The following is a 144,179-nucleotide window of genomic DNA, read 5'->3' on the forward strand; positions in this document are numbered from 1 at the left end:
GTCTCAAAGAGTCGGACATGACTGAGCAACTGAACTGAACTGATTCTATATGTAGAAATAGATTGAATGTGTCTGTGGGATGAAGTGAGTTGAAGATCTTTTTATGCTGCCATCTTGAACTTGCCCCCAAATCCGACTTTCTCATAATTGTAGTCTTGAAGTTCAGGATCCCATGATCAACACTATGCTGCTGCTACTGCTGCTAAGTCACTTCAGTCGTGTCCGACTCTCTGCGACCCCATAGATGGCAGCCCACCAGGCTCCCCCATCCCTGGGATTCTCTAGGCAAGAATACTGGAGTGGGTTGCCATTTCCTTCTCCAGTGAATGAAAATGAAAAGTCAAAGTGAAGTCGTTCAGTCGTGTCCGACTCTTCACGACCCCATGGACTGCAGCCTACCAGGCTCCTCCGTCCACGGGATTTTCCAAGCAAGAGTACTGGAGTGGGGTGCCATTGCCTTCTCCAGATCAACACTATGCCTGTCTGTAATTTCTCGTAACTTAGAAAAAAACATATTACCCTGGATTTTGGTGATCTGTATATTTTTTCTTTTAACTCCAGAATTGGGCAGGCATAAAATTTTATTTTACTTTCAATGTTTGGAGACAAGTAGAATTGTCAAGGAGCGTTGTTATGTAATATATGCTTTAGAGTATGTGCCCACCAAAGTGCTTCAAATATGTTAATTACATGTTAATATACATGTATTAGTTTCCAGACAATTTATTGAATGGATTGACCATAGTCTGAGGATAAAAAAAATTAATACTGCTAGACCAAATACGACTCTAAACTATTTATATAAAAGGCAGCAAACAGGAAAAAAGAATATGCTAGCAAACTGGAAATTTTTATATAGCATATTTTCATATTTTTTCTTTAGAAGAGGAAAGGGCAAATGGAAAGCCATAGGAATTGAAGCTTTTTAAATTTAAGATGTATGTTAAATCAGAGGTAGTGTTGTCCTGAGTAGCATGACCTGACTCAGGAGAAATGAGTCTGATTTAACAAACTTATCTTGCTGTGTAAAATAAAGAATTTGGACTGCTAATCATTACTCTTGAAGTGGGCATAAAGATAAAATAATTCAAGGGAAAGACAGTATTTCAAAGAATATGTGTGAGAACTTTGCTCTGCATTAAGAGTTGGAAGTGTATTCCAATGCACTGGGGGTAATGGTTGCCATAAGGGGTCTGAGAAATTAGTTTGAGACTAATGCAGGCTTTAATGTTCACATCCATCCTCTTTGGAAAATTATATGAGAACATACCCAAATTCTCTAACTTCCCTCTGACAAGCCTTAGTGGTTACTTAATGGAGGCTGATCTTTGCCCAGGCAGTTCATTTTTGTTGCAATTTACTCAGGCATATGCCTCTGTAAAAATCTCTGTGTATTCATTATACTTTACCACAAATATTTCTAGTTTTATTTTTATGCTAGAACTACTTTTCCTGAAAGTAAAACATAAAGATGGAAAATTATCTTTATTATTGTTCCACAAACTTAAAAAAAAAATTTCCTCTGCCTGGAAAAGCTCTTGGCTCATATACCTGGGCATCTCACTCCTTTCTGACCTCTACTTACATCTTACTTTCTAAAATAGACCTTCTCTTTTTTATATGAAAGGACATTTTCCCATCGCCATCACTTTCTATTTCTTAACCCTCCTTTGTTCTTCCTCACGGCACTTATCCTCACTTGACATAGGCGTATTTCTTGTTTATGATGTCTGCCCCACTTGGACATAAGCTCCATAAAAACAAACTATTTGTCTCTTTTGATTCATGGTTGTTCTGCTGTACTAGCACAGTATCTGGCCTTTGTTGAACAAATGAATGGATTTCCTCCTTTCCTTTGTGTTCAGAGGAAATTTTTGCCTAAGGGTTCCCTGTATAAAGCTTGAGGTATTATTTATTCCATTAAATTGGTCCAGTACCATGTGAATTTTATTAGAATTTCTAAATGAATATCAATGCCAACAAATGTTTTAATACCTAAGGCAGAGGCTTAAATTATACAATTTGAAGAAGTAGAGAAAAATATATTATGAATATTTTTGGTACTAATCAAAGTTTATTTTCTTATTGATTAATCACAAAGCAACAGCCTGAGTATTATGTACTAAAAATTGGAAAATTTGACATGTAATTATTATCATATCACTTTATTCTCCTTAATTCAGAAGCAAAATTACAGGAAAATGAAACTAAAAGATACCTAAAAAGTATTTACAAATATATTTAGTGCATTATTAACAAACAAGATGTTTTGAATTGCTTATGTATACATAACAATATTCCTAAACGAATGGCCAGATTATATTTTATTTGAAAAGCTAAAATTTACTACTCTTCCCCCATAAGATTAATAACTACTAGTACAAAGAAAGAAGAGGGATCTCTACAACATTGATACTGACACTTTATAACTATGTCTTACCATAAAGGATAAGATTTATTGGTTAGCCTCGGTAAAAACCTTTTTTTTTTTTTTTTTGCATAAATGGTTTAAAATTAGAAGTAAATTAATCCTTTGAATAGGCTGAAATCTATTTAAAAAAGCATATATCATCAAATGAAACTTTTTTATTGTTTATGAAATGGAAATGTAGAATCGATGACAAATAAATATTTAGAATCAATGTGAGTCAATAGTTCAAAATAATTGTGTAAGTTTGCATTTAGCTACCTTTAAGCTTCTGCCATTCTTTTAGTTCATATATACATACACACACACACACACACACACAATCACATGCCTAGGAAATATATGTAAAATATAATTTCATCAAATCAGTGACTGTCTGTATGTATAAAACTACTTTTTTATAGTAACAAAACATGCCAGGATATGTCCTAGGCACTGATTACACAAAGTTCCACTTCTAACAAACTCATAGAATTTTGGGTGAAAAGTGAGCAATATTTTTGTTTATATATGTTCATATTATAACAGAGTAATAGCCACCAAAAGATATACATGTCCTAAGCCTTGGCTTAACATAGTAACATATTTAAAGGACTTATTTTAAGCTACTATGTTTGTGGTAATTTGTTATGGCATCAATAAAAATAACTAATATACATGTATATGTGTACACATATTCCTAGAAATTCATTCATGTTTACTTACAACTATATGTATATGAACACACACAAATACATACACAGTGTTAATAAATACATCTTTAAATGAGAAAAACGAAATTAAACAAGGGAAGTAAGGATTATAGAGGGGAGAGGAATTGCTGCATGTCAAAAGGGTAATGATAAAAGAAAAGGTGATTGTTAAAAGCTCTTTGATGATGTGACATTTGAGTAGAGACCCTGAGTGAGGTCAAAGATAAACCCTTAAGAATATCTGGGACAAGACTATTTCAGGCAAGGGTCCCAGATATTGGATTGCACTTGGGGAGTTTGAAGACTATCCAGGGGTTAGTGAGCCTGGAGCTTAGCAAGCAAGAAACGGGGTGGTAGGAAATCTGAGAGATTCTCAAACTCTCTATGGTTAAGAAATTGTTCAATTGGAGTTTTTTTAAGGTACGTTTTGTCACATACCAATCCCTGTTTGTAAACTATAGTTAAACTGATTTACTAGAAACACAAATTTAAAGAAAGTATTGTTGTTTGGTTGCTAAGTTGTGTCCAATTCTTTGCAATCCTATGGACTATAGCATACCAAGCTCCTGTGTACTCCATTGTCTCCCAGAATTTGCTCAAATTCATATCCATTGAGTCTGCGATGCTATCTAACCATCTCATCCTCTGCCACCCGCTTCTCTTTTTACCTGCCATCTTTCCCAGCATCAGGATGTTTTCCAGTGAGTTGACCCTTCGCATCAGGTGTTGGAGCTTCAGCATCAGTCCTTCCAATGAGTATTCAGGGTTGATTTCCTTTAGGATTGACTGGCTTGATCTTCTTGCTGTCCAAGGAACTCTCAAGAGTCTTCTCCAGCACCACAATTTGAAAGCATCGATTTCTTCAGCACTCAGCCTTCATTATGGTCTGACTCTCACATCCGTCCATGACTCCTGGAAAAACCATAGCTTTGACTACACGGACCTTTGTTGGCAAAGTGCTGTCTCTGCTTTTTCATATGCTGTCTAGGTTTGTCATAGCATTCCCTCCAAGGAGCAAGTATCTTTTAATTTCATGGCTGTAGATCATGAAATTATTAAGTTAAGTGTAGATCTCTAAAATGCAACCCAAATTTTGGAGTAAACATAAAAATAAATTTTAATAACCACAAGCATAACAAGAATTTTTTTTTTTGAGTGATACTGGAAATTGCTGTAAGATTTTCAACAGAAAAGTTTTGTAATTTATGTTTTATTAGTCTTAGTCTCACTACTTGTGGAGACTTGATTTTTGTGGGCACATACAAAAGCAGCCAGATCAGTTTGGAAATTACTGAAAAAATTCAAACAAGGAATGAAGGCTAGAGTAAGCCAAGTGATGTTCAAAGGGTAAGATATTACAGACATATTTAGAATAAAGAATTACAGATATGTTTAGAACATAGAGCCAGAAAGATTTATAGATGAACTTTGTAAAATATGAAATATTGAGTCAAATCAAAGTTGAATAAGGATTTGGGGACCTTAGTATGTTGAAATATGGAGTTACCTAAGGAAAACTGGGGGAGGAGCATATGTGCCATTTAAGAGTGGAAGTCAGGAGTTTGTTTTCAGCCTGTTACATATTACTAGATTTTTTTTAGCTCTGTGTAACAAATTACTGCAGACTTAGCCTCTTAAAGCACAAGGCACTCATTATCCTAAAGTTACTATAGATCAGAAGTTTGGGCTTGACTTGACAGAATCCTCTGCTCAGGGTCTCACAAGGCTGAAATCATAGTGTCCGCCATTCTGGAATTCTCATCTAGAGCACAGCATAATCTTAAAAGTTTATTCAGGCAAAATTCAGTTCCTTGAACTCTAGGCCTCATGTACTGCTCTTGTTGTCTTATCAACCCCTGGCCATTCTCAGCTGCTAGGATTCCATGCCAGGTGGTCCTCTCCATGAGAAGGCAGTTACTTGTTCAAGACCAGCAGGAGAATCCTCCTAGTTACCTACCAAGCAATCCTATGTGACATAACAAAATCAAGGAGTGACATCATCGTTCTAATATATCATAACCTAATCAATGGTACAACTCTCACATCACATTCCTAAGACCCTCCACAGTCAAAAGGAGGGGATCATTCAGGTTAGATACACCAGAGAGCAGGAAACTTGAGGACTATCTTAGAACTCTACATACTACAGAATCCTATTTGATTTCTGAAAGTGAAAGTGAAGTCGCTCAGTCATGTCTGACTCTTTGCGACCCCATGGACTGTAGCCCACCAGGCTCTTCCATTCGTGGGATTCTCCAGGCAAGAGTACTGGAGTGAGTTGCCATTTCCTTCTCCAGGGGATCTTCCCAACCCAGGGATTGAACCCATGTCTCCTGCATTGCAGGCAGATGGTTTAACTTCTGAGCCACTAGGGAACCATCCTCCCCCTCCCCCATCCCCCCCTCCCCGCCCCGAAGCATCAAGTAAACAGTTAAACATAGAGGTCTGAAATTCAGATGTGAGATCTAAGTGGGAGATCCACATTTGAATATTACATTGACTGTTTTACACTCCCCACCCTCTCCTGCTATCTGTATTCTTAGCTTGCTGTCCTAATCTGTACCACAGGAGACTCACATTTATAGACAATGTTTCCTGGGCTCCTGCCTCAGATCCCAAGCTCCCTTCAGCCAATGGAGAGCTTTCAGAGTGGCAGAGAACCTGGACATTACTCAGATACTGGCTTCCAGCTTCTACTCCCAAAGCTCCCTTTGGGGTGCTCCTCTTGTTTTGTTCCAGTTATCTAAGGATCCGATGACCCCACTTTTTCCCATTTTCTCTTTCAGCCTAGGGTAAATAATAGCTCTCTATTCTTGCTAGTCCTTTCATGCTTCCCCATTTCTTCATCGCTTCCTTAATCCTTCAGTAAATAGTCTTTTTGCTTTATTGTTTGGGGTTCAAGTTTATACACCGTTTTTGTGTCTCCTGTCTAGAGAATATCCTTTAGCATTTGTTGGACAGCTGGTTTGGTGGTGCTGAATTCTCTCAGCTTTTGCTTGTCTGTAAAGCTTTTGATTTCTCCTTCATATTTGAATGAGATCTTTGCTGGGTACAGTAATCTGGGCTGTAGGTTATTTTCTTTCATCACTTTAAGTATGTCTTGCCATTCCCTCCTGGCCTGAAGAGTTTCTATTGAAAGATCAGCTGTTATCCTTATGGGAATCCCCTTGTATGTTGTTTTTCCCTTGCTGCTTTTAATATTTGTTCTTTGTGTTTGATCTTTGTTAATTTAATTAATGTGTGTCTTGGGGTGTTTCACCTTGAGTTTATCCTGTTTGGGAATCTCTGGGTTTCTTGGACTTGGGTGATTATTTCCTTCCCCATTTTAGGGAAGTTTTCAACTATTATCTCCTCGAGTATTTTCTCATGGACTTTCTTTTTGTCTTTTTCTTCTGGGACTCCTATTATTCGAATGTTGTGGCTTTTAATATTACCCTGGAGGTCTCTGAGATTGTCCTCATTTCTTTTAATTCGTTTTTCTTTTTTCCTCTCTGATTCATTTATTTCTACCATTCTATCTTCTAATTTACTAATCCTATCTTCTGCCTCTGTTATTCTACTATTTGTTGCCTCCAGAGTGTTTTTGATCTCATTTATTGCATTATTCATTATATATTGACTCTTTTTTATTTCTTCTAGGTCCTTGTTAAACCTTTCTTGCATTTTCTCAATCCTTGCCTCCAGGCTATTTATCTGTGATTCTATTTTTATTTCAAGATTTTGGGTCATTTTCACTATCATTCAGAATTCTTTATCAGGTAGATTCCCTATCTCTTCCTCTTTTGTTTGGTTTGGTGGGCATTTATCCTGTTCCTTTACCTACTGGGTATTCCTCTGTCTCTTCATCTTATTTATATTGCTGAGTTTGGGATGGCCTTTCTGTATTCTGGCAGTTTGTGGAGTTCTCTTTATTATGGAGTTTCCTTGCTGTGGGTGGGGTTGTATCAGTGGCTTGTCAAGGTTTCTTGGTTAGGGAAGCTTGTGTCCGTGTTCTGGTGGGTGGAGCTGGATTTCTTCTCTCTGGAGTGAAATGAAGTGTCTAGTAACGAGTTATGAGATGTCAATGGATTTGGAGTAACTTTGGGCAGACTGTATATTGTACAGCCACTATGGAGAACAGTGTGGAGATTCCTTAAAAAACTGGAAATAGAACTGCCATATGACCCAGCAATCCCACTGCTGGGCATACACATTGAGGAAACCAGAATTGAAAGACACACATGTACCCCAATGTTCATCACAGAACTGTGTATAATAGCCAGGACAAGGAAGCAACCTAGATGTCCATCAGCAGATGAATGGATAAGAAAGCTGTGGTACATACACACAATGGAGTATTACTCAGCCATTAAAAAGAATACATTTGAATCAGTTCTAATGAGGGGGATGAAACTGGAGCCTATTATACAGAGTGAAGTAAGCCAGAAAGAAAAACACCAATACAGTATACTAACACATATATATGGAATTTAGAAAGATGGTAATGACAACCCTGTATGTGAGACAGCAAAAGAGATGCAGGTGTATAGAACAGTCTTTTGGATTCTGTGGAGGGGGGGGAGGGGCGGTGATTTGGGAGAATGGCATTAAAACATGTATAATATCATATAAGAGACAAATCGCCAGTCCAGGTTTGATGCAGGATACAGGAAGCTTGGGGCTGGTGCACTGGGATGACCCAGAGGGATGGTATGGGGAAGGGAGGTGGGAGGGGTCTTCAGGATGGGGAAATGTGTACACCCGTGGCGAATGCATGCTGATGTATGGAAAAACCTATACAATATTGTAAAGTAAAAAAAAAATAAATAAAAGCATCAAAAAAAAAATAAAATAAAATGATCATACTACCCAAGGCAAAAAAAAATAAAAAAGTCTTTTTGCTAAACTACTTTTGCTGCCCCTTTGATTTTTGGTCTTCTCCATCAATATCACAATAGCATTGGTATCACCAGACAAAAGCACAGGAGATAGCTGTCTAAAATAATTTAATTCACTAGTGGAAGAAGTTTAATAGTTCCTAAGTGAGCATCTTTTCAGATATCTGAGGCCAGTGAGGTCAAGCTAAAATTAGAGCTCATTGCCAAGTTGAAAGATTTTGAAAAAGGCCTTATAATTGTTAAGAGGCTGTTTTAAATCTGTGATATGAAATATACTCAAAAAGCAATTGAAAACAGGTAAACCTCTCTATTAAAATTTAAGGAAAAACAGATTACAAAACCTTCTACATCTTTAGAACAGATGCTGAGTTAAAGGGTATTGAATGAGGAAAATACCTAGAGATGGTCTTAAAAAGCCACAAGAAGACTCAGCCAAAGAGTAATAACAGACGAGGAAGTGACAGTAGGATTATGCTAAATACATATTTCCCTGACCAATTTTGAGAATGACATCAAAGTAAAAATATATTTATATTTAGAGGTTACTCTCAACAGTACCTAAATAACTTGAAGTTACTGTCTTAAGTATCAACATGGCAATATGTAGGTCAAAGTCATAGTTGATGATTAATTACATTGACTTCTTACTTCAACCAAGACAAATATTCCCCAGCTGCTTCAAGAATACCCTTGTGTTATAAAGATTATGTAAGATAATGCACGTCAAGCATCAGGCACAAGGTGGATTTCAACAAATCTCCTCTTCTTCAAGTTTTTAATTAAATCATAATGAAAATAACTCAAACTATGATATAAAACTATTCTTAGATATTTTAGATAGATGCCACTGCCAATAAATTCTATAAAAATATTAAGTACAAACAATTATACACACAATCTTTCACATAACTGTGTTGAATTAAGAAAACATATTAGAAGCATTTGCCTTAGTGCAGCACAGGGATATTAAAAATAATAAGCACCTGATATAAATCTATATGTAAAATAATTTTCTTCCTCCAATGACATTTCAGACCTTAGAAATGACTTAAATGGATTCACCTTTCATCATCCACTTGCTCCCAGAATGTATATTTAGGTCCAAGCCTTTGTTCAGACGATAAATAACCAGAATAAACCTATGGGAGAATTGAGAGAGTTACATTTTGCAGCACAGAACTAGTCTTCTGCAAATTCTCCTCTAAACACACTAAGTACAAATGTTAGAAATACTGCAAATCTAGAAAGTGCTAGTGTACAACTTGTACTAGTGTAAAATATTATATCATTACTTATGGCAAGTCTGACCGCAGAAAGTTTTGCACCCTAGTAAATATTTCTTTTATTAACCTGTATATCCTCTACCATATTAATCCATATATTCCTTACCATAGAACAAACCAATACAGAAGGAAGAAATAAGACTATATTCATGCCTCCCAAGAACTGGGAATTAAAATGCTTTTCCAAATTCAAATTGTAGCCTCATTTTCTCTATATTTTGAAATACAAGCAAAGTAAACTTCCACTAGCTTTTTGAAAGTCCCTCTGGCCTCTTCCCAGTGATTTTGTCCAGTGTACTGTGAACTGTTCTCCCCAACAATGATAGAAATGTCCTCTACCCTCAGACATGGAGGAAACAGGCAAAATTCTTCGGTTAGTGGAAGAGACCTGAATAATACTGAACCAAATTTGGAAAACAATACTGAGAAATAGGGAGCTTAATGAAGGATAGAAAAGGCTGGCTATCTGTTGCCTGGGGCTGGGTCCCCAGAGGCCTGAATTAATATACAGGAAGATGGAGAAAAAAGGTATAGGAGCCAATAACAATTGAGTAAAAATAATGTATTTATAAACAAATTCTCTTGGGTATAAAGGAGTTTTTTTTTTTTTTTTTTTGATGCATATAGCTATATATTGCTGAGTAAAAATAATTTAGAGTGATATGCCATTCAAATGTTATATAACTTTAAATATAATCTGTAAAACAGAAAGAAGTACCCATGTATGCACACACAGACTTGGTTTTATTGTGTAATTATTGAAGCTATGTGAGGGTAGCTAAATAATATCCAAGCAAGTAATTTACTATTTTTGATATATGGTAGTTATCTTATACCAGGATTCAAGTATATTTGGAAGGATACATTATTTGGTAATTTTTTATGAACCAGTGGGAATTTCTCTCTAGTCATGCTACACTTTTAAAATATATAAATTAAACCTACACTGCAACTGCAGCTATAACATATTTGCTAAGAAAGAGGGCATAAAGAATTTTAACTTTATTTTCTTTTATACATAAGCCTGTAAAATTAAATAATACTTCTGAAACTGCTCTTTTATCATTTCTACTTTAAATCATTGTCTGATTATCTCCTGAAATAAATGCTTGCTTATGCTTTGAAATAAATTTTATTATTTTCAGATTTTATTATAAGTAGTTTAAGTATTTGTTTAATTTAATCATAACAACATTGCCTTTATCATCAGGCAATGCAATCTTAACTTTGATGTTAAGGTAAAGTTTGAATGTCTATCTTTTGCAACATTGTAAAGATACCAAATTGGAGGGTACTGTCACTAATTTATTTAAGAATTTGCTTAATTCTCTAATTTTCCTTACTTACAAATTCATCACTAGTTGAGGGAGCTATTTTGCCTTAGCTATAAAAATGTTATAAATAAGAAGTATGTTAAGAATTTAACCATTTTTTAAAAACCACTGTTTGGATTCAGAAGTTTTGGGTCATATAAATATTTATGGTAATGTCCTCTCTTTTCTACTACATGAACTCCTAAATAGAAAACTGACCTGTTGAAGGGGTTCATTACATTGTCTTGAGATAGTTTTCATTAAAGACATGAGATTTGGACTAATAGGTATATATCTGTCTTCTCCTCTCTTCCCGCACACACAACTATGTATCTGCCATTCCTGCTTTTACACATTGCAGATAAACTATATGGAAAATATTCACGAGCAAATATATTCCCCTGATTGTCTTTCATAATCCTAACCTAAGGGAGAGGTACCCCATTTTTTTAATGATCATAAATGCTTGACAATCTTTGTATTACATTCTCTAAAATCATAAAATCATTAAAACTTTAGATTACTATCTATACTGACCATCTGGGAGATTATCAATTATGTATATACTTTACTGTCCTTAAAATTTCCTTGGAAGCTCTTTGTTTCATTATGCTAGGCACTGCATGGAATAACTTTATCTCACATTTTACAGTCCGAGACTACTTAAGAATGAAGACATTAGCTAGAATTTTCATATTTCGTGTTCAAGAATTTCTGCTTCAAGTAAAGCAAATACTGTTTCTTTTTCGTCATTAAATTCGATTTTTATACTCTAACAGAGACCTGCTCTTACCTGTCAGTTTTTCACTTGAAGTACCCTAAGTGAGGAATGAGAGTGCCCTAAGTGTAACATAAGTTCAATTTCTGTCACTTTATACAGGTCTTTCCCAGTTATACTCTATTGTACTTCTTCCCATAAAAACCTGTAAGAAAGGAGTACCTTAGAGTTGTTATTGTTTCCTAAGGGAAACTGAAAGAATCCATGGCAAATATGTTGCTTTATCTCTCTTCTGGGCTTGAGAACTTGTTTTCCTCTTGTTTCCCATGGCCGTAACAAAATTGTATCCTGATCTTTTTTTTTCTGATGAATTTGTCACTTGGAATTATTTGGGGGACTGCTGGATTTCAAACTTGATTCATTGCTAAAGTTGGTTTCTGGTTACAGAACTACAGATGCTAAAGCTTAATGTTGATGAAACCTGAGAACAAACACAGAGTAATACAATCCTTAAGAATATACATGTCAGATTTGAAATTTTTTACTTTCCTGTTTACAAATATTGAAAGTAGATGATATTGATGTCTTTTATATAATACACTTTATATTTAAATCATTTTAATAAGAAATGTGTCCAAGGAGAGTGGTTTAGAGATTGGATATGTAAAATATACTTTATACAACCCTTTGTAAAATATACATATAACTTTGGGTTTTAAGTGATGTCTATTTTGTGAAACAAAAGAATAATGATCAAGATAATAAAGTTGTATTTTTATTTTCATTACAAGGGGCAAGTTTAGCCCTGGAATTGATGAGTGAGTAACATAATGCTTCATGTGATTTGGAATGTCTTAAAGTATAAGAACCGAGTTATGATTTTAGTAAGAAATTAATCCAAAATTAAAATAATTTCAATCACAAGTCATAGGAAGCATTTTAGTGATAAGTATTTAGTGAGAAATAATATTTACTCATTAATTTAATCCAAACTTAAGGTGCTTTTTGTCCTCCCACTCAGGGTTAAAATATATCTGGTATTTATAACAATGGTGTGGGTGCAAAATGTAAATAAATATATTTTATTAAATTTTACAACATGCTTCTGTTTACATGGAGAAACATTTTATTTTTGAAGCAGGGAAATGATATTTAAATATCTGCATATGAATGTGGGGGAAATTTTCAGCAAATAATAAAAAGACTAAAAAATTCAAGAAAATCAAATTGTATATTAAATGTCCTAAAACTTATTAATGTGGAAAAAATTATCCTTAATAATGGCATTATCAATATATCAATATTTCCATAAACAGTTCTTAATGATCCATTATTGGACTTCTCTAGCAATAAACATAATGTACTAGATAGTATGAAACTATTTACTTAAATTAAAACTTACTGAACCATTGGCCAACTATTGGCCGGGATCGTAGTAAATATGACAGATAAATCAGATGTCATTCTCATCTCCCCATCCACACTAAATAAATCATGCATGAATTAAATTTCTGTAAATATACAAGAACAAAAAAGAGTGTGGTTAAATGACAAGATATATTTCAAGTAAGGAAAGCCAAGATGCTGTAACTGATTGGATGAGCAAAGAAGCTAAAACATAAAGTACTTGCTGAAAGAAGTGTGTGGACTCACCTTGTAGAAAGCCATGAGAGCCTGAAATCATCAATCATCATGGAAAACTGGGATGATTCATGTGGCTAAAGCAACAAGTTTGAATAAAAATTTAAATGTAAAATGATAACACCAAGTTTCCTCCTTCAGTATGTGAAACCACAAAATGGAAGTTTCCCATTTTCCTCAGGAAAACCACATTAACATAGATTCAGGGAGATCAGAGGTCAGGTGTGGGCATTGGAAGAAACAGCCTGGCAGAGCAGAGGTCAGGTGTGGGTGTTGGAAGACCACATTTAAAAAGCATGCCAAAGAGCCAAACTTTCAATTTCTTCTACTCAACTGCTAATGTGTTGACATCCAGATATATACTGTTTCTACAAAGGGAGGATTGTTGACCTCAGACTGAAAGGCCCCAATGAGATGCTCTGACATACTAGTGTCCTCTTATAAAAAGAAGGAAGATCATTGTTCACCAGATCATCACAAAGTAAACCAGTCACAAGTTTCTGGACGTGCTTCAATCTTCAATACAAACTGAAAGCCGAGGATCATCATGAAATCCTGTAGTACTGAATAGTAAATCAAAAGCTAGAATAAACCCTGGCAAGGAAGACAGCAATAAGAATGGAGACAGAGAAATGGAACCGTATTCTAATATCCTCAGTGAGACGTCAATAATTGACAGCATAAAAGAGGATGATGGGGATAATAGAAATTGATCATTCCCAAAGAAGGTTATTTGAAAAGAGAACAAAAGATATGATCTGGAAGTGTCCCTGGAGAGCAATGAGTTCTTTGAGCTAATACCCTAACATGCAAAAAGTATTTTAAACACACACACACAGCCAGAAAACACACCTGAGAAGGCTGTTGGGGAAGCTGTACCTGAAAGAATTGGACACTTCGATGAGGAATTTTTTTTTTCTCTGAAAAGTCTACAAACTGACTTACAAATTATAAATCTTCATCATTCAACTAATTTGTGGGAAGTATAGTGAATAATAACCACATGAAAATTACCCCTAAAGAAAGATCATTGTAAGTGAAATAAAAGAATAAACATCTATTTGCTTTTCTCACTAATACTTAATATCCTGTTTAGTTAGGGTTACCCACTGGCTTGTTACCCAAGACAAATATTTTTTTCTTTGTTTTTTTCTAATTTAATTCTTCTCTAAGGCATAATTGCCCTGGGTTCAAAAGATTGTAAGAAAGCTTGTGAAGCTAAGTATGGCAGTACTTTTCAGGCTCAGCAAATCAATAGCTGTTGAGTCTAATAGTCACCAGAATGTTTTACTATTACTTCATACTGATAACAGCATCAACCCAGTCATCAGACAGGTATTCCCTAATGATTAAAGATACCTGGGAGTAAAGAAAGATAAATGTTAGCAACTGCCAGCATTTGTGTGATGGATTTGGAACCTAGAGAAGGTTTGTGATTTCTAGCAATATTTTTCAATAAGCAAAGTACCCTTTAACAATTTTCTATTTTGAGTTGCTACATATATCATTCGTTCTGCACCTATTTCAAATGAAATATAATACTGTTAGCCACACATGTACACATCTAGACAAAATACATTTTACAGTCTTTTAGATTTTTGCATATTTTCTTCTGAAAAGTGAAAAAGTGCTACCAACACTAATTTGAACACTAATAATATCCTTGTCAACCTCCAACCCAAGTACGACGGTAGGTATTGCAAGAGGGCATCAGAGGGCAGACACACTGCAACCATAATCACAGAAAACTAGTCAATCTAATCACATGGACCACAGCCTTGTCAAACTCAATGAAACTAAGCCATGCCCTGTGGGGCCACCAAAGACGGGTGGGTCATGGAGGAGAGGTCTGACAGAATGTGGTCCACTGGAGAAGGGAATGGCAAACCACTTCAGTATTCTTGCCTTGAGAACCCCATGAACGTTATGAAAAGCAAAATGATAGGATACTGAAAGAGGAACTCCCCAGGTCAGTAGATGCCCAATATGCTACTGGAGATCAGTGGAGAAATAACTCCAGAAAGAATGAAGGGATGGAGCCAAAGCAAAAAGAATACCCAGCTGTGGATGTGACTGGTGATAGTAGCAAGGTCTGATGCTGTAAAGAGCAATATTGCATAGGAACCTGGAATGTTAGGTCCATGAATCAAGGCAAATGGAAGAGGTCAAATAGGAGATGGCAAGAGTGAACGTGGACATTCTTGGAATCAGTGAACTAAAATGGACTGGAATGGGTGAATTTAACTCAGATGACCATTATATCTACTACTGTAGGCAGGAATCCCTCAGAAGAAATGGAGTAGCCATCATGGTCAACAAAAGAGTCCGAAATGCAGTAGTTGGATGCAATCTCAAAAACGACCCAATGATCTCTATTCGTTTCCAAGGCAAACTGTTCAATAACACAGTAATCCAAGTCTATGCTCAAACCAGTAACACTGAAGAAGCTGAAGTTGAATGGTTCTATGAAGACCTACAAGACCTTTTAGAACTAACACTCAAAAAGGATGTCCTTTTCATTACAGGGAACTGGAATGCAAAAGTAGGAAGTCAAGAAACACCTGGAGTAACAGGCAAATTTAGCCTTGGAATATGGAATGAAGCAGGGCAAAGGCTAATAGAGTTTTGCAAAGAGAAAGCACTGGTCATAGCAAACACCCTCTTCAAACGACACAAGAGAAGACTCTACATATGGACATCACCAGATGGTCAACACCAAAATCAGATTGATTATATTCTGTGCAGCCAAAGATGGAGAAGCTCTATACAGCCAGCAAAAACAAGACTGGGAGCTGACTGTGGCTCAGATCATGAGCTCCTTATTGCGAAAATCAGACTTAAATGGAAGAAAGTAGGGAAAACCACTAGACCATTCAGGTATGACCTAAATCAAATCCCTTATGATTATACCGTGGAAGTAAGAAATAGATTTAAGGGACTAGATCTGATAGATAGAGTGCCTGATGAACTGATCATGAGCTCCTTATTGCTAAAATCAGACTTAAATGGAAGAAAGTAGGGAAAACCACTCGACCATTCAGGTATGACCTAAATCAAATCCCTTATGATTATACAGTGGAAGTGAGAAATAGATTTAAGGGATTAGATCTGATAGATAGAGTGCCTGATGAACTATGGATAGAGGTTCGTGGCATTGTACAGGAGACAGGGATCAAGACCATCCTCATGGGAAAGAAATGCAAAAAAGCAAAATGGCTGTCTGGGGAGGCCTTACAAATAGCTGTGAAAAGAAGAGAAGCAAAAAGCAAAGGAGAAAAGGAAAGGTATAAGCATCTGAATGCAGAGTTCCAAAGAATAGCAAAAAGAGATAAGAAAGTTTTCCTCAGTGATCAATGCAAAGAAATAGAGGAAAACAACAGAATGAGAGAGACTAGAGATCTCGTCAAGAAACTAGAGATACCAAGGGAACATTTCATGCAAAGATGGGCTCAATAAAGGACAGAAATGGTATGGCCCTAACAGAAGCAGAAGATATTCAGAAGAGATGGCAAAAATACACAGAAGAACCATACAGAAAAGATCTTCAGGACCAAGATAATCACGATGATGTGATCACTGACCTAGAGCCAGACATCCTGGAACGTGAAGTCAAGTGGGCCTTAGAAAGCATCACTACGAACAAAGCTAGTGGAGGTGATGGAATTCCAGCTGAGCTCTTTCAAATCCTGAAAGATGATGCTGTGAAAGTGCTGCACTCAATATGCCAGCAAATTTGGAAAACTGAGCAGTGGCCACAGGACTGGAAAAGGTCAGTTTTCATTCCAATCCCAAAGAAAGGCAATGCCAAAGAATGCTCAAACTACCACACAATTGCATTCATCTCACATGCTATGAAAGTAATGCTCAAAATTCTTCAAGTCAGGCTTCAGCAATACATGAACCATTAACTTCCAGATGTTCAAGCTGGTTTTAGAAAAGGCAGAGGACCAGAGGTCAAATTGCCAACATCCACTGGATCATCGAAAAAGCAAGAGAGTTCCAGAAAAACATCTATTTCTGCTTTATTGACTATGCCAAAGCCTTTGACTGTGTGGATCACAATCAACTATGGAAAATTCTGAAAGAGATGGGAATACCAGACCACCTGACCTGCCTCTTGAGAAACCTATGTGCAAGTCAGGAAGCAACAGTTAGAACCTGGACATGGAACAACAGACTGGTTCCAAATAGGAAAAGGAGTACGTCAAGGCTGTATATTGTCACCCTGCTTATTTAACTTTATATGCAGAGTACATCATGAGAAATGCTGGGCTGGAAGAAGCACAAGCTGGAATCAAGGTTGCTAGGAGAAATATCAGTAAGCTCAGATATGCAGATGACACCACCCTTATGGCAGAAAGTGAAGAGGAACTAAAAAGCCTCTTGATGAGAGTGAAAGAGGAGAGTGAAAAAGTTGGCTTAAAGCTCAACATTCAGAAAACGAAGATCATGGCATCTGGTCCCACCACTTCACGGGAAATAGATGGGGAAACAGTGGAAATAGTGTCAGACTTTATTTTTGGGGGCTCCCAAATCACTGCAGATGGTTACCTCAGCCATGAAATTAAAAGACGCTTACTCCTTGGAAGAAAAGTTATGACCAACCTAGATAGCATATTGAAAAGCAGAGACATTATTTTGCTAACACAGTTCCGTCTAGTCAAGGCTATGGTTTTTCCAGTGGTCCTGTATGGATGTGAGAGTTGGACTGTGAAGAAAGCTGAGTGCCGAAGAATTGATGCTTTTGAACTGTGGTGTTGGAGAAGACTCTTGAGAGTTCCTTGGACTGCAAGGAGATCCAACCAGTCCATTCTGAAGGAGATCAGCCCTGGGATTTCTTTGGAAGGAATGATGCTAAAGCTGATACTCCAGTACTTTGGCCAGCTCATGTGAAGAGTTGACTCATTGGAAAAGACTCTGATGCTGGGAGGGATTTGGAGTAGGGTCAAAAGGGGATGACAGAGGATGAGATGGCTGGATGGCATCACCGACTCAATGGTCGTGAGTTTGAGTGAACTCCGAGAGATGGTGATGGACAGGGAGGCCTGGCGTGCTGCAATTAATGGGGTCTCAGAGAGTCGGACACAACTGAGTGACTGAACTGAACTGAACTGAATCTCCTTGCTGAGAACAAATCTATAAGGTAAGGTTTCTGGTGTGCTTGTGTGTCAGAATGTGTTTTAATGTCTGATGCAAATGATTTCTTTCCATTAGTATTGATTATCTGGGATAATAGGAACACTTTGTCATCATATCAACAACATTCTTTATACTTTGAGGAAATAAAGTCAAAAGTTCATTGTAGCTGCCTCTGGGTTTAGTGAATATCATATATATCAAATTAATTGTAACAAATGAATCAGAAGACTGGTTGCAAAAAACACTTGTAATATTTCCTAAGTATGAAGTATTGAACAAAATCAAAAAGAAAATGCTAAAACCAAAATCTACTTAGTAACGATATATTGCTTTATGTGTTTATTATCTCAGGACTATTAAGTAGAAAGACCAGCAAATAGAAAATAATTACAGTTATAGGACTTGAAAAAAATACAAAATGATCAGCAGATCATCTTATATACACTGATGCACTATATAAATGTATACATTATAAATATATTCACTTATTACATACTGTTATATACATTTATATTTCACATATGGTGCTTACTTTTGATAAATGAAGCAAAATCAAGTTAGTGTAAACCACAACTGAGATTTTATGTCATCGAAATTATTTTGAGCAAACATTACTATTTTTAATCACTAATCTGCTTAAATCAACCAATATTTTAAAAGTATGTCAATGGTTTATCATTTCCCATTGCTGAATGCACGTGCTTACTTTTGAGAACTGAAAGCTCATTCATACTAAAGTCTAATTGGCTAGTAGTGGTTTTTATCTTATGAAGAGTATTAGAACCATCCAAATATCAATCCTTGGGTTAAATGAATAGAGGGTTGTCAGTGATATTTTGGGCATCAGAAATTTATCACAATTTGCTTTGTGCCATTTTATCTATTTTCAATGGAGGAGGTGTTTATTTTTTAGTAATCAAAAGCAATTTATACAAATGATTCTGTATTTTCATTCATAAAAATATAGATACTAGTATAATGGGCCGGAAGAAGCACAAGCTGGAATCAAGATTGCCGGGAGAAATGTCAATAACCTCAGATACGCAGATGACACCACCCTTATGGCAGAAAGTAAAGAGGAACTAAAAAGCCTCTTGATGAAGGTGAAAGAGGAAAAAGTGAAAAAGTTGGCTTAAAACTCAACATTCAGAAAACGAAGATCATGGCATCTGCTCCCATCACTTCATGGAAAATAGATGGGGAAACAGTGAAACAGTGTCAGACTTTATTTTTGGGGGCTCCAAAATCACTGCAGATGGTGACTGCAGCCATGAAATTAAAAGATGCTTACTCCTTGGAAGGAAAGTTATGACCAACCTAGATAGCATATTCAAAAGCAGAAACACTACCAACAAAGGTCCATCTAGTCAAGGCTACGGTTTTTCCAGTGGTCATGTATGGATGTGAGAGTTGGACTGTGAAGAAAGCTGAGTGCCGAAGAATTGATGCTTTTGAACTGTGGTGTTGGAGAAGTGGAGAAAACTCTTGAGAGTCCCTTGGACTGCAAGGAGATCCAACCAGTCCATTCTGAAGGAGATCAGCCCTGGGATTTCTTTGGAAGGAATCATGCTAAAGCTGAAACTGCAGTACTTTGGCAACCTCATGCGAAGAGTTGACTCATTGGAAAAGACTCTGATGCTGGGAGGGATTGTGGGCAGGAGGAGAAGGGGATGACAGAGGATGAGATGACTGGATAGCATCACTGACTCGGTGGACGTGAGTCTGAGTGAACTCCTGGAGTTGGTGATGGACAGGGAGGCCTGGCGTGCTGCGATTCATGTGCTTGCAGAGAGTCAGACATGACTGAGCAACTAAACGGAACTGAACTGATAATTGATTTATTTTATTCCTGTAATTGACTAGTTCACCCAAAGTCAGAAAATGGCTTGAATATAAACTGTAGTTTTTTCTTTTAAAATTTCAATATTATATTTTAATTAGGTTGATAAATGTCTGCTATAAAAATTATACTATGCAGATTTATTTCCACGTTACTTCTTGGATTGATATATTTGAGCTTTATGTTTAGTTTAAATAGTCTACTAGTATTGATGGGACTTATTTAAAATTGTACTGGAGTTTTTTTTTTTTTTTTTCCTCCCTGTTTTATTGAGATATCATTGACATATAGCCCTGTATAATTTTAAGGTATACAGAGTAAATTTTGACTTACATATATATCAAATCATTACCACAATTATTTTAATGAACATCCATTCTCCCACATAGAAAAGAAAAAAAATTCCTTGTAATAAGTACTCTTAGTATTTACTCTCTTAACAATTTTCATGTATAACATACAGCAGCATTAATTATATGAATCATGTGGTACATTATATTCCTAGAAATTATTTGTCTTATAACTGAAAGCTTGTACCTTTTGACCACCTTCATAAAATTCCTTGTCCACCTTTCTTCAAGCAGGAGATGGTGGGATAGAGGAGCCAAAAATCTTGTCTAAATAGACAGCAGTATGTATCCTAATCTCCTTTTTGCAGTCCAAAGACTAATATATATGTTTGAAAGGAATAACAAGGTCACAGAATCATTGCCTAACTTTCTTTGCCTAACTTTGGGTCTCTCTCGAGAAAATTCAGAGAAAAATCAGCAATATGATATGGTTAGATCCAAGGAATGAGATAAGGAAGGTATTGAAAATTTACTCTGTGTTCCTGCAGAAGGTTGATAAACTAGCTAAATTTTGGTAGGGCACCTCGGTTTAAAGGAGGTCAGTCTAACCAGTGGTTTTGTGTTGGAAATCTAGATGGTGAACTTTCCATCTTTGCCTGACACAGGATAATAGATCATAATACAATTATTTGCAGACTTCACTTATCAACACATCTCCTATAAAATACATGGACAGGGAGAGTCCTGCTACAAAAACCAGAAGAATATCAGTTGCTGTTCAGTCACTCAGTCGTATCAGACTCTTTGCAACCCCATGGACTGTTGCATGTCAGGCTTCCCTGTCCCTCACTGTCTCCCAGAGTATACTCAAACTTATATGCATTGAGTCGGTGATGTCAGCAACCATCTCATCCACTATTGCCCTCTTCTCCTCCTGCCCTCAGTCTTTCCTAGCACAGGGGCTTTTCCAGTAAGCTGGCTCGTCACATCAGGTGGCCAAAGTATTGGGGCTTTAGCATCAGTTCTTCTAATGAATATTCAGGACTGACTTCCTTTCGGATTGACTGGTTTGATTTCCTTGCAGTCCATAGGACTCTCAAGAGTCTTCTCTAACACCCCAATTCAAAAATATCAGTTATTTGGCACTCAGCCTTCATATGGTCAGAGGTATATTCAAAGCCTTTCTGCTCTGCTGTCATTAGAATTGGTTCAGCTATCTTACATCCTGCCAACATATGGAAGTGAGAGGGAGGAGTGGAGACAAATACAAAAGAGATGATTTAAAATTAAAAGAAAGTATTCTCTAAAGGTACTGTTTATCTAAATTATTGAATTGGTCTGAAAATAGCAAATTGGATTAAATCCACCCTGCCTCCACTGTATCCCTCTAGTTTGACTGATATTTCATCAGGCAGAGAGATGCGGGTTCAGTCCCTGGGTCAGGAAGATCCCCTGGAGGAGGGCATTGCAATCCACTCCAGTATTCTTGCCTGGTGAATATACAGTGGACAGAGAAGCCTGGTGGACTACAGTCCATAGGGTTGCAAAGGGTTGGGAAGGACTGAAGTGACTGAGCACGCACACATCTATTAAAACTTTTTATACACCCAAATATAGTGTATAAATTCTGCTGCAATATAAACATCCCTACAGAAGAGGGGCAACTCAGTTTAATTTGCCTAATAAAAACAAGAACTAGGTGTTCATTGAATACATATTATTTGCTGCCATATGAATCTTGATTTGTATGTAAGATTTCTGATTGTCCTTTTTATAAAGTAATGTGACCTGTATTTTTAAATTATCTACTTGAATCCTTAATTATATATAAAAACTTTACTTTAAAAATTAGAAATGCTTCAGATTTAAAACTGTTTGGACACAATGAATGCAGAGGATAGGAATGCTATATATACATTTTGCAAAATTTCAAATTAATAATCCTGAAATTTGAGTTTGAAATACAACAGCATACCTATTGACAGATGAATGTCTAAACCAATGCATAAAACTGTATATAATTACAATAGAAAATTATTCAGCTTTAAAAAGGAAAGAGATTTTAACAAATGCTACAACATGAAATGAGGCATTTTGCTAACAGTAAAAAGACAGTTACAAAAGGACAAATACTGTATGACTACTTATGTGAATCACCTAGAGTAGGCAAATTCATGGAGACAGACAATGGTGATTGACAGGCCAGGGACTAGTACGAGGGAATCATAGGGGATTTATTTTTTAATGGATACAAAGTTTAAGTAGAGGAGGATGAAAAAAGTTCCCAAGGTAGATCGTGGTTATGGTTGCACAATAATATGAATGTGCTTAATGCCATGAACCATACACTTAAAAAGTGTTAAATAGTGATTGTATGCAATATATATATATATATATATATATATATATATATATAGTTACCACTATGCAAACTGATTAAAAAAAACAAACAAACAGATTTTTAAAAGCATTTTGAGATTAGTTGAATCTCCACTCCATGTTTGATAACCTTACAGGAGACCATAAACTGGCATCAGAACCAAGGAAAGGTATTTACCACCAGCTTTGGTGGCTCCGAGGGTAAAACATCTGCCTGCAATGTGGGAGACCCAGGTTCGATCCCTGGGTCAGGAAGATCCCCTGGAGAAGGAAATGACAATCCACTCCAGTACTCTTGCCTGGAAAATTCAATGGATGGAGGAGCCTGGTAAGCTACAGTCTATGGGATTGCAAAGAGTTGAACATGACTGAGTAACTTCATATTTTAATTGCAAAGTTAAGCTCAGAAAGTTCTTTTCTGAATTGGTTCCTCATGAAAAATGAGTTAAGCTTTCTCAGTAATTTGAGAAAACTGAATAATTTCAAACTGAGTTAAAGTTACAGAATTAATTAAAAAACCCTTCAACTACTTAGCCTTTCTTGTTATTTTGCCCCTGGCAATACAGCATAATCAGACAACCTGCTTTTGGAGAAAGGATTATTTGCATATTTTAGAAAGGATCATATACAGGTAAAACCCAAGAAATGGGTATTAAGTTTAAATTATTTGCTAAAAGAAGGAGAAAGGAGAGAATGTGGTTCTATTAAGCTATTGGGAAATGCTCCAGTGACTCCATTATTATTTTTTAAAGTGCTAAGTCTACTATGACAAATGACCAGAGAGGAGAATGAGAACTAGGGCCCAATCTATGCAGGAGAATCTAAAGACTTCATGAATAGTCATATTTTTAAAGATTTATCTCTACGGTAGCCATTAAAACCATGCAGGATTTTATCAGTCTTTCCAATGGTTGTGTGTGTGTGAGACAGTGTGTGTTGAGAGAGAGAGACTCTGTAAAACGAGAATAAAAAAGTACATTAATATTCACCTAAAGACAATTTTGCCAGAGTCTGGATAGCAAAGTACAGGTTTTAGACTATTAGATTTGAGTACAAACAAGATGAAAATATGTCACTCATATTAATTGAGGAAACAGATATCATTATGCTTTGTTTCTCTTCCATTAATTTCAAAACTTTTCCTCCAGTAGTTAAGTAGATTCTTTTTGGGCCTTGCCACTTAAGATTGCTTTCTGCTCAGTTTACAGAGCACATGACTAAAATAAGGAAACTGAAATGCACTCTGCGTATGCTCTCTCCAAATTATCCTAAAGTTTATTATACTTAAAGCAGAAATAATTGCTATAGGTATCCACCTATCCCCTTTTGTACTACACAGTGGGTCCTGTACAGCGATCGACATTACAGTGCCCCTATTACAAGTAGCTATCCCTTTTTAAAAAAATGGAACAGATATTTGATGATGTGCCAAAAGCATCTTTGTGAGTCTTAAAGATACTCACACTGTGAAAAATATTCATATAACAAAAGATGTATGGACAAGTGAATAAGTAATTGGTTACATGCCTGGGACTGCCCACAGGGTTTTGTTTAAAAAGCAAAACCTCTCACTCTGTCCTCCTGAGTAATGTTTCTCATAGTGAGAATTTTAAAATGTAATTTGCTTTGTTAATACCTTACATGGGAAAATATAGTAAAGGTAGCAAGTTATTGAAAGAGAGAGAAGAATTAAAATAAAAAAAATTCAGTTCAGTTCAGTTCAGTCGTGTCCGACTCTTTGCAACCCCAGGAACCGCAGCACGCCAGGCCTCCCTGTCCATCACCAACTCCCGGAGTTCACTCAGACTCACGTCCACCGAGTCAGTGATGCCATCCAGCCATCTCATCCTCTGTCGTCCCCTTCTCCTCCTGCCCCCAACCCCTCCCAGCATCAGAGTCTTTTCCAATGAGTCAACTCTTTGCATGAGGTTGCCAAAGTACTGGAGTTTCAGCTTTAGCATGATTCCTTCCAAAGAAATCCCAGGGCTGATCTCCTTCAGAATGGACTGGTTGGATCTCCTTGCACTCCAAGGAACTCTCAAGAGTCTTCTCCAACACCACAGTTCAAAAGCATCAATTCTTCGGCACTCAGCTTTCTTCACAGTCCAACTCTCACATCCATACATGACCACTGGAAAAACCATAGCCTTGACTAGACGGACCTTTGTTGGCAAAGTAATGTCTCTGCTTTTGAATATGCTATCTAGGTTGGTCATAACTTCAATAATAAAAAACAACTTAAAAATGTGAAAGTATCTTTTATATATATATATATTATATATACACACACACACATACATAATCAGTTCAGTTCAGTTGCTCAGTCATATCTGACTCTTTGCCATCCCATGGACTGCAGCACTCCAGGCTTTCCTGTCCGTCACCAATTCCTGGAGCTTGCTCAAACTCATGTCCATAGAGTCGATGATGTATATATGATGTGTGTGTATATATATATATATAAATATAAATGTATATGTATGTGTGTATATCTATATAAAACATTTGTGTAACTGATTCTATTGCAATCTGTTTTTTATTTTCTTAAAGATTATAACGGGTACAGTGACACTGGTGTCAGATTACCTGAGTAGTCCAGATAAACGCTTTATATGCTTCCCAATGGGTCTGTATGAAATTCTCTAGACCAAGAACAGATTAGAAAAGGCATGTTGAATGAATCTCACTAAATCTTGTCATGTAATCACTGAAAACCCAAATATTCAGTTTTCCCACTTTAAGTATATATTTTGATTGTTAAGTGTTTTATAATTCTTTAAGTTCAATTTACTTTGTACTTTTTATTAATAAAAAATGTTCTGTTGAGTGTGGTATCTTACATTCATAATTTCCATAAACATCTCTGCAAAGTGTAAAGTCAATAGAAAATTTGAAACCAATTTTAATAACCAAAGACTGTTAGTCTTAGAGACTCTCAGTCCTAAAATTTTGTTGTTGTTGTTAATATGTTTGGACTGCCAGAAGTATCCTTTCATTGACCATGTTTTTTGTCATGTTATATTCATACTTATGAAATTACTTATTGAAACCTTATAGTACTTCCAATTAAGCTATGAGGTAGGAAATTTTTGACATAAGGAATATAATGTTCAGAACATAGTTACTTGTTCAAGATAATAAAACTAGTAATGTGAAGTCAAAATCAAAGAAAGATTTATCTGATTCCAAAATCTACTTCTAACTAGGATGGGATAGGAAACCATTCCTCATCTATGTTTTCTAATATATTCCATGCCCCACATTTTTACACTGTGACCAGCAGACTCAGATACATGAGCAGTAATGTGTGTAAAAGAGTACAAAATGGTCTTCACCATTTCAAATGATAAATGTCATAGGAGTTTGCTTCTTGTAAAAATATATACACACAATTTCTAACACCCTTGCCTCTTACATGGTAGATATGCTGCTTGACTCTGAAAAGCTATTTTTTTTCCTTTTTTTTTTTTCTATTAATATCAATGATGAGACCACTTTAAAATAAGAATGATTTCAAGTCATTCAGGCTTTGGATAATGGGAAGTAGGTCCAATGAAATAATTCATTCAGTCTATAGGTTTTTACTGAGTATCTGTCTACTATGCACCCAGCAGTCAGCTTACATTGTGTTGGGACGCACAGAGAGGAAGAGTATTCAGGGGAAATGACTTATCAATGCATTTAGTTTTGAATGTGAATGAAGATGAAGTACCTGTAAAAATTCTGAGAAGACATATTAGGAAGGTAATAGGATATACAATAATGGAGCTAAAAGAAGCCTGAGTCATACATTAACATTTGGGAATGATGATCATGTGCATGGTAATTGAGGTCAGTGAAATGAACAAAAGTCGTTCCAGAGGGTACGTAAGGGAAAAAAACATGGAGGCCCAAAACTGAGTCCAAGAAGTCTGTTATGTTTATGAGAGTGGATAAAATGTCAGCAAAGGGGTTTAATACAAGGTGAGAGAAGGGAGAAGATAAGCGTAGATAAAAAAATATAATAAATGTCATCTTTGCCCAAATTCTTAGATTCTAAAAATAAACATTGATCTTGGGTGTTTTTATGATTAATGTTGACATTATGATTCATAATTTCAAAATAAAATATTTTCAAAATTTTAGCCATATTCTCACGTTAATTATATGGAGTTATTCAGCACAAGTTTCTGAAAAAAGAGATAAAATTATGAAAATTAGATAGCAACTTTGATGTAAACATTTTCAATAATCACTGTTATCTCATGAAGGTAAACATGACTACACAGGTAAATGTCTGACAACTGTTATTTAAATATACTGTGGTAAATATTCCTTACATAATGAAGTAATAGTGAAGGGTCCTCTACTTCATAATTACCACAATTTCAAAAGGACTTACTGCATAATAGCTGGGCAATTTCTTTTGAATTATAAGTAGCATTATACATAACATAACATCACTGTATCTAGGATACAAGGTGACATTTTCCTTTTTTTTTTTAGTCTTAGATATTCAATGCATTTGGGGGGATAAATAAAAACACCTGCCTAGAACATTTTATCCATGTGCATTTCAGCAGCTTCTTTTGTGGTTTGAAGTTTTGTTTAACAAAAGGAAGGAGAGAGACAGGTGTGTAGAGAAGCAAAAATTAGACAGTAAAAAGCAGCTGAACAGAGAAAAAAAGTAAATATATTAATGAGCAGTCAAAACAGAAAAGAAAAAAATAGGAAAAGGCAAGGAATTTATTTTAAAACTGTTAAGATATTTTGTCTTAAAAATGGTATGTCAGATACTTAATTTATTTAAAATTGTGTCTTAGAAGTTTAAAAAACCAAGTTTGTTCCAAAATCTCATATTTATTAGAGTGAATTGATATCTTCTTTGAAGCCAAAATTTTTTGCAAGTGATAGTCATGTAATCTTACTTGAATCAGGATAAAAGTTTCCTGAAGCTATTGTAGGGGTCATTTCAGAGAACCATGCAAATGTTCTACCAGGTTAAGTTACTGAATTTGTCTGATCTACTTAATGAAATTTTTCTTCTTTCTCTTAAATTATTCCTGTTATTCCACTTTCTATACCATGTCTTTATGGACTAATCAAACTGATGGATATCATTCATTTCTTCTGTCTGGATCAGAGAAGGATGTTGTCTTGTTTAAACTTGTTTCCTAAATAATTTTACTCTTTATAAAACTGTACATTTCTATGGCATTTAACCTGTGTGGGTTAAAAGAGAAAAAATGCATATTCAAAGCTAAATTGGTTGAAGTCAAAGAGAAATTGTACCAGATATTTGTTAAAAATAGCAAAGAAGCTTTTGAGATATTGCAATGAGAGAAACTTCAGTATATAACAGAGCTCAACTCTGAATATGGCCAGGACAAGTGGGGATTTGTAGCCAATGGGCAGAATGAGGGGGTCAGAGGAGGACAGAAAATTACTAAGAGGAACTTGAATAGATCCAAAGGTAAGGTGGTGATGAGAAGATTGATTTTATATTAAGGGTGAGGTGATACTTCCTAAACTGGATTAGCAGGATTCTTGCTGAAACACAACTCACTAGCCAAAGACAAGCTCTAGTGCAGAACAGGGTTCAAGGAGCCTGACTAATTTTGATCAAGGAAGAACTCCCTGTCAGTGCAAAAAGTCCTTCATGTATAACAGGAACAGCATGATATAAAGAGGTCAACATATTTTGAGCTTTATTTTTTTCTTCATAGTCTTAAAAGGAGATACTGCTGCTGTTCAGTCACTAAGTCATCTCCAACTCTTTGTGACCCTGTTGTCTGTAGCATGATAGGTTTCCCTACCCTTCACTATCTCCCGGAATTTGCTTAAACTCATGTTCACTGAGTTGGTGATGCTATCCAACCATCTTATCCTCTGTTGCCTTCTTCTCCCTCTGCCCTCAATCTTTCCCAGCATCAGGGTCTTTTCCAATGAGTCGGCATTTCATGCCAGGTGGCCAAATTATGAAGCTTCAGCATCAGTCTTTCCAATGAATATTCAGGGTTGATTTCCTTTAGGATTGACTGGTTTGATCTCCTTGCTGTCCAAGGAACTCTCAGGAGTCTTTTCCAACACCACAATTCAAAAGCATCAGTTCTTTGGTGCTCAGTCTTCTTTATGGTCCAACACTCACATCCATACATGACTACTGGAAATAGACTATATGGACCTTTGTTGGCAAAGTGATGTCTCTGCTTTTTAATATGCTGTCTAGTTTTGTCATAGCTTTCCTTTCAATGAGCAGGCATCTTTTATTTCGTGGCTGCAGTCACCATCCGCAGTGATTTTGGAGCCCAAGAAAATAAAGTCTGTCACTGTTTTCATTGTTTCCCCATCTATTTGCATAAAGGCAGTGATGCCATGATCTTTGTGTTTTGGATGTTGCGTTTAAGCCAGATTTTTCACTCTCTTCTTTCACCCTTAACAAGAGGCTCTTTAGTTCCTCTTCACTTTCTGCCATTAGAGTGGTATTAGTGTGGTAGGGGATAGTATTTTTATCCATTAGCTAAAATGATATTTAGCAATAAAACAGTTGATATAATATAAAATATGTTCTCCTTTCTCTGCCTCTTAATGTACAAGCTTAAATGTCCCAGATAAGGTGAAAAAAATTATTTATAATTTAAATTTGAAAAACCCATAAAAATTTCACAAATATCACACATATCTATTATAATTTGAAATTCATTTTAAAAAAGCAGTTTAGCTTTCAATTTTTATGATTCCAATTATACACATTTATCCATTAGATTAATAATTATTATACTTCATTTATAAATGGCAGTCAGAATTACATGCTTAAGTATATAACAGATTCAAAAAAAATTGATATTAACAATTTTTCTTTGGCTGGCTTTCAAAATTTTCCTCTTTATAATGATGATTTAAATAGGCTCTTCTAAACATGTAAGCCAGATTTTAAATACTTGAAATCAATATATCCTAAATGCTTAATGACAACTTCCTATATTTCACAACAATTTTGGAGAAGCATTGAGGATTCCTCCCTCTGTGCCTTATGTTCAATAACACTAAAGTATTATTTTTATAAGCATCTTATACTGGCAGAAATATAGTACAATATAAAATTTACAAAAGGTTGCTAGCTTGAAATTTATATTTTTTCTAATATTTCGGGGAGTTTTTTGGTCATAGTTTTTATATCAGTGCTTGTAATTAGATTGTTCATAATTTCTGTTTCTTTCTGGTTCAGTCTTGGAGGATTGAAGTTTTCTAAGAATCTGTGTATTTCTTTCAGGTTGTACATTTTATTGCCATATGATTTCTCATAATATTTTCTTATAATCCTTTGTATTTCTATGTTGTCTGTTGCAGACAAATTCTGCATTGTCTCATTGTCTGTTGAGACAAAACTCTTCTTTTTCATTTCTAATTTTGTTGATTTGATTCTTCTTTTTTCTTGATAAGTCTGGCTAAAGGTCTGTCAATTTTGTTTATCTTGTCAAAGAACCAGCTTTTAGTTTTATTAATCTTTACTATTGTTTTTTTTTTTTTTTTAATTTCTTTTTCATTTATTTCTGCTCTAATCTTTATAATTTCTTTCCTTCTGCTAAATTTGGGGGTTTTTGTTCTTCTTTTTTTGGTTGTTTTAGGTGTAAAGTTAGGTTGTCTATTCAATGTTTACCTTGTTTCTTTGGGTAGGATTGTACTGCTATAAACTTCCCTCTTGTAACTACTTTCATCGCATGCCATAGGTTTTGAGTTGTCACGTTTTCATTGTCATTTGTTTCTAGGAATTTTTTATTTCCCTTTTGATTTCATTCAGTAACCTGTTTGTTATTTATAAATGTATTGTTTAATCTCCATGTGCTTGTGTTTTTTACACCTTTTTCCCTGTAATTGGTATCTAGTCTCACAGCATTTGGTCAGAGAATATGCTTTATATAAATTCAATTTTCTTAAATTTACCAATGTTTGATTTGTGACCCATGATGTGGTCTATCCTGGAGAGTGTTCCCTGTGCACTTAGGAAGAAAGTATATTCTTCTACCTTTGGATGGAATGTCCTGAAGATATCAATGGGATTCATCTAGTCTAATGTGTTATTTAAGGCTTGTGTTATTTTTTTTTCTCTAAGGCTTGTGTTATTTTATTTTCTGATGATCTTTCCATTGGTGTAAATGGGGTGTTAAAAGTCCCCCACTATTATTGTGTTACTGTGAATTTCTCCTTTTATGTCTGTTAGTGTTTGTGTTTTGTATTGAGGTGCTCCTATCTTGGGTGCATAAATATTTACAATTGTTATGTCTTCCTCTTGGATTGATCTCTTAATCTAATATTTTTAATTTAAAGGACAGTAAGTGGACAGTAAATATAAAATATTAAAATCAAAATATGCGTTTGTCTTAAAATTGAAGAAAAATAATTTCTGTGATTCGAATCAAGAGAAAATATTCCAATAGTCTAATATTTCACTTCAGTCAATTAAGGTGAGAAAAAGAGAACAGAGAAAGATAAAAAAAAAACCTCACAATGCATAAAATTTTAAATCAGGCATAGCCCATATAAGTAACTCAAGTATTTAATTTGAATGCTTCATGCAGTTTCTCCTAACTAAACAAATTGCTTCAGCAGATTAATACAACTACATGAATTCTAGTTAGATATTCAGATATTAGATATTCTACTATTTCAAGAGTTTTAGTTTTCTCTCTGTAGTCATTGAGTCATTAGTTGATCCCTTCAAGGCATGGAAGAGAATAATGTTAGCCCTAACAGCCTCCATTCTAAAGTCTCTCCCCACTACCACCATCACTCTTAATGGTAATTGTTGCCTTAGAAAAGGTAAGAAGGAATGAAATTACAAGGTGAATATTTGGCAATCTCTCTCCTTGACCATACTGCGTCAGCATGAGTTGTTCTCCTGCCTCTATAATGTACCACCTCATTGAGAACCAAATATGTGACCCTGAAATTTGGTGATAAAGTTAAGAACTTAAATTTTGAAATACTGATGTTTGTTTCCTTAAATAAGTTCCTTAGTCTTCATAGGTCATGCTATGTTTGGTTGAGTCCTATAACTTAATCAGTGTATCAGGAACTGAAATCTTCTATCCATCTACAGTTTTCAGAAGCGGGGAGGGGCACACCATGGAACATGAAGAATCTTAAATTCCTCAACCATGGATCAAACCCATGCTCCCTGAAGGTGCAGAGTCCTAACCACTGACAACCAGGGATGTCCTATACACTTCCTTGATAGATAATAGCCTAAGGAATTATTGAAAAATAGTTAAAATAAATAAACTCAAAATAAATTTACTTTTACTTAACATCTGTTGAATCAAAAGCCTTCAAGTTATCCAGAAATGACCACAAAGTCAGAGGAATTGATAAAAAATGATAATGTCAGTCAGCATACACTTATTTGATAAATTATACGGCATCCCTTCTTTTACCAAGCACTTATTGATTACCATTATGCATTATACTTTCTCTCTATGAAAAAGTTCATAGTTTTATAGGACCACTATAGCTCAGTTGGTAAAGAATCTGCCTGCAATGCCTGAGACCTAGTTTCAACTCCTGGGTCAGAAAGATCCCCTGGAGAAGGAAATGGCAACCCACTCCAGTATTCTTGCCTGGGAAATCCCATGGATGGGGGAGCCTGGATGCAGTCTGTGGCATCACAAGAGTTGAACAGGACTTAGTGACTAAACCACCATCTCCATGAATTGTAATCGTCGGTCCCAGGTGCTGCTTTAGGAAAAGGCAGCACCCTACCACAGGCTTCCTAAAGAATATGTGTGTAGCTGAGGTCTTGTGTATCTATGTGTGTGTGTGTGTGTGTTTGGGGGAGGGGGGATGGTTGACAGTGGGAATAAAGATAATGCAGGCAGATATAATACAGACTACATTGCAAGTTCACATTGATGTGAACTACAAGGCAAGTTCACATTGATGTGAACTACAAATTCTTTAGAGCTTCAGAGAAAGAAAAGATTAAATTATACTGGCCTGAATGAGACTGATCTAATCAGTGAGATTTCTGGCTCAGCATCTAGATTCTGGCCTATTTTTGCAGACATGTTTGCTTTTCTTGTGCTTCTGACTTAAATAATTTTTATCTCTATTTAAGTTTTAATTCAAAATCCAGAGGGATGGTATGGGGATGGAGGTGGGAGGAGGGTTCAGGATGGGGAACACATGTACACCTGTGGTGGATGCATGTTGATGTATGGCAAAACCAATACAATATTGTAAAGTAAAAATAATAATAATAAAATTTAAAAAAATAAAATAATGAAAAAACCCCCACAAAATCCACTATTTTAAGAAAATTTCCATGAAAACTCTTAGACTAACAGTTCTTAAAGTTCAGTATCCATGAGTATCACTTGTCTGGCTTGTCTGAGCACAGATTGTTCTGACTGTGTAGCATGGGATCATAAATGTACATTTCTAAAAGTTTTCATTTGATACTGCTGTTGTTGGTCCAAGGAACCTACTTTGAATATCACCGCCTTAGAAAAATTGTCTCTTAAATTTCTCTGAATGTAAACATTACCTGCAATTTCACAAAATACACAGCTTTTTTGGCTTTACACTAAACTTAGTAAATCAGAATGTTGTCATAATTAAGCTGACAATTATCATCAATATATTTAACAAATATTCTAGTAGAATATACAAAAATCCTAAAATTATTTACCTTTTACTGTTCTCTTGCCTCTTATCCTCTCAATAGTATTTGATATTTTCTTCTTTTGGTCTGTGTCATCGCTTGCCCCACTGTCTGCTTCTCCTTAAGTCTTTCTTCTTCTTCTTCTTTTTTTTTTTGTGCATCCTCTTCTTCAATCTTAAATGTCAAAAAAGTAAAAACATTGCAGAGTTGGTCCTGATTATTCTTAAGTGACCTCTCCCACCCCATGGTGTATTAATTTTAGGGATTCTATATGTCACCTTTTCCATGATTCATCTTGTTCAAAAATATAGGTAATTAAAATTTTGAAATAGTAAAACAAACACTAATAGATTTAACAACTGTTAATATTTTCCATATTTGTTATTCTTCTTTTTGTTTTTCTGAATTATTTGAAAATGAGTTATAGAAATCATAGACAGTTTGGTACAAACCCACAAAGAACAAGCATACTTAACTTACCATTCCATTTTTACACATAGGAAAATTTAAAATAATTATACAATATAATGTGATATCCGTTTTATATTTAAACTTCAGTAACTGTTTTCCCCCCAAAGTCTGCGTAGTGTTTATTTCCCCTAATTCAGGATTTGGTAAAGACTCAAGAGTTACATTTTTGAGGGCTTATTCTCCAGAGTTGGTTTTAATCTACAACAGTCCCATCCTTTAAACATTTTACTTCACTTACTCTGTAAGAATCTAAGCCAATTTTTGTGTAGAATATTCCACTTTCTGAAATTTTCCTCATTATGTCTCTTAACTTAGTTTTGGCAAGGATACTTTATAGATGATGTTGCAAGTTTCATGTTATTCAGGACACATATAATGCCAGGATGCTCCAATACTGGTAATTCTAAGTTTGATCATTTTTTAAATGATAACTACCAACTCTCCAGTAGTATAAAAATATATTTTTTCACTTTGTGAAGAGTATAATAATCTATATAATAATACTTCGAAACTTTCTGAATATCTTTTCAACAGTCTTTTACCCATTTTATTATAGCATTTATTAATATGCCCTGTTTTAATCAATTCTTACAATGAGGATTTCAAAATTAATGACTTTCTGGTTGTATCAGAAATACAGTTAATACTACCAGATACTATGGACCTCTTTACCTTAATGTGGATGCAATCACTATGCTCTTTCTGCAGCCCCCATTATTAATAATTTTCTAATATGATCTATTCACTCCTTAAAATACTCTAGGCTGAACTTCAAAACAATACTTCTGGAGACATTTTCCTGAAATAAGTCTTGCTATGCAAATAGTAAAGAATCAACCTGCCAATGCAGGAGATGTAAGAGACACAAGTTATATCTCTGGGTTGGAAAGATCTCCTGGAAGACAGCATGGCAAACCACTCCAATACTGTTGCTTGAAGAATTCAATGGAAAGAGAAGGCTGGCAAGCTATCGTCCATAGGGTCAAACAGAGTGGGACATGACTGAAGTGACTTAGCACTCATGCACAAATGCCAAACTAAGATCAATTCAGGAACTAGAATTTATGATGAACTTGACACTTTATCATATCCTATTAATTTTTTTTTCTTTTTTACTTCTTGAACTTACAGCAGATAGCATTTTGAAGCCCTAATGCACTCTGCTAAGAATTTGAAGTATATGATTTCAATTTTTTTCATTAAATCATCCAATAAACAATAAAATTTGCATTTTATAGAGGAGAAAATGGAGACTGTAGAAAAGCAGTAACTTATCTTAGGTCACATAGCCATTAAGTGACTGAAAGCAGAATATTAGTTCAGTTCAGTTGCTCAGTAATGTCCGATTCTTTGTGACCCCATGGACTGCAGCATGCCAGGCCTCCCTGTCCATCAGCGACTCCTGGAGCTTGCTCAAACTCATGCCCATCAAGTTGGTGATGGCCATCCAACCATCTCATCCACAGTTGTCCCCTTCTCCTCTTGCCTTCAATCATTGCTAGCATCTGGGTCTTTTCCAGTGAGTCAGTTCTTTGCATCAGGTGGCCAAAGTATTGGAGCTTCAGCTTCAGCATCAGACCTTCCAATGAATATTCAGGACTGATTGCCTTTAGGATTGATTGGTTTGATCTATTCTCTGTCCAAGGGACTCTTAAGAGTATTCTTCAACACTACAGTTCAAAAGCATCACTTTTTCAGCACTCAGCCCTTTTTGGTGTCCAACTCTCACATCCATACATGACTACTGGAAAAACCATAGCTTTGACTATATGGACCTTTGTTGGTAAAGTAATGTCTATGCTTTTTATATGCTGTCTAGTGGAGAAGGCAATGGCACCCCACTCCAGTACTCTTGCCTGGAAAATCCCATGGACAGAGGAGCCTGGTAGGCTGCAGTCCATGGGGTCGCGAAGAGTCAGGCACGACTGAGCGACTTCACTTTCACTTTTCACTTTCATGCATTGGAGAAGGAAATGGCAACCCACTCCAGTGTTCTTGCCTGGAGAATCCCAGGGATGGGGGAGCCTGGTGGGCTGCTGTCTATGGGGTCACACAGAGTCGGACACGACTGAAGTGACTTAGCAGCAGGTTGATCATAGCTTTTTTTCCAAGGAGCAAACATTTTAATTTCATGGCTGCACTCACAATCTGCAGTGATTTTGGAGCCTAAGAAAATAAAGTCTGTCACTGTTTCCATTGCTTCCCCATCTATTTGCCATGAAGCAATGTGACCGGATGCTATGACCTTAGTTTTTTGAATGTTGAGTTTTAAGCCAGCTTTTTCACTCTCCTCTTTCACTTTTATCAAGAGGCTCTTTAGTTCCTTTTGCTGTCTACCATAGGAGTTCTGTCACTCACATATCTGAGATTATTGGTATTTTCCCTGCAATCTTGATTCCAACTTATGCTTCATACAGTCTGGCATTTTGCATGATGTACTCTGCATATAAGTTAAATAAAGAAGGCATCAATATGCAGCCTTGAGGTACTCCTTTCCCAATTTGGAGCCAGTCCTTTGTTCCATGGGCTTCCCTGGTGGCTCAGCTGGTAAAGAATCCACCTGCAGTGCGGGAGATCTGGGTTCGATCCCTGGGTTGGGAAGATCCCCTGAAGAAGGGAATAGCTACCCACTCCAGTATTCTGGCCTGGAGAATTCCATGGCCTGTGTACTCCATGCAGTTGCAAAGAGTCGGAAACGACTGAGCGACTTTCACTTCACTTTGTTCCATGTCCATTTCTAACTGTTACTTCTTGACCTGTATAAATGTTTCTCAGGAGGCAGGTAAGGTGGTCTGATATTCCCATCTCTTGAAGAGTTTTCCACACTTTGTTGTGATTCATACAGTTAAAGGTTTTAGCGTAGTCAATGAAACAGATGTTCTTCTGGAATTTTCTTGCTTTTTCTATGATCCAACGGATGTTGGCAATTTGATCTCTTGTTCATCTGCCTTTTCTAAATCCAGCTTGAAAATCTGAAAGTTCTCAGCTCACATATACCATTGAAACCTCGCTTGGAGAATTTTGAGTATTACTTTGCTAGTGTGTGAGATGAATGCAATTGTGCAGTAGTTTGAAGTTTCTTTGTATTGTCTTTTTTTTTTTTTTTGAATTGGAGTGAAACCTGGCCTTTTTCAGTCCTGTGGCCACTGCTGAGTTTTCCAAATTTGCTGACATATTGAATGCAGCATTTTCACAGCATCACCTTTTAGGATTTGAAATAGCTCAGCTGGAATTCCATCACCTCCAGTAGCTTTGTTCATAGTGATGCTTCCTAAGGCTCACTTGACCTCACACTGCAGGATGTCTGGTGAGTGATTACACCACCGTCATCATGTGGGTTATTAAGATATTTTTCATATAGTTCTTCTGTTATTCTTGCCACCTCTTAATATCTTCTGCTTCTGTTAGGTCCACACCATTTCTGTCCTTTATTTTGCCCATCTTTGCATGAAATGTTCCCTTGGTATTTCTAATTTTACTGAAGAGATCTCTTGTCTTTCTCATTCTATTGTTTTCCTCAGGAATCTTCCACAAGCCTCTTATCATTATCTATTAGAGGGCAGGCAGAATGGAAACCACAATTATAAAAAACTAACCAAACTTATCAGCTGGATCACAGCCTTGTCTAATTCAATGAAACTATGAGCCATGCCTTATAGGGCCACCTTTGTAGGGTCATGATGGAGAGTTTGCCTAGTTGTGGATATGACTGGTGATGAAAGTAAAGCAGAATTTAAATTTCAAATAATTCCCTCTAGTGACTGCATGCTTAGCCATCATCATACAAACATCTTTATAAAATGATGTTCAAAATTGAACAAGTATCTTTCTCAAATACATTTCTGGCCAAAAGATATAGAATCTCATTTTTCCTTTCCTTTCACAAGCAGCAAGTCATATAATCTTGTGTCTATCTACTAATTCTGTATACTGCTCTACTGCTGTCAATTTTTGCCTCTTTTAAAAAACCTCCTACCGCACTCATGTGTTTGTATGTGAACTGTTTTTCCTGTTGCCTTTGAACCACATTTGAATCTGAAAAGACTGGCTTCAAAGTAATTAACACATCTTATCTCCCTTAAGCTTGTTAATGTTGCTCCACTGCCTAACAATCATTGGAATCTCCATTTTCTAGGAAGTTTGGGAGGCAACAGTTGTTTCAAAATTTGGAGACTGTGACATAACTCCTATTGAATGATAAGCTGTTTTTAGAACATTAAGCCTTTGTGAATATTCCTGTGAGAAGTATAAAACAAATGGAAAAACACTGTTAATCATAAAGGAGAAAAATGTAGAAATATTAACCCTATTAAGATTTTTTGTAAAAATCAAAGTTTATAGCCTATGATGTTTTTCTCAGCAACACAGTTACAATAGATGACTAATGCAGATTTGTTACATAAGCCTTTTTCTATAAACCTACAATTTTTTTTATCTTGTATAACATACATGAATCGGGACCTATATAACATTCTATTATTTTTTGCTATTCCTCTTCCATTGTCTCTAATCACCATTCACAAACAGAAACTTTATCTCTGTCCAAATTACTTTCAGCTCATTGGATTTCTCTAAGTACAACTACTGAATTCTTACACATAAACCAAGATCACATCAAATATTGCCTATATTAAGCCCTGTATAAGAGAAATCCCTTTGTTTATGTCATTCATATAAAAGGAACTCTGTTTCTCAAATTTTAGTTTGTAGGTGGTATAATAAACTTGCCTGGTCTTTGGTTTATAGAAGGTTACATTTTGAATTTACAGAGTAGTGAGTGTCTTTATTAGTCATGGTGGACCTCCTTGGGCCAAAGCACACAATATGGTTTACACCAGAGAAGTGGGTCATGGTGGGCACTAACGTAGTTTATGCTAAAGAGATGATTCAGGATAGAGCAGGCCATAGCAGAAAGACTGTTAATGGTGTTAATAGTGGGTTGGAGCTTTAAGCCATGTGGGGGCACTAGCTTGAGACTGAGTTAAACCACATGGTGATGATTCAATCAATCATGCCTAGTTCTGAAGCCCCAATAAAAATTATGGACACCGAAATCTGGATGAAGTTCCTTGGTTGGAAGTCCTTGTGTATTGTCACATATCAGTGTACTGATGGGATAATACATCTCTTCAGAGGATGGAGACTTCACAGACCTCACCTGTATGACTTGGATGGGGTTTGATTTGTATCCACTGCTATAACTATAGTCATAATTACAGACACTTTCCTGAGTTCTATGCGTTGGTCTAGTTAATTACTGAACTTGAAATAGTCCATGAGGATCATTAGATTTGTAGCCAGCTAGTCAGAAGTTAGAGTGGCCCTGCTGCTACTGCTGCTAAGTCGCTTCAGTCGTGTCCAACTCTGTGCGACCCCATAGATGACAACCCACCAGGCTCCCCCGTCCCTGGGATTCTCCAGGCAAGAACACAGGAGTGGGTTGCCATTTCCTTCTCCAATGCATGAAAGTGAAAGGTGAAAGTGAAGCCGCTCAGTCATGTCCGACTCTTAGCGACCCCGTGGACTGCAGCCTACCAGGCTCCTCCATCCATGGGATTTTTCCAAGCAAGAGTACTGGAGTGGGGTGTCATTGCCTTCTCCGGAGGGCGGCCCTAGGCACACTCAAAACTGTGACTGGTATTTGAAATGAGGGCAGTCTTGTGGAAGACTATACCCTTAAACTTAAGTTTGGCAGATTCATTATAAGAACCAATTGCATCAGATTAACGTGGGATATTTGAAAACAATGACAATTCCTATTTCCTCAACGTGTATGTTAAATCAAGATTACCTGGATATGATCCAAAAATCATTAAGTTAACCATGATCTGTCAAGCCTCTAATGTATGAGATCAATTGCCCCAGTTTACCTCTAATTATCAAATACTTAATACTATAGTAAATGTATTTTATAAATGTCTATAATCTGTAATATCAGTAGTTTTAATGACAGGGAATATGTCTTATGCATATCCATATCCCAATTATCTGGCAGTGTGTCCAACACATTGTCAAGGGCTTCGGAAATATCTATTTATATTTTGTGTTTATATGTGTATTTTATATGTATTGTTGTTGTTCAGTTGCCCAGTCATATCTGATCTTTTGTGATCCAAATTCATGTCCATTGAATCAGTGATGCCATCCAGCCATCTCATCCTCTGTTACCCTCTTCTTCTGCCTTCAAAATATTTTCCAGTATCAGAGACTTTTCCAATGAATTGGTCATTCCCATAAGATGACCAAAATACTGGAGCTTCAGTTTCAAGTCTTTGGCACTATGCCTTCTTTATGGTCTGGCTCTCACAAATGTATGTTGTATGTTATCACTGGGAAGACCATAGCCTTGACTATATGGACCTTTGTCAGTAGAGTAGTGTCTTTGCTTTTCAACACACTATCTATGTTTGCAATAGCTTTCCTGCTGAGAAGCAATCGTCTTCTGATTTCATGACTGCAGTCAACATCTGTAGTGATTTTAGAGAAAAGAGGAGGAAATCTGTCACTACTTCCACCTTTTCCTTTCTATCTGCCATGAAGTAATGGGGACAGATGACACGATCTTAGATTTTTCAACATTTAGTTTTCAGCTGTCTATTTCACTCTCCTCCTTCACTCTCATTAAGAGGCTCTTTAGTTACTCTTGGCTTTCTGCCATTAAGAGTGGTATCATCTGCATAACTGAAGTTGCTGTTTCTTCTGCCTATCTTGATTCCAGCTTCAAACTCATCCAGACCGGCATCACTAATAATGTATTCAGTGTTCAGTTCAGTCAGTTCAGTCATTCAGTTATGTCCGACTCTTTGAGACCCCATGAACTGTAGCATGCCAAACTTCCCTGTCCATCACCAACTCCAGGAGCCTTTCAAACTCATGTGCATCGCGTCGGTGATGCCATCCAACCAGCTCATCCTTGTCAACCACTTCTTCTCCCACCTTCAATCCTTCCCAGAATCAGGGTTTTTTCCAATGAGTCAGTTCTTCACATTAGGAAGCCCAAGTATTGGAATTGTACCTTCACCATCAGTCCTTCCAATGAATATTCAGGACTAATTTCTTTTAGGATTGACTGGTTGGATCTTCTTGCAGTCCAAGGGACTCTCAAGAGTCTTCTCCAACATCACAGTTCAAAAGCATCAGTTCTTTGGCAATCAGCTTTCTCTATGGTCCAACTCTCACATCCATATGTGACTACCGGAAAAACCATAGCTTTGACTAGATAGACTTTGTTGGCAAAATGTCTCTCCTTTTTAATATGCTATCTAGGTTGGTCATAACTTTTTTCCCAAGGAGCAAGCATTTTTTAATATCATGACTGAAGTCACCACATGCAGTGATTTTGGAGCCCCCCAAAATAGTCTGTCACTGTTTCCATTGTTTCTCCATCTATTTGCCTTGAAGTGATGGGACCAGATGCCATGATCTTAGTTTTCTGAATGTTAAGTTTTAAGCCTATTGCTTCACTCTCCTCTTTCACTTTCATCAAGAGGCTCTTTAGTTCTTTGCTTTCTGCCATGAGGTTGGTATCATCTGCATATCTGAGGTTATTGATATTTCTCCCAGAACCTTGATTTTAGTTTGTACTTCATCCAGTCTGACATTTCACATGATGTACTCGGCATATAAGTTAAGTAAGCAGGGTGATAATATACAACACTGACGTACTCTTTTCCCTATTTGGAACCAGTCTGTTGTTCCATGTCCAGTTCTAACTGTTGCTTCTTGACCTGCCTACAGATTTCTCAGGAGGCAGGTCAGGTGTTCTGGTGTTCCCATCTCTTGAAGAATTTTTCTCAGTTTGTTGTGATCCACATAGTCAAAGGCTTTGATGTAGTCAATAAAGCAAAACTAGATGTTTTTCTGGAACACACTTTCTTTTTTGATGATCCAGCAAATGTTGGAAATTTGACCTCTGGTTCCTCTGCCTTTTCTAAATCCAGCTTGTACATCTGGAAGTTCACGGTTCATGTACTGTTGAAACCTCACTTGGCGAATTTTGAGTATTACTTTGCTAGCATGTGAGATGAGTACAACTGTGGTAGTTTGAACATTCTTTGGTACTGTCCTTCTTTAGGATTGGAATGAAAACTGACCTTTTCCAGTCCTGTTGCCTCTGCTGAGTTTTCAAGTTTGCAGGCATATTGAGGGCAGCACTTTCACAGCATCATCTTTTATGATTTGAAATAGCTCAACTGTAATTACAGCACCTCCTCTAGCTTTGTTCGTAGTGATGCTTCCTAAGGCCCACTTGATTTCGCATTCCAGGATGTCTGACTCTAGGAGAGTGATCACACCATCGTGATTATCTGGGTTGTGAAGATCTTTTTTGTATACTTCTTCTGCATATTCTCGCCACCTCTTCTTAATATCTTCTGTTTCTGTTAGGTCCATATTATATCTGTCCTTTATTCTGTCCATCTTTGTAGGAAATATTCCCTTGGTATCTCTAATTTTCTTGAGATCTGTAGTTTTTCCCATTCTGTTGTTTTCCTCTATTTCTTTTCATTGATTGCTGAGGAAGGGTTTCTTATTTCTCCTTGTTACTCTTTGGAATTCTGCATTCATACGGGTATATCTTTCCTTTTCTCCTTTGCCTTTAGCTTCTTATATTTACTCAGCTATTTGTAAGACCTTGTCAGACAACCATTTTGCTTTTTTGCATTTCTTTTCCTTGGGGATGGTCTTGATCACTGCATCCTATTCAATGTCACAGACCTCCATCCATAGCTCTTCAGGAACTCTGTCTCTCAGATCTCATCCCTTGAATCTATTTCTAACTTCCAACTGTATAACCATAAGGAATTTGATTTAGGTCATACCTGCATGTTCTAGTGGTTTTCCCTACTTTCTTCAATTTAAGCCTGAATTTGGCAATAAGGAGTTCATGATCTGAGCCACAGACAGCTCCCGGTTTTGTTTTTTTCTAAATGTATAGAGCTTTTCCATCCTTGGCTGCAAAGAGTAGAATCAGTCTGATTTCGTTATTGACCATCTGGTGATGTCCATGTGTAGAGTCTTCTCTTGCGTTGTTGGAAGAGGGTGTTTGCTATGACCAGTGTGTTCTCTTGGCAAAGCTCTCTTAGCTTTTGACCTGCTTTGTTTTGTACTCCAAGGCCAAATTTGCCTGTTACTCCAGGTAGCTCTTAACTTCTTACTTTTACATTCCAGTCCCCTATAATGAAAAGGACATCTTCTTTTGGGGGGTGTTTCTTCTAGAAGGTCTTGTTGGTCTTCATAGAACATTTCAACTTCAGTTTCTTCACCATTATTGGTTGGTGCATAGACTTGGAGTTCTGTGATATTGCATGGTTTACCTTGGAAACAAACAGATCATTCTGTCATTTTTGAGATTGCATCCATGTACTGCATTTTGGATTCTCTTGTTTACTCTGATGACTACTCCATTTCTTCTAAGGGATTTTTGCCCATAGTAGTAGATATAATGGTCATCTGAGTTAAATTCACCCTTTCGGGTTCATTTTAGTTCGCTGATTCCTAAAATGTCAATGTTCACTCTTGCTGTCTCCTGTTTGACCACTTCCAATTTGCCTTGATTCATGGACCTAACATTCCAGGTTCCTATGGAATATTCCTCTTTACATCATTGGACTTTACTTCTGTCCACTGTGACATCCACAACTGGGTGTTGTTTTTTCTTTGGCTCTGTCTCTTGATTCTTTCTGGAGTTATTTCTCCACTCTTCTCCAGTAGCATATTGGGCACCTCCTGATCTGAGAAGTTCATCTTTCAGTGTCATACCTTTTTGCCTTTTCATACTGTTCATGGGGTTCTCAAGGCAAGAATACTGAAGTGGTTTGCCATTCCCTTCTTCAGTGGACCATGTTTTATCAGAACTGTCTGCCATGACCTGTCCATCTTGGGTTGCTCTACACAACATGGTTCTTAGTTTCATTGAGCTAGACAAGGCTGTGGTCCATGTGATCAGTTTGGTTAGTTTTCTGTGACTGTGGTTTCATTCTGTTTGCCCTCTGATGATAAGAATAAGAGGCTTATGGAAGCATCCTGATTGGAAAGACTGACTGAAGGGGAAACTGGGTCTTGTTCTGATGGGTGGGGCCATGTTCAATAAATCTTCAATCCAATTTTCTGTTACTGGGTGGGGCTGTGTTCCTTCCCTGTTGCTTGACCTGAGAACAAACTATGGTAGAGGCCAAACTAAGAGACCTCCTTCAAAAGGTCCTATGCACTCACTGTTGCACTCAGAGTCTCTGATTCTAAAGCAGGCTACCACCGACACATGCCTCTGCTGGAGTCTTCTGGACACTCATGGGCATGTCTGGATCAGTTTCTTGTGGGTTCACTGCTCCTTTCTCCTGGGTCCTGGTGCAGAAACGGTTCTGTTGTGCCCTCCAAGAATCTGTTTCCCTGTGTAAACAGTAAGTTCTGTGTAAGTTCTGGTGGTTCTGCAGTGGGGTTAATGTTGACCTCCTCCAAGAGGCCTTATGTCATACCCAGGTCTGCTGCCCCCAATCCCCTGCAGCAGGCCACTGATGACACATACCTCCACAGGAGACACTCAGACACAGTTCTGGCTCAGTCTCTGTGGGTTGGGCCTGTGTTTTATGCCCTTCCCAGGTCTGAGTACCTCAGGCAACCACGTGCTTGGTTAGCACACTGTTCCAGGTGGCCGTGTGTCTTAATCACCTCCCTGGACCTGGCTGCTCGGTTTCCTGGCTGTATGAGAGCACCATCTCGGGTGTGCTGTATGTCTCCTCTGGAGAGCTGATCTCAGGCTGCGACCTTCCTGGCAGATGTCAATCATCCAGGATCTCAGGAAAATATGATTAATAGCTGGGAGCCTGCTCACAGTTTGGTGGAAGATGCCATCTCTGGGGCTGAGATTGAAGTAGCAACTCTGACTGTCACAAGCCTACCTCTCTGCCTCTGAGTGGCGAGGGGATGGTAGAAGCAGGCTAACTCTCCTTTGGTATTCGCTCAATCCTTTGTTCTGTGGGCCAGCCATGCTTTAAGTTAGGTTGTAGGATCCTTTCATGGGAAAGTTTTCTTTTCTGCAGTTGTGGTTAGGTCTGTATTCTGTGATTTTTGTTGTTGTTGTTGGTGGTGGTGGTGGTGGTGTTCTCCAAGTTATGTTGCCTTCTGAGATTCCAAAACCCTCCCCAGACCCACCTGTGAGAGGGTTTCCTACTGTGTGAAAACTTCTCCTTCACAACTCCCTCCCAGGACAGGTCTCCATCCCTAACTCTTTGTCTTTTATATTTTGTCCTACCTCCTTTTGAAGAGAATGGGCTGCCTTTCTGGGTGTCTGGTGTCCTCCACTGGTGTTCATAAGTTGTTTTGTGGAAGTTGCTCAGCATTCAAATGACTTTTTGATGAATTTCAATGTATAGGCTAAATAAACATGGTGACATCAGACAGCCCTGTCATACTCCTGTCGCAATCTTGAACCAATCAGCTGTTCTATACAGGGTTCTAACTGTTGCTTCTAGACCTGCATACAGGTTTCTCAGGAGGCAGGTAAGGTGGTCTGGCATTCCCATCTCTTGAAGAATTTTCCACAGTTTGTCATGATTCATACAGTCAAAGGCTTTAGAGTAGTCACTGAAGCAGAAGTAGATGTTTTTCTAGAATTCTTTTGGTTTTCTATGATCCAAAGGATGTTAGCAATTTGATTTCTGGTTCCCCTGCCTTTTCTAAACCCAGGGGATGTCTGGAAGTTCTTGGTTCGTATAATGCTGAAGTCTAGCATGTAAGATTTTAAGCATGACCTTACTGGCATGGGAGATCTGAGTGCAATTGTCCGATGGTTAGAACATTTTTTAGTATGACCCTTCTTGGGAATTGGGATGAGGATTGCCCTTTTGCAGTCCTTTGGCCACTGCTGGTTCTTCCAGATTTGCTAACATATTGAGTGTAACACTTTAATAGCACCAACCTTTAGGGTTTTGAATAGCTCTACTGGAATTTCATTGCCTTCACTAGCTTTATTCATAGCAGTGCTTCCTAAGGCCCACTTGACTCCACACTCCAGAATGTCTGGCTCTGGGTGACTGACCACACCATCGTAGTTATTAGGTTCATTAAAATCTTTTTTGTACAGTTCTTCCATGCATTCTTTCCATCTCTTCTTGATGTTTTCAGCATCTATTAGATATATACCATTTCTGTCCTTTATTGTGCCCATCTTTGGGCAAAATATTTCCTTGACATTTCCAATTTTCCAAAAGAGATCTCTAGCTTTTCCCCTTCTATTATTTTCCTCTATGTTTATGCACTGTTTATGGAAGAAGGCCTTCTTTTCTGTCCTTGCTATTCTTTGGAACACTGAGTTTAGGTGGATGTACCTTTCTCTTTATCCCGTGTTTTTCACTTCTCTTCTTTCCTCAGCTATTTGTAAAGCCTCCTCAGATAACCACTTTGCCTTCTTGCTTTTCTTTTTCCTTAGGATGGTTTTGTTCACTGCCACCTGTACAATATTACAGACCTCCATCCACAGTTCTTCAGACACACCACTTAATAGCTCTAATCCTTTGAATCTATTTGTCACCTTCACTGCATATTCATAGGGGACTTGATTTAAATCATACCTGGATGGCCTAGTGGTTTTTTCTACTCTCTTTAGTTTAAGCCTGAATTTTGTTATGAGAAACTGGTGATCTGCGCCACTGTCAGCTCCAGGTCTTGTTTTTGCTGTGTGTACACAGTTTCTCCATCTTCAGCTACAAGAAATGTAATCTATTTGATTTTTGTATTGACAATTTGGTGATGTCCATGTGTAAAGTCATCTCTTATGTTGTTGAAAAAGGATGTTTGCTATGACTAAGGCATTCTCTTGGCAGAAGTAAGTTAGCCTTTTCCCTACTTCATGTTGTACTTCAAGGCCAAACTTACCTGTTATTCAAGGCATCTCTTGACTTCCTATTTTAGCATTCTAATCTCCAATGATAAATAAAACATCTTTTTCTGGTGTTAGTTCTAAGAGGTCTTTTAGGTCTTCAGAGAACTGACCAAATTTAGTTTCTTTAGCATCAGTGGTATGGGCATATGCTTGAATTACTATGATGTTGAATGACTTACATTGGAAATTTACAGAGATCATTCTGTCATTTTTGAGGCTGCAGCCAAGTATTGTGTTTCAAACTCTTTTCTTGGTTCTGAGGGCTACTCCATTTCTTCTATGGGATTCTTGCCCACAGTGGTAGACATAGTGGTCATCTGAATTAAATTAGCCCATTCCCATCCATTTTAGTTCACTGATTCCTAAGATGTGGATGTTTATTCTGACCATTTCCTGCTTGACAATGTCCAATTTACCTTAACTTATGGACCTAACATTCCAGGTTCCTATGTAATACTGTCCTTTGCAGAATCTAATTTTACTTTCATCACCAGAGACATTCACAACTGAGCATCATTTCTGCTTTGTCCCAGCCACTTCATTCTTTCTGGGACTATTAATAGTTGTCCTCCACTCTTCTCCAATAGCAATTTGGACATTTTTCACCCAAGGGGTCTCATCTTTTGGTGTCATATCTTTTTGTCCTTTTATACAGTTCATGAGGTTCTCGTGGCAAGTATACTGGAGTGGTTTGCCATTCCCTCTTCCAGTGGATCACATTTTGTCAGAACTCTCCCCCATGATCAGACCATCTTGGGTGGTCCTACACAGCTTGGTTCATAGCATCATTGAGTTACACAAGCCCCTTAACCATGACAAGGCAGTGATCCATGTAGGGGCTACGTGTGTGTGCGTGTGTGTATAATTTCTCTAATATTAGCCAATTTAAAATGTATAAATTATGCCAAACTTATTTTGCTTTCAAATGTTTAGAATATTTGTTAAGCAAATAATAATTAGTATGCTACAGCATTGCTGAACTTTGAATCGGTTATGATAGTGTTTCATTTAAAAGATAAATATTGACAAACAAAATTCAGAATTTTAATTTTTATTTTAACACAAATATAAATGGTAATTTTATGAGAAATACAATTTCTCAGCTGCACACAAATAAAGAACCCTGACATTTCATCTTGTGTAAACATTTCACAAATCCCTGACCTGATCCTATAGATTGTTCTATAGCAATTGTTCTTTAGTGACAGTTCTTTCAGTTGCCTTCAGTGCTCCCACAACTTTGATTGCCTGTCAAGAATTTCAGTCTGGAGAGGAGTTTTTTTCAAGATGATGTCCCTGAGTCCAAGACAATAAAATCCATCAGCAACCACTTCAGTGATGACTGACAGAATTGATTGTCTATTAACATCATCATGGTGCTCATCTAAAATAGAATGTACAGTCAAGCCAGCATCTGTCATGGTAGGAATTTTTCAGTGGTTGTTCCTTCAGTTTTTGTTGATCTATTTATATGAACTATTGGCAGTCTTTTTCATCAATCTGCATTTTCAAAATGCATATTTTAAAGCAAGTTGTAATATGTCCTTATTAATTACACACCCTGCAAGATAGTTGTTTCATAGATGGTGCTCACTAAAATAATTAGGATTATATATCTTTATATATTTTAATGCCTACTTCATCTACTTATCACATGTGTAGTACTATGGCTATTCTTTTCTTTTTGGTGGGTGCCAAAAAACATTTTCAAAATAAAATATAGCATTTTTTGGTTGTTGCTGTTTAGACAATAATAGTGGCATTTTGATAATTATATCCATAGTTAATAAGATAAAGAGTTAAATTTATTAAAGTAGCAATTTCCTTTTTCAAATATAATTTCTCAATTCTTTCCATACTTATCTAGTTGATGTGAACACTGTATACTTACATAATACCTTTCCTCTGGAGATTTAAATTCATTCTATGTTAAGAGAGTCATGGCCTGAACTAGGTATTCCTCTTGCATTTCACTTTGTAGACAAAGTTATCTTTTTCTTACTGTAAGCTATTCTCAGAAAATGTTTCTTGTCCAATCATCTTGTTTTTGTAGGAAAGTGATCTTTTAGCTCCAAAGTTGTAATCAAAACACATTCACTTGCTGTTATTTCTACCTTTTGAAGCAGGCTTTGATGACAGTGATTTTTTTTTTTTCCCTCTTTGTTTACTCATGAGTCAGCATATTTCAGTGTAAGAAGCAAATTTGGGCACTGTTCAAGGGATTATAAAAATGAAGACTAATTTTTGCATAGAAGATGCTAAAAAATCCATCTCAAGCATATTCCCTTTACAGTGTTTTTATGGACAAATTTAAAATTCATGTTACTTTATGGGTTTTGTATTATATTACAGCAGAGTTTCAAAGTGAAAGACATCATGGAAGTTCCAGATTTTAGAGTAACACATTATATTCACGTGAACTCATCTTTCGGTATTTAGATAAATTAAAAACTTAAACTAATCAGGGGCCATTTATCACACCCAGGATACATAAAGTTAACATCCTTACTAACCGTTAATGTCAAGTTGAGATGTTCATTTATGTATTGTATGCCTGGTGTCTCCTACTAGAGGAACAAAACTAATGTCAACTTGAGGATTTTTACTGCCCCAGGCAACATGAAAAATGTCTCCTCCTTGTAGCAAGCAATCACTCACATAATAAACAGTCACAAAACACTTTACTCCCCTAATATTTTGCTGCCCCAGGCAACCAGCTGTTCTACCTATATGCTACAGCCAGTCATAACTACTGTGCATGTGCACTTTCAGTGGCTTAATGTAATAGAAATAAAGACACATAATATATTCTGACTCACAGCCTTGAAGAATTGCCAAGTACAGGGCAAGATTCTCATTATTTGAATTTTGACTTTATAGCTATTATAAATGCCTTCATAAGGGAAATGGATTATATTATCTAGAGTTGTTGTTTGAGGTATAAGGTAAACTGCTTTCAGATTTCTCTGACAGTTTTGGGTTAATAAATAGGTAACTCATACAAACTATACTTTGCTAATTAAAATAATTATTACTCATTCTGGATCTAAGGCGATAGTTATTTGCTGATTTGGAGAATTAATATTTCTCTGTATCATGAATAACAATATTTTTGAATTATAAGTAAAAGCAGATAAGTAAAGTTGTAATTTATGGATTTAAGTTGTGAAAGAATACATTTAGATAATTAAAATATGAATATAAAGTGAATTATCATAAAATAAAGATACATAATTGTATTTTTATTATGTATTATAATATGTACTATGTGCTATAATTGATCTTTTTTGTTTTTCATTTCTTCTAGGTCCTCTTATTAGATATTAAGTGTTTTCAAGTCATGGCTCTGATTTACATTACTTATACCTAAGTTTCACAAAGTAGGCAGTCAGTAAGTGATACTGATAAAATTATTATTGATAATGGTGATTGTATTACTAGTAGGTTGCTGAATTTAGAACTTGAGTATATTATTGGAATTTTACCCAAACTACCCAGATGAAAACAGGACTTCTTTAACTTGAAAAAGTAGATATTCCTTTGGAAAAAAAAAACATAAAAATAATTAAGGTATGACCACAATAATGAATGATAATAATGACTAGTCCAGATGTAATCTACAGCCAGCATTATTCACAATAGCCAAGAGGTGAAAGCATAAAAGCTCTACACATGTTTGTCAATGGAAGACCAAATAAATGTATTATATACCTATTCATACAGTAGAATATAATTAATCCTTTATTATGAAGGAAACTCTGACATATGCTATAACATGGATGAGTCTTGAGGGCATTATGTTAAGTATAGTAAACCAGTCACAGAAGGACAGATACTGCATGATTCCATTTAGAGTAGTCATAGGAAGTATTTAGAGGCTTTAAAGTAGTCAAAGAGATAGAAAGTAGAATAGTGGTTGCCAGGGGCTCCGGGAAGGAAAATGGAGAATTGTTGTTTAATGTATACTGAGTTTCAGTTTTGCAAGGTGAAAAAATTATGGAGATTTGTCACACACAATGTGAATATACTTAACAACACTGAAATATACACCTAAAATGGTTCAGATACAAAATTTTATATTGTGTGTTTTAACAACTTTTTAAAAAACAAGCCGCTATAAATGGAACAAAAAGTTAGTGTGTATGAATAGTAGGATTATGCTACATCACTGAAAATGCAAGCTAGGTAGTTCATTAATATTGCATTCAATCATATTTACTGGCATTGCACTCAGAAGATAATTTCATCAAAATGGAAAAAGCAGGTGGTATGTGGAAATTTCTTGATTCAAGCTTGTGTTTCTTCCAGTCCAGCGTTTCTCATGATGTACTCTGCATATAAGTTAAATAAACAGGGTGACAATATACAGCCTTGACGTACTCCTTTTCCTATTTGGAACCAGTCTGTTGTTCCATGTCCAGTTCTAACTGTTGCTTCCTGACCTGCATACAAATTTCTCAAGAGGCAGATCAGGTGGTCTGGGATTCCCATCTCTTGAAGAATTTTCCACAGTTTATTGTGATCTGCACAGTCAAAGGCTTTGGCATAGTCAATAAAGCAGAAATAGATGTTTTTCTGGAACTCTCTTGCTTTTTCCATGATCCAGCGGATGTTGACAATTTGATCTCTGGTTCCTCTGCCTTTAAACCAGCTTGAACACCAGGAAGTTCATGTTTCACATATTGCTGAAGCCTGGCTTGGAGAATTTTGAGCATTACTTTACTAGCATGTGAGATGAGTGCAATTGTGCAGTAGTTTGAGCATTCTTTTGCATTGCCTTTCTTTGGGATTGGAATGAAAACTGACCTTTTCCAGTCCTGTGGCCACTGCTGAGTTTTCCAAATTTGCTGGCATATTGAGTGCAGCACTTTCACAGCATCATCTTTCAGGATTTGGAATGGCTCAACTGGAATTCTATCACCTCCACTAGCTTTGTTCGTAGTGATGCTTTCCAAAATCACTGCAGATGGTGACTGAAGCCATGAAATTAAAAGACGCGTACTCCTTGGAAGAAAAGTTATCACCAACCTAGATAGCATATTCAAAAGCAGAGACATTACTTAGCCAACAAAGGTCCGTCTAGTCAAGGCTATGGTTTTTCCTGTGGTCATGTATGGATGTAAGAGTTGGACTGTGAAGAAGGCTGAGCACCAAAGAATTGATGCCTTTGAACTGTGGTGTTGGAGAAGACTCTTGAGAGTCCCTTGGACTGCAAGGAGATCCAACCAGTCCATTCTGAAGGAGATCAGCCCTGGGATTTCTTTGGAAGGAATGATGCTAAAGCTGAAACTCCAGTACTTTGGCCACCTCATGAGAAGTGTTGACTCATTGGAAAAGACTCTGATGCTGGGAGGGATTGGGGGCAGGAAGAGAAGGGGACGACAGGAGATGAGATGGCTGGATGGCATCACTGACTCGATGGACGTGAGTCTCAGCGAACTCCAGGGATTGATGATGGACAGGGAGGCCTGGCGTGCTGCGATTCATGGGGTCGCAAAGAATCGGACACAACTGAGCGACTGATATGATCTGATCTGATATGGAAATATCTGGCAATATTTGTGTTAGCTTTCTATTAGTGTGTAACAAATTATCACAGTTTTGGCAATCTAAAAGAACACCCATTTATTATCTCATTGTTTTATAGGTCGTAAGTCATAGAGGGATTGGACTGAATGAGTCTACTACCCATGGTCTCAAAAACCTAAAATTGTGTCAACTGAACTGACCTCCTATCTGGAGATTTTGGCTAAGAATTCACTTTCAGTCTTGTTTAGATAGTTGGCATAATACAGTTCTTTCCTGCTGTAAGACAAAGGTCCCAGTTTCCTTGTTGGCTGTTAGCTATAGTCCTTTCTCAGCTTCCATAGGCTGCTTTTCAGTCCCTGAATATGGCTGTTTCCAAATTCAAGCCAGTGATACTCTATTCTCCTGCTTTTAATCTCTCTGAATTCTCCTGTTATCAGCCAGAGAAAAATCTTTGTTTTTACAGAGTTTATGTTATTGAATTGGGCCCACCCTGATTATCTTCTCATTTAAAGGTGAACTGAGAAGTAATCTTAATTTCTTCCCCCCAAGTCCACTTTCACATGAATATAGCATAATCAAGGGGTGACATTTCAGTGTATGTAAGATTGTGAGGTTAAGAAGTGGAAGTCTCAGGGTTGATGGTGGAGGTGGGTTTTCTGACCTTGCCTACCTGTGTCACCAAGGCAAGAGAAAAGAAAAGGAGGCTGACAAGCAATGCTCACACTTTGATAAATACTTTTTATGCATTTTCTAGCTTAATCATCACTATAGTTGTGTTTTTAATATTAGTGGATCATTAGATAATCCAATATATCTGCTTGACAAGTTTTTTTTTTTTTTTTGAAGTACCATTCTATGTGTGTTTGAATCTCAGTCTAGAAAGTTAGGACTGAATGAAAGATTTTGTCCTTATTTCTCACAATTAAGTCCATTGTAATGCTGGTTTCGAGTTTCTTTCATACCACTCTTCTGAGAAATTCAGCTCCAAGCTGTGTACCTAGGGTTTCTTTCAAGTGCCCTGGAATTTGGCCTTGTTAACAGGTTTCTCATCTTTACCTGAGTTCTTTTAATGCTAGTGTCTCTTTATTTGGAGCCATGCGTGAGTCACAAGAATCTTTTGTAGTTAAATCCAGCATTTTTGATACAAAGTAGGGAGATTCTGAGCTCATGCCCTGTCATCATAACCCTGCCTGAGGGCAGGACTCAGGGTCCCCACCTGTAGGTCCCAGGGATTACTTGTCTGACCCCAAACCCAGGGAAATACAGATTTCCAATTTAAGGGAAATGTCTTTTATGCAAATTCAATCTTCCTCCAATGCATTAGACTCCTTAAACTCTATTTATATTGGTGTGTATATGATTTTGGAAAGCAACTCTAGGTAGGCATACTCCCCAAAATTTCCATAGAGAAACTTTACTTTCTTGGGCCTATTGAAGCTGAGGAGAAAAATAAATCAAAGAATAATAAATAATATAAAATAATAAATCAATAATAAACATTATTCTATTGCCATATATAAATCATAGCTCAAAAGTCACTTTTTATCACATTAACCATTGCATTTTTAGTCAAAGTTGAAAAACGCTTGTTTATTCACAACTAGTGCACAAGTTCTGATGTTATTGTACAACTTATTGTTAGTGGTTGTGCCTGAGTGGGTAGTTTGAGCATTCTTTGGCATTGCCTTCCTTTGGTTTTGGAATGAAAACTGACCTTTTCCAGTCCTGTGGCCATTGCTGAGTTTTCCAAATTGGCTGGCATATTGAGTGGGGCACTTTCACAGATCATCTTCTAGATTTGAAACAGCTTAACTGAAATTCCATCACCTCCACTAGCTTTTTCCGCAGAGATGCTTCCTAAGGCCCACTTGACTTCAAATTCCAGGAAACCACATATAAATTACCAAACGCAGGAAATGCTGGGCTAAATTCTGATGATTTGTCCTGTGAGTATTTACAAGGGCAAATGGCTGCCACATCTTTGTTATTGTTACTCAAATGAAAGGGAAATCCTGAAGTTCAAATATCAAGGAACTATGTTAAAAATTGGGCTTCCCAGGTGGTACAAGAGTAAACAATCTACCTGCCCATACATGAGACACAGGAGACAGGGGTTCAGTTCCTGAGTTGGAAAGATCCTGTGGGGGAGGAAATGGCAGCCCAGGTCAGTATTCCTTACTGAAAAATTCCATGGACATAAATTACAGTTGTCCATAGGGAGGCCTGGCGTGCTGCAATTCATGGGGTCACACAGAGTCGGACACGACTGAGAGACTGAACTGAACTGAACTGATACTTTCATTTTAATACTTTGGTGCCACTGTTGTTAGACTATTTACTCTCTGCTAAGAAACCAATTTCATCAGCACTTCACTTATGTCCTTATAGAATACATAGTCTTTAGATCAGAATAAGTAAACCTAGTTTTCTACACTCTTGCTATGCATGTCACCCCTTCAGTGTTTTTCTTCAGTGTTCTCTTCTCTGCCTTAAATTCAATTCTAAGCAGGTTTTTCTCATGGCTACTATTAAATTGTATCTTTATTTTCTGTTCAAACTAAGTATCTTATTATTATTATTATTATTATTTTTTTACTCTACTAGTTACACTTTAGGGGCTTCCCTGGTGGCTCAGATGGTAAAGTGTCTGCTCGCAATGCAGGAGACCAGAGTTCGTTCCCTGGGTCAGGAAGATCCCCTGGAGAAGGAAACGGCAACCCACTCCAGTACTCTTGCCTAGAAAATTCCATGGATGGAGGAGCCTGGTGGGCTATAGTCCATGAGGTCACAAATAGACAAGACTGAGTGACTTCACTTCACTTAGTTACACTTTATTAACCTGCCTTACCATTCCCACTTATCTAGTCCTTCATTTTGATATATCTGTTTTACATGGTCTTCCCAGATGATGGCTATCATTCGTCCTGCATTAGAACAGTAATCATTTTTCATGTTAAAATATTCACAAAAGGCAGAATAGAAGAAGATAAGAGGATTAAGGAAAGTAAACTGAGTGAGAAATGAGTGATTCTTTAGAAATATTGTTGACTAAATGATTGATATGAATTATTTTATACTGTCAATAGTAAATAACTATTTACTATATGCATGTGTCACACATGCAAATAACTGTGTTAGTTAAATGGAAACACACATTTTAATTTTAGTTGGAAAATTCAACTTTGTGAATGAACAAGGGGTGGAAGTGGTGGTTATAGAATGTGGTTATGAACAAATGATAATAAATGTGTAGTATAAATCTCATCTTTGAAAATTCATCTTTCACTTGTGTTAAAGCGATCTTTATAAAAAGCTTAGCTTATTTCAAATATAATCTTAATGTAATAGAGCTGCTTCCAGGTGGTTGGTTGATCTCAGTAGAGAACAGTGAATATCAGATAATAGTAATGGATATTCAACAGTGACAGTAGCCAGAATATAATTCCTAATGAATGGATATAAAATTATAAAAATTTTAGGTAAGCTAGTGTCAGATATTTTCTGAGATTCTACACTGGGGTCAACCATTTCTCAAAATTTTTGAATGTAAAAATACCAGCATTGATTATGCTCACTAGAAAAACCTGTTCCTCATGGCCCCATCAGAGCTAGGTTGTCTTTCTAGGGAATGAATGGGTAAGTTAGCTCTATAAAACACGATCCCTACCTGTATACGAGCTTCCCAGGTAGGTCAGTGGTAAAGAAGCTGCCTTCAATGCAGGAGGCTCAGGTTCGATCCCTGGGTAGGGGAGATCCTCTGGAGAAGGAAATGGCAGCCCACTCCAGTATTCTTGCCTAGAAATTCCATGGACAGAGGAGGCTGGTGAACTATAGTCCATGGGGTCACAAGGAGTCAGACAAGACTGAGCACACACACACTAGATGAACAATTATAGATCTGAAGCTTCAGGTTAAATGGAAAACATCTGCCTATGAAGTGAATTTTCCTTCAGTACTGTCTTTAAGGGTCCCAGTGGAATAAGGTTGCAATGCTACCAAGAATCTTTTTGGTAGTGTTGCATATTGTTCAGGGCCATCAAGAAATCAGGTTTAAATTATTTCTTATTCCATATAGTCAATTCTCCTTAAAACAATACATTCATGTTGACAAACAAAATGCAACATTTAAGGAATAAGTGTTGTAGACATTAGCACCACTTGTTCAAGTAATTTATTCATGATGTCAGCACTGTTTAAACCTAACCTTGTATACACTGCTTCTATTTCATGGGTTTGTTCTGCACAGTTGCTTTGCATGTCTATCTTCATGGCTTAGTAGGCCCAAGCATACACAGTTTATGATGGACAACTAATGTTGTATAATAACTTCACAGTTCATGATCACAGACTACTAACCTCAATTACTAGCTAAAAGCTATTTCTCAGAAGTGGACTAATCACTGGTGTAAGATGGCATAATTTTGTTCCAAAATCTTAAAGGCCTATGGAATTAATTGTGAACTACTACAAAAGGAAGAAGTGATTTGTGGGAGCCAATATAGGTTCAATATTATTCAGCTCTTGCAGATTGTTTAGTTTTCTATAGTGGATACAATAAATGACCACAAACTTACAGGCTTAAAACAGTACAAATTTGTGTCTTATTGTACAGACTTACAAGTATAAGTCAGATCTCACTGAATTGAAATCATAATAACAGCAGGAATGCATTCTTTTCTAGATGTTTAAAGGGGAAATCTTCTTCCTTGCATTTTCTTGTTATTAGAGGTCACCATATTTTTTGGCTTATATCCCTTCTGCCATCTTCAAAGCCAGAAATAGCTGATTGAGTCCCTCCTCCCCCTTTTCTTTTTTTTGTATTATTCTGCTGTCATACCTCTCCCTGAAAAAAAAATGTTCTCTAAAAAAGTCATGTGAGTAAGTTGGGCCCACTTTAGTTAACTCGTATCATCCCATCTCAACATCTATGACCCTAATCATATCTACAATGTTCCTGCTATACTATGTAAAGTGATATATTCACAGGTCATAGACTTTAGGGTGTGGATATTTTGGATGGCCATTTTTTATTTTGTCTAACTCAAAGTTTATCAAAAGAGAGGATCAAGATGGCTAAGTAATTTTTCTTATAAGCCAGAACTTAATACTTGAACTCATTTTCTTTCACTTCTTCCTAGTAAATTAAGACAAACAGTTGAGAGGTTTCCCATAAAATATCTTTTATCCTACCACCACATAGAAATATTGCTTTTAAATATGCTTATTGTTTTTATGATTCATCATTTAACTCCTCTTCTGATTGTCAGGCCCAAAGTGTATCTAGAGAAGCTCCATGTGTGTGTGATTCCCACTGTTGCTAACATGGGATCTAGGTGTTGAACACTGAGGTAGGACTTGTTGGTCTAAAAAATGCATGATGTGAGTTGTGAGTTAAGTTTTATTTGAGGCAATATGAGGACTGCAGCCTGGGAGACAGCACCTCAGATAGCTCTGAGAAACAATTCCAAAGAGGTGAGGGGGAAAGGCCAATATATATGTGATTTTGGTAAAGGGGGAGTACGTGCAATCAAGCTTGTTCATTTTTTAAATAGTTTCTTCTGGTCTCATGAATCCTCTGCTAATCACAAAAAACGGTCGTCACCATGAAGGATTTTAGTGCTTTTCTAGATGTGAGGAGACATAAGAATTGGGCTCATAAAATCAGCTCCTAAGAATATCTAACTATCGAAAGACCTATCCTGCCAGTTTTCCTGGAGCACAGAGGGCCTCGTTTCTGCTCTCCATCCTGAGCTCCTCCAGGAGGTGTTGAAGATCAGCAGCTACAGCAGCACATGATTTAAAACTTATAGAGGTAGATGGCAAGCACCCACCATGGCAAGTACCAATTTGTGGTGCACAGGATTTTCGCTAAAAATGATATACTTTGCAGGCCCTTTCTAGATCCAGAGGCACATCAGCTTCTACCTGAAGCTACCTCCAAACACAATTGCTCAATCTGCATTCCCTTCAGAAAATCTTCTGCCTATTTTGCCATTTAAAATAGTTTCTGCCACATTTCTCATTCATAATGTTTTTATTTTTGTTTCTCATACTCTTTTGCTGCCCCCATATGATTTGCAAATTTAGTATGCTGGTTTATACCACCTTCTCTACAATGGTACTCCATGCTTGCCCTTTGGTATTGCAACCAAACTGCCAACATTCTATTTATGGAGATGTGATCACAAAACTATACCAAGAAATCTGTGAGGTTTCATTTAGTTTTAGATGTTAAAAATCACGTTCTATCAATGACTATGTTTGTGTTTTTATGGAAAAATCTCCAAGATACATTAAAAAGTGAAAAAAAAAAAAGTAAGAACATGAGGAACCATATTTAAAGTATGTTTATATTTAACTAGGTACACACACATGTGTATCTGTGTATACATATTTCAGGAAGAATCTAAAAAAATCTGTTTTCAGAGTTATATTTAGGGGGAACTGCTAGAGAATAAAAAGGAATAGCTTTAGTATTTTTTCCTTACTCTGAGAAAAGTATAAAATAAAGATAATAATCTTTTGCACACATGTATATATCATTTCTTGGGGAAAGAATTAAAATAAAAAGAAACCTAGTGTCATTTATACCTGGGGACAATTTAGACATGGATCATAAGGAAATTGTGTTGGTTGTATTGCCCCTTGCATTCAGAGTGCAGACTTCTCAGCATGTATAACATAGTTCTGTTAAATCTCTCTGGTTATGAGCCTCATTGTAAATCAATTTTCCCTGCAAATTGAAGTAATTCATTTAGAAACTGACTTTCAAATTCTCTCCCTTGACATGAGTCAGTGTGGGCAGGAAACACAGAAACAGAGGATATTTTTTCTCATGATGTCTATACAACTATATAGGTGTGACAGCCACTCGTGTGTAATGCTTGATGTAACGAGAAAAGAGAGAAGCCAAAGTATGTTTCATAAATTCTTACTTTTAAGTCTATTTGCAAAAGTTCTATCAGTGTGATTTTGGGGTTATGCTGATTTGAACAGTATCTTAAAAAGCTTTACTTGAGAACAATGTTTTCTATTAAAATCATTGTGCACAGATGTCACATTAGCTTTAACAACTTTTGCCATCTTGGCCCAGAATAATCACACTTTAATTATTTATAGCAGCTGTTCTCTCTCTTAGTATACATTTTCTCAAAAAAATAAAAAATAAAAAACAAGAAGAACAAAATTACATAAAATGTTCCCCTTGGTATTGCTTAAAGACTGAGACTATCTACCCTTAAAATAACCATGATATTACCAGCCTAGGGGTCACAGATTCTTATTTTACTTTTGAATTACATTCTGATACCATTATCATTTTGTTCTTGTTGAAATTATTCTATTAATAGTTGTAGTAATTGGCAGCTCTTTCATGTTGACAATGTCCTTTTGATACGCTTTTTTGTTTAATGCTTTAAATTTTTTTTTCTCATTCTTTCTGACACTATAAAATACACCAGACTTATCTTTTAATTTTTATGTTCACCTCTAGAAACAACAATGTCTCCAAGTCACTTTGATTCCTTTTATTGGAAAATGGCATTAGAAGCTAAAATTTGCATACTGAGTGTGCTCATTGCCCCTGGTTTATCACTGCCTGTAGGTCCTTTCAACATGCACAGTTAGAAAATACATAACTTTATATTAATATCTTTACACACATATACCCATATATGTTTATGTATCTCTCTGTGTATATAGTCATGTATTATGTGTGTATTTATATAAACTCATGCTGCTGCTGCTGCTGCTAAGTCGCTTCAGTCGTGTCCGACTCTGTGCGACCCCAAAGACAGCAGCCCACCAGGCTCCCCCGTCCCTAAGATTCTCCAGGCAAGAACACTGGAGTGGGGTGCCATCGCCTTCTCCAATGCATGAAAGTGAAAAGTGAAAGTGAAGTAGCTCAGTTGTGTCCGACTCTTAGCGACCCCATGGACTGCAGCCTACCAGGCTCCTCCGCCCATGGGATTTTCCAGGCAAGAATACTGGAGTGTGGCGCAATCGCCTTCTCCCACTTAAATCTCATCACAAAAATATTTCATAATAGTTTCCCTCCTCCTACTCCCCTGCTTATTTGTAACATTTTTCTCTAGCAATGATAGGCCTGGCTTTTATTACCTGCAACATTCTTATTTATTCAACTTTAAAATACAAGAGAAGTAATTTCAGAATTGTAAACCTGTAAGAAACAAATTTTTCCCAAGTTCAGTGTGTATACAATTCTTTTTATCTCTAGTTTAAAATATACTCTTAAAAAACTATTTTCTATAGTCATTAGCACATTTTCCCCAAACTATATTCAGTCAGGGATTTGCCGTTAGTTTCATCAGTCAGAGTTCGCATTCCATTCTGGAATCCCTTGATATTTTGGCTAATCTTTTACATCTGCATTAAAACATTTACTCTTTTTTGGTATATAGTTTTGACAAATGCATACAGTTACACATCCACCACCACAGTCCTAGTTTCATTGCACCTCCCCTTAAAATTCTCTCCTGTAAGAATGTGTACACATGATCATACCTAAATTAAAGGGAGGCTGAGCAATGTTGTCTGACCAAGTGCCTAGACAGAAGGGAAGAATGGAAGAGTGGATGTTGCTCAGTAGCAGTTGGTCATACCAAAAAAACACAATTATTCTTCCCATGTAGTCTCTCCCTTTTTTTTTTTATTCCTTATGTCTCTTTGAATCCTATTTAGATAACTGCAAATAGTAAGAATTCACTAAAACTGTATATGACAGATACATATTTTAAACATTAAAATTAAATATAAACAAGTGAATGATAAATAATATCAAAAGACAAACAGTTTAGTTGGTTGATTTATTTTTCATATTACTTCATTTTGATATCAAAAAAGATTAGCCTTCTAAACTCAATATGTTTTAAAATTCCAAGTATTATAAAGGAGAAACACTATTTTTTAAATAGAAGAGGCATTTTTTAAATCAAGCAGGGTTCCTACAGAAATGTAGCATAGTGAGTAGAAAGTTGGAAGAGAATGACAACTGCATATTTCTAATATGTAACTTTGCAGTGCCTTCCTGTTGAAGACAGGGCATGCCCCCTGACTCTTGAAATTTGCATTTGGCCCTCTAACTTACTCTGGCCAACTGAATGATGTGGACAAGTAGGTTTGCCTTTACAGAATGTCAGCCCTAAGAGGCCTTGCATGTTCTGCTCCTCCTCTTCTGCCTCTGCCATCCCCAGACAAGTGCTCTCCCTGGTTGCCTACTGCTCCCTTGGCCTTGCCACAGAAGGACACGTATGGAACAGAGCTGAGACCACACCTCAGTGAGGAACCAGATCCAGTCAAGTCCACAGACTGAAACATCATAGCAGCCCAGCCAGTCACTCCAGCTGTTCCTCAACCAAAGCATAGATTTTAAGTAAGTAAAACAAAGTGTTGCTTTAAGCTAGTTGCTGAGTTATAGACAGTTTTATTACACAGCAATAGCTAGCTGACAGGATCCATGTTACCATCTTCCAATTGTTTGGAGGGCTAACACCCTGAAGGATTACATTAGATAAGCTACTCATTACTTCAATCAATCTCATAGTCTGGAATAGTACAAGCATATCAATTTCAGGGCTGGACACTTGGGAAAGTTTATTATAATTATTAGAGTTTTAAAAGTAAAATAATTTTGGTAGGTCACTGTGACATTTTTGTAAAGAAGACTTTTAGCCTGTGTGGGAAAGAGAGAAAAAAAAAGGGGGGAGGATATTTCATCTTACACTTTCTTCCTTGCATGGGCTGCTTTCCAAAATGCTCTGGCCAGAAATATGCTTTCCCTCCAGGATTTTCCTGTTTATGTTTATGGGCAATTCTGCACTGGGGCCACCCTTAAATCAGCTAAGTGCCTTTTACTATCTGGGGCAATGTGCTGATTTTATATGTATCATTACATAGTCTTGTAAGGACCATATCCTTCAGGTTCTGACAAGTGTCTGGTGCTTTGGGATTTAAAATTTACATAATCCATCTTCATGACTATTGTCTTAGTGAGGGAACAGAAGGCAATGTGTCCCTCAATTCCCAAATAGGAGGAAATGTGCCAAGAAACGTAATGCAGTAAAGCTGTCAAAGAATGTATGAAATCATTTATGTAAATTGGAAAATATAAGCTATAATTCTTGATTATGTAGCAAGATAAATAGAGCAAGCTTTCAAATATGAAACTTCAAACTATAAAAAAACCCTGAATTCATTGGTATAACTTATTTGAACATGACAGTTCATTTATGATATATTTGCTTGATATTGCTCTGTGTCCTCTTCTGTCTTGTTTGCTCATGTAAGTATGTCTGTCTTAGTTCAAAATACCACATACAGGGTAGTTTATAAGCAGCAGATATTTATTTCTCATAGTTCAGAAGACTGGAAGTCTGAGATCAAAGTGCCAGCATGGTTAAATTAAGGCACTCCTCCAGGTTGCAGACTTCTCATTGTATACTCACAAGACAGAAGGATCTGGGGAGCTTTGTGGGGACTCATTCACAAAAGCACTAACACCATTCAAGAAGGCTCCGTCCTCATGACCTAATCAACCCCACAAAGCACCTACCTACTAACAGCATCACACTGGGTGTTAGAATTCCAACATATGAATTTGGGGGGACACATTGACAATAACAATATCTTTATCATTTGATGCTAAAATTCAGTCCATTCACTTGCTCAGTGATCAACTGAGCTTTGTGCTTTGTGATCCCATGCACTGCAGCACATCAGGCCTCTCTGTCAATCAGCAGCTCCCAGAGCTTGCTCAAAATCAAGTCCATCGAGTCAGTGATGCCATCCAAACATCTCATCTTCTGTCATCCCCTTCTTTTCCTGCCTTCAATCATTCCCAGCATCAGGGTCTTTTCCGATGAGTCAGTTTTTCGCCTCAGGTAGCCAAAGTATAGGAGCTTCAGCATCAGTCCTTCCAATGAATATTCAGGGTTGATTTCATTTAGGATTGACTGGTTTTATCTCCTTGCTGTTTAAGGGACTCTAAAGAGTCTTCTGCAACATCACAGTTCAGTTCAGTTCAATTCAGTTCAGTTGCTCAGTCGTGTCCGACTCTTTGTGACCCCATGAACCACTGCATGCCAGGCCTCCCTGTCCATCACCAACTCCCAGAGTCTACCCAAACTCATGTCCATTGAGTCGATGATGCCATCCAACCATCTCATCCTCTGTCATCCCCTTTTCCTCCTGCCCTCAATCTTTCCCAGCATGAGGGTCTTTTCGAATGAGTCAGCTCTCCGTATCAGGTGGCCAAAGTATTGGAGTTTCAGCTTCAACATCAGTCCTTCCAATGAACACCCAGGACTAATCTGCTTTAGGATGGACTGGTTGGATGTCCTTGCAGTCCAAGGGACTCTCTAGAGTCTTCTCCAACACCATAGTTCAAAAGTATAAATTCTTCAGGGCTCAGTTTTCTTTAAACACCACAGTTAAAAAGTATCAATTCTTTAGTGCTCAGCCTTTTTGATGGTCCAACTCTCACATATTCATGACTACTGGAAAAACCATAGCTTTGGCCAAACGGACCTTTGTTGGCAAAGTAATGTCTCTGCATTTTAATATGCTATCTAGATTTGCCATAGCTTTTCTTCCACATATATAGCATCTTTTAATTTCATGGCTGCAGTCACCATCTGCAGTGATTTTGGAGCCTAAGAAAATAAAGTCTGTCACTGTTTCCATTGTTTTTCTGTCTATTTGCCATGAAGTGATGGGACCAGGTGCCATGGTCTTAGTCTTTTGGATGTTTAGTTCTAAGTCAGGTTTTTCACTCTCTTCTTTCACCTTCATCAAAAGGCTCTTTGGTTCCCTTTCACTTTCTGCCATAAGGGTGGTATCATCTGCATATCTGAGGTTATTGATATTTCTCCCAGCAATCTTGATTCCAGCTTGTGTTTCTTCCAGCCCAGCATTTCTCATGATGTACTCTGCATAGAAGTTAAATAAGCAGGGTGACAATATACAGCCCTGACGTACCCGTTTTCCTATTTGGAACCAGTCTGTTGTTCCATGTCCAGTTCTAACTGTTGCTTCCTGACCTACATACAGATTTCTTATGGGATGGTTTTGATCATGGCCTCCTGTAAGTGTTAGGACCCTCAGTCCATAGTTCTTCAGGCACTGTTTCAGATATAATCCCTTGAATCTATTTGTCACTTCCTCTGTATAATCATAAGGGATTTGATTTAGGTCATATCTGAATGTTCTAGTGGTTTTCCCTACTTTCTTCAATTTAAGTCTGAATTAATGTTTCCATTGCACTGATAACAAAAGCTATTCAAAATTATATTATAATAAATGTCTGTATCATAATATCTTGTCTCAGATGTCCAAGAAGTTTCCTAAACATTATGGTATTTGAATCTAGAAGCTGAATGTTTTCATTATTATAAAAATATAATCAGTATTGTTTTATTCCCAATTTAGATATAGTATATGATAGAGTTAAAAAGCCGGAATTTTGACACCTTTTAAATTTGTGAATATGAGTATCTGAATATAAAACAATATCATCCTTCTAAGTACATTAAATATGTGACTAGAAAGGAAATGGCAACCCACTCCGGTAGTCTTGCCTGGGAAATCCCATGGATGGAGAAGCGTGGTAGGCTACAGTCCATGGGGCTATAGTCCATGACATGACTGAGCCACTTCACTTCACATACTAGTATAAATGATGAAATACTTGAAGTCATATGGAAGGTACATAAATCAAAGTTTCATTATTGAAAAGACTCTTTAATAACTCTAAAACTCCTATTTGCAAAACAGCTCTGAGAAAATTCAGAAAGAAAAACCTGTACTTTAAATAGTTGAAAATATGGTATAAATATTGATTTTCCAGGGAAACCACTGATAAATTTGTTTATATAAGTGATTTGAAAATATTAAATTCGTAAGTAATACCAAATAAAATGTTAAATTTCTTTCAAAGCACTATTTTCTGTTAATAAGACAGGGATAATCAATTTTACTTATAAAAATAATTTGAAATAAAATAAATAATATATATTTCAGAAACTAATATTATAAATTAATTTGAATCAGTAGTTACAAAGTTTAAATTAAATAGCTGTAAAACGATTCTGTTAGGTAGAATGCCCCCCCTGCCCAAAGTGTCCATATTCTAACACTGGAATATATGAATCTTTTACATGGAAAAAGGAAATTTACTGATAAGTTAAATTAAGAAATTTGAGTTGGTAAGATTATTCTGGATGACTTGAATGGGCCTTGTATATTCTCAAGGGTCCTTATAGTTGGAAGAGGAAGGCAAGAAGATCAGAGTCAGGGGAGATGTGCCATGGAAGCAGAGAATGGAACAATGCAATTGCTGGCTTGGAAGGTGGAAAAGAAGACATAAGCCAAGGAGTGTAGGCTGCCTCTAAAATGTAAAAGGGGCAGAGAAAAGGGTTTTTCCCCCAGAATATCAAAGCGGAGCACATCATGATGAAACCCTGATTTTGAAGGACAGTGAGATAATTTCTGACTTGTAAACTCACACTATGGTAAGGAATTTATGTTTAAGCCACTAAATTTGTGGTAATTTGTCACACTGGCAATGGGAAACATTGGATTTATGAAGGCAATTAGAGAACAGATAACAGTTGTTTGACAGTTGTCTCAATTTAAAATAGATTCTTGGTTTTCTTTGATATTTAAAGTGGAACTAAGTTTAATTTAACCAGCCTTTAACAGAAACATTCCCTGCATAGAATCTCCTTTGATTTGTATTAAAGATGAAGCTGAAACTCATGGAACATCTGATGTAACTGCAGTAAAATTGGAGGTGATATAGGACATATCTTTTGGGGGGATTTAATTATTTTGTGAGGAAGTAAAATATTTCTGAAATAGTTTTTCCTTTTATTGTTAACAAATTGTTCATGCATTTTAGATTGGGTGGAACATTTTAGAAATATCACTAAACTCATAAAGGAATATTATGAAGAAAACTATGTAGTTAATTTGAAAAGTGTTGGTCAGTACATCAGTGGGCACTGTTAGTGATGATAGGTAAGCTCCTGAAGGTTAGGATTGAAAATTCTTTCAAATAATTACTCAAAATCACAGATAGTCAAGGATTCAAATGGTTTTGTCCAAATTAATCTTTAAACTTGAAGTTTTTGTTTTTAAAATGTCGAGTTTTCAGAAAGTAATACTTGAACTATTACTAGTAAATTAATGTTACTGAATATGGACTATGAGATGGCTAACAGTAGGAGAATGCTTCTACATGTCCCATAGTGTGATAAGAACTGGTGATTTTTCTGATTCAGTAGCCACAATAATTTTATGAGATATTCACTCATAGCACAGTTTGCTACATCATTATGAGATATTTAATACCTCATTAAAAGTCTTGCATATAAACATTTCACAACTTGGTGGGTATGCTTTTATTTTTGAAACTTTCACTTACTGTGGTTTGCTTTATTTTAGTGAAAATATAGTAAAAATGAATATAATTTAATAAGAAAATAATTGTATTTACTACATAAATATGACATAAAAATGAGTAACATATTTTAAATTATTCACATGGAATTTGCTATAAGGTCTTTCAAAGGTTACTTAAGTTAAATATCTAGAAGGATCTAACTCTATACATGACATACTAACTTGCACCAATTTCCCTCACTCTGAAGAATCTGTAGCAGCTTCAGGCATATGGATATAATTTTATTTTGCATAGTATTAACTTTTTTGGTTTATAAATTGTGGCATCATAATTCATGCTATTTTTTTTTTCATTAGTCACCAGTTGGGTAATTGGTGACAATTTTGATTTCTATAGTCCTTTCCTAGTTTTGTCTTTTATTAGAGTTACATCCTATCGTTAGCATTTCTAATCTCTGGTACTTTTAAGTGTTTTAATTCACGTCTCTCTCCTATTCACTTCTTCCTTCCTCCTCCTTTTTCCTTTTCTTTGTACTTTACCATTCTTCCTCCCCTTTCTCCTTCTCATTCATTTTTCTCTCCTCCTTTCTTTTTTCACATATTGCAACTATATTAGAGTCAAGGCTTATATCAAAAGTCTTCATTTGTGCATTACATAAGATTTGTTATAATTGTAACAATGTAGCTAAGGTTAAAAACTTTGTTTTTGATATGAATGTATTCAGCTCCATGTAGAACCAATAATAGTAACTTAATGTTCCTCTCTTGTAATTTCCCCCTTTATATTACATTTCAGATTACCCTTTGCTCCCAAGTGGTTTCTGTAAGATATTTCACTGATAATAAGGCCACTATCATTCAAAGTGTGTGAGGAAAGAAAAGCAATGACAAGATTGCCCTGATACCTTAAGATTCTGGAGGGAAATTAAATTTCTCTATGATATTCTTTGCTACTGGTTGCTAACAGTGCCTAGCTATGGCTCCTCATAAAGTCCAGTGTTCCCACTATTATAAGCTTTCAATAGAAACTGCAGTTCTTGTAAAACTGTACTTTTATCTCCCCAGATTTATAGTAATTTAAATTTTAGGTTTCATTCTTTAAAAGGGTTTATAAACTGAGTCAAGGACAATTCCAGCTTTAAACAAGTAATTGCTGAGCTCCTTAGTACACAAAAATGCTTCTCAAAGATTATTATTCAAATGGATAGATTGTGTGTATACCTGTAGTTATTTAGTATTTAGCAGCCCTTTTTCACTAGCCTTCTTTTTTGGAGCTGACTATTTTCACTAAGCTGGTTCTCTGGGCATCATGCCCAGCTTGGATTAATGTTTGTTTATTACAATTTACATTATCCAGGATAGTGTTTTTAGTTAGTGCCTTAGAAATGATTATAATTAAGGAGCAAGGAATACATTTATTAAGCACATAATTACACTAGGTCATCAAAGTGTTTTTTACCCATCAATACAAATAATCAGTTTATAAATAATGTATTTTGTGATTTTATAACCTGGGAAGCTTTTTGTCTTTAAGCATTTTAGACTGTTTCATGTCTATGTGGATTAACTTTCTCTGCCTTTCATTTTAAGAGAAAACATGTATCAGTATCCCTTACTATTTCACACTTTTAAATGTCAAAGGAGAATGTGAGCTTTAACTGACATGTACCTCAGATAAAAGAAGGTGATTAGATGGATGTAAGCTAAAATGAGATGACTAAATACCATGTTAGTAAGATTTGTCAATAAAACAGAAAATACACTGGGTGTTCTAGAAGAAAAGGATATAACACAGGTAATTATAAACACATCATTTACTAAGAAGAGAGAGAACAGAATAGGAATAACCATGCCTGATTTTTAGAAAGTCAGGAGAAATGGAGGAGGAAATTGCAACAAAAATTTTATGTATAAGTCATAAATGAAAATGATAAATTTGTAATGCATATTTCTCACCTTCAGGAGTATGTCTATTTCCAAGATACTGCTGCTTAAGAGTTAAAGCAGTCGTAACTAGAGGAGACTGTAATCTAGAACTGCACTGTTATTTCACTTCGAGAGGAAGAAAAAAAAAAAAACCTAATGAGTATAGGCAGCCACTTAAGGGGTGAATTCTTAATGTTAAATTTGAAAGAGTTATCAAGAACTACAAGATAAAAGGACAGACAAAATCCTGAGACATATGATATTAACAAGTAAATTACTTACTATAAGGGCTTTGATAATTTGTATACTAAAGAATACAAATAAAGGGGATGGTAAATCACTTCGATGTTCTTGCCTTGAGAACACCATGAACAGTATGAAGAGGCAAAAAGATACAACAATGAAAGATGAACTCCCCAGGTCAGTAGGTGCCCAGTATACTACTGGAGAACAATGGAGAAATAACTTCAGAAAAATGAAAAGATGGAGCCAAACTGAAAACGACTCCCAGATGTGGATGTGACTGGTGAGAAGTAAAGCCTGATGCTGTAAAGAACAATACTGCATAGGAACCTGTAGGTCCATGAATCAAGGTAAACTGAAAGTGGTCAGACAGGAGAAGGCAAGAGTGAATATTGACATTTTAGGAATAAGTGAACTAAAATGGACTGGAATGGGTGAATTTAATTCAGATGACCATTATACCTACTACTGTGGGCAAGATTCCCTTAGAAGAAATGGAGTAGCCCTCATAGTCAACAGGAGTCCAAAATGCAGTATTTGGGTGCAATCTCAAAAATGACAGAATGATCTCTGTTCATTTCCAAGACAAACCACTCAATATCACAGTAATCCAAGTCTATGCACCAATCAGTAATGCTGAAGAAGCTGAAGTTGAACAGGTCTATGAAGACCTACAAGACCTTCTAAAACTAATGCCCCAAAAGATGTCCTTTTCATCATAGGGGACTGGAATGTAAAAGAAGGAAATCAAGAGATACCTGGAGTAACAGGTATATTTGACCTTGGAGTACAAAATGAAGCAGGGCAAAGGCTTACATGGACATCACCAGATGTTTGATACCAAAATCAGATTGATTATATTCTTTGCAGCCAAAGAAAGAGAAGATTTATACAGTCAGGAAAAAGAAGACTGGGAGCTGACTGTGGCCCACATCATGAACTCCTTATTGCCAAATTAAGACTTAAATTGAAGAAAGTAGGGAAACCACTAGACCATTCAGATATGACCTCAATCAAATCCCTATAATAATATAGTGGAAGTGAATAACAGTTTCAAGGGATTAGATCTTATAGACACAGTGCCTGAAAAACTATGGATGGAGGTTTGTGACACTGCACAGGAGAAAGTGATCAAGACCATTCACAAGAAAAAGAAACACAAAAAGGCAAAATGGTTGTCTGAGGAGGCCTTACAAATAGCTGAGAAAAGAAGAGAAGTGAAATGAAAAAGAGAAAAGGAAAGATATACCTATTTGGATGCAGAGTTCCAAAGAATAGCAAGTAGATATGAGATTTTCTCAAAGATCAGTGCAAAGAAATAGATGAAAACAACAGAATGGGAAAAACTAGAGGTCTCTTCAAGTAAATTAGAGATATCAAGGGAACTTTTATGTAAAGATGGGCATGGTAAAGACAGAAATGGTACGGGCCTAACAGAAGCAGAAGATATTAAGAAGAAGTGACAAGAATACACAGAAGAAGTATACAAAAAAGATCTTCATGAACCAGATAGCCATGATGGTGTGATCACTCACCTGGAGCCAGACATTCTGGAATACAAAATCAAGTGGGCCTTAGGAAAGATCATTACAAACAAAGCTAGTGGAGGTGATGGAATTCCAGTTGAATTATTTCAAATTCTAAAAAATGATATTGTGAAAATGCTGCACATAATATGCCAGAAAATTTGGAAAACTCAGCAGTGGCCACAGAACTGGAAAAGGTCAGTTTTCATTCCAGTCCCAAAGAAGGACCTACCTCACGATTGCACTCATCTCACACACTAGCAAAATAAACTCAAATTTTTCTAAGTCAGGCTCCAACAGTACATGAACTGTGAGCTTCCAGATGTTCAAGCTGGTTTTAGGAAAGGCAGGGAAACCGGAGATCAAACTACCAACATCCGTTGGATCATAGAAAAAGCAAGAGAATTCCATAAAAAAAAATCTATTTCTGCATTATTGACTATGCCAAAGCCTTTGACTATGTGGATCACAACAAACTCTGGAAAATTCTTCAAGAGATGGGCATACGAGACCACCTGACCTGCCTCCTGAGAAATCTGTATGCAGGTCAAGAGGAAACAGAACCAAACTTGGAACAATGGACTGGTTTCCAAATTGAGAAAGGATTACAACAAGGCTGTATTGTCACCGTGTGTATTTAATTTATATGCAGAGTACATCATGCAAAATGCCAGACTGGATGAAGCATAAGTTGGAATCAAGACTGCCGGGAGAAATATCAATAACCTCAGATATGCAGAGGACACCATTCTTATGGCAGAAAGTGAAGAGAAACTAAAGAGCATCTTCATGAAATTGAAAGAGGAGAGTGAAACAGCTGGCTTAAAATTCAGCATTCAGAAAACCAAGATCATGGATTCCAGTCCCATCACTTCATGGCAAATAGATGGGGAAACAATGGAAACAGTAACAGACTGTATTTTCTTGGGCTCCATAATCACTGCAGTTGGTGACTGCATCCATGAAATTAAAAAGCACTTGCTCCTTGGAAAAAAGAGCTATGACAAACCTAGACAGCATATTAAAAAGCAGAGACATTACTCTTTGCTGACAAAGGCTCCCTCTAGTCAAAGCTATGGTTTTTTCAGTAGTCATTTATGGATGTGGGAGTTGGACTGTAAAGAAAGCTGAGCACCAGAGAATTGATACTTTGAACTGTGGTGTTGGAGAAAACTCTTGAGATTCCCTTGAACTGCAAGGAAATCAAACCAGTCAATCTTAAAGGAAATCAGTCATGAGTATTCATTGGAAGGACTGCTGCTGTAGCTGTAACTCCAATACTTTGGTCACCTAATATGACAAACTGACTCACTGGAAATGACTCTGATGCTGGGAAAGATTGAAAGGAATGATGGAGGATGAGATGGTTGGATGGCATCACCGACTCAATGGACACGAGTTTGAGCAAGCTCCGGGAGTTGGTGATGGACAGGGAAGACTGGTGTGCTGCAGTCCATGGGATCGCAGAGAGTCAGGCACTACTGTATGATTTAATGAACTGTACTGATACTAAAGAAAAACAAGAACCCAGGTGACTTGTGAAAAATTACTCTGGGATGAAAGAAAAAGCATGGAAAAGTAAAGTGCAGACAATACAAGAAATGTAGATACAAAAATAGTTTTATATATGCAGGTTTTTTGGCTTCAGTTTAATTTTTGTTTATTATTGGAATATAGTTGATTTACAATATTATGTTAGTTTCAGATGTATAGCAAAGTAACTCAGTTATAAAGAAACATATTCCATTCTTTTTCAGATTCTATTACCACATAGGTTATTAAAGAATAATAAGTAGTATTCCCTGTGGTGTACAGCAGGTCCCTATTAATTATCTATTTTATATATCAGATCAGATCAGATCAGTCACTCAGTCATGTCCGACTCTTTGCGACCCCATGAATTGCAGCACGCCAGGCCTCCCTTGTCAATCACCACTCCCGGAGTTCACTGAGATTCACGTCCATCCAGTCAGTGATGCCATCCAGCCATCTCATCCTCTGTCGTCCCCTTCTCCTCCTGCCCCCAATCCCTCCCAGCATCAGGGTCTTTTCCAATGAGTCAACTCTTCGCATGAGGTGGCCAAAGTACTGGAGTTTCAGCTTTAGCATCATTCCTTCCAAAGAAATCCCAGGGCTGATCTCCTTCAGAATGGACTGGTTGGATCTCCTTGCAGTCCAAGGGCTTCTCAAGAGTCTTCTCCAACACGACAGTTCAAAAGCATCAATTCTTCGGCACTCAGCCTTCTTCACAGTCCAACTCTCACATCCATACATGACCACAGGATAAACCATAGCCTTGACTAGATGAACCTTTGTTGGCAAAGTAATGTCTCTGTTTTTGAATATGCTATCTATATATAGTACTGTGCATATTTTCATCTCAAATCCCTAATTTATCCTTTCTCCCATCTTTGCTAACCGTAAGTTTGTTTTTGAAGTCTCTTTTGTCAACTCAGTTGGTCAAGAGTCTGCCTCTAATGAAGGAGACCCAGGTTTGATCTCTGGGTCACTGGGAGAAAGAAATGGCAACCCACTCCAGTATTTCTGCCTAGGAAATCCCATGGACAGAGGTGCCTGGCAGGCTACAGTCCATGGGGTTGCAAGAGTGGGACATGACTTAGCAACTAAAACCTACCTCATCTGTATCTTTTTTTTTTTAGATTTCATATATAAGTGATACCATATGATATTTGCCTTTCTCAGTTTGATTTATGTAGTATGATATATGTAGTATGATAATCTCTCGATCCATTCATGTTGCTGTAAATAGTTTTAGTTCTTTGTTTTGGCTAAGTTTATATTTATCTTCATTTTTATTTTTATTATTCTAGGAAGTGAATCCAAAAAGTGTTCTACCTATGTTTGTATTTACGAGTTTTATAGTGTATGGTCTTACATTTAGGTCTTTAATCCATTTTGAGATAATTTTTATATATGATGTTAGAGAATGCTCTACTTTTTTTTCTTTTACATGTAGCTGGCCAATTTTCCCAGCACCACTTATTGAAGAGGCTGTCTTTTTTCCATCGTATATTTTTGCTTCCTTATCATAGATTAGTTGACCATAGATGTGTGGGTTTATTTCTGGACTTTCTAGCTTGTTCTATTGTTCTATCTTTATACATTTCTGTTTTTGTGCCAGTGTCATACTGCTTTGATGACTGTATTCTTTGTAGTACAGTTTGAAGTAAGGAGCCTGATTCCTCCAGCTCCATTTCCTTTCTAAGGATTGCTTTTGCTACTCAGGGTCTTCTGTGTTTACATATAAATTAAAAAAAATTCTAGTTCTGTGAAACATGTCACTGAATTTGTTAAGGATTGCATTGAATCTGTAGAGGATTTTAGGTAGTAGAATAATTTTTACAGTATTGATTCTTCTAATCCAACAATAGTATATATTTGTTTCATCGTTGATCTTTTATCACAATGTTATAGTTTTCTGAATACAGGTCTTTTGCCTACTTAGGTAGGTTTATTTCTAGATATTTTACACTTTTTTGATGTAATGGTAAATGGGATTGTTTAATTTCTCTTTCTTATTTTTTGTTGTTAGTGTATAAAAATGCAAGAGATTTCTGTGTATTAATGTTGTATCCTGCCACTTAACCAAATTCACTGATGAGCTCTAGTAGTTTCCTGATAGCATCTATAGTATTTTCTATGTATAGTATCATATCATCTGAAAACAGTGACAATTCTACTTATTTTTCAATTTGGATACTTTTTAAATTTGGCTTTGATTTAAAAGAGACACACAATAAGAACAGGTAAAAAAAAAAAGTATAATATATATATTAATATGCAGTAATTTAAAAATTTACCTAGAACACGTTATTTTCTTTTGAAATTCTCAATATTAAAACATTTTTTACAAAACATTCAATAGTCATTTTTCTATAATCATTTTCTAATAGTCTATCAACATGAAAAATTATTAATATATTCTATGGGATATACAAGTATGCTAATTTATGTATAAATTAAATATACTGTTATCTAATTCCTCTGGTTACTTGGTTATACTTTGGGTATTTTTATCTGGTTTTAATAGCTATATATAAATTTCTAGCTAGGTTTTTATGTCATATTTGTTTTGCCTTTTTAAAATTGTAGTATTTGTTGTTGTTCAGTTACTCAGTTGTGTCTGACTCTTTGCAACCTCATGGACTGAGGCACTCAGGTTGTTTTCCACTGTCTCCCAAAGTTTGCTCAAATTTAGGTCCATTGAGTCAGTGATGCCATCCAACCATTTCATCCTCTGTTTCACCCTTCTCTTCCTGCCTTCAATTTTTCCCAGCATCAGGCTCTTTTCCAAAGCATCAGCCCTTCGCATCAGGTGGCCAAAGTACTGGAGCTTCAGCATCAGTCCTTCGAATGAAAATTCAGGGTTAATTTCCTTTAGGATTGACTGGTTTGATCTCCTTGCAGTCCAAGGGACTCTCAAGAGTCTTCTCCAGCACTACAGTTCAAAAGCGTCAATTCTGTGGTACCCAGCCTTCTTTATGGTCCAACTCTCACACCCATACATGAAAGCAATTACTATGAAAGTGAAAGTCGCTTAATTGTTCTTTGCAACCCCATGGACTATACTGTCCATGGAATTCTCTAGGCCAGAATACTGGAGTTGGTATACTGTCCATGGAATTCTCTAGGCCAGAATACTGGAGTTGGTATTTCTTCTCCAGGGGATCTTCCTAACCCAGGGATCAAACTCAGGTCTCCCTCCTTGCAGGAGGATTCTTTACCAGTTGAGACACCAGGGAAGCCCAAGAATATTGGAGTGGGTGCCAATCCCTTCTCCAGCATGACTACTGAAAAAATCATAGCTTTGACTATACAGACCTTTTTTGGCAAAGTGATGTCTATATAGCTTTTCTTCCAAGGAGCAAGCATCCTTTAATTTTGTGGCTGCAGTCACCATCCACAGTGATTTTGAAGCCCAATAAAATAAAGTCTGTCACTGTTTCCATTGTTTCCCCATTTATTTGCCATGAGGGCTTCCATGGTAGCACAGACAATACAGAATGCGGGAGACCTGGGTTCAATCCCTGTATTGGAAAGAGCCCGTGGAGGAGGACATGGGAACCCACTCCAGTATTTTTGCATGGAGAATCCCCATGGACAGAGGAGCCTGGCAAGCTACAGTCCATAGGGTTGCAAAAAGTTGGACATGACTGAGCAACTAAGCACATACATTTGCCATGAAGTGATGGGAATGGATGCCATGACCTTAGTTTCTTGAATGTTGAGTCTATTAATATATTAATTTCTACAATTAATTTTAAGTGCATATTTATTTTCTCATATTCTAGTTACCTTAGCATACATTTTCACTTTACCGAACCTATCTTCTAAAATTATCTTTCCATCCTAGCTTCATCATATTGTCATCTTGAAATCTGTGTTTATATCAACAGCAGCATAAATCAGGGTGTCTCTCATTCTCCTATCTCTAATGATCATATTCTAGATTTTTTCCTGCTAACATCCTTCAGTACTTCAACTCCACTAATATTTGTACTTTACCAAGACTTAAAATTCAGTTATTCTACCACTTTTCATTCTTTCTTTCCCCTTTTACATCTCCTATTTTATAGCCAACCTATTATAATCTCTCCCATGTATATATCTTCAGCTCTTTTGACTATTTTTTTTTTCCTGGAAATTTAGCCTTTGGTAAATTCTGAACCTTGTCTATTTCATATCTGTGCCTCCACAATTGATTTTAACTAGAGAAAGGCATCCCTGCTGGGTATCCTCCCTTTAAATTCATGACCAGTACCAGTTCTTATTTATCTAGCAGAATATCATGGTTATATTTAGAATAACTGAAATCTCAGATGTATTTGCTTGCTGTTCTCCATTCTTGTACCTTGTTTCCTCATGAATTCATGACTTTCTCTGCAGTTTTGAGCAGACACAGATGATTCTAATATTCTTTGTATACAAGACAAGACTCTTTCTTCCTTTTGGGTACCTTGCTTCACACAATGTACTTATTCAAACTCCCACATACAACTTACACATTAAAATATTAGGTGGCATTTACCTTCCTTCCTTTGTTTCTCTTCTTTATTATTTCCTCAATGAGTTTCTTGAAAGGTTTCCTGAAATTCCCTTCTCAACTCCTAAATTTTGCTAAGTTAGTTGTGCACTTATTAAAATCTTACTTTTAATTCTGACATATCTCTAAGTTCATCTATGTCTGTATCTATCTTGTAAGCTGTAGAGACAGAGATATGTATATCAAGATTCATTTATCACCATGCTTTGTTCTCTTCATTTCTTTTGATGTCATTTGTTGTTTGATTAGCTATTTGAGAAATATATGCTTCAGATCAGATTCTTGGGTGACAGAAGATCTGAATATTTGTCTATAATAGTTTTCTGTATTTCTCTCTAGTGGAATAACAAAACCTTGGCTTCCCTGGTGGTTCAGACAGTAAAAGCGTCTGCCCGCAATGTGGGAGACCCAGGTTTGATCCATGGGTGAGGAAGATCCCCTGCAGAAGGAAATGGCAACCCACTCCAGTACTTTTGCCTGGTAAATTCCATGGATGGAGGAGCCTGGTAGGCTACAGTCCATGGGGTCGCAAAGAGTCGGACACGACTGAGTGACTTCACTTTTCACTATATCTTAGTTATAGAAGTGATTTCCTTCGACTTCACTTCCCAGTGTTGCAGGTGGAAGTCTAATGATAAAAGAAACCTTTTACTTTGCTGAAAATCTCTACATTCTCTCTGGAAACATATGATTTACACTTCATGCTTAAAGTTCAAAAAATTTTCACAAAAATGCCCAGGTATATCTTTTCTTATTAATCTATCTTGAAACTTAGTGAGCCTTTCAATGCATACTTAGGTCTTTCCATAGATGATTACAATATTCTTATGTTTGTTTACTTTTTATCTCTCATAATTTGTTTCTGTCTGTTCTCTTGGAAAAACATATGTTCTTATTTTTTTTTCTGGTTTCTTTTTCTTTCTTTCTTTTTTTAAAGAATAAACTGACTTAAAAACATGGCATCAGGATGAACTTCTATAAGTCAATTCCAATTTTACAAGTGACAACATGTACCATCTCTAAGGGCCCTCCCTGAGGGGAAAGGAGTATGACAATTTGAAAGATTTGCCAGTTGCACTAGTGAGTTCTGACATTGCTGCTTTTGTTGATTCTCAGCAGTGGGTGACTGTCCCATATTGTCAGACGTTGTGCTTCAGTGAACACTTACAGTGAGCTGAATGGCTGATACTCTAAGGTGATCCTAAACAAGTTACACTCTATAGCATTTCTTCTTTCTGCTGAAGTCTAGTCCAGTACACCTAATCACATCCAAAACATACATTATTAGAAAGAAATAGCCACTATATTTTTGGAAAATGGATAGTTCCAGGATTTATTGGTGGCCAGTTGATAGATGGATTATTAGAGATTTTTGTAAATATGACATTTTAAAAATGACTATTACATATAGAGTACGTATATGTAATAGTCATATTACAAAGAAAGAAATCATTACATAACTAAAATGTTAAAATGCCAAGAATCTATTTTTAAACAAATTCCAAACTAGTAATACAGATGCTTTGATGACACTGACATATTATTAATGCTGAGAAAACTTGTGCATAGGTGTACAATAAATCAGAGTCTGAACAATGAGAATAATATAAAACCTGACACTGCACATGAATGTCTCAGACATGTTTGAAATACATATTTCTGATTTCAGAAAATCCATCAAATCTGTGTAGTATTCACATTTTAATTTTTTTAGGGCCTTCTTAAGGCAAGAGGTGAAAATAATACAATATCATTAGCAACTATTTTAAAATAGTTTTTAAAATTACGTAACAAATAATCATTAGGTAAATTTTTCAGAAAACTATTCAAATGTATTTCATTCCATTTAACACTATTTAAGAAATAAATTTAAGAAGTTTTGGGGCACATATTTTCAAAAAGTATCTAGCTATTTTTTCAAGAAAATACTTTCCCATCTCTACTATTCATGAGCAAAGAATATCGATGATGTTATCATAGTTTATCTTATTAAATATTACCAAAGAATTTTTCATAAAATATTTCAATTAATGTGGGAAAATATATTATGAAAGATATTATATAGAGCAAATAAAAAATGGAAACACTTTATTAGAAGTATTAGAACTATGAACAAATTTGATGTTTTCAAACTAATTTCTGCCTTTTAATAAACTATAAGCTATTTTCTAGAAAACTATTACTCATGTATCTTCTTAATTTTAGGGAAGTAAATATTTAAAGGCACATAATGTAGACAATTTCACAATATGCCTCTCAAATGTTTTATACTTAAATTTGATTACTGACTCTAAAGCTAAATCTAATCAGAAAATGTTTTTATACATATAATTAAACTGATAATTTATTTCAAATTAGATTCAGGCTGATAATCCATCTTGTTTAGTTATACATTTAGCTGATATTTATTCTATTTTACATATTCTTTGTGTATCTACTGGAGCACTTAAGACGTTGCTTGTTGTTTTAGTCATTAAGTCATGTCCAACTCTTTTGTGACCCCATGGACTGTAGCCCGCCAGCCTCCTCTGTCTATGGGATTTCCCAGGCAAGAATAGTGGAGTGAGTTGCCATTTTTTTCTTCAGGGAATCTTCCCTACCCAGGGATGAAACCTGCATCTCCTGCATTGACAGCTGGATTATTTACCACTGAGGCACCTGGGAAGCCCAAGATGTTGTTCAGGGTGCTAATATTTAACATTGAGTAAGTGTCCTTATTTCAAATATTGAAAGATGATGCTGTGAAAGTGCTGCACTCAATATGCCAGCAAATTTGGAAAACTCAGCAGTGGCCACAGGACTGGAAAAGGTCAGTTTTCATTCCAATCCCAAAGAAAGGCAATGCCAAAGAATGCTCAAACTATGGCACAACTGCACTCGTCTCACACGCTAGTGAAGTAATGCTCAAAATTCCCCAAGCCAGGCTTCAGCAATACGTGAACCATGAACTTCCAGATGTTCAAGCTGGTTTTAGAAAAGGCAGAGGAACCAGCGATCAAATTGCCAACATCTGCTGGATCATGGAAAAAGCGAGAGAGTTCCAGAAAAATAGCTATTTCTGCTTTGTTGACTATGCCAAAGCCTTTGACTGTGTGGATCACAATAAACTGTGGAAAATTCTGAAAGAGATGGGAATCCCAGACCACCTGACCTGCTTCTTGAGAAACCTATATGCAGGTCCGGAAGCAACAGTTAGAACTGGACATGGAACAACAGACTGGTTCCAAATAGGAAAAGGAGTACGTCAAGGCCGTACATTGTCACCTTGCCTATTTAACTTCTATGCAGAGTACATCATGAGAAACGCTGGGCTGGAAGAAGCACAAGCTGGAATCAAGATTGCCGGGAGAAATATCAATAACCTCAGATATGCAGATAACACCACCCTTATGGCAGAAAGTGAAGAGCAACTAAAAAGCCTCTTGATGAAAATGAAAGAAGAGAGTGAAAAAGTTAGCTTAAAGCTCAAAATTCAGAAAACGAAGATCATGGCCTCTGGTCCCATCACTTCATGGGAAATAGATGGGGAAACAGTGTCAGACTTTATTATTTTGCGCTCCAAAATCACTGCAGATGGTTACTGCAGCCATGAAATTAAAAGACACTTACTCTTTGGAAGGAATGTTATGACCAACATAGATAGCATATTCAAAAGCAGAGACACTACTTTGCCAATGAAGGTTTGTCTAGTCAAGGCTCTGGTTTTTCCAGTGGTCATGTATGGATGTGAGAGTTGGACTGTGAAGAAAGCTGAGTGCCAAAGAATTGATGCTTTTGAACTATGGTGTTGGAGAAGACTCTTGAGAGTCCCTTGGACTGCAAGGAGATCCAACCAGTCCATTCTAAAGGAGATCAGCCCTGGGTGTTGTTTGGAAGGAACGATCCTAAAGTTGAAACTCCAGTACTTTGGACACCTCATGAGAAGAGTTGACTTATTGGATAAGCCTCTGATTCTGGGAGAGATTGGGGGCAGGAGGAGGAGGAGACAACAGGGGATGAGATGGCTGGATGGCATCACTGACTCAATGGACATGAGTCTGAGTGAACTCCGGGAGATGGTGATGGACAGGGAGGCCTGGCATGCTGCGATTCATGGAGTCGCAAAGAGTTGGACACGACTGAGTGACTGAACTGAAATGAACTGAAGTGCCCTTATTCCTATTTGGGCAGCTGAGATTCTTTGATATGAAGAATTACTCTAATTTGGTCTCAATCACATCTGATAAACCCCGATATTGTTTTAATATCACCTATATTGGCTTTGCAGAGAAGGCAATGGCACCCCACTCCAGTACTCTTGCCTGGAAAATCCTATGGACGGAGGAGCCTGGTAGGCTGCAGTCCATGGGATCACTAACAGTTAGACACGACTAAGCGGCTTCACTTTCACTTTTCACTTTCATGCATTGGAGAAGGAAATGGCAACCAACTCCGGTGTTCTTGCCTGGAGAATCCCAGGGACGGGGGAGCCTGGTGGGCTTCCGTCTATGGTGTCGCACAGAGTCGGACACGACTGAAGTGACTTATCAGAGTAGCAGGGAGCATATTGGCTTTGTACATCAGTATTTTAAAATACACAAACTATTGCCTACAACAAATGTATTGAGTACACGTGTAGTAATATAGATCTTTTCATAAACAAAATGATAAAACAAAAGAACGTTTAAAGCATATTAAAGTTTCTTTTAGGTCCTGAATTAGTTTACTTCAGAGAAACATTTGATCTTCATTAAAACCTTCATTGCTTCTCCTGGCAATCAGATTTCAGTGGTATTCTGCTTTTTAGTTTTTAAAATTCTGCTTACATGCAGAATATAGTTTTATCAGAGGATCCTGTTTAGTGAGTAATAACTTGAAATAAGCAAACTATAAACTACAGTTTTTTGTGTGTGTAGTTTGGAGACAATATGGGGTTTCATAAGAACTCTCTTAATGTCTAATAGTTGTTATGAACATTTCCCTTTTAATCTTTTATATCTAAGGCTATTGGCATTCATGTGTGTGTCTGTGCATGAGTTTAGATATTTCACAAATTAATGGACAAATTTTTGATTAAAATACCTGTAAAGAAATCTCATGTAAGGCAGTTTCTGTTTTTCACCCCGAGAAATATATAAAGGGCTTTCTATCTGAAGAAGACTTTCCTTTACTTCAAAGCAACACTTTTGCCTAAGACTTTATAGAATCACTTAGAAAGCTTCTGAAATCCAAAGAATCATGTTCATATCCCTAATATTTTAATTCAGCAGGTATAAAATCGGCTTGGAAATTTACATTTTCAATAAATCAGAATTAATTCTGTTGTTCAGGAACACATGTGGAAGTAGCTAGAGTATCATCTATAATTTCATTGACTTAATTTTTTATTGATACCTATATTTCTGTTTTGTTTAATGCCTCAAACTCTATATGACCAAGCTTTATCTATTATTCTTATAAAAGTTATAAACTAGATCTTAGAGTCTCTGTACTCTTACCACCTGTCAATTCAGTTCAGTTGTTTAGTCATGTCCGACTCTTTGCGAACCCATGAATCACAGCACGCCAGGCATCCCTGTCCATCACCAACTCCCGGAGTTCACTCAAATTCATTCAGTGTCCATCGAGTCAGTGATGCCATCCAGCCATCTCATCCTCTGTCGTCCCTTTATCCTCCTGCCCCCAATCCCTCCCAGCATCAAGGTCTTTCCAATGAGTAAACTCTTCTCATGGGGTGGCCAAAGTATTGGAGTTTCAGACTCAGCATCAGTCCTTCCAATGAACACCCAGGACTGATCTCCTTTAGAATGGACTGGTTGGATCTCCTTGCAGTCCAAGGGACTCTCAAGAGTCTTCTCCAACACCACAGTTCAAAAGCATCAATTCTTCGACACTCAGCTTTCTTCACAGTCCAATTCTCGCATCCATACATGACCACTGGAAAAACCATAGCCTTGACTAGACGGACCTTTGTTGGCAAAGTAATATCTCTGCTTTTAAATATGCTATCTATGTTGGTCATAACTTTCCTTCCAAAGAGTAAGCGTCTTTTTAATTTCATGGCTGCAATGACCATCTGCAGTGATTTTGGAGCCCCCCCCAAAAATAAAGTCTGACACTGTTTCCACTGTTTCCCCATCTATTTCCCATGAAGTGATGGGACCAGATGTCCTGATCTTAGTTTTCTGAATGTTGAGCTTTAAACCAATTTTTTCACTCTCCTCTGTCACTTTCATCAAGAAGCTTTTTAGTTCCTCTTCATTTTCTGCCATAACGGTGGTGTCAACTGTATCTTCCCTCAAAAGGCATTGACTTTTCTTGCCCAAGTGTATAGATTTCTTCCCCTCATAAGAGATAAGCCTGTGGCTCCACAGGAAAATGTTATTCCTTTCCATAGGTCAATTTTTATACCTACAGATCTTCAATACCTTTCAGAGGAGCTTCAGCCCCTAACTGTCTGCCTATATCATGTCTAAAGGATAAAAATATTTCACTGAAATACCATGCCAGTTACCTAATGTAATGATTATGATCATGTGTTCTGAGGTAGAATGCTTGGATTCAACTTATAGCTCTGCTACTTTATAAACTCAGTGACCTTGGGCAATAACTTTTATGATTTGTGTTTAGAATCTTTCACTCTAAAATGGTCAGGGAAATAGTAATATCCATTCCACGTTTTGAATAATAAATGCTGCATAATATAACATTAAATGTTATGTAAGTTTTTATCACTTATAAAATCTACTGTTTCCCTGGTTAAGCAACAAAATTCTGACATGAGTACTAGTTAATGGTTTAACTCTTCTGGTCTCCATCTAGGATTCTATTTGAAAAAAATTCTTTAACTTAGTACTATATATAAGACAGCAAAAGATTACTGTTGATTTTTTAAGATCCATATTATATAAGACATAATATATAGATAACATAGCATTAACTAAAACCAATCCTCTAATATAATGTATAATTTTTATACCAATTTGCAATTATTTTAGCTAAGAATTCAGTGATTTGTTGGCCAGTATGACCAAGGGAAGATCTCTGGTCCTCATTAAGGCATATTCTTTCCTCATCTTCAAAGAAATATAGATTGTGCATGATCATAACTCTTTCGGGGAAGAAAGAGACTTCTGTGTCCTAGCATTCACTGTGGCAACATATCTCTACTTTGAAATATGTGGATGTCACAATACTTTGAGGAACACTATTTATTATTACCCCAGCATAGAATGTGTATGTGATTTCTATTCCTTTACTTAATGTCCTATATTGTATAGATGATGTTGTGTAAACTCTTTATTCTTTTAAAAATCACATTGAGATATAGATATACTTGATCCAAGTAATGCTTACAGCTACCAGAAGTTGTTTAATATAAAGTTAATCATATTAAATCTTATATATGCTAATTATAGGCTAAAAATCATAAGCCTTAAACTACAACATATTTAGATGGGATCCAAAATTGTGGAAATATACTTCATTTCCTATGTTGTAGCCTTAAGTATAGTATTCATGAAGATGAAGCTCTTCTCTGATGGTCAGGAGGTAAGGGAGAGGTGCTACAAATAATCTGATCTTAAATCATGTGCTAATTAATTTTAAAGATTAATTTTATACTAGAGCCACTCCATTTGAATGAGACAGGTGATTTCTACTCCTCCATATTTATCAAGTGAATAATCAAGGGGACTCAAACAGCAGTGGCAAATTGGAGCTTTTAGTAGTATCCCCACTATAAGTTATAACTTACTCTGTGAGAAAGCAAGCTTGACAAGAAGAGTGACTGATGTGGGTCTACGGTTTAGAGAAATGATAGATGGATATTCCTTAACATATCACATAATATAACAAGATTCTTAGAAATTTTTTAGATTAAAAAAGCACTTTGTGCTGATAGCATTTATACAGGAATAATTAAAATACACCATGTATAAATTATGGCAACCCGCTCCAGTACTCTTGCCTGGAAAATCCCATGGATGAAGGAGCCTGGTAGGCTGCAGTCCATGGGGTCGCAAAGAGTTAGACACGACTGAAGTGACTTAGCAGCATGTATAAATTAATCAAGCTTATCTAGAAATCTTTTTGAAAACACATACTGTTCCAAAATATATCATAGTTTATTTACTCTGCCTTCCTTTTTAATGAAACCTACAATGTGTTTATTTGATCAATAATTTAATGTAGGAGCTTTTCTCATGCCCATTAAAAAAGCACATTCTCATAATTTTTAATAAAGTGATGCTATCAACTGTCCTTTGTAACCACTTTATTTATTTTTCTGTGGCTATGTTGTACTTTAATATCCAGTTACCAGGTGTGTTAATTATACCTTCACTTAGTACACATGGTAAATATTAGATGTTTTTCTGTACATAATCCCATGTTCTACAAGGTAATTTTGTTTGCTGAGGTGATACAATCATTCTACATGCTTTCTTTCATATCCTTTAAAGGGAGCATACTAATGTAAGTTGCTAAAGCACACTTCTTTCCTAAATTTGATAAATAATAATGAAAAATGAGAAAAAATAAAGTTTTCGAGCAGCACACATATTCAGTGGGTATGGACTGTCTGTCATGAAAAAACCAAGTATGTCAATAAATTAAGATATATTTCAGCCTAACAAGAATTATTTGATAAGAATATCTTCTGAAGAGATGTTTTATTATCTCAGAAATATTCAAAACACCCTCATAAAATCTAAAATAAGTGCAAATATTGAAATAAGATGCATGTCATCTGCTAAAATTTTACAAACTGCTAAATATTTTTACAATAATCCAAGATTCTTAAAGCTCACTTGATCTATAATAATTTTCTGCACTTCTTATATATTTATAAAGTTGAGTCATAAAATATTTTACCTTTTATTTGAGAAATGGCTGGAGCATTTTCTTTGAAACAATAGGTTACTGCCTAATTATTTCAGATTTGTGAATATAAGTTTGTTATACAATATGTAAACATTAAGCTATATCTATATATTTATCATTTTCTTGGGGTATTATGGAAATCCATATCTGAACTACACTATAATAGCTCAATTTGTCTTTGATGTAGGTTACTGGGAGAAAGGGAAAAGGAGAGGTAAAGTGAGGGAAGACAAAGTGAAGAGAAAGATACATGGTGTTCTAAGTAAAAAGTAGATTGTGTCATGTCTACTAGTAGAAGCAATGTTAAGCAAAAATTGCATAACTTTCTGGTTACAGGGATTACAAATGAATGGATAATTAACACTTGAAAATCAATTAATAAAGACAATCTTGTGATTATTTAAATAGAAGTAGCTATAGACAGAGACTACCACACAGTATTTGAAACAATAAGATTAATATGTTATTTAAAATGAAGGAAAACTATAATGGTTAAACACAGCCTTTTAAGACAGAGTAGATTTTTTATTTTTTATGAATATTTTGGTTGAACAATTGTTCTGAGGCTGGTTGTATTGTGGCAGGAGGAAACTGATGTTAGCCCAGGGAGAGTTGTTTGATGAGACTTTTATTGATTTACTAGTTTCAGAAGGTGATTCATAGAAAATAATCCACTATTGATTGGTTTACCTTCAAACTTAGAACTGTTCAACTTCAGCATCTTCATCATTACTGGTTGGGGCATAGATTTGGATTTCTGTGATACTGAATGCTTTTCCCTGAAAATGGACAGATATCAATTCTGTTGTTTTTGAGATTGCACCCAAATCCTGCATTTCAATCAATGAATAAGTGAATACAGTCAGTCAATCCTAAAGGAAATCAGTCGTGAATATTCATTGGAAGGACTGATGTTGAAGCTGAAACTCCTATACTTTGGCCACATGATGCGAAGAACTGACCCATTGGAAAAGACCCTGATGCTGGGGAAGATTGAAGGCAGGAGAGAAGGGAATGACAGAGGATAAGATGGTCAGATGGCATCACCTACTTGATGGACAAAAGTTTGAGCAAGTTCTTGGACTTGGTGATGGACAGGGAAGCCTGGCGTGCTTCAGTCCATAGGGTCGCAAAGAGTAGGACACAACTGAGCAACTGAACTGAACTGAAATGCATTTCGAACTCTTTTGTTGACTATGAGGGCTACTCCATTTCTTCTAAGGGATCCTTGCCCATAGTAGTAGATGTAATGGTCTTCTGAATTAAATTCACCCATTCCCAATTAGTTCACTGATTCCTAAAATGCCTATGTTCACTCTTGTCATCTCCTGTTGGACCACTTCCAATGAACCTTGATTCATGGACCTAACATTCCAAGTTCTTATGCAACATTATTATTTACAGCATCGGATCCTACTTCCATCACTTAGTAAAATATTACTAAGAGAAGTTAAAGATCTAGATAAGTAGAGACATATTCCATGTCCATGAAATAGAAAACTCAATATTGTTAAGATAAAATTCTGCCAGTTGACTATATATGTTCAATGAAATCTCTATCAAAATATCAGCAGCTTCTTTTTAAGACAAAATTGATAGACTTACACTGCCCAATTTCAAAACTTAATGATGAAATGTAAAATTACAATAATCAACACTGTGTGATGTTGGCATAACAATAGATGTAGATATATGCAACAGAATTGAGAAGCTAGAAATATATCCTTAGAATATAATCAACTGATTTTGGACAAAGTATGACTATGTGTACAAATCCCTTAGAAGAAATGGATTAGCCCTCATAGTCAACAAAAAATTCTGAAATGCAGTACCTGGGTGCAACCTCAAAAACAAAAGAATGGTCTCGTTTTGTTTCCAAGGCAAATCATTCAATATTGCAGTGATTCAAGTCTTTGCCCTAACCACTAAGGCCAAAGAAGATGAAGTTGAATGGTTCTATGGAGACCTACAAGACCTTCTAGAACTAACATTAAAAAAAAAAAAAAAAAAGATTTCCTTTTCATCATAGGATACTGGAATATAAAAGTAGGAACTCAAGAAATACCTTGAATAGCAAGCAAGTTTGGCCTTGGAGCACAAAATGAAGCACAGCAAAGGTTAATAGTTTTGTCAAGAGAACCTGCTGGTCATAGCAAACACTCTTGTCCAACAGTACAAGAGACAGCTCTACACATGGACATCAACAGATGGTCAGTACTGAAATCAGACTGAGTCTTTTCTTTGAAGCTAAAGATTGAGAAGCTCTATATATCCAGTAAAAAATATGATCTGGAGCTGACTGTGGCTCAGATCATGAGCTCCTTATTGCAAAATACATGCTTAAATTGAAGAAAGTAGGGAAAACCACCAGGATTCTGAGGTGGCACTACTGGTAAAGAACCAGTTTGGCAATGCAAGAAAGTATTAGATTTGGGTACGATCCCTGGGTTGGGAAGATACCCTGGAGGAGGGCATGGTAGCCCACTGAGGGATTCTTGGCTGGAAAATCACATAGACAGAGGAGACTGGTGGGCTACACTCCATAGGGTCACAAACAATCACACACAACTGAAGCGATTTAGCATGCACGCAGGGAAAACCACTAGGCCATTCAGGTATGACTTAAATCAAATCCCATATGATTATACAATGGAGGTGGTGAATAGATTCATGGGAATAAATTTGGTAGATAGAGTGCCTGAAAAACTATGGACAGGGTTTCATAACATTGTATAGGAGTCAGTGACCAAAACCATTTCAAAGAAAAAGAAGTGCAAGAAGGCAAAGTGGTTGTCTGAGGAGGAGTTACAAATAGCTGAGAGAAAAAGAAGCAAAAGACATAAGGAGAAAGGGAAGGATATGATATATCCAACTGAATGCACTGAGAGTGGAAGTGTTAGTAGCTCAGTTACGGCTGACCCTAGCAATTCTAAGGACTGTAGCCTGCCGGGATCCTTGGTCCATGGAATTCTCCAGGCAAGAATACTGGAGTGGGTTGCCATTCCCTTCTCCAGAGTATCTTCCCTATCCAGGGTTCAAACTTGATTCTACTGCATTGAAGGCTGATTCTTTACTGTCTGAGCCAACAGGAAAGCCCAACCAAATGCACAGTTCCAGAGAATAGAAAGAAGAGAAAAGAAATCCTTCTTAAGTAAACAATTTAAAGAGATAGAGGAAAATGATAGAATGGAAAAATACTTTTCTTCAAGAAAATTGGCGATACTGAGGGAAAATTTCATACAAAGATGAGCACAATAAAAGACAGAAATGGCAAGAATCTAACAGAAGCAGAAGATATTAAGAAGACGTGGTAAGAATACACAGAACTATACAAAAAAGATCTTCATGACCCAGATAACTATGATGGTGTAATCACTCATCCAGAACCAGGCAACCTGGAGTGTGAAATCAAGTGGGCCTTAGGAAGCATTACTAGGGACAAAGCTAGTGGAGGTGAAGGAATTCCAGGTGAGTTATATAAAATTCTAAAAGATGTTTATGTTAAAGTGCTGCACTCAATATGTTAGCAGAGTTGGAATACTCAGCAATGGCCACAGGAATGGAAAAAGTCAGTTTTCAATCTAATCCCAAAGAACAATGCTAAAGAATGTTCAAATTACCATACGACTGTGCTCATTTCACATGCTAGCAAGGCAATGGTCACAATCATTCAAGCTAGGCTTCACCAGTATGTGAACTGTGAACATCCAGATATATATAAAAGTTGGATTTAAAAAGGCAAAGGAAAGAAAAAGTAAAGAAAGTGTAGTCACTCAGTCATGTCTGACTCTTTACAACCCCAGAGACTGTAGCCCAGCATGCTCCTCTGTCCATGGGATTCTCCAGTCAAAAATACAGAAAAGGGTTGCCATTCCCTTCTCCATGTGATCTTCCCAACCCAGAGGCTGAAGCAGGGTCTCCAACATTGCAACAGATTCTTTACCATCTGAGCCACCATCTTTAGGGAAGCCTAAAAAAGGCAGAGGAATCAGAGATCAAATTGCCAACATACATTGGATCAAAGAAAAAGCAAGGGAATTCCAGAAAAACATCTACTTCTGTTTCATTGACTATGCTAAATCCTTTGACTGTGTGGATCACAACAAACTGTGGAAAATTCTTAAAGAGAAGGGAATACCAGACCAACCATCTGTCTCCTGAGAAACCTGTAGGCAGGTCAAGAAGCAACAGTTAGGACCAGACATGGAACAATGGACTGGTTCAAAACTGGAAAAGGAGTACGTAAAGGCTGTATATTGTCACCCTGCTTAATTTCTATGCAGGGTACATCATGCAAAATGCAAGGTTGGATGAATCGTGAGGTGCAATCAAGATTGCTGGAAGAAATATCAACGGCTTCAGACATGCAAATAATACCATAATGCAAAATGCTGGGCTGGATGAAGCACAAGCTGGAATCAAGATTGTCAAGAGAAATATCAATAACCTCAGATATGCAGATGACACCACCCTTAAGGCAGAATGCAAAGAATAACTAAAAGGCCTCTTGATGGAGGTGAAAGAGAATAGTTAAAAAGTGGGCTTAAAACTCAATATTCAAAAAATGAAGATCATGGCATCTGGTCCCATCACTTCATGGCAAATAGATGGGGAAACAATGGAAACAGTGAGACTATTTTCTTGGGCTCCAAAATCACTGCAGATGGCGACTGGCAATACCTTGATCCTTAAATGAAGCTATATATGTAAATTATCTGAACCTTGATAAAATATCTCTATGTAGTAGCCTAAACTTTAAATACCTAGGCAAAAATCTTGGTAAACTTGGGGTGGGTATTAAGTGGGTAAACTTGGGATGGAATGCAAGAAGCATGAACAACAATAGAAGAGAAATAACCCATTAGTCTTCTAGTCATTGAAAGGGATATTAATAAGATGAAAATCCAAGTCATGGAGAACAATATAACAACAATTATAAGAATAGAAAACAGCAGATGATATACGTTCACATTAACATTGAGAAGATTGATATTCTTATGAAAGCTACCATTTGCCATTACATCAGAACAAGTGTTGTTATGATAAACTTTGCCTGCCTTTTTGCAACAGTAGCAGCAGCATAATATAGATCACTTTCTACTCTTTCATTCTTTTGAGTTTATTTTATTACCTGTTGTTAATACAGGGGATAGAATTATGGACTTCAAGCACTGGAGTCCTCTTGGTAAGGGTCAAGCAAGACAACAGATTTTAAAATTAGCACTATGAAAACATAAAGCAGAAAAGTTTTTATCTTCCGTAAAAACGGAATATTGGATTTTATTTTTGGTCTTAAAATTATCTAATCATCTTTAACAATGTACTGTGTGAATATGAACATATTCTTTTTCTTTCTTCCTGTAGTCTCGATTATGTACTGGGTAGTTAAATATAATCACTTTCTCCTATAAGATGAAAATATATTCTGTGAGCAGAATCACTTTGCTTCTGTATTATATTCCTTCATCCACAAATAAAGTGATATTATACTTTGAAAAAAATTGAATTCTTAATTCTGCCTGTGTTTACAAACACTGATCATCAGCTACACAGTTCCATCATTGACAAAGAACATTAATTCTGGTATATCAATGTATAAAGACAGAAACCATAATTTCCCACTGAGATCAAACAGAAAAATGTCAATTATGAGAGATTAGATGAAAACAATACCCACAATATTTAGAAAGATATTCACATGCTATGATCTTTCACCTAAGATGATAATGTTGTGTTGTATGTGAAAGCAGACCTAACCTCTGGATTTGTTAAAGTTTTTTCAAATGTTTACAATAAAATCAAAGTAGTATATTATATAATATCTGTGAATTTGTACAGAAAGGAGCATCAGTTCAGTTCACTCGCTCAGTAGTGTCTGACTCTGTGACCCCATGAACCGCAGTACACCAGGCCTCCCTGTCCATCACCAACTCCTGGAGTTTACCCAAACTCATGTCCATTGAGTAGGTGATGCCATCCAACCATCTCATTCTCTGTCATCCCCTTCTCCTCTTGCCTTCAATCTTTCCCAACATCAGGGTCTTTTCAAATGAGTCAGCTGTTTGCACCAGGTGGCCAAAATATTGGAGTTTCAGAAAGGAGCATAGAAAATTATTATTTATAGGTCCATCATCTTCTAAGTGCATCACCTTTACACAGTCTTCGATATTGAATAACTTTCATCTTCTGCATGAGGTTCAATGATGAGATATGAAAGTTCTGTTGGGATAGTACAGTATTAATGATCATTGTACCCTCTCCAGTGTTCTTGCCTGGAGAATCCCAGGGACGGGGGAGCCTGGTGGGCTGCTGTCTATGGGGTCGCACAGAGTCGGACACGACTGCAGTGACTTAGCAGCAGCAGCAGTGCTTATTTGCTGGCATACTCTGCTCATTATTGTTCAGACAATAATGGTAGACAAAGGAATAACACTCTTGCTCAAATTCTATTACAACTATTTACTGCTATAAAAAATGGTCTAGTCAATTCCTAGTAGAAAATAATTACAAGATTTGAAGTCATTTGATCCTGTTTAAAGCTGAAGTTCCAATATTTTGGCCACCTGATGCAAAACTGACTCATTAGAAAAGACTCTGATGCTGGGAAAGTTTGAAGACGGGAGGAGAAGGGGATGACAGTGGATGAGATGGTTGAATGGCATCACTGACTCAGATGGACATGAGTTTCAGCAGGCTCTGAGATTGGTGATGGACAGGGAGGCCTGGTGTGCTGCAGTCCATGGGGTCACAGAGTCAGACTTGACTGATATAGACTGAAGTGAACTGAAGTGAAAGCTCACGAAGGCTAAAGAAATCAAAATGTTTAAGGATAGTAATAATGATATGTCCATATTTGAGGAAGACAGTTTACAAAGTTTTCAAAAACAATAAAATTAATTAAAAGAACTTCTTATTGATAAACAGGAATGTTCAGTATTGCTTGGTTAGAAATCTGTCAGTGAAAATTTCAAAAAGAAACTTGGAAATACCCTAGGGTATTGGGTAAAATTTTACTCATCACATGCCCAAGTAGTCTCAAGACATAATTAGGAGCTTCTAGCTGGATGTTAAGGGTAGGGAAATCAACTGGGAAATGGGTTACAGACATGCATACGTGCTTATGAGAAAACATATCTTAACAATATGTTACTCCAAAGTGGGGGTAATCCTATGGACTTTCTATCTTACAGCTAGTATGCAAAATATTGGGCAGACTTAGTGGATCTGGAGAAATGAAAACTTAAGAGTTTGGCTAACCCTAGATAATATCTTAAGTGGGAGAGATATTTGATGGATCTCTATATAAGTTAGCATTTTGGTTATTCATGTTGGTCAAATAACTGGCTTACATTTCCTAATTAGTATGTAGTATTTGACATGAACATTTCATCAACCGATGTAATGGTCAGTGTAACCTATGCAATGTATCAACTTGGCTAAGCTATAATCTCTGGCTGTTCAATCAAAGAGTAATCTAGGTTTTGATGTGAAGATACTCTGCTGATGTGATTAACCTTCACAGTCAGTTGACTTTAAGGGAGATTATCCTAGGTAATCTGGATGGGTCCAATTAGATTAGTTCAAAAATCTTAAACAGCAGACTGAGGATTCCCTGCAAAAGAAATTCCGCCCTGTGGATAGGTCCCTGTATGATGTTCCTGATGTTGTGTTCTACAGAATTTACATTTACCTCGCCTGTTCTCACATTTGCATGTATCAGGCCCTTTCAATGATTCTCTTAACATGTATCTCTTATGAATCTGTTTCTCTCATTGATCTCTGATTCAATTTGGAAAACAATAATTTTAAACAAAAGGTCATATGTATTATTTGAAATTACCCACTTTCTGTTTGCAACAGAAAAAAAATCATTTTAATAAGATTAATTCACCATGTTTAACAAAGTTTGGTAGAGTTATAAATATGATTTTGATCAACTATGTCATGTGGTCCATGCAATGCAAGGTAAATAAAAACCATGCCCTCAAAGATTTGTGTGAAAATATGTTTATGAATAGCTAAACTGCAAGGTAGGAAGTGGGAAGCACCATAAAACCTAGGCAGGTAATTGCTGTGAGAACTTTGGTGAAGAAGATATTACTTTTGGCTGAGGGAATTTGATTGTTCCTTCAAGTTATGTAATAGAATTTCATCTCTATTCAGGCTCAACCTTTGACTTCAGTGTTGAAACAAGCCATAGTGGTATATTATTGTGTAGTCCGCTATATGGGGACACTTAACAGAGACCACCTGTTCACTTCCCATGAACCAAGGTTATTCCATAATGATTTTGTGTCACGATTGATATAAACCACATTTGAAAGAGTCTGAAAGGTGAAAGGCTCACTAGCAAAATCCATGAATCTTGTAAAAGACTTCCTTTTACGGAACAGGATTTTTCAGTATTTCTAACATAACTTAGAAATGAGAGACAGTATAGAAGTTCAAATGTCACTAATAACTTTCATTTTCTGCATCTTGAGAGGGAAGAAAATAGATTTAACCTGGTCTACACTTGGGATTTGGGTTTTCCTGCATAAGATTCATTATTATAATAAATGGGTTGCTAGAATATATGTGAGGAAATCATTAAGATATTCCTTATCCAATGTTGTACTGCAATTTTAGCATGATGGATTTGTGATATTTTACACGTAAATAAATAAAATGCAAAATTGTCTTCTCTACTCCAGAACATATAAAAATAAACACAATAATTTAAAAGGCCTATAAAATTTAGAAACTCAATATGAATACTGAAACAGTGCTAAAAACAAAACAAAGTACTTGAAAATCACCTATTTACTTTCCATAAGCATGCATATTTAATATGCACTGACACATTTCTTAGTTTAAAGAATGATATCTAAATTGACATTGTATTAATTATTCACTGAAGATCCTTTCTAAATGTCAGCTTTTCTTGATTATTTCATATTTTCATAGATTTAGAAGTTAAACTTTCTGTAGCAAGAACTTTTCTACTTATCACTACTGGTGTTTTAATTGGAAGAAATATACTAGCATTGAGAAAACTGGGTTCTCCTTATGTAGGCTTTGTCATTAAAATTGTCATATGATCTCAAGCAATATCTGGGCCTCAATTTTCTCAGTTTGTTTGACTTACATGAACTAGTTTATTGTTTGATGTTTCAGTCTGTTATCTTTTTTGTATGCTTCTTGATTCATAGAATAATGAAGTATACGCCCACTGAGAAACAGAATTTAAAATGGGATTATCTTATACATATGAATAACAATGAATTTGTGACCTACAAACTGCACTCTCTCCCTGCCTCAAGCTTCTTTGTAACTCAGCCAAATTTTCATAACAAAAACAATATTTTCATAATATATCACTTAAATATATCATTCCCATGTTAAAATATCTTCCATGGCCTTTTGTTATCTATCAATCAAATGAGGTCTAGGCCAAAACTTTAGCAAAACTTACCAAATCACTTGCCAAATCACTGATCTACAGATACAGATATAATTGAAAGTCCTGATTTTGAATCCTTTTTAACACTCACTAGATATATGGCTCAATAAGGACAGAGGAGACTGTCAGGCTATGGTCCATGGGGTCACAAAGAATAGAACATGAATTTACAACTAAACAACAATAACAACAAAATAGTGAGAATAACATTATATATTCCATAGGATGATAGGGAAAATAAATAATATATTTGAAAATTTCTTGGAACTATGTTTATTACTTTATAAGCATTAAAAATATACCACCCATTACTAGTTGTATTCCTAAGGACTTTCTGATTCTTACACACATTACTGTTTTATATCTCAATCTTTTCTAGTACTATCAATCTTACAAGACCAATTCAATGTCAATTCCTTCAATAATAATTCCAAATATTCAATAAATATTTATGATGGAGTATGCTTCATCTCTTATAAATAAATGAGAGGTATTTATAATCTTTCAGTAAACCTCACAACTAAAAACAATATTCAGTAAATTAATTAGATATGCATGATATTCAAAAGGACAGAACAGAAAGAAAAAATAAGCCTGTGTTTGGGAATCACAGAAAAGAATGTTTAAGTTGAACTTTGACAAGTAAATGACTTGAACATGTTCAAGTTATTAGAGCTTTCCAAGTGGAGAGAAACTCACATGATCATTCCAGAAATAAGGAATGGCTTATGAAAAGGACAGAGAATAGTTGGCAAGATTAGTTGAATAAAACTACAACTAAATGTGATTTACTTGACTTTCTTAATTATCTTCTTGCACTTACTAACTAGGTGAATCTAACCATTGTGTTATTTTTTTTACATCTTTAAAATGGAAGTAATAATAGTTCAAATATAATAGATTTTCTAAGGACTAAATGAGTTAATATCAAAAAAGTGATTACATCAGTGATTTTAGGTAGCCTTTAATAAGGCAGGAAAGGAGACCCATTATAAGGGATCCTGATCAAAAACGGTCTTTTACATCTTACAAGGTAAATTGGATTTTATCATTGAACCTTGGAAAGTCATGGAATTCTTTGGGACAAGGAAGTGGAGGATATTTCCAAGTAAGAAAGATAAATCTGTAAAAGATAATCACCGAGATAGTCCTCAATGATTCTATTTCCAAGTTTTCATGTTCTTATTTTATCTCCTCTCTCCTTTATATCAGAACTGATTTCCATGATTAAGAGATACTGGCACAATGATGAGATGTGTCTTCTAAGGTTAAGTCCTAAAAGGCATTATTGTGGTCTCTTAGAATCCTCATCCTGGCTGATGTGAGCTTCCATTTGAAAAGGAAACCAGAACATGCATAAGAACAGTCCAAATGGTTCCTGCCAACAACTAATTAGAAATGGAAACAAGCAACCCACATCCATGTTAGTAAGCCATCTTGGGAAGAGTTACTTCTTCAGCTTTATTCAGACTATCAGACAGCTACAGCACTGGTTGATAGCCTAAGAGCAATCCCATAGTGAGAGCCAGTTAATCTAAGCTGTTGTCAAGTTCTTACTGTAAAAAAAAACTATGAAATAACCTTCACTGTTTCAGATACTTTGTAACAGAGTATGAGTTAATTAAAGAAAATGTTCAAGAAATTTTCACTGATATGTGTGTTTTCACTCATTTACCAGAACAATGAGCATTGTTTTAGAATATAATTTACCTTTCCTGGTTATAAGTTAAGAACTGCTAATACATGTGATTAGGATACCATGCATACAGTAAGCACTCAATGAATAAATGAATTAGTACATTTGAATCATCATATAAGAATTACAATGATGAATATTTCAATGAATTAAAGGAAAATCTAAGTATGAAACATAGTATATAGTCAAAATACCGGTCAATTTTGCTAAACTCACAAAAAATATTGAACATTTGATAGTAGGATCCAAATTATATTAGTATGCTAAAACAATTTTAATTTGTCTACATTTTAAGTTTTCTTTTATTGTCTGGGGAAAATACTAATCATTGTTTTTTCATTTCTTTGAGAAACAACAGTTGTCATTGGTTTCTTGCTTTGAAAATAAAAGAAAGATATTGTGTATTGCAATGACACTGCAGATAGATATTGCAGAGTAAACTGCCCTACTTAAAAGTCATCAAATTGCAGAAACCATATGGATGTTATCATGAGATGATTGTGGTAATAAGCAATGGATGCAAAACAGCAAGGAGGCCTAGATGAGAATGAGATGTAGAATATGGGATGCAACCAATATAAGATAAACAAGACTGAATATGTCTTACACAGTAACTGAGTAATGTTAAGTCCTGTATATAAAATATATCTCCATGTGAATGAGAACATTTCAAAATAGCAAATCCTGACTAAGAAAACTATACATTGAAGGTTATTTTAAAAAGACATGAAGTTTTGCGTTTCTAAAATTAATCAATCCTCTTCAATCCCAGTGGCATGATTAGGGCTCATGTTGTGATCTTCTGTTTCTCCCCTATGTGTGTTCTATGTTGCAACTGACTGCATTATTAACAGTCCTCAAGTGTATCCAAATTCTTTTATAGAATACTGAAACCATCAAATAATAGAAGTTATTTTCAAATTCAGATACAAAATACACATAAATAGCCCATATGTAGTTCCTTAGAACCAATTTCAATAGATTTAAAAACACTGAAATCACAGAGTATGCTATCTCCCACAATGAAATAAAGCTAGAGGTGGATAAAACAAGAATAAACATACCAAAATAATTTAAACACATACTTCAAAATAGCTCACAAGACAAACTATCAAAAAGAAAATTTTATATATGGCAAACATAAAACAGCAAAGCTTGTAGGCTCCAGTTAAACTGATGTTTAAAAAGAAATTAATATTTAAAATATATCTACATATGATAACTACTGCATGTTTCTCTTTCTTCATTTTAGATACCACAAATGCTAAGAAAAGTAGATATAGTCAATTTTTGTTAAAAAAACAAAAAACAAAAACAAAAACAAGAGCTGATTATTCCCAAGAAAACCTGATCTAGAAAACAAAATTTTCAAGATCAAAAAAATAAATAAATAAAATTCACCAGGTAGTGAATCAGATCAGATCAGATCAGTCGCTCAGTCGTGTCCGACTCTTTGTGACCCCATGAATCACAGCATTCCAGGCCTCCCTGTCCATCACCAACTCCCAGAGTTCACTCAGACTCATCCTTCGAGTCAGTGATGCCATCCAGCCATCTCATCCTCTGTCGTCCCCTTCTCCTCTTGCCCTCAATCCCTCCCAGCATCAGAGTCTTTTCCAATGAGTCAACTCTTCACATGAGGTGGCCAAAGTACTGGAGTTTCAGCTTTAGCATCATTCCTTCCAAAGAAATCCCAGGGCTGATCTCCTTCACAATCGACTGGTTGGCTCTCCTTGCAGTCCAAGGGACTCTCAAGAGTCTTCTCCAACACCACAGTCCAAAAGCATCAATTCTTCGGCACTCAGCCTTCTTCACTCCAACTCTCACATCCACACATGACCACAGGAAAAATCATAGCCTTGACTAGACGGACCTTTGTTGGCAAAGTAATGTCTCTGCTTTTGAATATGCTATCTAGGTTGGTCATAACTTTCCATCCAAGGAGTAAGCATCTTTTAATTTCATGGCTGCAGTCACCATCTGCAGTGATGTTGGAGCCCCCCAAAATAAAGTCTCACATTGTTTCCACTGTTTCCCCATCTATTTCCCATGAAGTGATGGGACCAGATGCCATGATCTTTGTTTTCTGAATGTTGAGCTTTAAGCCAACTTTTTCACTCTCCTCTTTCACTTTCATCAGGAGGCTTTTTAGTTCCTCTTCTCTTTCTGCCATAAGGGTGGTGTCATCTGCATATCTGAGGTTATTGATATTTCTCCCGGCAATCTTGATTCCAGTTTGTGTTTCTTCCAGTCCAGCGTTTCTCATGATGTACTCTGCATATAAGTTAAATAAACAGGGTGACAATATACAGCCTTGATGTACTCCTTTTCCTATTTGGAACCAGTCAGTTGGTTCCTATTTGGAACCAGGTCACGTGGTCTTGTATTCCCATCTTTCAGAATTTCCCACAATTTATTGTGATCCACACAGTCAAAGGCTTTGGCATAGTCAATAAGGCAGAAATAGATGTTTTTCTGAAACTCTCTAGCTTTTCCAATGATCCAGCAGATGTTGGGTGAAGGCAATGGCAACCCACTCCAGTACTCTTGCCTGGAAAATCCCATAGGCGGAGGAGCCTGGTAGGCTGCAGTCCATGGGGTTGTGAAGAGTCGGACACGACTGGGTGACTTCACTTTCACTTTTAACTTTCATGCATTGGAGAAGGAAATGGCAACCCACTCCAGTGTTCTTGCCTGGAGAATCCCAGGGATGGGGGAGCCTGGTGGGCTGCTGTCTATGGGGTCGCACAGAGTTGGACACGACTGAAGCGACTTAGCAGCAGCAGCAGCAGATGTTGGCAATTTGATCTCTGGTTCCTCTGCCTTTTCTAAAACCAGCTTGAATATCTGGAAGTTCATGGTTCACGTTTTTCTCAGTTCAAATTAAAATCACAATAGGATATACACACACATTGACCAAAAATGCTACAACTAAAGAAATACATGTTTATTGAGAATATGCAGTAACTGGGTTTTCATTTATTATAGTGTAATTGTAAAATTGCACAATTAAGTTGGAAATGATTTGGTAATATTTGATGATAACCATATACTTTCCCTATAATGCAGTAATTCTATTTTAAATTTTTATAAGAAAAATGTGCACTTATGCTTATAAAATTGTGCCATTTTTCCAACAGTATTTGTTCACTTCATGTCTGTGTCACATTTTGTTAATTCTCAAAACATTTCAAGGGGCTCCCCTGGTGGCTCAGATGATAAATAATCTGCTGGCAATGCAGGAGACCTGAGTTCGATTCCTGGGTTGGGAAGATATCCTGGAGTAGGAAATGGCAATCCACTCTAGTATTCTTGCCTGAAGAATCCCATGGACAGAAGAGCATCGTAGGCTAAAGTCCATGGGGTTGCAAAGAGTCAGACACCACTGAGTGAATTTCACTTCTGTGATCAATGATCTTTGATATTACTATTGTAAGAAAATTATGACTTCCTGAAGTCTCAGAAAATGGTTAGTGTGTTTTTTTTTCTTTTTTTTAGCAATAAAGTATTTTTGAGGTTAGTTTTTTGTTTATCAATAAAATATTTCTGAGGTATATACATTTTTAAAATTATAATGTTACTTCATACTTAATAGACCAGTATACACATAACTTTTATATGACAAAAAATTGGGGAAGTCAAAAATTTATGTGACTCACTTTATTATGACATTTGCTTTGCTGCAGTGGTCTGGAATCACACATGCAGTATATCCAAAGTACACCTATATTTGTACTAATTCTAATTCCATCATCAAGGTCTCATGATCTAATTATCTCCCCAAAGTCGTATTTCCAAATATGACATTGGGGATTAGTTTTCAACATTTGAATTCAAATGTGACAAAAATATTCAATCCACTCAAACACTGTAAATATAATTAGTTTTGGGTTTTACAGACCCTTAGTACAGCCCAGCCCCTGTTTCTATATTTCAGTAATGTACTCAAGCTTTGCTCAGCCTTCAAAAATAAAAACCTCCAGGTTTCTGGTTCAGTCTGGTAATGAATGAAATCCTGAACCTACTTTCAGCTATGTATGGAAACATGTCTTCTAAAAAGAATCTAAAAACTAGCTTAGCAACTCCTTCATATCAGGCAAATGAGAAAAAAAAAAATCAGGTAGGAAAGGCTGAGATACAATGCTATCATAAACCCGACCCTTGGTGAAGTGACCCACAATTAATTCAGTTCAGTTCAGTCAATCAGTCATGTCCGACTCTTTGTGACCCCATGAACCTCACAACACCAAGCCTCCCTGTCCATCACCAGCTCCTGGAGTTCACCCAAACCCATGTCCATTGAGTCAGTGATGCCATCCAACCATCTCATCCTCTGTTGTACCCCTCTCCTCCTGCCCTCAATCTTTCCCAGCATCAGGGTCTTTTCCAATGAGTCAGCTCTTCGCATCAGGTGGCCAAATTATTGGAGCTTCAGCTTCAAGATCAGTCCTTCCAATGAATATTCAGGACTGATTTCCTTTAGGATGGACTGGTTGGATCTCCTTGCAGTCTAAGGGACTCTCGAGTCTTCTCCAACACCACAGTTCAAAAGCATCAATTCTTCGGCACTCAGCCTTCTTCACTCCAACTCTCACATCCACACATGACCACAGGAAAAATCATAGCCTTGACTAGACGGACCTTTGTTGGCAAAGTAATGTCTCTGCTTTTGAATATGCTATCTAGGTTGGTCATAACTTTCCTTCCAAGGAGTAAGCATCTTTTAATTTCATGGCTGCAGTCACCATCTGCAGTGATGTTGGAGCCCCCCAAAATAAAGTCTCACATTGTTTCCACTGTTTCCCCATCTATTTCCCATGAAGTGATGGGACCAGATGCCATGATCTTTGTTTTCTGAATGTTGAGCTTTAAGCCAACTTTTTCACTCTCCTCTTTCACTTTCATCAGGAGGCTTTTTAGTTCCTCTTCTCTTTCTGCCATAAGGGTGGTGTCATCTGCATATCTGAGGTTATTGATATTTCTCCCGGCAATCTTGATTCCAGTTTGTGTTTCTTCCAGTCCAGCGTTTCTCATGATGTACTCTGCATATAAGTTAAATAAACAGGGTGACAATATACAGCCTTGATGTACTCCTTTTCCTATTTGGAACCAGTCAGTTGGTTCCTATTTGGAACCAGGTCACGTGGTCTTGTATTCCCATCTTTCAGAATTTCCCACAATTTATTGTGATCCACACAGTCAAAGGCTTTGGCATAGTCAATAAGGCAGAAATAGATGTTTTTCTGAAACTCTCTAGCTTTTCCAATGATCCAGCAGATGTTGGGTGAAGGCAATGGCAACCCACTCCAGTACTCTTGCCTGGAAAATCCCATAGGCGGAGGAGCCTGGTAGGCTGCAGTCCATGGGGTTGTGAAGAGTCGGACACGACTGGGTGACTTCACTTTCACTTTTAACTTTCATGCATTGGAGAAGGAAATGGCAACCCACTCCAGTGTTCTTGCCTGGAGAATCCCAGGGATGGGGGAGCCTGGTGGGCTGCTGTCTATGGGGTCGCACAGAGTTGGACATGACTGAAGCGACTTAGCAGCAGCAGCAGCAGATGTTGGCAATTTGATCTCTGGTTCCTCTGCCTTTTCTAAAACCAGCTTGAATATCTGGAAGTTCATGGTTCACGTTTTTCTCAGTTCAAATTAAAATCACAATAGGATATACACACACATTGACCAAAAATGCTACAACTAAAGAAATACATGTTTATTGAGAATATGCAGTAACTGGGTTTTCATTTATTATAGTGTAATTGTAAAATTGCACAATTAAGTTGGAAATGATTTGGTAATATTTGATGATAACCATATACTTTCCCTATAATGCAGTAATTCTATTTTAAATTTTTATAAGAAAAATGTGCACTTATGCTTATAAAATTGTGCCATTTTTCCAACAGTATTTGTTCACTTCATGTCTGTGTCACATTTTGTTAATTCTCAAAACATTTCAAGGGGCTCCCCTGGTGGCTCAGATGATAAATAATCTGCTGGCAATGCAGGAGACCTGAGTTCGATTCCTGGGTTGGGAAGATATCCTGGAGTAGGAAATGGCAATCCACTCTAGTATTCTTGCCTGAAGAATCCCATGGACAGAAGAGCATCGTAGGCTAAAGTCCATGGGGTTGCAAAGAGTCAGACACCACTGAGTGAATTTCACTTCTGTGATCAATGATCTTTGATATTACTATTGTAAGAAAATTATGACTTCCTGAAGTCTCAGAAAATGGTTAGTGTGTTTTTTTTTTCTTTTTTTTAGCAATAAAGTATTTTTGAGGTTAGTTTTTTGTTTATCAATAAAATATTTCTGAGGTATATACATTTTTAAAATTATAATGTTACTTCATACTTAATAGACCAGTATACACATAACTTTTATATGACAAAAAATTGGGGAAGTCAAAAATTTATGTGACTCACTTTATTATGACATTTGCTTTGCTGCAGTGGTCTGGAATCACACATGCAGTATATCCAAAGTACACCTATATTTGTACTAATTCTAATTCCATCATCAAGGTCTCATGATCTAATTATCTCCCCAAAGTCGTATTTCCAAATATGACATTGGGGATTAGTTTTCAACATTTGAATTCAAATGTGACAAAAATATTCAATCCACTCAAACACTGTAAATATAATTAGTTTTGGGTTTTACAGACCCTTAGTACAGCCCAGCCCCTGTTTCTATATTTCAGTAATGTACTCAAGCTTTGCTCAGCCTTCAAAAATAAAAACCTCCAGGTTTCTGGTTCAGTCTGGTAATGAATGAAATCCTGAACCTACTTTCAGCTATGTATGGAAACATGTCTTCTAAAAAGAATCTAAAAACTAGCTTAGCAACTCCTTCATATCAGGCAAATGAGAAAAAAAAAAATCAGGTAGGAAAGGCTGAGATACAATGCTATCATAAACCCGACCCTTGGTGAAGTGACCCACAATTAATTCAGTTCAGTTCAGTCAATCAGTCATGTCCGACTCTTTGTGACCCCATGAACCTCACAACACCAAGCCTCCCTGTCCATCACCAGCTCCTGGAGTTCACCCAAACCCATGTCCATTGAGTCAGTGATGCCATCCAACCATCTCATCCTCTGTTGTACCCCTCTCCTCCTGCCCTCAATCTTTCCCAGCATCAGGGTCTTTTCCAATGAGTCAGCTCTTCGCATCAGGTGGCCAAATTATTGGAGCTTCAGCTTCAAGATCAGTCCTTCCAATGAATATTCAGGACTGATTTCCTTTAGGATGGACTGGTTGGATCTCCTTGCAGTCTAAGGGACTCTCGAGTCTTCTACAGCACCACAGTTCAAAAACATCAATTCTTCTGCACTCAGCTTTCTTTATAGTCCAACTCTCACATCCATACATGACTACTGGTAAAACCATAGCCTTGACTAGATGGACCTTTGTTGGTAAAGTAATGTCTCTGCTTTTTAATATGCTGTCTAGGTTGGTCATAATTTTCCTTCCAAGGAGTAAGCATCTTTTAATTTTATGGCTGCAGTCACCATCTGAAGTGATTTTGGAGCCCCCCCAAAATAAAGTCAGCCACTGTTTCCATTGTTTCCCCACCTATTTTCCATGAAGTGATGGGACCAGATGCCATGATCTTAGTTTTCTGAATGTTGAGCTTTAAGCCAACTTTTCCACTCTCCTCTTTCACTTTCATTAAGAGGCTCTTTAGTTCTTCTTCACTTTCTGCCATAAGGGTGGTGTCATCTGCATATCTGAGGTTATTTATATCTCTCCTGGCAATCTTGATTCCAGCTTGTGCCTCTTCTAGCTTAGCATTTCTCATGATGTACTCTGCATAGAAGTTAAATAAGCAGGGTGACAATATACAGCCTTGACGTACACCCACAATTAGAAAAGAACTCAAAATCTGGAGCTTCTCCTTGAGGAGTGAACTATAGTTTCCAAATATAGTTTGAAACTACAGTTCTGGCTCCTCAACTTTTAAGATGTGAACTTGAGAGATGAGCCCCAAAATCACATATCTTTGAAAGCCAATGGGGTTCACATCGATAAGGGCATAGTAAACTAAGAAACAGTTCTTAAAGGGCATGCATGCCAGTACTCGCTTAGCCCTGGGACCAGAACTGAGACAACAGATTGCCAGGAACCAAGACATTAGGTGAAAGAGGTTATTTTTTGTCTTAAGGTGTGGGCCTGAAGGATGGACATCAAATTTAATACACCTCTAGGGGCCTCCTGGGGTATTTTATGCAAATAGAGGCTGGTGCTCACCATCTTTGGTGTGTTCTTCCTCTGCCTCACTTCAGCTGGTAGGTACTACCTTTGTGATCTTCTCTGCCACACTCCAGCTCACTTATATCTCTCAGACAGATGCTCTTCCCTCCTCTGGTCCAGTAATTTTTGTGGCTGCCATTCAGGGACACCTCTAGGTTACCTTGCTCTGGTGAACACAAAGGCTAACATTCAACAGTCACATTGGACTATAATAAAGCTTAGAGATATACTTCATAAACAGCCACACCTTCAGGGCAGAGCAAAGAAAATCTTCCAGAAGCCAAGTCCTTCTGTGAAAGAGGGCTATTAGCTTACCTTCATAGCTGTGATCTCAGAGGCAGGGTTCTAATTAATCACATATCTAACAGTTTACTGCAATCTTTCCAGAGAACTTGGAGAGTAGACACTAACTTCATGCTTTCCTGTTGCTGCACTCCAGAGTGCCAGTATCTTCTAGAGATGAGGTTTTACATGTCTTGTGCCCCTGATTTTATGCATGGTGGCAAGGATTTTGATCCTTCCCCAATAAGGGATGCCCCTTGATTTCCTGGCTCTGGTGACCAGGGAATCTTGTGATTTGGATCCCATGAGATTTTCACAATTGGAGAGAAAGTTCTCAAGAGGCTACCATGCAAAGCCATTTCACAGATAGGAGACTGATACATTCTTTAATTTTATGTGAAACAAGCCTGTTTGCTTGTCTAAAAGATTCAACCTGAGAGTCATATATCAGACAAAATATATGTAAAAATAAACTTACATTCATATTCAGATCAGATCAGAACAGATAAGCCGCTCAGTCATGTCCGACTCTTTGCAACCCCATGAATCGCAGCATGCAAGGCCTCCTTGTCCATCACCAACTCCCAGTGTTCACTAAGACTCACATCCATCGAGTCAGTGATGCCATACAGCCATCTCATCCTCTGTCGTCCCCTTCTCCTCTTGCCCCCAATCCCTCCCAGCATCAGAATCTTTTCCAATGAGTCAACTCTTCGTATGAGGTGGCCAAAGTACTGGAGTTTCAGCTTTAGCATCATTCCTTCCAAAGAAATCCCAGGGCTGATCTCCTTCACAATGGACTGGTTGGATCTCCTTGCAGTCCAAGGGACTCTCAGGAGTCTTTTCCAACACCACAGTTTAAAAGCATCAATTCTTTGGCGCTCAGTCTTCTTCACAGTCCAACTCTCACATCCATACATGACCACAGGAAAAACCATAGCCTTGACTAGACGAACTTTTGTTGGCAAAGTAATGTCTCTGCTTTTGAATATGCTATCTAGGTTGGTCATAAGACAAACTATAAAACAAATCATAAGGGATTTGATTTAGGTCATACCTGAATGGTCTAGTGGTTTTCCCTACTTTCTCCAATTTAAGTCTGAATTTGGTAATAAGGAGCCCATGATCTGAGCCACAGGTAGCTCCTGGTCTTGTTTTTCTTGACTATATAGAGCTTCTCCATCTTTGGCTGCAAAGAATATAATCAATCTGATTTTGGTGTTGACCATCTGGTGATGTCCATGTGTAGAGTCTTCTCTTGCATTGTTGGAAGAGGGTGTTTGCTCTCACCAGTGCATTCTCTTAGCAAAACTCTATTAGGCTTTGCCTTGCTTCATTCTGTACTCCAAGGCCAAATTTGCCTGTTACTCCAGGTGTTTCTTGACTTCCTACTTTTGCATTCCAGTCCCCTATAATGAAAAGAACATCTTTTTGGGGTGTTAGTTCTAAAAGATCTTGTAGGTCTTCATAGAACTGTTCAACTTCAGCTTCTTCAGCGTTACTGGTTGGGGCATAGACTTGGATTACTGTGATATTGAACAGTTTGCTGTGGAAATGAACAGAGATCGTTCTGTCATTTTTGAGATTGCATCCAAGTACTGCATTTCGGACTCTTTTGTTGACCATGATGGCTACTCCATTTCTTCTGAGGGATTCCTGCCTACAGTAGTAGATATAATGGTCATCTGAGTTAAATTCACCCATTCCAATCCATCTGAGTTTGCTGATTCCTAGAATGTCGACATTCACTCTTGCCATCTCTTGTTTGACCACTTCCAATTTGCCTTGATTCATGGACCTGACATTCCAGGTTCCTATACAATATTGCTCTTTACAGCATCAGACCTTGCTTCTATCACCAGTCACATCCACAGCTGGGTATTCTTTTTGCTTTGGCTCCATCCCTTCATTCTTTCTGGAGTTATTTCTCCACTGATCTCCAGTAACAAACTGGGCACCTATTGACCTGGGGAGTTCCTCTTTCAGTATCCTATCATTTTGCCTTTTCATACTGTTCATGGGGTTCTCAAGGCAAGAATACTGAAGTGGTTTGCCATCCCCTTCTCCAGTGGACCACATTCTGTCAGATCTCTCCACTATGACCGCCCCCCCCCACCCCGTCTTGGGTTGCCCCACAGGCATGGCTTAGTTTCATTGAGTTAGACAAGGCTGTGGTCCTAGTGTGATTAGATTGAGTAGTTTTCTCTGAATATGGTTTCAGTGTGTCTGCCCTCTGATGCCCTCTTGCAACACCTACCATCTTACTTGGGTTTCTCTGAACTTGGGCGTGGGGTATCTCTTCACAGCTGCTCCAGCAAAGTGCAGCCACTGCTCCTTACCTTGGACGAGGGGTATCTCCTCATCACCACCCTTCCTGACCTTCAACGTGGGATACCTCCTCTAGGCTCTCCTGTGCCCACGCAGCCACCGCTCCTTGGACATGGTGTTGGTCCTCCCAGTCGCTGGCCCCTGGCCTCGGATGCGGGGTAGCTCCTCTCGGCCGCCACCCCTGACCTCAGACTTGGGTAGCTCTTTTCGGCTTATCCTGCGCCATTGCGCCTAGCACTCTGGGCACTGCCCCTGACCTTGGACATGAGATAACTCCTCTTGGCCGCCCCTCTTTGGGCATGGGGTCCTCCAGCTTCTGCCCCTGACCTCGGATGTGGGGTAGCTCCTCTCGGCCGCACCTAAGTGTCGCAGCCGCCCACGCCTAAGTGCGCCATTCGCAGCCGCCTGCAAGGGGACATTTCATGCAAGATGGGCTCGATAAAGGACAGAAATTGTATGGACCTAACAGAAGCAGAAGATATTAAGAAGAGGTGGCAAGAATACACAGAAGAACTGTACAAAAAAGATCTTCATGACCCAGATAATCACAATGATGTGATCACTGACCTAGAGCCAGACATCCTGGAATGTGAAGTCAAGTGGGCCTTAGAAAGCGTCACTATGAACAAAGCTAGTGGAGGTGATGGAATTCCAGTGGAGCTATTCCAAATCCTGAAAGATGATGCTGTGAAAGTGCTGCACTCAATATGCCAGCAAATTTGGAAAACTTGGCAGTGGCCACAGGACTGGAAAGGGTCAGTTTTCATTCCAATCCCAAAGAAAGGCAATGCCAAAGAATGCTGAAACTACTGCACAATTGCACTCATCTCACATGCTAGTAAAGTAATGCTCAAACTTCTCCAAGCCAGGCTTTAGCAATACATGAACCGTGAACTTTCTGATGTTCAAGCTGATTTTAGAAAAGGCAGAGGAACCAGAGATCAAATTGCCAACATCCGCTGGATCATGGAAAAAGAAAGAGAGTTCCAGAAAAATATCTATTTCTGCTTTATTGACTATGCCAAAGCCTTTGACTGTGTGGATCACAATAAACTGTGGAAAATTCTGAAAGAGATGGGCATACCACACCACCTGACCTGCCTCTTGAGAAATCTGTATATAGGTCAGGAAGCAACAGTTAGAACTGGACATGGAAAAACAGACTGGTTCCAAATAGGAAAGGGAGGACGTCAAGGCTATATATTGTCACCCTGCTTATTTAACTTATATGCAGAGTACATCATGAGAAATGCTGGGCTGGAAGAAGCACAAGCTGGATTCCAGATTGCCGGGAGAAATATCAATAACCTCAGATGTTCAGATGACACCACCCTTATGTCAGAAAGTGAAGAGGAACTAAAAAGCCTCTTGATGAAAGTGAAAGTGGAGAGTGAAAAAGTTGGCTTAAAGCTCAACATTCAGAAAATGAAGACCATGACATCTGGTCCCATCACTTCATGGGAAAACAGTGGAAATTGTGTCAGACTTTATTTTTTGGGGCTCCAAAATAACTGCAGATGGTGACTGCAGCCATAAAATTAAAAGACGTTTATTCCTTGGAAGGAAAGTTATGACCAACCTAGATAGCATATTCAAAAGCAGAGACATTACTTTGCCAACAAAGGTCCGTCTAGTCAAGGCTATGGTTTTTCTAGTGGTCATGTATGGATGTGATATTTGGACTGTGAAGAAAGCTGAGTGCCGAAGAATTGATGCTTTTGAACTGTGGTGTTGGAGAAGACTCTTGAGAGTCCCTTGGACTGCAAGGAGATCCAACCAGTCCATTCTGAAGGAGATCAGCCCTGGGTGTTGTTTGGAAGGAATGATGCTAAAGCTGAAACTCCAGTACTTTGGCCACCTCATGTGAAGAGTTGACTCATTGGAAAAGACTCTGATGCTGGGAGGGATTGGGGGTAGGAGGAGAACAGGACGACAGAGGATGAGATGACTGGATGGCATCACTGACTCGATGGACGTGAGTCTTAGTGAACACTGGAGTTGGTGATGGACAGGGAGGCCTGGCGTGCTGTGATTCATGGGGTCGTAAAGAGTCAGACATGACTGAGCCACTGAACTGAACTGATAAAACAAAGACAATAATAAGAGACAAGAGCATTACATAGTGATAATCAATGCAACTGGAGGCCAGCTATAACAGTTGTAGAGACTTTTGCACTAAACATATGAACACTTAAATATATAAAGGAAGCATTAACAGAATTAAAGGGATCTAAAACTGGGATACAATAATAGTAGGGGATTCTAATACTCCACTTTCATCAATGAATAGATTATTCAAACATAAAATTAATAAGTAAACACTGGCTTTAGTAGATACAGAGAAAGCACTTGACAAAATTCAAGGTATATTTCTAACTAAACCTCACAACAGAGTGGGTATAAAGGGAAAATGCCTCAATATAACAAAGGTAATATACTGACTCTTACTAATGTCAAAATTGTTAGAGAACCACACTAAGCAAAACAGTATGGTATTGGGATAGTTCATACACAGAGATCAATGGAACAGGTCAAAGAGCTGAGAAATCAACCCACACATATGGTTATTTAATTAGGGAGAAGAAGCCAGTAATATATAAAGGGGAAAGGGTAAACTCTTCAATAAATGGTGTTGGGAAAACTGGACAGTCACATGCAAAATGATGCAACTAGACTATTATCTTACACCCTACACAAAATTTAACACAAAGTAGAATAAAGACTAAAGTAGTAAATGAAGCAGGACAAAGGCTAACAGAGCTTTGCTAAGAGAATGGACTTCTCATAGCAAACACTGCCTTCCAACAACACAATAGACAACTGTACACATGGACATCACCAGATGGTCAATACCAAAATCAGATTGATTATATTCTTTGCAGCCAAAGGTGGAGAAGCTATATACAGTCAGCAAAAACAAGACTGGGAGCTGACTAAGGCTCACATCATGAACTCCTTATTGCCAAATTCAGATTTACATTGAAGAAAGGAGGGAAAACCACTGGGCAATTCAGGTATGATCTAAATAAAATCCCTTACAATTATACAGTGGAAGTGACAAATAAATTCAAGGGATTATATCTGACAGAGTGCATGAAGAACTATGGAGAGGTTTGTAACATTGTACAGGAGGTGGTGATCAAAATCATCCCCAAGAAAAATAAATACAAAAAGGCAAAATGATTGTCTGAGGAAGCCTTCCAAATAGCTGAAAAAAGAAAAGAAACAAAAGGTAAAGGAGAAAAGGAGAGATATACCCAGCCAAATACAGAGTTTCAAAGAAGAGCAAAGAGAAATAAGAAAGACTTCTAAGTAAACAATGCAAAGAAAATAGAGGAAAACAATAGAATGGGAAAGACTAGAGATTTCTTCAAGAAAATTAGAGGTACAAAGGGAACATTTCATGCAAAGATGGGCTCGATAAAGGACAGAATTGGATCTAACAGAAGCAGAAGATATTAAGAAGAGGTGGCAAGAATACACAGAAGAACTATACAAAAAAATATCTTAATGATCCAGATAACCATGATGGTATGACCACTCACCTAGAGCCAGACATTTTGGAGTATGAGTCAAGTGGGCCTTAGGAAATATCACTGTGAACAAAGCTAGTGGAGGTGATGAAATTTCAGCTGAGCTATTTCAAAGCCTAAAAGATGATGCTGTGGAAGTGTTGCACTCAATATGCCAGCAAATTTGGAAATTCAGCAGTGGTCACAAGACTGGAAAAAATAAGCTTTCATACCAATCCCAAAGAAAGGCAGTGCAAAGAATGTTCAAACTACTGTACAACTGCACTCATTTCACATGCTAGCAAAGTAATGCTCAACATTCTCCAAGCTAGGCTTCAACAGTAAGTAAACTGAGAACTTCCACATGCTCAAGTTGGCAGAGGAACTAAAGACCAAATTGCCAATATCCACTGCATCATACAGAAAGCAAGATAATTCCATACATGCACATACTTAAAAAAATACTTCTGCTTCACTGACTATGCTAAAGCCTTTGACTGTGTAGATCACAACAAACTGTAGAAAATTCTTCAAGATATGGGAATACTACAACACCTCACCTGCCTCCTGAGCAACCTGTATGCAGGTGAACAAGCAGCAGTTAGAACTGGACATGGAACAATACACTGGTTCCAAACTGGAAAAGGAGTATGTCAAGGCTGTATATTGTCACCCTGCTTATTTATATTATATGCAGAGTACCTCATGCAAAATGCCAGGCTGGATGAAGCACAAATGGGAATCAAGATTACCAGGAGAAATGTCAATACCTCAGTTATGCAGTTGAAACCACCCTTATGCAGAAAGCAAAGAGGAACTAAAGAGCCTCTTGATGAAGGTGAAAGAGCATAGTGAAAAAGCTGGCTTAAAACTCAACATTCATAAAACCAAGATCATGGAATCTGGTCCCATGATTTCATGGAAAATAGATGGGAATAAAATGGAAGTTAGAACTGGACATGGAACTACAGACTGGTTGCAAATAGGTAGAGGAGTACATCAAGGCTGTAAATTGTCACCCTGCTTATTTAACTTCTATGCAGAGTGCATTATGAGAAACGCTGGGCTGGAGGAAGCACAAGCTGGAATCAAGATTGCCGGGAGAAACATCAATAACCTCAGATATGCAGATGACACCACCCTTATGGCAGAAAGTGAAGAAGAACTAAAGAGCCTCTTGATAAAAGTGAAAGAGGAGAGTGAAAAAGTTGGCTAAAAGCTCAACATTCAGAAAACAAAAATCGTGGCATCTGGCCCTGTCACTTCATGGCAAATAGATGGGGAAACAGTGGCTGACTTTATTTTTGGGGGCTCCAAAATCACTTCAGATGGTGACTGCAGCCATGAAATTAAAAGACGCTTACTCCTTGGAAGGAAAGTTAGACAATTTTCCTAGACAGCATATTAAAAAGCAGAGACATTACTTTGTCAACAAAGGTCCATCTAGTCAAGGCTATGGTTTTTTCAGTAGTCATGTACGGATGTGAGAGTTGGACTATAAAGAAAGCTGAGCACTAAAGAATTGATGCTTTTGAACTGTGGTGTTGGAGAATACTCTTGAGAGTCCCTTGGACTGCAAAGAGATCCAACCAGTCCATCCTAAAGGAGATCAGTCCTGGGTGTTCATTGGAAGGACTGATCTTGAAGCTGAAACAATTTGGCCACCTGATGGGAAGAGCTGACTCATTTGTAAAGACCCTGATGCTGGGAAAGATTGAGGGCAGGAAGAGAAGGGGACGACAGGGAATGAGATGGTTGGATGGCATTACTGACTCAATGGACATGGGTTTGGGTGTACTCCGGGAGCTGGTGATGGACAGGGAGGCCTGGCTTGCTGCAGTTCATGGGATTGAAAAGAGTCAGACATGACTGAGCGACTGAACTGAACTGAACAATGGAAACAGTGACATAATTTATTTTGGGGGGCTCCAAAATCACTGCAGATGATGAGTGTAGTCCAGAAATTAAAGGATGCTTGCTTTTTGGAAGTAAAGCTATCATAAACCTAGACAGCATATTAGAAAGCAGAGACATTACTCTGCAGACAAAGTTCCATCTGGTCAAAGCTATGGTTTTTCCAGCAGTCATGTATGGATGTGAGAGTTGGACCATAAAGAAGGCTGAGTGCTGAAGGATTGATGCTTTTGAACTGTGGTTTTGGAGAAGACTCTTGAGAATCCCTAGAACTGCAAGGAGATAAAATCAGTCAATCCTAAAGGAATCATCCTGAATATTCATTGGAAGGTCTGAGGCTGAAGTTCTAATACTCTGGCCACCTGATGTGAAGAGCTGACTCATTAGAAAAGACCTTGATGCTGATAAAGATGAAGGCAGGAGGAGAAGGTGATAGAAGATGAGATGGGTGGATGTAATCTCTGACTCAACAGACATGAGTTTGAAACAGTTCCGGGAGACAGTGAAGGACAGAGAAGCCTGGCTAGCTGCTGTCCATGAGGTCTCAAGGAGTCGGTTGCAACTGAATAACAAAGAGTAAAGACACAGACGTAAGACCTGAAACCATAAAACTCCTTGAAGAAAATGGAGACAGTAACCTCATTGACATCAGTCTTACTGGTATTTTTGTGGATATGCCTCCCAAGGCAATGGAAACAAAAGTAAAGAAATAATGGGACTATATCAAACTAAGATTGTTCTGCACAACAAAGGACATCACCATCAAAATGAAGAGATGATTTATAGAATGAGAGAAAGTATTTGCAAATGATATTATCAATTAATGTGTTAATATCCAAAATATATAAAGAACTCATACAACTCAATAGCAAGAAAATAAGTTGATTAAAAATGGGCAGAAGATCTGAGAGAAACTTTTCCAAAGACATACAGATGGCCAATAAGTACATGAATAAGTGCTCAACTTCAGTAATCATAAAGAACATACAAACCAAAACCACAATGATATATAACCTCAAACCTGTTAGAATGATTCTTATGAAAAAAGAAATTACAAGTGTTGGCAAGAATGTTGAGCACACACACATGAAGCCTCTAAATATATCTCAGTTTTCTCCCAATGTACAAAGACTGATCATAGTAAATATTTGATCATGGAACAACTGGAACATCAATATTTTTTCTAATCAAACCAAAAATTAATACAAGTACTTCAAAAGTTGTTTGTCAATCTGATAGAGCTGTACTTAAACCTTCTCTATAACTCAAATATAACATCCAAGAGTAATTATTCTACCAACACATGTGACAGAAATGTCCACACTTCTTTTGAACATTGGCTTTCTTGATAACAGCCAAGTTAAAAATTTTTCATCATTTAGTTCAGTTGCTCAGTCGTGTCCGACTCTTTGCAACCCCATGGATCGCAGCACGCCAGGCCTCCCTGTACATCACTAACTCCTGGAGTCCACCCAAACCCATGTCCATTAAGTCGGTGATACCATACAACCATCTCATCCTCTGTCTTCCCCTTCTCCTCCTGCCCTCAATCTTTCCCAGCATCAGGGTCTTTACAAATGAGTCAGCTCTTTGCATCAGGTGGTCAAAGTATTGGAGTTTCAGCTTCAAGATCAGTCCTTCCAATGAACACCCAGGACTGATCTCCTTTAGGATGGACTGGTTGGATCTCCTTGCAGTCTAAGGGACTCTCAAGAGTCTTCTCCAACACCACAGTTCAAAAGCATCAATTCTTCAGCACTCAGCTTTCTTTATAGTCCAACTCTCACATCCATACATGACTATTGGAAAAACTATAGCTTTGACTAGACGGACCTTTGTTGGCAAAGTAATGTCTCTGCTTTTGAATATGCTGTCTAGGTTGATTGTAACTTTTCTTCCAAGGAGTGTCTTTTAATTTCATGGCTGCAATCACCATCTGCAGTGATTTTGGAGCCCCCCAAAATAAAGTCTGACACTGTTTCCACTGTTTCCGCATCTATTTCCCATGAAGTGATGGGACCAGAAGCCATGATTTCTGAATGTCGAGCTTTAAGCCAACTTTTTTTTCACTCTCCTCCTTCACTTTCATCAGAGAATACATAAAATTGGATTACTATTTAGTAATCTTAAATGATTACAAAACATACTGACACATGAACAAAAATAGATATCTAGACACTTAAAGTATTTACAATTCAATTTCATTTTTGGAACAATAAAAATGAGTAACATTAACTGTGATAGGAAAACTAGGGATAGTGATTGAAAGGGATTAAGGTACTGGTGTTGTTAAATTCATTAGTCTGTGATTTTTATTTTTGCTAGTTTATCCAGCTATAAATTTATGGTTTGTGAAATTTTCTGGACAAATTATACTTCAAAAACAATTGTAAAAGTCACAAATCCACAAGGACAAATAAAATGGGTGAAAAGAGAATAGTAATTTTGGAACCTGGAAGGCAGATGGATGAACAGTAAATCAGGGTCCTGTGTACTGGGCAGCTTATCTAAAGAATCGATTTTAGCAGGATATACCCACATTCTCTGAATTTTTGTTTTTCTATAGTACATTGGCTAGAAGAATTTTGTGGTTAGTCATATGTAAAATGGATAGATCTCAAACTAAGTGGTTCTCTGGGTTATTCTGTAATGCACATATAGTGCAAAGTAAGTGACACAGTAATTATAGACAATAAAACCAAAATACATCCAATGGCAAATACTCTGAATACATAGGGAATGAAAGAGTATAAAAACTGACTTGAAACCAATTATTCTTTCATCCTCATTTTCATATATGTGTATCAATTTTTTATTCTTTGGGAATTCTTATGGGGTCAGGTTCCTTCTCAACTGGGATATGTTTAGAAGCTCCATGCATACTTGCTAAGTCACTTTTCTTATGTCTGCCTCTTTAAGACCCTATCAACTCTAGCTCATCAGGCTCTCCTGTCCATGAGCTTCTCCAGGCAAGAATACTAGAGTAGGTTGCATGCCCTCCTCCAGGAGAGCTTCCTGACCCAGGGATCAAACCTACGTCTCATTGGCAAATGGGTTCTTTACCAGTATCACCACCTGGGAAGCCCTTAGAAGCTTCATATGGTTTAATTTCCATTTTTCCATGACATCTGAACATTTGTAGTACATTTTCATGTGTTTAATAGCTATGTGAATATCCTCTTTGTGATGTTTCAGTTCAAGTATTTGTCAGATTAATCTATTAGGTTGTCTTTTAAAATTATTTGCTTAAGTTACATGCTGTATATATTAGTTCTTTGTCACTTATACATATTAAAATAATGTTTCCCTTTTTATGTTCATACAATGTCTTTTGAAGGAAAACATTTCTTGATTTATTCCAGTCTAATTATCAATATTTTCTCTCATGGCATTATTTTGTGCCCTGTTTAAGATATGTTTACTTACTTTAATATTATGAATGCAATTTTCTTGACTGCACATGTAAATCCATGAATATATTCTTCTAGAAACTTTTTTATGCTATCATCCATGATTGTATGAACAATACACTTTGATAACATTTATATTTTTGTATAAGATAGGGGGTGGTGATAATTTCTCCTCTCTGAATTTTAACTATACTGTTCTTAAATTTGCATTTTCCTCACCTATGTTTTAAATAGACAACATCTGTTGATTTGTTTCTAGACTATTTATATCCTAAAATCTATTTACTGTTATTCAAGTGGACTCGAGAGGGAAAGACATAAAGGATAATAGTTCCTTAATCTGTAAATGGATGCCTGCAAGCATTAACATTAGTTAAGTTTTGAAATTTTTATTAATAGACATTTTGATAATTAAGACTGTAGAATAGTAACCTAATTTTTTTTTTTATTATTATCTGAGAGTAACTTTGACTAATGACCCCTCTTGAGATTGCATCCCAAAAGGAAGACACAATAGATCTATATGATGGTAAACTGTATATGTTGACTTGATTTGGCTACTCTTCCTAATTGTTTGTCAAACACTAGCGGAGAAGGTGGTATCAAGATATTTTGTAAATGTAATTAACATTTATAATCAATAGACTTTAAGTAAAGATTATTTCTTCTCAAAGATATGTGTGGACCTCATCCAGTCAGTTGTCATATTGGATTAGATCCCTCTGTAATTATTTCAAAGTAACTAATTACCTCTGCAATTTTATTTCCAAACCATCACCCAGATTGTGATTCCAGGCAAGAGTGAATACAGTAAAAGTAAAGTCACATGTTGAGGTACTAGGTGTTATGATTTCAACACATGAATTTTAAAAGATATACCTCAACCCATAACACCATATGAAATGTGGCAGTTCTTCCTGATTTGAATTTTTAGAACATTATGAAATAAGGCAATATTTATTTTTCCCTAGTGTGTTATAAATCTGTTATTTGAAAAGTTTACCTTCCTCCAGATTATGATCTCTTATACTTGAATTCCTTTTCATTTATTTTCCTCATTTCACAAATGCTCCCTGGTTAATAACAACATGGTGGGTTTTGTTTGGTTGATATTAGACCACAAAATATCTCTAAGCCATGAATCTGTCAAAAAATTAATTAAAAGTTACTGGCATGACAAAATTTTAAATAAAATGTTATTTAACCATATACAACTTGCTTTTCACCCTTTCTACATAATATGGCATCATAACCACTATATAATTCATTGACATGCGTGACTTTTTTCTATAATCTATTAAAGAGTGAATCTACTTTGATTTTTTAGGCTTGATAAGAGTTATAATATTAACCTTTTTGTCTTCATTGTTGTGCCATAGATTGACAATGAAGAAAACTCCAATTCATCTCCACTGTGTTTATTCAGGAATAAATGAATGTTCCAGCTCTTGCTGAAGCTTTGCTGGGACAAATGTTTTTCTCTTTGAATCTATCTAGGAAACTTCAAGGGCACATATAGGCTTTAGATAATCCTGTTCATTTATAAAAGAACAGAGATGTATACTTTAAGAATCACTTCTGATATTTCTTTTATTGTTGCAGTGAAGTTACATGCTGATTATAGGTACTTTATTTCTGTATAACTTTAACTATTCAGTTATGGAGGGCATAAATGTATTCTAAATTGTTTGCTGCAGGAAGTATTGCCATTCAAAGAGAAGAAACATAATTACTTACTCAGATTAAGTAAGCCTCTCCAACATTGGCATTTTTTGTACATATTTACATATTGTAAAAAACTCCAAAAATACATGAAGTTAGAAAAAAGAAATGAATAATGTGTTCTCAAAAATCCTTGGATTGCAAGAAGATCCAACCAATCCATCTTAAAGGAAATCAGTCCAGAATATTCATTGGAAGAACTGATGCTGAAGCTGAAGTTCCAGTACTTTGGCCACCTGATGTGAAAAGACACATTCATTGGGAAAGATCCTGATTCTGGGAAAGACTGCAGGTGAGAGGAGAAGGGGATGACAGAGGATGAGATGGTTGGGGGGCATCACTGACTCAATGGACATGAGCTTGAGTAAACTCCAGGAGTTGGTGATGGACAGGGAGACTTGGCATGCTGCAGTCCACGGAGTCACAAAGAGTTGGACACGACTGAGCGACTGAACTGAACTGAACTGAAAACCATTGGTGGCTAGAGTACACTGTTTTTATAAGTATATATTTATGTGCCTTTTTTCTGTAACTTAGACTCAACCTATATTTTAGTTTGTATTAATCATTATGCTTACTAATGGGTTTAAAAATCAATGCTTGGTTATGATTATTGCCACTGCTTATTGCCACTTGTTATTAAGACCTCAACTTATAAAATAATCAACACTAATATGAAGAAGTCCAATAAGTAATTTAGGAAACAAACACAAGGAACCAACTTACTTTTTTATTTTTGGATGATAAACAAAAGAATGGCAGAAATTTTTATTTTCTCATCTTACTGCATGAGAAGTTAGTTCTATAAATCTCCATGCATATCACTGCTTGTTAAATAGCACAAAATAAAATCAATAGTCAATGAAATTATATTTTCAAGCTTCAAAGTGCCATAAACAATATAAACTATTTTAAAAAATCTTTTGTAAGGGATGTAATTGACAGCTTCTTTTCTGGTGGTGACAGTGGTGGTATGATTTGAATATCAACAAAGATTCTATTATAATAATAGCTATAATGTGCTACTTCAGTTTCTTAGAATGATTTTGACTTATCATAGGTTGATAATATTTTCTCAGTTTCCTAAGTAGAGTCTGTTTCATTATAGACTAGGAGACTTGGAGCCAACTGTGACCACTGAAAAGAAGTGTGATCTTGAAGGCAATCATATTTACTTTAGAAGGAGGCAGGCTAGATGTGTTAAATGTGATAGACCAAGAAACAGTAAGATGACTTAATGCTCAGTCCAAGAAGGTTAACAGAATCCTTTAAATGTATTTTATGTTAGGTTAATATCTCAATAGAGGAAAATCAGTAGATTAGAGATGCTAAAAACAAGGCTTGAGAAAAGAAATACCTCAAAGATTAAAAAAATATTTTAAAAAGAACGACCAACTTCCTAATAATCTCCTTAAAAATGTTACTAAGAATGTCAGATAAGTTTCCTCATTCTTGTTGATGCCACCTAAATTTCTGAAATAAAATGAAGACTTCTATACAAATCTATGAACTGCCAAAACATCAATATTACCCTTGAAAGGGAAAACAAAAGAGAGAGAGAAAAAAAAGTAAGAAACATTAGATAGTACCAGAACACAAAAATTGTTGTTTCATACAGATGTCAGGTAATACGTCATAAAAGGAGGACTAAATCCAGATCATACCTTGTGAATAGCTTTTAGAATCAAACCTGAAAACCACCTGAAGGATATCAGCAATTGTCTAAGACTCAATGGTGAAGAATACCTCCAACTTGAGTCTGTGATAAAATTATTATTTATTTCAACATAGCTGGAATGATGTGAGTGAAGAGTGACTGCAATAAGAGAAATCCTGTGAACAAGACAGTAGACAATTAAAACCCAGCCCTCATATCAAACAAACATCAGTTTAAAGATTAACCAATGAGTACAGCCTTGACATCCTCCTTTTCCTATTTTAAACCAGTCTGTTTTTCCATGTCCAGTTCTAACTGTTGCTTCCTGACTTGCATACAGGTTTCTCAAGAGGTAGGTCATGTGGTCTGGTATTCCTATCTCTTTCAGAATTTTCCACAGTTTATTGTGATCTGCACAGTCAAAGGCTTTGGCATAGTCACTAAAGCAGAAGTAGATGTTTTTCTGGAACTCTCCTGCTTTTTCCATGATCCAGCGGATGTTGGCAATTTGATCTCTGGTTCCTCTGCCTTTTTTAAAACCAGCTTGAACATCTGGAAATTCACGGTTCATGGATTGCTGAAGCCTGGCTTGGAGAATTTTAAGCATCACTTTATTAGCATGTGAGATGAGTGCAGCTGTGCAGTAGTTTGAGCATTCTTTGGCATTGCCTTTCTTTGGGATTGGAATGAAAACTGACCTTTTCCAGTCCTGTGGCCACTGCTCAGTTTTCCAAATTTGCTGGCATATTGAGTGCAGCACTTTCACAGCATCATCTTTTGGGATTTGAAATAGCTCAACTGGAATTCCATCACCTCCACTAGCTTTGTTCATAGTGATGCTTTCTAAGGCCCACTTGACTTCACATTCCAGCATGTCTGGCTCTACATGAGTGATCACACCATCATGATTATCTGGGTTGTGAAGATCTTTTTGTAAAGTTCTTCTGTGTATTCTTTCCATCTCTTCTTAATATCTTCTGCTTCTGTTAGGTCCCTACCATTTCTTCCCTTTATTGAGCTCATCCTTGCATGAAATGTTCCCTTGGTATCTCTAATTTTCTTGAAGAGATCTCTAGTCTTTCCCATTCTGTTGTTTTCCTCTATTTCTTTGCATTGATCACTAAGGAAGGCTTTCTTATCTCTTCTTGCTATTCCTTGGAACTTTGCATTCAAATGGGTATAGCTTTCCTTTCTCCTTTGCTTTTTGCTACTCTTCTTTTCACAGCTATTTGTAAGGCCTCCTCAGACAGCCATTTTGCCATTTTTGCATTTCTTTTTCTTGGGGATTGTCTTGATTCCTATCTCCTGTACAATGTCATGATCCTCTGCCCATAGTTCATCAGGGACTCTGTCTATCAGATCTAGTCCCTTAAATCTATTTCTTACTTCCACTGTATAATCATAAGGGATTTGATTTAGGTCATACCTGAATGGTCTAGTGGTTTTCTCCACTTTTTCCACTTTAATCTGAATTTGGCAATAAGGAGTTCATGATCTGAGCCACAGTCAGCTCCTGGTCTTGTTTTTGTTGACTGTATAGAGCTTCTCCATCTTTGGCTGCAAAGAATATAATCAATCTAATTTTGGTGTTGACCATCTGGTGATGTCCATGTGTAGAGTCTTCTCTTGCATTGTTGGAAGAGGGTGTTTGCTATCACCAGTGCATTCTCTTAGCAGAACTCTATTAGGCTTTGCCTTGCTTCATTCTGTACTCCAAGGCCAAATTTGCCTGTTACTCCAGGTGTTTCTTGACTTCCTTCTTTTGCATTCCAGTCCCCTATTAATGAAAAGGACATCTTTTTTGGGGTGTTAGTTCTAGAAGGTCTTGTAGGTCTTCATAGAACTGTTCAACTTCAGCTTCTTCAGCGTTACCTGTAAGGGCATAGACTTGGATTACCGTTATATTGAATGGTTTGCCATGGAAACAAACAGAGATCACTCTCATTTTTGAGACTGCATCCAAGTACTGCATTTCGGACTCTTTTGTTGAAGGTGAAAGAGGAAAGTGAAAAAGCTGGCTTAAAAATCAACATTCAAAAAAATGAAGATCATGCCATCTGGTCCCATCACTTCATAGCAAATAGATGGGGAAACAAAAAGAAACAGTGGTGGATTTCATATCTTCATCTATAAGTAAATTCTGGGAGTTGGTGATAGACAGGAAAGCCTGGAGTGCTGTAGTCCATGGGGTTGAAATAGTCAGACACAACTGAGCACTGAACAACAAATGTTACTATAGCTAATCAATGACTTTATACTGTATACATAAAATTTGCTAGATAAGTTTTCTCTTCAACCATACACAAAAATACAATTATATTACAATTTGGATATGTTAATTAGCTTATGTTGATCATCATTTCACAAAGTATATATATATAAAAGCTTTGTGTGGTACTCCTTAAATATAAACATCTTTCAAATAAAACAAATGCACTAATGATGAAATTCTTCAGAATAAAAGAATAATAACTTCTGCTATTAATTTCTGTGTCCTTAATACTGCCAGTTTGTTATATTCCTGAATTGACAGAGTAGGACTGTTAAAAATCTTACCTTAGCTCTTTTATTTCATTTTGTCTAAACCTAGAATATTTCAATAAGGACCTATAAATGTCTCACTCAATAGATGTATCATTCCTTAGGAATGGGGAAAAAAATACCAAGAGATGAAAGAAAGGGGGAAAAAAAAAGAAAAAAAAACAAAACCAAAGAAATACCCCTGGCGAGTTAAAGAGAGAAAAAGCAAACAAACCAATCTAAAATGTACACAGATCAGATCAGTTGCTCAGTCATGTCTTTGCGGCCCCATGAATCGCAGCACGCCAGGCCTCCCTGTCCATCACCAACTCGCAGAGTTCACCCAGACTCACGTCCATCGAGTCAGTGATGCTGTCCAGCTATTTCATCCTCTGTCATCCCCTTCTCCTCCTCCTGCCCCCAATCCCTCCCAGCATCAGAATCTTTTCCAATGAGTCAACTCTTTGCATGAGGTGGCCAAAGTACTGGAGTTTCAGCTTTAGCATCATTCCTTCCAAAGAAATCCCAGGGCTGATCTCCTTCAGAATGGACTCGTTGGATCTCCTTGCAGTCCAAGGGACTCTCAAGCGTTTTCTCCAACACCACAGTTCAAAAGCATCAATTCTTGGCCGCTCAGCTTTCTTCACAGTCCAACTCTCACATCCATACATGACCACAGGAAAAACCATAGCCTTGACTAGATGAACCTTTGTTGGCAAAGTAATGTCTCTGCTTTTGAATATGCTATCTAGGTTGGTCATAACTTTCCTTCCAAGGAGTAAGTGTCTTTTAATTTCATGGCTGCAGTCACCATCTACAGTGATTTTGGAGCCCCCAAAATAAAGTCTGACACTGTTTCCACGGTTTCCCCATCTATTTCCCATGAAGTGATGGGACCAGATGCCATGATCTTCCTTTTCTGAATGTTGAGTTTTAAGCCAACTTTTTCACTCTCCTCTTTCACTTTCATCAAGAGGCTTTTGAGTTCCTCTTCACTTTCTGCCATAAGGGTGGTGTCATCTTCAGTCCCTCAGTCGTGTCCACCTCTCTTTGTGACCTCGTGGACTGAAGCATGCCAGGCCTCCCTGTCCATCACCAACCCCCAGAGTTTACCCAAACTCATGTCTATTGAATTGGTGATGCCAATTCAGATGCATCTTTGAATAGCAGATGCAATTCAAAGCCACAATGAGATATCACCTCACATCTGTCAAAATGGCTATTATGAAAAAGATAGGAAATAGCAAGTGTTGGTGAGAACATGGAGAAGAGGGAGCCTTTGTGCACAACTGATGTGAATGTAAATTTGCACAGCTCTATGTAAATGTCTCTGCTTTTTAATATGCTATCTAGATTGGTCATAACTTTCCTTCCAAGGAGTAAGTGTCTTTTAATTTTATGGCTGCAGTCACCATCTGCAGTGATTTTGGAGCCAAAAAATAAAGTCAGCCACTGTTTCCCCATCTATTTGCCATGAAATGATGGGACCAAATGCTATGATCTTCATTTTCTGAATGTTGAGCTTTAAGCCAACTTTTTCACTCTCCTCTTTAACTTTCATCAAGAAGCTCTTTAGTTCACTTTCTGCCACAAGGGTTGTCATCTGCATATTTGAGGTTATTGATATTTCTCCTGGCAATCTTGATTCCAGCTTGTGTTTCTTCCAGCCCAGCTTTTCTCATGATGTACTCTGCATATAAGTTAAATAAGCAGGGTGACAATATACAGCCTTGACGTACTCCTTTCCCAATTTGGAACCAGTGTGTTGTTCCATGTTCAGTTCTAACTGTTGTTTATTGACCTGCATACAGATTTCTCAGGAGCTAGGGAATGTGGTCTTCTAGTCCCATCTCTTGAAGAATTTTCCACAGTTTGTTTTGATCCACACAATCAAAAGCTTTTGCATAGTCAATAAAGAAGAAGTAGATTATTTTCTGGAACTCTCTTGCTTTTTTGATGGTCCAGCGGATGTTGGCAATTTGATCTCTGGTTCCTCTGCCTTTTCCAAATCCACCTTCAACATCTGGAAGTTCATGGTACTGTTGAAGCCTGGCTTGGAAAATTTGAGCATTACTTTGCTAGCTTGTGAGATGAGTGCAAAGGAGTGAAAAAGACAAAGGAATAATATTAGGCTGAAAAATGTTTCCTGTTCTGAAAGAAACTGAAGAAATATGTCTTTGTGTTATTTTGTTCTTACAAATAACATATAGTCTTCTAGTCCCTAGTGGTGGGTATTATTTGTCACACCGAGTGAAAATTTGTTTTGCATTATGATAATCTACTACAAAACAAATTCCCTGGTAGCTCAGCTGATAAAGAATCTGCCTGTAATGTGGGAGACATGGGTTTGACCCTTGGGTTGGGAAGACCCCCTGCAGAAGGGAAATGCTACCCACTGCAGTATTTTGGCCTGGAGAATCCCATGGACTGTATAGTATGGGGTCGCATAGAGTCCGACTCACTGAGCGACTTTCGCTTTCATGGTAATCTAAAGTGGTAAAAACATTGTTCTTAAAAAATCTGAGACTTAGAAAATCAAAAAGGAACTGAAATTTTAAGACAGGAAAAATCTATATACACGCCCTTCTTAAAGACAGCACATATTTGAAACGTCAAATAAAAAAATGTTGTGTTCTCAGTTGGGTGCGTCTTCAAATGAATAGTTCATGACATTGCTTTTTAAAATATCTCTTTTCTTTCTGGCTTATTTTTGCTTGCTTAGATAGGTATTCAGTTGACTACATAGGGAAAAAAAAACTATGTCTTCTCAGGTAAAATCAAAGAAATATAGAAGAAATTATACTGTGATCTCAATCATTGTTGAATAGACAGTTTGCATAGCTGAGCAATAAAGACTTGAAGTTTCCCCAGGAGTTAATTTTCTTTCATTAATTCTTGGACTATTTACCCTAAAGTCCTTATAAATATAGTGATTTAATTGTGCATACTTCTTTTTGGCTTTTTCTTATTTTTAGAAAAATTTCCCTATATTGTACCTCTTTAAATTTTTAATAATAACATTATAGATTTGTAAGTCTTAATGTTTTAATTATCTCAATTGAGAATAAGTTAACTTAGAGATTTTGTGAAATTAAAACCTGCAGAATAGCAAATCATATTTTCAATATTTTCCAATTAAGAACATTTGCACAGACTTAAATCTTAATATTTTCACTAGGAACATATGTGCATTAAAACATTTAACTTTATTTTCCTTTCTGTCCATATGCAAAGATTAGAAACCAGTTTTTAATCTGGCTTTTATTTTTCAAATCTTATAAAAGAAAGTAGCACTAAAATCGGAGAAGGCGATGGCACCCCACTCCAGTACTCCTGCCTGGAAAATCCCATGGATGGAGGAGCCTGGTGGGCTGCAGTCCATGGGGTCACTAAGAGTCGGATATGACTTGAGTGACTTTACTTTCACTTTTCACTTTCATGCATTGGAGAAGGAAATGGCACCCCACTCCAGTGTTCTTGCCTGGAGAATCCCAGGGACGGGAGAGCTTGGTGGGCTGCTTTCTATGGGGTCGCACAGAGTCGGACATGACTGAAGTGACTTAGCAGCAGCAGCAGCACTAAAATGGCTGCAGGCCTACTCTGCCCAATTACAGTTGTTCAGTCATTTTTTTAAAGTTGAGCAGAAGATTTGTTATCTTCTTAAAAAAACAAGCAAGAAAGAAAGAAGGATGAAATAAAAGTGATCCTTGCCTGTGTGTCTGAGAAAGATACATGAGAGGGAGGGAAAAGGAAAGAAGTGAAAAAGGAAATAAGGAGTGAAAGAAGGAAAGAAAGAAATAAAAAGGTAAAACGCCAGAAGAGAGAACATCTAAATAAACATCTCCAGACCCAATTATGTACTTCAGGTGCTGCTGTCTCACTGTGGGCTCACATGGTGAAGAGACAAGGCGGAGGGAGAGAGAGAGAAAGGTAACCATTAGAGAAATGTGTGCAAAAAAGTAACACCATTTATTGCTGACTATAACAATTAATTTGATGTGATGAGGGTGAGACAAGGATGAGACAACATTTCAGGAGTCTGTTGCAACATGCCAGATAAAAGACAAGGCCTTGAATATGCAAGAGGCAAGAATCAAACTGACCCCTACTAAAGGAAATCCTTGACTAACATTAAAAGAATGGAATAGAAGCAGTCTTCCCACTAGTAAAGGAGATCATACAGAGGAGAAATTTGAAGGAGGGTCAGCTCCCCAACAGAAGTGACCTTGCTCCTTTTTAATGGGAATTGCAAGCACCATCCACTGAAGTTTGCCAACTTTTCAGTATACTGCAACTGCAAAGCTAAGAAGGGAAAGAGATTCACTTAAGAAGTTCTGTCTGGAAGCAAAACCTCGTGCGCACCAGTACCCAGGAGAAAAGAGCAGTGTCTCCACAACAGATTGAGCCAGACTTCCCTGTGAATGTCCAGGAGTCTCTGGTGGAGGTGTGGGTCAACAGAGGTAAGACAAGGCTAACCCAAGAATCTTTGATTCTTCTTAGTAATATTTGAAAGTGTGATAAGATATGAAATATAGCATCTCTCAAAACTTTCAGTAATAAAATAAAAACTTGATGACCAATGAATTAAGTAAAAACCAATTTTAAATTTCTAAATATAAAAATTAAAATAAAATATAAAATAAATTTTGAAAATTTCTCATTGAGAATATAGGTATACCTCAGAGATATTGTGGGTGGAGTTGCAGGCCACTGAAATAAAACAAATATCCCAGCAAAACCAGTCACATGAATTGCTTGGTTTTCCAGTGGATAAAAATTCATGTTTACAGTATATTATGGCCTGGATGAAGCAGAAGCTGGAATCAAGATTGTCAGGAGAAATATCAATAACCTCAGATGTGCAGATGACATCACCTTTATGGCAGAAAGCGAAGAACTAAAGAGCTTCTTGGTGAAAGTGAAAGAGGAGAGTGAAAAAGTTGGTTTAAAACTCAACATGCAGAAAACTAAGATCATGGCATCTGGTCCCATCACTTCATGGCAAATAGATGGGAAAAGAGTGGAAACAGCGAAAGACTTTATTTTTTGACGGCTCCATAATCACTGCAGATGGTGACTGCAGCCATGAAATTAAAAGATGCTTGCTCCTTGGAAGAAAAATTATGGCCAACCAAGACAGCATATTAAAAAGCAGAGACATTTCTTTGTCAATAAAGGTCCATTTAGTCAAGGCTATGTTTTTTCCAGTAGTCATGTATGGATGTGAGAGTTGGACTATAAAGAAAGCTGAGCACAGAATAATTGATGCTTTTGAACTGTGGTGTTGGAGAAGACTCTTGAGAGTCCCTTGGACTGCAAGGAGATCCAACCAGTCCATTCTGAAGGAGATCAGCCCTGGGATTTCTTTGGAAGGAATGATGCTAAAGCTGAAACTCCAATACTTTGGTCACCTGATGCAAGGGCCAACTCTTGGGAAAAGACCCTGATGCTGGGAAAGATTAAAGGTGGAAGGAGAAGGGGATGACGGAGGATGAGATGGTTGGATGCCATCAACCGATATGAGTTTGAGTAAACTCCGGTAGTTGGTGATGTATAGGGAAGCCTGGCATGCTGCAGTCCATGGGGTCACAATGATTTGGACATGACTGAGTGACTGGCTAGTGAACTGAACTGATCGTCTATTAATGGCACAATAGCATTGTCTTAAAAAAATGTGTATACCTTAATTCAAAAATACTTGCTAAAAAATGATAACTATCACCTGAGCCTTCAATGAGTCAGTCATGAACTGTTTGCTGGTGGAAGGTTTTATATCTATGTTTATGGGTGCTGACTGGTCAGAGAGGTGAAGTTTGGGGTGGATGAGGTAATTTCTTAAAACAAAACACCAATACAATTTGTCATGTCAACTGAGTTTTCCTTTCATGGGTGATTTTCTGTCACATGTAATGCTTTAATAACATTTTACCTACAATAAAATTTCTTTCAAACTTGGAGCCAATCCTCTCAAAACTTTATTAGTTTACATAATATTCAAAATCCTTTGTTGTCACTTCAGCAATTTTCACAGCATCTTCATCAGGAGTTAATTCCACCTCAGAAAATCCGTTTTCTCTGCTCTTTCATCGGAAGCCATGCCTCATGCACTCAAGTTTTATCATGGGATTGCAGCAATTCAGTCATGTCTTCAAGATCCACTTCTAAGCCTAGTTGTGATATTTCTGCCTGCCTGTTTGCTAAGTTGCTTCAGTAATGCCCGACTATTTGCAACACTATTTACAGTACCCCACCAGTGACATCTATAGTTTCCTGCACCAAAGTCTTAAACTCTTTAAAGGCATTGATGAGGATTGGAATCAACTTATTCCAAATTTTTGTTAATGCTAATATTTTGACCTCTTCCAATGAATCAGGAATGTTTTAATGGCATCTAGAATGGTGAATCCTTTTCAGAAGGTTTTTAATTTACATTCCCCAGATCTATCAGAGGAATAAATCTCCGTGACAATTTTAGCCTTAAGATATCTATTTCTTAAATAATAAAACTCAAAGGTCAAAATTTGTCTTTGATCTATCCTGAATGAATGTTGTGATAGCAGGTATGAAAAAAACATTTACCTCACTGTACATACCCATCAGAGCCCTTGGATGATCACGTGCATTGTCATGTTTTGAAAGGTAATCATGTTTTGAAAGGAATTTCTTTTTTTTTTTTTCTGAGTAGTTGTTCTTACCATTCAGGCAACTCTTTGTGAACCCATGGACTATAGCACGCCATGTTTCTCTGCTCTTCACTATCTCATGGATCTTCCTTAAACTCACGTCCATTGAGTCGGTGATGCCATCCAACCATCTCATCCTCTGTCACCCTCTTCTCATGTGCTCAGTCTTTCCCAGCATCGGGGTCTTTTCCAACAAATCAGCTGTTCACAGCAATACTTGGCCAATACTTGGCCAAAGTAGTGGAGCTTCAGCTTCAGCATCAGTCTTTCCAATGAATATTCAGGGTTGATTCCCTTTAGGATTGATTGGTTTGACTCCTTACTATCCAAGGGACTCTCAAAAAGTCTTCTCCAGCACGACAATTTGAGAGCATCAAATCTTCAGCACTCAGCCTTCCTTATGGTTCAAGTCTCATATCCATACATGACTACTAGAAAAAGCATGAAAGTGAAAGTGAAGTTGCTCAGTTGTGTCTGACTCTTTGCGACCCCGTGGATTATAGCCTACATGGCTCCTCTGTCCATGGGATTCTCCAGACAAGAATACTGGAGTGGGTTGCCATTTCCTTCTCCAGGGGATCTTCCCAACCCAGGGATAGAACCCAGGTCTCCTACATTGCAGGCAGACGCTTTATCCTCTGAGCCACCAGGGAAGCCAGTTTGGAGTATATGGACATTTGACTGCAAAGTGATGTCTCTGTTTTTTTAATATGCTGTCAAGCTTTGTAGTAGCTTTCCTTTCAAGGAGCAAGTGTCTTTTAATTTCATGGCTGATATCACAATCCAGTGATTTTGGAACCCAAGAAAATAAAATCTTTCACTGTTTCCACTTTTGCCCCATTAATTTGTCATGAAGTGATGGGACCAAATGCCATGATCTTAGTTTTTTGAATGTTGAGTTTAAAGCCAACCTTTTCACTCTCCTCTTTCACATTCATCAAGAGACTCTTCAGTTCCTCTTCACTTCCTGCCATTATAATGGTATCATCTACATATCTCAGGTTGTTGCTATTTCTCTCAGCAATCTTGATTCCAGCTTGTGAGCCATACAGCCTGGCATTTCACATGATATACTCTGTATGTAAGTTAAATAAGTAGGGTGACAATATACAGCCTTGACATATTCCTTGCCTAATTTTGAACCAGTCTGTCATTCCATGCCTGATTTTAACTGTTGCTTCTTGACCTGCATATAGATTTTTTTAGGAGACAGGTAAGGTGTGGCTGGCATTCCCATCTCTTTAAGAATTTTCCACAGTTTGTTGTGACTCACACCGTCAAAGGCTTTAGTGTAGTCAATGAAGCAGAAAAGACATTTTTTTCTGGAATTCCCTTGCTTTTTTTAATGACCCAACAAATATTGACAATTTGATCTCAGATTCCTCTGCCTTTTCTAAATCCAGCTTGTGCATCTGGAAGTTCTTGGTTTATGTACCATTGAAGCCTAGCTTGAAGGAGTGTGAACATTACCTTGCTAGCATGTTAAATAAGCCACATTATATGGTAGTTTGAACATTTTTGGCATTGCCTTTCTTTGGGATTGGAATGATAACTGATCTTTTCCAATCCTGTGACCACTGCTGAGTTTTCCAAATTTGCTGATATACTGAGCACAGTACTTTAACGATATCATCTTTTAGGATTTGAAATAGCTCAGCTGGAATTCCATCACCTCCACCAGCTTTGTTCATAGTAATGTTTTCTAAGGTACACTGGACTTAATACTCCAGGATATCCGGTCTAGGTGAGCGATCACTGAGCAGTACCTCTCCACAATGGGCTTAAGGTATCCAGTGAACCATGTTATACACATTTGTCATATCATCTGGGTTTTGTTGTTCCATCTATGGAAAATGCAGTGTTGATTTAGCATAATTCTTAATGACTCTAGGATTTTCAGAATGGTAAAGGAGCATTGGGGCCTCCCAAGTGGCACAGTGGTAAAGAATCTTCTTGCAATGCAGGAGACACAAGACACAAGGGTTTGATCCCTGGGTTGGGAAGATCCCCTGGAGGAGGACATAGCAAACTTCTCTAGTGTTTTTGCCTGAGAAATTCCATGGACAGAAGGAGACTAATGGGCTACAAGTCCATGGAGACACAAAAAGCCAGACACAGCTGAATGACTTAACACAAAGGAGCACTGACTTCAATTTAAAGTTGTTGTTCAGTCGTTCAGCCATGTCTCTTTGTGACCCCATGGACTGCAGGACACCAGGCTTCCCTGTCCTTCACTTAAATTTACCAGCTGGATTTCCCCCTAAAGACTACCCTCTGAGACTTTAAAGAAGGGCACTGACTTTTTCTCTCTGGCTATGAAAAGCCTAATGGTTATCTTCTCTGAAAATAAGACTGTTCTGTTGACATTAAAAATCTGTTGTTTAGTGCAGCTATCTTCATTAGTTATCCCTTCTGAATAACTTGCTGCAGCTTCTACATCAGTACTTGCTGTTTCACTTTTCACTTTTCCGCTATGGAGGTGGCTTCTTTCCTGAAACTTTGTGAACCTTATGAGCCACACTTTTGTAGCTTCATACATTTTCTCTGTAGCTTCCTTGCCTCAGTTTTCATAGAATTAATGGTGTTACAGCCTTGCTATGGATTAGGTTTTAGTCTAAACAAATATTGTGTCTGGAGTGACCTTATATCCAGACCACAAAAACTGTCTTCATAGCATCAGTAAACCTGTTTCACTTTCTATCATTCACTTTTTATTAATCTTATTAATGTTCACTGAACTAGCACTTTTAATTTTCTTCAAGATCTTTACCTTTGTATTCAACTTGACTAACTTTGTATACAACTTGACTAACTGGCATAAGAGGCCTAGCTTTCTGCCTGTTTTGACTTACAGCATGCTTTCTTCCTAAGAATAATAATTTCTAACTTTTGATTTAAAGTGAGAAACATGGGCTTCTTGCTTTCACTTGACGACTCAAGAGTCCACTGTAGGATTATTATTTGGCTTGATTTCAATTTTGTTATGCCTTAGGGAGTAGGGAGCCTAAGAAGAGGGTGAAAAATGGGATAATGGTAAGCTGGTGGAACAGTCAGAACACAAAAAAATTCATCAGTTGTTTGCCATCTCATAAGCGTGCAGTTTGTAGTATTCCAAAACAATTACAATATTAATATCAAAAGTCATTGGTCACAGATCACCATAGCAAATGCAATAATAATAGTGAGAGAATTACCAAAATGTGACACAGAAATAAGGAGGGATTCAGCAGTTACTATTGGAAAGTTGATGCCAATAGACTTACTTGATAAGGGGTTGCTACAAACTTTCAACTTATAAAAAATGTAGTATTTGCAAAGCACAATAAAACAAAGTGCAATCTAACAAGTTATGCTTGTGTATTGCAAATTTTATGACTGTTCATTGTATAAAATCCATGATACAGCTAAAATATATAAAAGTGGGTTATAAATAGGTGTGAAAATGAAAGCACACTTTCTTAATCAAGAGTCGATGGACCTTGCATTTAGAGAATGAATAGATTAACTATTAATTAAAATTAAAAAAAAAAAAACCACCTAAATCCATAAGACCTAAAAGTAGATATACAGATTCTAAATATATTCACCCCAATAATACCAACATAACCTCAAGTCATAATAATGAAGGAAATAAAAGGAAGCATTAGAAAAATATATTGTGACAAATGGATGATGACATAATAAAATATACATATGGTTTTGCAATAAATATAAAGATCCACTTATGAATATAAATGCACAATCCACAATCCACAATCCACAATCCACAATCCACAAAAAAGAATAACTGATAAACTGAATGCTATTAAAATCAAAATTTTTGCTCTGTGAAAGACAATATCAGAATGAGAAGGCAAGACAAAGACTTGGAGAATATATTCGTAAAAGCCAATCTGATAAAAAACCATTATCCAAAACAAAGAACTTTTAAAACAATAAGAAAAAGATAAATAGCCCCATTACAAAATGGGTCAAATTTTTTAACAGATATCTCACCAAAGAAGATATATACAGATTGGCAAATAGTATGTGAAAAGTTGCTTCATATCAGCTGTCACCAGAGAAATGCAAATAAAAACAAAAATGAGAAACCATTATATAGCTATTGGAGTGGCCAAAATCCAGAACAGCAACAATGAATGCTGGTGAGAACATGTGGCAATAGAAACTTTCATGCATTGCTGATGGGAATGCAAATTGGAGTACCCACTTTGGAAGACAGTTTTGTGGCGGATTCATGTTGACGTATGGCAAAACCAATACAATATTGTAAAGTAAAAAAAAAAAAGTTAAACATACTCCTACCACACAAGGGGCTTCCCTGATGGCTCAGATGGTAAAGCATCTGCCTGTAATGTGGGAGACCCAGGTTTGATCCCTGGATTGGGAAGATCTCCTGGAGAAGGAAATGGCAGTCCACTCCAGTATTCTTGCTTGGAGAATCTGATGGACAATGAAGCCTGATGGGCTACAGTCCATGGAATTGCAAAGAGTTGGATACAACTAAGCAACAAACACTTTCACTTTTATCACACAATCTAGAAATTTCACTCCTTGGTATTTACTCAAAGGGGTTGAAAACGTATGTCCACATGAAAATCTGATATTTATAGCAGCTTCATTCATAACTGCCAAAGCCTGAAAGCAACCAGGACATTCTTTAGTAGGCGAGGAATTAAAGAATATAATTTCTAACATGATTAATTAAACCACATGGAATTTCTTTAGCAAAATCAGATTGCTAGTGGAACTATTCACCTTCATGACTCTCTCCTTGTCTACATACCATCACTGCAATCATGTAGAAGATTTCTGAAATGGGCAATTCATTTATAGTAAATGGCTCTCATTCTCGGCATAATAGTTTCCATAATATTCTGAAGAGATACTACGGCCCTCATTGGGCAGCAGAAGTAAAATAGAAAGAGAAGCTAACTAAAATTAAGTCACCTTAGTCTTCTTCATCCTAATGAGAGAAGAGTCGTACAGTGGGGGAAAAAAAAGGAAAAAAAAAAAAAAAAACATGGATAGAAAAATAGTATACCCCCTGACTACAAAAAGAATCAGAATTATACACTACATATTGCCAAATAAATACCCAAAGAGAAACTAATGGACTGAATTCTTCACTAAATAAGAATGAAAATACACTATGAATAATTAGCTTAAGAAGCAAGAAAAACTACAAAAGTATAAGAAAAAAAAAATCACAGGGATACAGAGGGGAAATTTTCACATGGAAAAACCACAAATTAACAAACTGAATTACTTAAAACTCAGAGATATTTTCTGTTTGGAAAAATTTTTTAATATGAATTTCAAGCTATTCTTATTTACAGAAGAAAAGGATTTTAATTATACATGTGAGTATTCAAACAAATATGTATTTCACAAATTGGATTTAATTGATTCAATTTATATTTGATGAATAACAAAACTGAATCAAGATCACAGAACAACTATATACAGCTGAAGACTAATCAATATGTTATATTAATAACAAAAAATCAAGACCAAGAAGTTTCATAGTATCTCTCTAAGGTCTTCTATGAAGTCAGTAAAAAAAAAAAAAAAAGAGGGTAAGTATAAACTAGTTTAAAATTATAGAACTTAAATACTAAAAAATATATAGAAAACACTTCATTAAACATGTTTCATTAAACATATGCTTCATTAAACATATGTTTCATTAAACATAAGATTGAAGATGTCCCAAATCACTCAACATAAGGCAAACATAAATCAAAACCACAATGAGAAATCACCTCACTCCTGTTAGAATGCTGATGACGTGAACCCAAATGAATACTAGAGCCTGTATTTTTACAATAAGAGTAAATATTTAAACAAAAGAGTACAAGTTATATATACTATATATTCTTGAAGAGAGGTGGACTGTACTTTGTATTGAAAAAGTCTGTCAAGATGGTGATACAAGTCATACCTAACTTCAGTCCTCCTCATAAGAAGACCAACTAGCAACTATCCACAGACAAGATGCCATTGTGCAAAATCCTAGAACCTGGTGGAATGGTCTCAAGCACTCTCATGGACCACAGCGGTCCAGAAAGACCATGTTAGAAGGGAAAGAGAAGTGGCTCTGACTGCAACACCCCTCCTCTAGGAGGCACAATGTTGCACCAAGGGGGCTTCCTTTGGCCTAAGGTTTCTCCAGGGGGAAAAAGGAACCCAAAGATGAGCATCCAGAATCCCCAGTATTACCAGACATGTTCCAAATTCCACTCAGGTCTTGCTTCTTGGATATTACTGGGGGAAGCTAAAGGGCTTGACAACAGGGAATCATATAGATACCAAGAAGGCAAGTGACAATGATATTATGACCATGACACCAAGCAACAAAAGCAAAAATAAAATAAGCAGGGCTTTATCAAACTTAAAAGCTTCTGCACAGTAAAAGAAATATCAACAATAAAAAGACAACCTAGAGACTAGGAGAAAATATTTGCCAACCGTGTATCTATAAGGGGTTAATATCCAATATATAAGAAACTCCCACTTCCCTGGTGGCTCAATTAGTAAAGAATCTGCCTGCAATGAAGGAGACCTGAGTTTGATCCTTTGGTTGAGAAGATACCCTGGAGAAGGGCATGGCAACCCACTCCAGTATTCTTGCCTGGAGAATCCCTACGATAGAGGAGCCTGGCGAGCTACAGTCCATAGGGTCACAAAGAGTTGGAAATGACTGAAGTGACTTAGCAAACAGCACAGTACATACAAGTCAGCAGCAAATAAATTAACTGATTAAAAATAAGCACAGTATCTAAATAGACATTATTCTAAAGTAGATATTCAAGTAGGCAATAAGTACATGAAAAATTGGTCAACATCACTAATCATCAAGGAAATGCAAATCAAAACCATGTTGATAAATCTCCTCACACCTGAAAGTTCTGGAGAGAATGTGAAGAAAAGGAAGCAGGAAATTCTTCTGCACTGTTGGTATAAAGTAAATTGATACAGCATCTATGAAAAAAAAAATGCAGTTCTTAAAAAAAAAACAAACCAAAACTAGACCTAACATATGATCCAGCAATTATACTTCTAGATACATATCTGAAGGAATTAAATTTTGATCCTCAAAAGATATCTGCATTTCCAAGTCTACTGTAGCATTATTTGCCATAGCCAAGACATGGAAGCAACCATGTGTTCATCAGTGTTTATGGATAATAAATTGTGAGATATACATGTAACAGAATATTATTCAGTCATGGAAAAAAAGGAAATCTGCCATTTGCAAAAAACATGCATGAATCTTGAGGGCATTACATTAAATAAGTCAGAGAAAGACAAGTATTGTATGATCTCACTTTTATGTATTATCTGAAATTAAAAAAGAAAAAAAAAATGAATTGAAACAGAGAGCAGATTGGTTGTTGCCAGAAGTAGACAATGGGGACTTGAGGGAAATGGGTGAATGTGTAAGAAGGTAGAAACCTACCAGTTACAAGGTAAGTGATTTGCGGGGATGTAATGGAGAGCAAGATGACTACAGTTTATAATACTGTATTACATATGTCAAACTTACTAAGTGAAGAGGGAATTTAAAGTTCTCAACACACACATACAAAAAAATGTAATTATATGAAGTGATTGGATGTATTAACTACATTTAATTGGTAATTTGCAATGTAAACATATATTGTCATTATATTATACATCTTAAACCTACATTATGTTATGTGTTAACTGTATCTTACTTAACCTGGAAAAAAATAAAAGCTAAAAAAACCTAGGAAAAACATCTAAAACATTTAAACTCTAATATTATAGACTACCTAAAATAATATATAAAACTTTTGATTATATCAACATATAAGTTCATTTTATTAACCCTGAGTAACATTTATTTCTTTGATTGATATAACATTTTATAGCAAAGCTTTCTCTAGACTTCTGATATGCTTTAGCCGTGAAGTTAATATTAAAAAATAATTTGTCAGTATTTCTAAAATATATTTTATATATTAATTTCCAAAGAAAATTTAAAATGCTATAAAATACTTTTATGAAGAATATGTGAAGAAAAGGTAAGTATAATGTAACATATCAGATAATATTCCCTTTGAGGTCTCAAATTTCATATCAAAGTAAATATAACTTTTTTGAATGCTCCAAGATTATGAAATGCTTCACGCTAATCAAAAGCAAAAAAAAAAAAAAATTAAAGACAAGATCATATACTAGGTAATTTTTAGTGAACAAGAGTTCAAGAATATTTTCTACTTGAAATAAGCAAAATAAAACTTGAAATATATATAACACATTGAATATATGCTTTTAAACCAAAAACAAAGTTTAACACAAATGCTCTGTAAAAAGAGAATGAACTGGTCATTTACTTACTAAATATCCTGGAAAGTTCTAAGTCCTGTGCAAGTAACTTTGTCTTTCCAAGAGTAAATAAAGTGAGAAAATGATTACTTTCTTCAGATTACTATCTTTCAGTAATCTTTTAAGTCTAAACAATAGTTTTCAATTCTTTTTTTAATCACACATGGGTAATTATAGACAATATATGTGTGTTTTGAAAACCCCTTTCCTGGACTTTCTAGCATTAAACAGGCTTATATCATTGATTGGATAAGCTGCTATTGCTGCTAAGTAGCTTCAGTCGTGTCCGACTCTGTGCGACCCCATAGACTGCAGCCAACCAGGCTCCCCCGTTTCTGGGATTCTCCAGGCAAGAACACTGGAGTGGGTTGGATAAAAGAACTATACACAAAAGATCTTCATGACCCAGATAACCATGATGGTGTGATCACTGACCTAGAGCCAGACATCCTTAGAGTGTGAAGTCAAGTGGACCCTAGGAAGCATCACTATGAACAAAGCTAGCAGAGGTGATGGAATTCCAGCTGTGCTATTTCAAATCCTAAAAGATGATGCTTTGAAAGTGCTACACTCAATATGCCAGCAAATTTGGAAAAATCAGCAGTGGTCACGGGACTGGAAAAGATCATTTTGCATTCCAGTCCCAAAGAAGGGCAATGCCAAAGAATGTTCAAACCACTGCACAATTTCACTCATCTCACATTCCAGCAAAGTAATCCTCAAAATTCTCCAAGCTAGGCTTCAACAGTAGTGAACCAAGAACTCCCAGATGTTCAAGCTGAATTTAGAAAAGGCAGAGGAACCAGAGATCAAATTGTCAGCATCCTTTGGATGTTGTTATTAGAAATAGGAAGAGATTTCCAGAAAAATGCTACTTCTATTTCACTGACTACACTAAAATTTTTGACTGTGGATCACACAAACTGTGGAAAATACTTAAAGATATGGGAATACCAGACCACCTTACCCTGCTTATTTAACTTATATGCAGAGTACATCATGTGAAATGCCCAGCTGGATGAAGCACAAGCTGGAATCAAGATTGCAGGGGAAAATGTCAGTAACCTCAGATATGCAGATGGCACCACCCTTATGGCAGAAAGTGAAGAGGAACTAAATAGCCTCTTCATAAGTGTAAAACAAGAGAGTTAAAAAGCTGGCTTAAAACTCAAAATTCAAAAAATAAAAATCATGGCATCTGGTCTCATAACTTCATGGCAAATAGATGCAGAAACAATAGAAACAGTGACAGACTTTATTTTCTTGGACTCCAAGATCATTGCAGATGGTGACTGCAGCCATGGAATTAAAAGATGCTTGCTCCTTGGAAGAAAAGCTATGGCAAACCTAGACAGCCTATTAAAAACAGTAAATTGACTTTGCCAACAAAGTTCATCTAATCAAAGCTGTGGTTTTTCCAGTAGTCATGTATGGATGTGAGAGTTGGACCATACCGAAGGCTGAATGCCAAAGAATTGATCCTTTTGAACAGTGGTGTTAAAGAGGTCCCTTGGACTGCAAGGTGATCCAACCAGTAAATACTAAAGGAAATCAGTCCTGAATATTTATTGGAAGGACTGATGTTAAAGCTGAAGCTCCAATACTTTGGCCACCTTTATTTGAAGAGCCAACTCATTAGAAAAGACCCTGATACTGGGAAAGATTGAAGGCATTAGGAGAAGGGGATAAGAGAGGATGAGATGGTTGGATGGCACCACTAACTCAATGGAGATGATTCAAGCAAACTCCAGGAGATGGTGAAGGACAGGAAAACCTGGCATGCTGCAGTCCATGGGGTCACACAGAGTCGGACACGACTGAGTGACTGAACAATAACAGCAACATATATTATACAAAATAATTTAATTATTCTGAAGGGATACAATGGACTATAGCAAAATCCACCTGTTTTAAATACACAAAGTATAGAATTGGGTTTTAATAAAACCATACCAAATTCCATGCTTCTTATACCTATATATACTTTGAGAAATTTTATAAAAGGGCATTTGAGTGAATTATAAGTAGTTATATGAATTTGGTATTTGAAAAGCATTCATTAATTTACAAATTTTTATCATGAATTCCTAGTTTAAGTAATGAAACATTTGTATTTGGACAAAACTACTGCATATTATTATGGACAATGAAATATATTCTGTTATGTCAAAACTTACATGCCAACGTTTTACTATTTTGACCTACAAAACATTCAATTCCATATATTTCAAATAACATATCAATGAAGTAGAAAAGAGGTAATTCTGTTCAATATCATACTTTAGAAAACCACTCTCCATGTATGCTAAAAAATAAAGTATTCATAGAAAATTATACGAATTTGTAACTGTGTTACAAAACCATAAGAAACTCCCATTAAATATATCAAAAATCAACTGCTTCTAGTCAAGTAGATATAAACAAGGGTTTCTCTTTACAATAGTCTCATTTCAAAAAGTAAAATAAAATACTATGTAAACGTCTTATCTAGAGAAAGGATGATCAACAAAATTGATACCAAACTGATACTCCTTGTCTTTTTTTTTAAATTTTATTTTATTTTTAAAATTTACAATATTGTATTAGTTTTGCCAAATATTGAAATGAATCCGCCACAGGTGTACCCTCGTTCCCCATCGTGAACCCTCCTCCCACCTCCCTCCCCTACCCTCCCTCTGGGTCGTCCCAGTGCACCAGCCCCAAGCATCCAGTACCGTGCATCGAACCTGGACTGGCGACTCGTTTCATACATGATATTATACATGTTTCAATGCTATTCTCCCAAATCTCCCCAGCCTCTCCCTCTCCCACAGAGTCCATAAGACTGATCTATACATCGGTGTCTCTTTTGCTGTCTCATACACAGGGTTATTGTTACCATCTTTCTAAATTCCATATATATGCATTAGTATACAGTATTGGTGTTTTTCTTTCTGGCTTACTTCACTCAGTATAATAGGTTCCAGTTTCATCCATCTCATTAGAACCGATTCAAATGTATTCTTTTTAATGGCTGAGTAATACTCCATTGTGTATATGTACCACTGCTTTCTTATCCATTCATCTGCTGATGGACATCTAGGTTGCTTCCATGTCCTGGCTATTATAAACAGTGCTGCGATGAACATTGGGGTACACGTGTCTCTTTCCCTTCTGGTTTCCTCAGTGTGTATGCCCAGCAGTGGGATTGCTGGATCATAAGGCAGTTCTATTTCCAGTTTTTTAAGGAATCTCCACACTGTTCTCCATAGTGGCTGTACTAGTTTGCATTCCCACCAACAGTGTAAGAGGGTTCCCTTTTCTCCACACCCTCTCCAGCATTTATTGCTTGTAGACTTTTGGATCGCAGCCATTCTGACTGGCATGAAATGGTACCTCATAGTGGTCTTGATTTGCATTTCTCTGATAATGAGTGATGTTGAGCATCTTTTCATGTGTTTGTTAGCCATCTGTATGTCTTCTTTGGAGAAATGTCTATTTAGTTCTTTGGCCCATTTTTTGATTGGGTCATTTATTTTTCTGGAGTTGAGCTGTAGGAGTTGCTTATATATTTTTGAGATTAGTTGTTTGTCTGTTGCTTCATTTGCTATTATTTTCTCCAATTCTGAAGGCTGCCTTTTCACCTTGCTAATAGTTTCCTTTGTTGTGCAGAAGCTTTTAAGGTTAATTAGGTCCCATTTGTTTATTTTTGTTTTTATTTCCAATATTCTGGGAGGTGGGTCATAGAGGATCCTGCTGTGATGTATGTCGGAGAGTGTTTTGCCTATGTTCTCCTCTAGGAGTTTTATAGTTTCTGGTCTTATATTTAGATCTTTAATCCATTTTGAGTTTATTTTTGTGTAAGGTGTTAGAAAGTGTTCTAGTTTCATTCTTTTACAAGTGGTTGACCAGATTTCCCAGCACCACTTGTTAAAGAGATTGTCTTTAATCCATTGTATATTCTTGCCTCCTTTGTCAAAGATAAGGTGTCTATATGTGCGTGGATTTATCTCTGGGCTTTCTATTTTGTTCCATTGATCAATATTTCTGTCTTTGTGCCAGTACCATACTGTCTTGATAACTGTGGCTTTGTAATAGAGCCTGAAGTCAGGTAGGTTGATTCCTCCAGTTCCATTCTTCTTTCTCAAGATCGCTTTGGCTATTCGAGGTTTTTTGTATTTCCATACAAATTGTGAAATTATTTGTTCTAGCTCTGTGAAGAATACCGTTGGTAGCTTGATAGGGATTGCATTGAATCTATAAATTGCTTTGGGTAGTATACTCATTTTCACTATATTGATTCTTCCAATCCATGAACATGGTATATTTCGCCATCTATTAGTGTCCTCTTTGATTTCTTTCACCAGTGTTTTATAGTTTTCTATATATAGGTCTTTAGTTTCTTTAGGTAGATATATTCCTAAATATTTTATTCTTTCCGTTGCAATGGTGAATGGAATTGTTTCCTTAATTTCTCTTTCAGTTTTCTCATTATTAGTGTATAGGAATGCAAGGGATTTTTGTGTGTTGATTTTATATCCTGCAACTTTACTGTAATCATTGATTAGTTCTAGTAATTTTCTGGTGGAGTCTTTAGGGTTTTCTATGTAAAGGATCATGTCATCTGCAAACAGTGAGAGTTTTACTTCTTCTTTTCCAATTTGGATTCCTTTTATTTCTTTTTCTGCTCTGATTGCTGTGGCCAAAACTTCCAAAACTATGTTGAATTGTAATGGTGAAAGTGGGCACCCTTGTCTTGTTCCTGACTTTCGAGGAAATGCTTTCAATTTTTCACCATTGAGGATAATGTTTGCTGTGGGTTTGTCATATATAGCTTTTATTATGTTGAGGTATGTTCCTTCTATTCCTGCTTTCTGGAGAGTTCTTATCATAAACGGATGTTGAATTTTGTCAAAGGCTTTCTCTGCATCTATTGAGATAATCATATGGTTTTTGTTTTTCAATTTGTTAATGTGGTGTATAACATTGATTGATTTGCGGATATTGAAGAATCCTTGCATCCCTGGGATAAAGCCCACTTGTCATGGTGTATGATCTTTTTAATGTGTTGTTGGATTCTGATTGCTAGAATTTTGTTAAGGATTTTTGCATCTATGTTCATCAGTGATATTGGCCTGTTGTTTTCTTTTTTTGTGGGATCTTTGTCAGGTTTTGGTATTAGGGTGATGGTGGCCTCATAGAATGAGTTTGGAAGTTTACCTTCCTCTGCAATTTTCTGGAAGAGTTTGAGCAGGATAGGTGTTAGCTCTTCTCTAAATTTTTGGTACAATTCAGCTGTGAAGCCGTCTGGACCTGGGCTTTTGTTTGCTGGAAGATTTTTGATTACAGTTTCAATTTCCGTGCTTGTGATGGGTCTGTTAAGATTTTCTATTTCTTCCTGGTCCAGTTTTGGAAAGTTGTACTTTTCTAAGAATTTGTCCATTTCTTCCACATTGTCCATTTTATTGGCATATAATTGTTGATAGTAGTCTCTTATGATCCTTTGTATTTCTGTGTTGTCTGTTGTGATCTCTCCATTTTCATTTCTAATTTTATTGATTTGATTTTTCTCCCTTTGTTTCTTGATGAGTCTGGCTAATGGTTTGTCAATTTTATTTATCCTTTCAAAGAACCAGCTTTTGGCTTTGTTGATTTTTGCTATGGTCTCTTTTGTTTCTTTTGCATTTATTTCTGCCCTAATTTTTAAGATTTCTTTCCTTCTACTAACCCTGGGGTTCTTCATTTCTTCCTTTTCTAGTTGCTTTAGGTGTAGGCTTAGGTTATTTATTTGACTTTTTTCTTGTTTCTTTAGGTATGCCTGTATTGCTATGAACTTAAAAGGAGGAATGTTGATGTATGGCAAAACCAATACAATATTGTAAAGTAATTAACCTCCAATTAAAATAAATAAGTTTATATTTAAAAAAATTAAAAAAAAGAAGGAATGACAATCCAATACCACTTAGCCACTAAGTCAGAGAAAAAAAAATGTAAAGTATAAAAACATTTTATCCTTTCATTATTTTATAATTTACACATCTTTCAATTTAACTATGTGAGTATGAAATTCTTGCCTAGAGAATCCTGTGGACGGAGAAGCCTGGTGGGCTGCTGTCTATGGGGTTACACAGAGTCGGACTCGACTGAAGAGACTTAGCAGCAGCAGCAGTATACAATTTAGTTTTTTAAAGTAAATTTATACATGTGTGCAAATCAAATCCAGTTTAAGAACATTTTTATTTTTCCTAAAATACCTTTTAAATTCATTTTTAACCAATCCCCAAATACACCCTCCCTCAGTTCAGTTGAGTCGCTCAGTAGTGTCTGACTCTTTGCTACCCCATGAATCCTGGAGTTCACCCAAACTCATATGCATCGAGTCAGTGATGACATCCAGCCATCTCATTCTCTGTCATCCCCTTCTCCTCCTGCCTCCAATCCCTCCCAGCATCAGGGTCTTTTCCAATGAGTCAACTCTTCGCATGAGGTGGCCAAAGTATTGGAGTTTCAGCTTCCAATGAACACCCAGGACTGGTCTCCTTTAGGATGGACTGGTTGGATCTCCAAGGGACTTGCAAGAGTCTTCTCCAGCACCACAGTTCAAAAGCATCAATTCTTCAGTGCTCAACTTTCTTCACAGTTCAACTCTCACATCCATACATGACCACTGGAAGAAGCATTCCTAGGCAAACAATGATCCAATTACTATCTCTCTATGTATCTTTTCTAGACACTTCGACAAAATAAGCTCATAAAATACTTAATATTTTTCAGCTAGCTTTTACATCTGGAAGCCAGGATTTTTTTTTTTTTTTTTTTTTTTTAAGTTTACCAGGACAAGGAGTGCTTTAGGAGTTTGTTTCTCTATATTGCAAAATGGTATTCCATTGTATGGATTTGTTATGTTCTGTTTATTCAACAGTTGATCTTAAAGTAAATTTTAGCATCTATTCAGACATCTGTCTTAATCTAATAATATTTAAAGAAAATATTTGCCCCTACCACCCTTCATTCTTTAACCAACCAAATCAGGTTATTTTAAAGACATCTCAAGTTTTAGAAAACTGACCTAGACTTCATTTCTGGTTTTCAGCTTGAAACACTGGATGAATTATCAACTTTCTTTTCCCTTCTGAGTTTCTCTTTTGCCAGTAAATTGTGAAGTCTATTAAATTCTTCCTTTTCTGTTTCAGAAATCTCTCTCTTTCCATTTGAAATGCCACCTTAAGTCTAAGAAACCAAACAATCATTTAGACATTTCTTCTA

The sequence above is a fragment of the Bos taurus genome, chromosome 1, assembly GCF_002263795.3.
Source record: "Bos taurus isolate L1 Dominette 01449 registration number 42190680 breed Hereford chromosome 1, ARS-UCD2.0, whole genome shotgun sequence".
Lineage (NCBI taxonomy): Eukaryota > Metazoa > Chordata > Mammalia > Artiodactyla > Bovidae > Bos > Bos taurus.